At 48.4% G+C, this 118,550-nt stretch overlaps 3 protein-coding genes, 2 long non-coding RNA genes and 1 pseudogene across 9 annotated transcripts; 5 read left to right on the top strand and 1 right to left on the bottom strand.

Annotated features, from left to right (window-relative positions):
- Positions 1 to 1,070: 1,070 nt before the first annotated feature.
- LOC118144371 (uncharacterized) lies at positions 1,071 to 18,043 on the top strand. Of its 2 annotated transcripts, XR_008474031.2 has the most exons (4): positions 1,071 to 5,299; positions 5,553 to 8,146; positions 9,180 to 9,389; positions 10,945 to 18,043. It is a non-coding gene; the product is annotated as an uncharacterized LOC118144371 (long non-coding RNA). The 2 variants fall into 2 exon arrangements; XR_013522410.1 differs by having other exon boundaries at positions 9,180 to 18,043.
- Positions 18,044 to 18,228: 185 nt separating this feature from the next.
- Positions 18,229 to 41,911, top strand: LOC144577691 (ATP-dependent RNA helicase DDX19A-like; annotated as a pseudogene).
- Positions 41,912 to 44,990: 3,079 nt separating this feature from the next.
- On the top strand, positions 44,991 to 66,960 carry OASL (2'-5'-oligoadenylate synthetase like). 2 transcript variants are annotated; one of them, XM_054238990.2, is made up of 6 exons: positions 44,991 to 45,197; positions 51,026 to 51,308; positions 52,785 to 52,960; positions 56,986 to 57,227; positions 60,721 to 60,867; positions 66,057 to 66,960. In XM_054238990.2, exons 1-6 carry the CDS (start codon positions 45,000 to 45,002, stop codon positions 66,109 to 66,111), a joined length of 1,101 nt encoding a protein of 366 aa, XP_054094965.2. In that variant the 5' UTR covers positions 44,991 to 44,999; the 3' UTR covers positions 66,112 to 66,960. The 2 variants fall into 2 exon arrangements, with proteins under 2 accessions (XP_054094965.2, XP_002763695.3); XM_002763649.6 differs by having other exon boundaries at positions 60,721 to 60,868; positions 63,413 to 66,960.
- Positions 66,961 to 68,308: 1,348 nt separating this feature from the next.
- C9H12orf43 (chromosome 9 C12orf43 homolog) lies at positions 68,309 to 83,989 on the top strand. Of its 3 annotated transcripts, none has more exons than XM_008990461.5 (6): positions 68,309 to 68,461; positions 74,557 to 74,599; positions 74,779 to 74,877; positions 80,885 to 80,958; positions 82,049 to 82,139; positions 82,681 to 83,989. In XM_008990461.5, exons 1-6 carry the CDS (start codon positions 68,317 to 68,319, stop codon positions 83,009 to 83,011), a joined length of 783 nt encoding a protein of 260 aa, XP_008988709.1. In that variant the 5' UTR covers positions 68,309 to 68,316; the 3' UTR covers positions 83,012 to 83,989. The 3 variants fall into 3 exon arrangements, with proteins under 3 accessions (XP_008988709.1, XP_002763693.2, XP_035113736.1); XM_002763647.7 differs by having other exon boundaries at positions 82,678 to 83,989; XM_035257845.3 differs by lacking the exon at positions 68,309 to 68,461 and adding an exon at positions 72,693 to 73,019 and having other exon boundaries at positions 82,678 to 83,989.
- Positions 83,990 to 84,340: 351 nt separating this feature from the next.
- Positions 84,341 to 108,132, bottom strand: HNF1A (HNF1 homeobox A). The gene is made up of 10 exons (XM_054238989.2): positions 107,581 to 108,132; positions 97,659 to 97,858; positions 93,911 to 94,097; positions 92,892 to 93,133; positions 90,789 to 90,940; positions 90,452 to 90,653; positions 89,486 to 89,677; positions 87,389 to 87,510; positions 87,155 to 87,299; positions 84,341 to 85,715 (listed from the first exon to the last, which is right to left on the bottom strand). Exons 1-10 carry the CDS (start codon positions 107,904 to 107,906, stop codon positions 85,588 to 85,590), a joined length of 1,896 nt encoding a protein of 631 aa, XP_054094964.1. The 5' UTR covers positions 107,907 to 108,132; the 3' UTR covers positions 84,341 to 85,587.
- Positions 105,679 to 118,346, top strand: LOC128928632 (uncharacterized). Its single transcript, XR_008474030.2, has 2 exons — positions 105,679 to 106,009; positions 106,817 to 118,346. It is a non-coding gene; the product is annotated as an uncharacterized LOC128928632 (long non-coding RNA).
- The last annotated feature ends 204 nt before the right edge of the window (positions 118,347 to 118,550 follow it).

The raw sequence follows: 118,550 nt of genomic DNA, 5'->3' as shown, positions 1-118,550 counted from the left end.
ATGCTGCGGACAGACAGGTTCCTCTAAGAGGAGAGGGACTCTCCCCCAACCCTATGGGTCTAGGCAGGCATGAGGAGTTTGTAGAAACTGAGACTTGGTGAGGAAGGAAGTGAGCAGGAAGGTGCCCGCTCTGTGCAGGGGCAGCCACTGCCCCTTCTTAGGCAGGCCTGAGTTCACCCTGATCACATTGCTTTGGAAAGTATGGTCAGTGAGACAGTGGGGGTCACTCTCTCCACTCATTCATCCACTGAAGCACCTGCCAGATGCCCCCATCCCCAGTTCATTCCATTCATGTTCATCCAGGCTGTGTCAGTGGAAGGGAAGTTCATTCCTGGCCTAGCCATCCTGTGGCCGTTGGTTTGACTATCTTGCGTCCTGAGCCAGCTTAGGAGCCAGGCTGCCCATGGGCACTTGGAGTAGTCAACTGGCCAGGAAGGCTCAGCATGAGGCCGCCCACAGTGTGAAGATGCTGGGGGAGGAGCTCACACCATTGAACTTGACCTTCACTGAGGCTGGGTTAGGAGGAAACTGTCATATGTTGGGTCAGGGATGAAAACCTAGAGGAGGGAGGCTGTGATACAATTTGAGGTTCTCTGTGATCAGCCACATCTTCCAAGATGTTACAGGTTTGAGCCACATACAAGCTGCCCAGGTAAGTGCCAAAAGCAGGAAAGGATCACCCCAGGTAAAGAATGAAGTGAGTCTCTATCTTTCACTTTCCTGAAGCCATGCAAGCTCCCTGTCTGCGTCCGACCTCGGCCAAGAGTCTGGCTTGTTCTGTGGGACATTTAATGAGTGAATACTTTAGCGTGCTGAGAAGGAACCAGTCTACATAAGGCTCTACCTGAACACAATCATTTTGAGCCTTAAAGCATAACAAAGACCCTATTCATGTTTGACCCTCTCAGAACTGGGCACACCAAGGCATAGAGAGGTCTATAGAACATGCCGGTACCTAGAGCTCCTCAGTAGGATTTGAACCCAGCAGGGGAGGCTCCAGGCACTGTGCTCTTGCTCACTAGGATATGCTAGCTCTCTCTATGACCTCATAGAAGAGCACATGTTTGCCCACACATCAGGCTGTTGGGCTCTAAGTGCAACCCAAACTTCAAGCTCTTCCCAGAGCCCAACTCAGGTTCAGGTGCTTCCCGAGGAGTTGCTCAAACAGTGTTTCAAAGTTTGAACCGTGAATAAACTAGGAAGAATTCCCCTACGGAATTCTGCCAGCCAGACATCACCAGTGCTCTTTCTTGTAATGCACTTGAAAGCACGTTGCGTCCAGGATCTGACAGTGGTACCTGAAAACTCAGCACAGGGAATTCTATTGCTGGACCAACGCAGTGGGTCAGAAATGTCCACAGCTGGCCACAGCATTCCGTGTAGCTGGAAAATTCATCAATGGAAGGTACTGTGGAAAACCAGTTCAGCTCATTCAGTCATCATGATTCTGGTTGGTTCAGCGTCTCATATTTAAGGCAAAACTCTAACACTGTTATGCTGTGGTCTTCTTTGAGTTCATCTGTGCAATTTGAAATTATCAAGGGAATCGTGAGTCTTACAACTAGAGTAGAAGGATAAAGCTGGGACAGTTTGCACAGAAAGCCCCATCTCAATCTAACGCTCCCCATGCAGGCGAGTGTGAAACATCGTCTGAGATGAGCTCTTCTCTGGGCTCAGCCACGCCTTGCAAGATCCCAAGAGAATCAAAAGGCTTCAAGTGCGAATCAATCGGTATGAACCTCTGTATAAATCCTGCCAACAGGATGTCAGCAGCTGTCTCTATCGTCATACATTTGGGAGGTGTGGCCACCAGGATCTGACAGTAGTTCCCGAGGAGTCGGCACCGTCTATCCTGGCCCCATGCAGTGGGTCAGAAAAACCCACAACCGGCCACACAGCTGAGGTCCTCCCAGAACACCATCCATTGAAGGTCCTGTGGGAAGTCAGTGAAGTTCATTCAATCATCATGATTCTAGTGGGTTCAGTGCCCCGTATTGAAGTCAGAACTCTAACACCGTTATGCTTTAGTCTTCTTTCAGTTCATCTGCGCGCATTTAAATGGAAGTCATTGCTATTCCTACAACTAGAGAAGTGACGATGTATTTACAGTGTAAAGGTAGGTACCCTTTAACGAGAAAGCAACATCTCAATCTAATGCTTACAGCAGATAAACCTCTTCCTGAAACAATGTTGCCATCCCTGACAAAATTAGTCACTGTGTAGAACACTTTGAAATTAACATAAAACTGGAAGAGACAGTACAGAAAGCTCTCAGACCCTTTGTCCACACTTCTTTTCTGAACCCCTTTTTTCAGCGGTGTGGTTCACATGTAACAGCAATTACACCAGTATTGCTACATTCCTACCAACTGACGTCAGGAGCCTGCTTTGAGGCTCAGCGTGTTGTACCCTCTTTGGGTTGTGACAAACTCTGAATGCCTCTCACCCCCCAGACGAAGGAGCTGGACGTCCCAACCTCTCCCTGTGCTTCCCCTGCCAATCCCCTTACCCGTCTCCGGATGCCCTGGCAACAACGGTCCTGTTCACTGTCTCTAGAGTTTCCTTTTCCAGAACTGTCTATGCCTGGAATCATAGAGCAGGCAGCTTTTTTAGAGGGTCTTATCCCACTCAGCGATATTTATTCACGGCCAGCGTCTGACTTTGAGGTCACCCCGTGGCGGCTACCCTCTCTTCCCAGCCTTTCTTGGCAAGGCCTCATGTTGGCTTCAGTGGGAACTTCTTTTCATCTGCCCAGGCCCTTCTAACACCCACCAGTGTCAGCAAGACCAGGACCAGGGACAGCAGCAGCCTCCTGCCTTGGGGTCCTGGGACTGCACCCCCTCCCCAGTGAAATTTCCCAGGAATCTGTAGCCACCTCCCAGCCAGTTCTGATAGGTATCTGAAAAAGGAGGATGCTCCATGGAAAGAGTCATGGAAACTTCACTCCAACCTTCTGTACTAGAGTGTCATGATTCACTGGAGAGAATGTTCCCAAGAATGTGGAAAGCCTGCCTCCCTTCACCGCCTCTGCCAGCCACGGCTTCTGCGTGGTGGGCACGATGTGCTCTGTAAAATGAGAAAACGGGCTTCTTCAGGGACTGAGCATCAGGCAAGCACGTGGCCCTCTTCCTAGGAGGAAGACACGATAGGTCGTGCATTGCAAGGCTGGAAAAGATTTATTCAGTGTCATGACCAAAAGAAACTTCACCCAATTCCCCGCCTAACCTCGTGGGTGATACAGGTTTCTGCTGTCGTTCGAGGTCCTTTGGAAGAAAACAGGATTCTTGCTTAAGAAAATGTAGATGAGAAATGAGGCATATGACGGGTTGCGGAACATGTGGATTATAAACACCACGTGAAATGCTTTCGATTTCATAGAATTCCGTGACCCTGCAATTGAGCTCTTCATATTGTTTTTCCACAAAACAAAAAGATGAGACTCACCATTAGAAAAGAGTCACTTTTTCTCCAGAAACTGGCTTCTCATAAGAAGATTGCCCTGGACGTTTCTCACTCTCTAGAACACAGCGGCCCAGTGGTGCTTGAGAGAAAACCCAGGGTGAGGAATTCAATGCTAAAAGGAGCGACTACAAGACCAAGGGCTGAGGAACCCAGAGGCGGCCGCTCAGTGGACTCACGGGAGAAGGCAGGGCTGGGGCCCCAGGCTGGACCTTGAGAGGGAGAAGATATAGAGGGGGAGAAGGAAGTCCCAAGAGCACCCGGGCGCGGAGAGAACGAGGATGGGGGAGGATGGCTTCCAGGGTTTTAATGTCAGGAGGCTCATTACGTCATAATCCCCAGAGTCCAGTAATTTTCCTGCTCCTTCTGAGTGGGAAAGAGCAGGGCGGACTGTCCTGGCTGCAGTGAGTCCCGCATGGACACCTCTGCCTTTTCTCAAGAGAGGGGGGTCCTTCCTGATGAATCTCTGGGACAGGAGCTGGGGACTGGGGTCTTCATCAGGTTGTGACAACGCAGACCTTTCCCATCCTGGAAGCTGGCCACAGACAGAGCAGGAATTCCATTTCCGATATTCTGAGCCAGACTGGCGGGGGACATAGTTCAGCAGGGATAGACTCAAGGTGAGGCCTGACACAGAGAGGCACCCAGGCCTGATCCTTGTGGGGCTGGGCAGAAACCAGTTTCCATCTTCCACGTGCTTCTGGAAGTTTCCTGTCAAGCGTGCTTCTGTAGACGGCCCTAGCCAAAGGTGGCCTGGCTCAGAAATGTGTTGAAACTGAAGGTAGTGTGGCCCCCGGCCAGGGAAGCTGCCCGGCAAAAGTGAGGGCACCAGCTCCGGTGCCAGGCGAGCTCAGCAAAGTGCGGGAGGCCGATCCCTGAGCCAGCCTTCCTTGCTCCTCCGTTTCACGGCACAGAGGACATGGGTTTGAGAGTTTCTCCAAAAGGATCTCGGCGTTCTCAGGCCCAACCTCTGAGTCCTCCCCGTCCTGGGGAGCCGCATTCTGGCCACAGCTTTTCAGTGCAAGGGCAGGAACTGTGACCTCGGCATCCCCTCTCCTCACAGCCCTCAGCCCTGGGCAGCCTGTCTTAGGCCCCATGAGGGTCTCATGAACGCAGCCCTGGGCTGGGCTCTAGCTCCAGTGGGCAAAAGTTCCCTCCTCACCCTGTCCCACCTGTTGGACCCTCCCACTGGGCGAGGTGTCTTCCCAGAGTTCCAATCAAGTCAGGGGTGGTGAGGGGGGGCTCCTGCAGACAGAGCTCTCCCTGTTCGTGGGCTCCCTCTGCTCTGATCCTGTCTAGACAGAGTCGGTTTCATCCTTCTGAGTGCAAGCGCACCGCCTACATCACGGGGTCCCTCTGGGCCAAGGCACTGTCCTCACTGTTAAGTCCCCACAACTCACAGTGTCTGGCCCTTCTGCAGGTCCTAACCATATGCAATTTTCTTTCAAAAGCCCTCAGAAATCACACACGAATGATTGCATCAGAGCATCCAACAACTCTGCAAGGAAACACGCAGGAAGGGAGTCACGTCTTCCTCATCTGTGTATCTCTAGAGCTGCACCATCCAGCATGGGAGTCCCGGCCTGGCGGTGCTGTGTATAACCAGTTCATTCGTGAGGGCAGTTCATCCAAATAGAATGAGACATTCTACTCCCCAGTCACACTGGCCACATTTCCCGTGCCCCACAGACTTGGTGCCACCTGCCACCACATTCAGGAGAGAGCAAGATAATTTGCATCCACACAACACACCGTTGGGACTCTGCTCGGAGCATGGCACTGGGTCTGTGCATTGAACTCATCTAACTACGAAACCCGTGCATCAGAGCTGGAATTTCAGGTGAATGAGAATGGAAATGAGAGCTCTAATGACCTAGTGGAAACGGGGAAGTGGGAAGACGAAGGGGTCCCCTCTCCTGAGGTTTGCATGTGTCAACAGCGTCTTGTTGGAGATTCCAGACTCCACAGAAGCAAAGGAGGGTTGAACAGCCCAAGAGACAGCAGGGCAGTCCTGGGCGGTCCAGGGCGGCTGGAGGAGGAGGATGGATGAGCCTTTTTCTGGAGTCTTTGTCTTCTCACTTTCTTTTCTCTAGAGACTTCATGGTCAACAGAAGACATGACGCAAGCAGTGAAGAAGGTGACACTCTGGGTTTGGAACAACCCAAGGGGGGACCCGATAGAAGAGGGTGCCTGCAGCAGTCGGGGTCGGCCTGCGGCTTCAGAGACTAAGCAAGTGGGACATGAAATCAGAAAGAGAAAGGAGGTGTGTGTGGAAGGCGGCTTTGTCCTTGTCTCTCCTGACCCAGCAGGGAGAGGTTGGATCCTCTGGTCTTTGAGTGTGCAGTGTCTGTGATCATTTTTTCCCTCTGCGGTATTTAAAACAATCTTTCCCAGCAAACCACTTCTTCCCTGCCTTTGCCTCAGCCAATCTTCAAAGCCTTTGGTGATGTGTGCAGCACCTCTTGGGAAATGTACACAGCAGATTTTGTCCCAGGTTTTGGGCAGCGACCAGCAGGGGATGCAAACCGGGTGCCCAACTCTCTCGCAGGCACCACGGGATCCGGGAACCAAACCTCCTCTAGCCAGTGCAGGCGGGGTGAGAAGCCGGCCCTCCCCCTCCTTGCTTTCAGGACCCTGGCCGCTGCTTCCTGGTCTGCCTCACTGTCTCTTCCTGGTGGAAAGGCTGTTTGTTCCCTGGGCTGGACGAGGTAAGGAATCCTCCCCTGGGATCACCGCAAATGTCCTGCATCCTGGAGACGCAACAGGAAACACAGCCCTCAGCACGTTTCAGTCTCCAGGTGTCACCCAAATGCCACATCCTGGGATGAGGAACAAAAGCTGAATTTACTTTGATTTGAGAGGCCCCAGTCCAGCTGCCCCTGGAGACCTTCCCCATTTGAGAGGATGTGTGAAGGGAGCTGGGCTTCCTGCCCATGCTGAGTATCACAGTCTCAGTGACTTCATCCCTGGAATCCTCCAGGCCCGGGACAGAGTCCCTGGCAGCAGGGAAAGGGCTCTCTGCACTCTCACGCCCACTGCCCTGACCAGACAGCACTGCCCTGCTGTCCACACTCCAGCCTCTTCTCTGTCTTCTGCCCTGCCGGGCACCAGGTTCCCACCCCGTTCTCCCACCCGCAGCTTGGTGCAAACACTGACCCGTCCCCTCTCTGTATGTAGCCAGATCCTGCCTGTTATCGAGTCCCTGGCTGCCTCACTTGCAGACTAAGGTTATTTCCACAAGTTACATGACCTCAAACTCATGTTTATCCTCTCATGGGCTCTGGAACTGCCATGAAGATCCAATGTCTCTGAAGGCCCCCAAAGTTATACCAAAAGCAGAAACCTCACTTGGCATAGTGAGTCTGATGTAATCCTCTCCCATAGGACCCAACATAACTGCAGGATGGCGGGAAGGGAGCCCTGCCTGGGCTGCTCAGTTCGGTCAACTGATCAATTAATTGGAGGTGGTGGCAGTATGCCCACGGTGACTGCATCAGGGGTTGGAGGACGATAGGAATGGTGGAAGGTGAGGAGGGGACAGGAAATGGGTGTTATCATGGAGAATGAAACAGGCCCTAAAGTGGGGAGGGCAGAGGGAAGTCCATGTGATGCACAGAAAGTTACGCAGACGGTGGCCAACTCTCAGAGACACAGAGATGGCCCAGGCGACCCTTCCTGGTCACAGTTATGGAATGTGGTGACTGGAAAAGTGTTGGAGATGGGGACCAAGAGGCTCCTGGGGCTGGGCTCCATCATCCCAGGAGTAACAGGAACCTGGTTCCCACCTGCACTCTAACTTCCTCCTTTCTTTCCCAAGGCCACCCTGTTGCGCTTCCTGACGGAGGACATGCAGCCGGGAATGTGGCAAATTGCAAGGAATCTGAGAGTGGAGGCAGCGGCATGCCTGTCATTCAGTTCCTGTCTCATCTTCCTTTCACCCTCCCTTTCCTTTCCATCCCCCTTTTCTTTGTCAGGAGCTTCTCTTTGGAGCCCCGCGCCATTCCCTCTTGCATATTTTAGGCCCATCCTCCTGAAGGACCTGGTCCCACCCAGGCAGCTGAGGTCCTGGGTCTTCACTGTGGATGAAGCCCCAGCCCTCCTTTCACTGCCTTGGCCCTGTCCTGGGTGCTGACCCCAGGCTGCAGCACTGACTCCTGCTGAGCAGCCCCAAGGGCTCCAGGCAGGGAGCTGGGCTGGGGGAGGAAGGAAAGTCTGGGTCTGTCCTGGACACCCCCTCACAGGGCGTTTTCTGCCCTGGGGGCTCTGGACATGCGCAGTTCTTCTCTTCCAGAAGTCAGGACAGTGTTCCATTCTCCCTGCAGGAGAGGACACAGAGGACACAAAGGTGGAAGAAAAGAGAGGGAGTGAGCGTGGAGGGGCCGCACGAAGAGGGGCCGGCAGGACGTGCACACAGCCCAATGCTCCTCGCACTTTCTTACTGCCCTGACCACTAAATCAGTGCAGTCCATCCCAGAAAACACTGGAGCAGCTTCTCTTAAGGGGAACTCAACAGCCGCAGAGGAGAGAATCCTTTTCAACAATCCACACACCAGATTCCCAAAGGCTACCCAGTTGAACGTCTACATTAATTCGCTTCCGCAAGACATTTAGGGAGACAGACTCATAGGACAGAGCCTCACAAGGAATTCGCTTCCCTGTAACTGACAAACGCTAAAGAGCAGTGAAGGTGAGTTAACCGTGGACGAGGCCTGTGGACAGGCAGCACCCACAGCAGAGAGCAGCAACCAGGCCTCAGTGCCCTGTGGACCTGAGCTGGGGGTCGTCAGGCCATGTCACCTTCCAGGGCCCGAGGGGCTTCTTTCTGGGTCCTGCTCACCCAGACCAGCGAGCCCCTCCTCCTCTCTCCCTGTGCCTCCCAGTGACCCTGCGCCCGGGTCTGTGTGGCAGATCCTGTCCCCACACCCAGGCAGGCCCTGATGTGCAGACCCCCCCATGCCCAGAGAAGACCTGCAGCACGACAGGTTTCAGGGAGACGGAGACAGACAGGAGGCTGCCTCACCTCATTTAGCGGCGGTTCATTTTTCAATATCACAGATATGGGATTGTGTTTAGAAGTTTTTTTTTTTAACTGTTTATTTTTAATGCAAGTGGCTTTCCCTACAACTAGTCATATTTTATAAATATTTTCTGTATAAAAATAGATAAATCTGTGAAAACAGCTTAAACAGAGAGGCCTTGATGAGCTCCTCTGAGCTCTATGCTTTGTGCTGCGGTCATGTTTCCGACTGTGGAGCCCAGTGCTCCTGAGAAGTTTCTCTCAGCTTCCTGGCCCTGCCCTCAGACTTTCTAATGGAAAGTGCCCAGAGCCTCTGTGGGCTTCCCCAGGCTCTCCCGCTCTGCCCCGCCCCTTCCGAGGGTAATTCCCCACTCCTTCTGTGCTAATTAAGTGTAGTCTTGTGCTCTGAACATACGCGGAGTCACTGGTTTCTTTCTGCAAACCTGGCGTTGGGTGTGATTCTCCTCCCCACACACAGCAGGCTGCCAGGGTGCTGGGGACGTTGTGTATGTTGAACTGGGGGTTGGGGAGACACGTGGCTCTAAAGAAAGAGCAACCAGGCTGTAGCTTCCCATTTGTGCACCACACCATAGGCAGAATAAGCACCCATTTCACAACAAAATAGAGCAGAAAAAGCCTCTTTTGCCACAAAGGCAACTACCGGCACAAGTTAATTTCCTCTAATTTCTACCAAATGTTTAAGGTGGAAACAATGCCAGTCTCCTACATGCTCTTCCAGAGATGAGATGTGGGGACTCATCCAGCTACCTCATCAGATCAGGAGACACTAGACCCCACCCTAGCAACAGACACTTCAGGGAAGGGGAACGTCAGGCCAAAGGCTCTGGAGAGGATGTGTCCGAATGTGACGGCAATCTTCAGCAGTCTCGATTCTGAGATGCTTGGAAGGAAAGTAAGTGAACTGCCCTGCCGAGGTTTGCATGGGGCTGAGGAGGACAAGACCGCTGGCTGTTTTGCTGCAGCCGGGAGAGTGGTGAGATAGGAGATGCCATCGGGCTCGTGGAATACACATTTGGCAACAGAGTGACGGAGGCCCTGGGTGGTCCTCACAGAGGATCCTGGGATGGGGTCTTCAGGCTGTGGCGATGAACAGAGCCCTCTAAGAGGAGATGCAGTCTGCCCTGACACGGCAGGGTCTAGGGAGGGAGAAGATTGTGGAGACTGAGTCTTGGTGAAGAGGGATATGGGCAGTGAGGCGCCCACTGTGTGCTAGAGGAGACACTGCCTCTTCCCAGCCAGGCCTGAGTCTGGGCTGCTGAGATACATGCTCAGATCTCCAGTCCATGAATGAGAGGAAAGCAGGTGCTGGGAGGCTTCACTCACCGAGCCACCAGAGCAGCAGCCCAGAGGCCTCCTCCCAGGTGTTCACCTTCACTGGTCATAAGAGTTTGTCAGTTACAGTGAAGCTAATTCTTTGAGAGGTTCTGGTCCCATGGGTGTGGCTGGCTCGGGAATCCTGAGCTCTGAGCCAGTGAGGGGTCAAGGAGGCCACTAGTCATTCAGGGTGGTCGCCGAAGCACCGGAAACCTCACCTTGAGGCGGCTCCTGGTGTGAAGGTGCTGGGGCAGGAGGGGCGTGGTTTGGACCCTGATCCTTCTCTTTGTTTGAGGTCACCTGGGTCAGATTTTCGGTCAAGGATTAAAACAGAGGCAGGAGCCTGGGTCAGGGACCACCCACGAGAGGAGCTCTCCTCAAAGCATTCCTGGAACACGAGGATTTGGGATATGGGTGAGGGAAGACCTGGTTCCGGCGCCCAGGGCGTGATCGAGAGGCCTCTGGGCTTCAGGGATCTCCTTCTCCAGGGACCTAACTACATCCCTGGCTCAGCCACAGCCCACCTCAGTATTGTGACTCTGGGGAAGTCACTTAGGCCTCTCAGGTTTAGTGTCCTCAGCTGTAAACTGTGGGTCCCAGCCCTGCTCTGCCCACTTCACGGGGCCCCTGTGAGGGTCAGAGGGATGGTGGCAGCTGCTCTCGAGGAGCTGGAAGGCATCTTGCCCATGTAAAGCCTGGAAAGTGACTCATGACTCTGGTGGCATCTCTGCAGGAACCACTGCTGCTTGTCTCTCATTCCCCAGACATTCCGGATCTGAGCATGACTAGAGCCCTAATGACGTGGCAGTTATTTGGATTCTGGCTTCATCTGGGTCTGCCTCTAGGTCGCATCTGAGCTCAGGCCATCAGGCACCTGCCCCTTGCTCTCGGTCAGTGAGCTCAGCTGCCTTCTGAATTGTCTCATTAGAGGAAAGTTCCCAGGATCAGCCCGGAGTTGATATAAAGAGCTCACAGCACCCCAGCACCCGTCCTCCTAAGCCCAGCTATGACTCGGTGGCTCCCCTAGGCAGCTGCTGGGCACGAGTGTCACCTGGGAAAGATGAACACCTGCCCGTGGTCGCCGGACCGCACTGTCTCCACAGGGGGCGCTACTTTCAATTTATTTTTCCCAGGCTCATGGCTTGTGGCTACAACAAGAAGAGATCACGAAAGATTCAAATTTAGAATACACCAGAAAAGTGATCCGGGCTCAACAAAACCTCCTGGCCATTCCCAGAGCATCCCATTCGGCATCTGGCAACAGCATGGAGCCTCGGACGTCACCCCTGCCAGCTCCTCCACTAAGGGCGTCATGGACCTGAAGCCATCAGGAGATTGGGGTCTTTATTGCGGTTTGCGCAGCAGGGCCTGAGTCTTGGTGAGGAAGGACAGGAGCAGGGAGGCACCCACTCAGAGCTGGGGCAGCCACTGTTTCTTCTCAGCCAGGCCTCAGTCCAGTCTGCTGGGGCAGCTGCTCTGATCAACAGGCACTGAGATCCTGGCATCTTGCAGGCTTCAGTCCTCGAGCTGCCCAAGCACCAGCCCAGCAGGCCACGTTTTCAAAGAATCTGAACTGCCCAGGAGCCCGGTTTGGTCAGTTGAATGCAAATGTGTTTCAAAGTCCAACTGTCACGTTGGCAGTTGGTGGCAGACGTCCCGCATTCCGAGTTGGTTGGGAGTTGAGAAGGCTACTGGTCATTCAGGGCAGTCACCCTACCCCACGGGAGTGTCTTCACAGGGCAGCCACAGAGTCACCGTGGGGGCAGACAGACACAAATGTGGACCCCATGCCTTCAGGAGGGCTTCATTTGGGGAACGTCATGGCATTTTGGGTCAGGGATTGAAATGTAAACCCGGGAGTTGAGTCGGGATTTGGGCCCTTCTCTTGGGCCAAGCGCCTCCTCCAGGCATCAGTGTCTCCCTGCAGCAGCTGTGGGGTTGGGGCTTTGGACGAGGAGTGAGGAGGGTCCTTGGTTCAGTATCCAGGGCGGGATCTAATGGTCTTGATGCAGGTGAGCTCAAGAATTGGCTCTGCTCAGGAGACAAGAGGGAGCCAACAGTGAATGAAGGCATGTCTTGGTGAACAAGTGTCGCCCAAAATGGCTGCTCCACAGAGAACAGGGCTGTCCAGAGGCGTGAAGCACCAGTGGAGGGATGGCTGGCTGAATTTATACCAACTCCTAATTATATGCTAATTAGGGGGCGGGCTATTCTGGTAAAGGGGCACGAGTTCCTGGAACCACATAAGGTAACTTTCAGGTCGTTGCCATAGCATTTGTAAACTGTCATGGCCCTGGTGGAAGTGACTCAAGCGAATGGATTAGAATTCCTTGTCCTAGCTGGTTTGGGCCAGTTTCTTTGCTGCATCTTGTTTTGATCAGCAGGGCCATGACAGGTGCTTGGAAAGTGAGTCCTGCTCGTCTCCTGCCTCAGTCTCAGGTGTTCGGGCATCTCCATCTCTTGGGAACCAATCAATTCCCTGCCTGAGCGTCATTACCCGTCAGTGTTGCTACTCCGAGCAAGTCACTGGATCTCTGTACCTTTCAGTGCCCTGAATCATAAAGTAAAGGTCACAGCCCCTGCTCTGTCCATGCGGGAGCTGTAAAGTGTCGTGCCGGTGCCCATGTGGAACAGTAGGGCTCTGTCCTGTGTGACACTCCCAGGCACACGTGGCTTTGGTCTCAGGTCATCGGGTTCCGGCACCCATGCCCTGGTCACTGTGTTGTGCTAAGTTCCTACACGGTCTCATCTAAAGAAAGCGACGGGTCACACACAATCTGTGGGTGTTTTCTGCACGGCACACTCCAGGATCCCTCCTCGTAACCCCACTTTCATTCAGGTGGCCCCGCTGCACAGTTAGTGATAAGGAGATCGTGGGTTCCAGTGAAGAGTGTACATGGGGATGGATCCTTGGGGAAGAAAGCGTAGCCCCTGGCGCCACAGCTGCATCGAATCAGGCTCTGGCGGAAGAACCAGGTTAAGCCTCAAATATCATCCCGTACAACCCCCTCCACCGAAGTCCCTGGGGGATTTAATCATCGAGTTCATTCACCAGCTATTGTTGTAGTTTATTTAGTGCAACATGTTTAGAAACAAAATACTTATATTCTTCTGTACTGAAATATAATTCGCATTCCATAAATGCACCTTTTCAAAGGATACAATTCGGTGGTTTTTAGCATATTCTGGTTTTGCCTTCATACTTTCCCACTCCAAAAAGAAAACCCTTGCCACGTCAGCCAACCCTGTTCTCTCCACAGGCCCTGCCCTGCCAACCCCTCATCTGCTTTTGGTCTACGGATTTTTTTATTCTGGATATTTCATACACATGGAATCATACAATGGGCTGGCTTTTGTGACCTGACTTCTTTCTGTAGGCAGAATGCACTCAAGTTAGCCCGTGCTGTGGCCTGTATCCGGACCTCGCCTGTTTTCGGTCAATATCATCCATTGTGTGGACAACACTGATTTCGTTTTTCTATTTATCAGTGATGGACAAAGGGGCTATATTCATTTTTTGACTGCTATGCGAAAAACCACTGAATTGTATCCTTTGAAAAGGTGCATTTATGGAATGCGAATTCTATTTCAGTACTACTATAAACACCGGTGTTCAAGTTTTTGTATGAACAAATGTTTTGTATTTCTCATGAGTATAAGACCAGCAGTGGAGTTGCCAGGTCATGCGGTAGCCCTGTGAGTAAGTGTTTGAGGAAACACCATAGGCTTTTCCTTCTCTTATTTGCGCAAGCAACATGGGAAGGTCCCATTTCTCTCATTGCCAACACTTGTATTTGCTTTTTCAATTATAGCCACACTAATGGATGTGAAGTGCTACTTCAGTGGTTTTGATGGGCATTTCCCTATTAACCAATAATTTTAAACATGTTTTCATGTATTTATTGCCAATTTGTGCATCTTCTTTAGAGCAGTATCTATACAAATCCAATTTTCACTTTGAAAATTTGTTAGACATTTTATTGTTGATTTGCTAGTGGATAACAGACCTTATCAGATACATGAATTGCAGATAATTTATTCAGCTCTGTGTGGTGTTTTATGCCTTTCATGATGGTGTCCTTTGAAACACAAAAGATTTTAAGTTTGGCGGGTCCTGTTTATTTTTCCTTTGGTTGCTTGTACTTTTGGTGACACATCTAAGAATTCATCACCAAATTCAAGAAAATTAAACTGTATACCTTTTTTTCTGAGATTCATGTAGTTCAGCTCTTTTACGTTCTTTTGTTTTATGTTTTATCAAAGCCTTTGATCTATTTTTAATTATCATTATTTTATTATTATGTCCATTTGCTATTATTATTATTTTGAAACAGAGTTTCGCCATGTCACCCAGGCTGGAGTGCAATGGTGCAATCCCGGCTCACTGAAACCTCTGCCTTCCAGGTTCAGGCAATTCTCCTGCCTCAGCCTCCTGAGTAGCTGGGATCACAGGCATGTGCCAATATGCCTGGCTAATTTTTGTAGTTTTAGTAGAGATGGGGTTTCACCATGTTGGCCAGGCTGGTCTCAGACTCCTGACCTCAAGTTGATCTACCCACCTCGGCTTCTCAAAGTGCTGGGATTATAGTCATGAGCAACCACGCCTGGCCTTTTAAATTAACTTTTGTGTATGATGTGAGTTAGAGGTTCAACTTCATTCTTTGTGGATGCTGATTGTCCTGGCACCATTTGTTGAAAAGAATCTTGTCTTTGGCCTTGCCATCCTTTTTAAAAATGACATAAATGTGAGGGTTTACTTCCAGACTCTCAATTCTGTTCCACTGATGTATACATCCATTCTTTCACCAGTACTGCACAGGTTGATTATAGTCTGAGTCCTTGTTCTTGTTTAAGATTATTTTCTCTATATTAGATTCTATTCCTTTATGAGTTTTAGGGTCACCTTGTCAGTTTCAAGGCAGCTGAAATCCTTATAGGAATTTGCTGAATCTGTCAATGAATTAGGAGAGCACAACATCTTAATAGCATTAGGTGTAAATATTCTGGTCTATGAACATATGTCTTTCCATTTTTTAGATCTTTTACAATTTCTTTCAATGATGTTTTTTAGTTCTCAATGTACAAGTTTTATACTTCTTTTGATGTATTCATTTCTATATATTTATTTGTTTATTTATTTATTTATTTGAGATGGAGTCTTGCTCTGTTGCCCAGGCTAAAGTGCTGTGGCATGAACTTCTGCCTCCCAGGTTCACGCGATTTTCCTGCCTCAGTCTCCCAAGTAGCTGGCCAGGCTGGTCTCAAACTCCTGACCTCAAGTGAACCGCCCACCTCAGCCTCCCAAAGTGCTGGAATTAGTGCCTAGCCTCTAAGTATTTATTTCTGATGCTATTGCAAAAGGAATTGTTTTCTTAATTCCAAGTTCAGATTGTTTATGCAAGCTCATAGAAATACAGTTGATTTGTTTATCAAGCCTCGAAGCTTTGTAAAGGTTTATTATTATTGTTTTTTAATATAGGAATATGCTCAAAAAAACTTGAACTCTTCTCTTATGTACCGGTGGAAGAATAAACTCACGTCAACTTTCTGGAAAGCAAGTTGGCAAGTTATCAAGATCCTTGGTCAGGCACAGCAGCTCATGCCTGTAATCCCAGCACTTTGGGAGGCTGAGGCAGGCGGATCATGAGGTCAGGAGTTTGAGACCAGCCTGACCAACATGGTGAAACCCTGTGTGGTGGCACATGCCTGTAATCTCAGCTACTCAGGAGGCTGAAACAGGAGAATCGCTTGAACCCAGGAGGCGGAGGTTGCAGTGAACCAAGATCATGCCACTGCACTCCAGCCTGAGCGACAGAGTGAGGCTCCATCACAAAAAAAAAAAAAAAATCTTAAAATGCATCGTATCCTTTGACACAGTAATTCTAGCCCAAGAATTTTTATTTTATTGTAAGTTGACAATTTATAATTGTATATATTTATGAGGTACAAAGTGATACTGTGATTTACAAATACAACGTGGGATAATGAAATCAAGCTAATTGATAAATCTACAACCTCAAATGCTTACCATTTTTGTGGCGAGAACAATTATCACCTATTGATTTTGTGTCCTGTAATATTGCTGAATTGCTCATTAGTCCAAATAGTTTTTCATTTATTTCTTGTGATTTTCTGCATACAGCGCCACGTCATTTGCAAATTGGGGCAGTTTTATTTCTTCCCTGCCCATTTGTATGCTATTGATTTATTTTAGAGACGGGGGTTTCACCATGTTGGTCAGGCTGGACTCAAACTCCTGACCTCGTGATCCACCCACCTTAGCCTCCCAAAGTGCTGGGATTCAAAGCAACCACGCCCAGCCTACTTTTTATTTTTTCATCTTGCCTAATAGTTGTAGCTGGAATCCTCATTACAGTACTGGATCAAAAGTGGTGGGAGTGGACATCCTTATCTTCTTTTAATATCGGGGAAATTTCTCAGTCTTTTACCATTAAGTAGTGGTGGGCTTTTCATAGCTGTCCTTTATAAGGTTGAGGAAGTTACCTTCTATGCCTAGTTTGTCAACTATTTTTATTATGATAGGGTGTTGCATTTTGCCAAATCATTTTTTAGTCTATTGAGATAATTATGCTTCTTTTTTTTCCTGGCTGCTTGGAGTTTATTTTCCACTTGGTGCCAGGTACACAGTTCCAGGTATCAGGAAAGCTCACAAGTGCTATGGCCATGGGGAGAGGGGCTTTGTCACTCCTTTTTGGGGTTTGCTGTGTTAATGGAAAGTCTGCTTGCTGCATCCGCCTAGTCTACAGGGTGAGGAGTGGGGAGGGGACCGGGGAGGGGGTCTGGTGGCCTGGCGCCTCTGCAGACCTAGGGCTGGTGGTGGCGGCTCAGGTCAGGTTGGGGGTCCAGTGCTGGCTGTGCCGGACTGGCCACCGGGCTACTTCCTGAGATGTCCCGAGCCAGGCCCCAGATGGTCATGTTGCTGGAGGCCTGGGGGGTTCCGGGTGCTCTGCTGGCCTCAACACCATGGCCATGAACAGCAGGGTGGACTTCTCAAAAAAGAAGCTAGCCCACCAGACTGGGGTCAGCCTTGGGGAGCCCCAGGGGGTGGGGGATGGCTTCCCCAGGGAGCCTGGTACTGCCACGGGAGCTGTTGCTGGAACTGGAACCCAGGCGGCCTGGGCGGCCACCCTTCTCAAGCCTTGGCACATGATCACAGGTGGTGAGGACAGGGGCGATGGGCTACAGAGCAGATCTGCAGAAGGGACCTCAGGAGGCCACTCCTCGACCAAGATGCGGGGGCACGAGAGATGATTATGCATTTTGACCCTGCTTTATTAATATGGTGTATTAACATTGACTAATACGAATTTTTGGAACCAGCCTTGCACTGCTAAAATTATCCCATTTGGTCATCATGTATTATCATTCTCTTTTCTTTCTTTTTCTTTTTTTGAGACAGACTCTCACTCTGTCCCCCAGGCTGGAGTGTGGTTGTGTGATCATAGCTCACTGCAGCCTTGACCTCCCCAGACTCAGGTGATCTTCCCACCTCAGCCTCCCAGGTAGCTGGGACTACAGCAGTATGCCACCACACCCAATTGTTTTTTGTATTTTTTGTAGAGATGAGGTTTCACCACATTTTTGTATTTTTTGTAAAGATGAGGTTTCACCACATTACCCAGGCTGGTCTTGAACTCCTGGACTCAAGTGATTTGCCTGCCTTGGCCTCCCAAAGTGCTGGATTACAGGCAGGAGCCACCGCGCCCGGCCGGTGTATCACCCTTTTTGTTGTCATTGCTGCATTCAGTGTGCAAGCATTTGTTGAGGACTTTGTGCATCTGTGTTCATTAAAGATATTGGCCTGCTGTGTTCTTTTCTTGCAATGTTTTTGGCTGGTTTTGATATCAAGGTATTAACCTTATAGAATGGGTGGTTGGGAAGTGACACCTCCTCTCCCATGTTTTAGAAGTTTGTGAAAGACTTAATTCTGTTGTAAACTTGTAGTAGAATTCACCAGTGAATCAATCATGCCCCGATCTTTTCTTTATGGGGATTCTGGCCTTTAAAAAATAAATTAATAGCTCAATCTATACCTTGGTATAGGTATACTCAGATTTTCTTTATCTTTTTAAGTTTTGTAGGTTTGTGCCTTTCTAGATATTTCTTCATTTCATCTAGTTTACATAGTTTGTTAGCATACAATTGTTCATGGTATTATAATCTTTTTATATTTTTGTAGGGTTGGTATTAATTTGAGTCTTCTTTTTCTAGGTCCAGCTAGCTAAAAGTTTGTCAATTTTTCTGATATTTTCAAGGAAATTTTGGTTATTTATTATGTTTCTTTTCTCCATTTTATTTATTTTCATTATAATCTCTATTTATTCCTTCATTCTGCTTGCTTTGGTTTAGTTTGGGCTTTTTTTTTTTTTTTTTTTTTCAGTTTCTTAGGTGGAAGATTAAGTTACTGATTTGAGGTATTTCATGTGTTCTAATATAGGCATTTCCTATATTAAATATATTTAATATAGGATATAAATTTCCCTAGATGCACAGCTTTTGCTGTATCCCGAAAGTTTTGGTATTTTGTGTTATTGTATCCATCTATCTAGAGTATTTTATTATGGCCAGGTGTGGTGGCTCACACCTGTAATGCCTGCACTTTGGGAGGCTGAAGTGGGCAGATCATCTGAGGTCAGGTGTTCAAGACCAGCCTGGCCAAGATGGTGAAACCCCATCTCTACTAAAAACACAAAAATTAGCCAAGTGTGGTGGCAGATGCCTGTACTCCCATCTAATTGGGAGGCTGAGGCAGGAGAATCTATTGAACTTGAGAGGTGGAGGTTGCAGTGAGCTGAGATCATGCCATTGCACTCTAGCCTAGGTGACAGTGTGAGATTCCATCTCAAAAAATAAAAAAATAAAAAATAAAAATAAAGTATTTTATTAATTCCTATTGTGGTGTCTTTGACCCATAAGCTATATGGATGTGGTATTGCTTGATTAATCTATATTTGTGAATTTCCTAAATTTTTGCCTATTTTTGATTTTATTACATTACGGCCCAAGAGCATAACTTGCATGATTTTAATCACTTTAAATTTATGGAGATTTGTTTTTTTGCCTATCATATGGTCTATTTTGGGGAGTGTCTGATGTGTCTTGAGAAGAATGTGTGTCTTGCTATTGCTGAGTGGAGCAATCTGTAGATGCCCGTTAGGTTTCTCAGAGAGTATTGTTTAAGTCTTCTACTTCCTTGTCAAACTTTTCTGTCTCATTGTTTATCCATTATTTAAGATTAGGTATGGAAGTCTCCAAATATTATTGTTGAAGTGTCTATTTCACCTTTCCATTCTGTCAGTTTTCCTTCATGTATTTTGAAGCTCTTTTGTTAAGCGCAAAATTCTTTATAATTTATACATTTATAATCGCATAGCAATTTTGCAATTATTATATCCTTGAAGGATGGACCCTTTGGTCCTTATAAAATGTTCTTCTTCATCTCTAGGAATAATTTGTTCTAAGTCTATTTGACCCAATATTAATAAGGCGATTCTGGCTCTGTTTCGGTCAATACTTGCTTGATGCATTTCTTCCTGTTCTATTGCTTTGATCATCTTTGTGTCTTGAATTTAAAGTTTGACTCTTGCATACAGGGAGATCACTTTTTTTATCTGTTCTACTGCTGTCTGCCACTTAACCGACATGTATAATCAAAGTCCATTTGATTTAACTACTAATTAGAGTTTAGTAAAATACTAACAGGATCAAATATTCTATTTTGCTATTTTTCTATATGTGGTGTGTCTTTTGCTTTTGGCCTTCCTCCATTACCACCTTGTTTTGTGTTAGGTATTTCTTTCCTATTGTGCTGATTCAATCCCTGTGCTGTTTCTTTTGTCACATATATTTTTGAAATTTTTTTGTTTTAATGGTTGCCCTGGAGACTACAATTAACATCTTAACTTGTAACATTTAAATATGATTAATAATTTCAATAGCATATAAACATTTTTCTCCCATACATGGTCCATGCCCCACTCTGTATGTTATTTATTTTCATACAAATTACATCTTTATACATTGTGTGCTGAAGAACATAAATTTATATTTGCTTTATGTAGTCGTCCTTCAAAACAGATACATGAAAACCACATTATTGATACACTTTTACTACATACATTTTATTTATTTATTTACTTACTTAGTTACTGAGACAGGGTCTCACTCTGTCGCCCAGGCTGGAGTACAGTGGTGTGATCTCAGTTCACTGCAACCTCTGCCTTCTGGCCCCAAGCTATCCTTTCATCTCAGCTTCCTCAAGTAGCTGGGACTACAGGCATACACCACCACACCTAATTTTGTATTTTTTATACAGATGGGGTTTTGCCATGTTGCCAAGGCTGGTCACAAACTCCTGAGCTCAAGTACTCCACCCACCTTAGCCTCCCAAAGTGCTGGGATTACAGATGTGAGCCACCACATCCAGCTCATCCATTTTATTTATTTAGACATACTGTCTCATTTTTACTTATGTAACTTTTGTGCTCTTTATTTCTTCCTGTGGATTTGAATTACTCTCTCATCTTCATTTCAGCTGGAAGGACTCTGTTTAATGTTTCTGGTGGGGCTGGTCTGATAGCAATAAATTCTCTCAAACGTTGTCTATCTGGGAATGCTTTCACATCTCCATTTTTTGAAGGACACCTCTGCTAGATAAAAAATTCTTGGCTCACATTTATTTTTCCTTTCAGAACTTTGGATATGTCATCCCACTGCCTTCGGGCCTCCAAGGAGTCTTTCTTTCAGCTTTATTGTAGTATAACTAACAAAAAGCATTGTTTACATTCAAAATGTATAGTGTGATGATTTGATACACATATGCATTGTGAGATGATTGCCACAACCAAGTCAATGAAGATATTCATCACAGGCTGGGTGCGGTGGCTCACGCCTATAATCCCAGCACTTTGAGAGGCTGAGGTGGGTGGATCACGAGGTCAAGAGATCGAGACCATCCTGGTCAACAAGGTGAAATCCCATCTCTACTAAAAATACAAAAATTAGCTGGGCATGATGGTGTGCACCTATAGTCCCAGCTCCTCAGGAGGCTGAGGCAGGAGAATTGCTTGAACCCAGAAGGCGGAGGTTGCAGTGAGCCAAGATCATGCCATTGCACTCCAGTCTGGGTACCAACAGTGAAACTCCATCTCAAAAAAATAAAATGATATTCGTCACATTACATAGTTACTTTTTAAAAATGAGAACCCTTAAGACCTGCTCTGTTAGCAAATTTCAAGTATACAATACAGTACAATTAACTACAGTTACCACTCTATACATTAGATTCTTAGAATTTATCTTAAACTGAAAGTTTGTAGTTGTTAATCTTACCAATGATTCTTTACAATTGACAATTTATTTCTTGCTTGCTGCTCTCATGATTATCTCTTTGCCTTTGTTTTTTGATTAACTTATTAAGATGTGAGTTTTTGCTACTTGGAGTGTATTAAATTTCTTGCATATTTTGATTAATGTTTTTCATAAAATTGGAGAAGTTTTTGGCTATTATGGCTTCATATATTCTTGCACCCCCTTTCTCTCACTCATTTCCTTCTGGGGCTCTTTTTATGTATATGTCGGTATCGATTCATAGCATTCCATAGTTCTCTGAGGCTCTTTCCTTTTTTTTCTTTAACATCAGGCTAGATAATCTCAGTTGACCAATCTACAAATTCACCGAATCTTTCTACCTGCTGAAATTTGCTGTTCAGCACTGCTGTGGGTTGAATCATGTTCTCCAAAATGTTTGTTCAAAGCCCTCTTCCTTAGAACCTGTAAATGTGGCTTTATTTGGAAATATGGTATTTGCAGATGTAATTAGGGTGGGCCCTAATCCAGTTACTGTTTCTCTCATAAGGGAGATTTGAACACAGGCACAGAGTAAAGAAAGCCATGTGATGACACAGGCAGAGATTGGAGTAGTGCAGCCACAAGCCAAGGAAAGCCCAAGATTTCCAGTGACCACCAGAAGCTAGAAAGAAGCAAAGAAGGATAATTCCCCAGAGCCTTCAAGTAGAGCACAGCTCAGCTGATGCTTTAACTTTGGACTTCCATCCTCCAGCAATGCAAGCAAATAACTTTCTGCTGTTTTAAGCCACCGAGATGATTTGTTTTGGCAACCCTAGGAAACAAATATGAACCCCTCGAGTAAATTTTTAGTTGGTGTTTTACTTTTCAATTTCAGAAATTCTATTTAGTTCTCTTTTATGATTTATAACTTTATTACTATTTTCTATTTTGTGAAACATAATTGTCACCCTATCTTTTAGTGCTTCATGTATAGTTTTATTTAATTCTTTGAATACATTGAAAATACCTCATATAATCTTTGTCTAGTAAATCCGATGCCTGGACTTCCTCAGGGATGGTATCTATTGGTTGCTTTTTTTTCTCTAGTGTACCAATCAGCTTGTGTTGAAGAGGCCCAAGAGCACCACAGGTTCAGTGATTCTCTAGGATAAACCACTGGACTCAGTATATAGTTATACACCTGACTGTGATTTCTTACAGTGAAAGCATGCCTAGCAAAATAAACAAACAAACAAACAAAAAAAGGTGCATGGGGCAAAGTTCAGAGGAAACCAGGCACAGGCTTCCAAGAATCCTCTCCAAACACATCACACAGGCACAAAACATTTCTCCAACGAGTTGTGACAACATGTATGAAACATTGTCTGCCAGGGAGACTCACTAGAGACTAAGCGCCCACGGTTTTTATGGGGACTGGTTATCCTCTTCCTAGCCTATACCCAAATTCCAGTATCCCAGGAAGAGAATATCTTTGGCACAAACCATAGTGTTTGTAAGAGCAGTTTAGGCACAGTGAGTTTCTCTTATCAGAGAGTGGGACCCTTGTGCATTTTCTAGATACCCAGGAATGTGTCAGAACTTTTCACAAGTCATATGGTCATCTCACTTGCCAGCTTTCCCTTTAAGCTTTTAAATCTATTGTTTGCCTCAACTGTAATCCACCACTTCAAGCAGCCACAAAGTTAAACAATTGCCTCTCATGGTTTTTGACAGTTGTGCCAGAGAAAAGGCTTTTTTGTCTCAGACAAACTTCAAGTCAGGTCAAATACAGTCTGGTGGGGTCTTACAGAGATTTCAAATATGACTTCAGCCAGGCGCAGTGGCTCATGCCTGTAATACCAGCACTTTGGGAGGCCAAGGCAGGTGGATCACTTGAGGTCAGCAGTTTGAAACCAGCCTGTCCAACATGGTGAAACCCCGTCTCTACTAAAAATACAAAATTAGCTGGGCATGGTGGTGTATGCCTGTAATCCCAGCTACTCGGGAGGCTGAGGCAGGAGAATCGCTCAAACCTGGGAGGCGGAGGTTGTAGTGAGCCAAGATGGTGCCATTGCACTCCAGCCTGGGCAACAAGAGCAAAACTCCATCTCAAAAAAAAAAAAAAAAATACAGAAATTAGCTGGGCGTGGTGGTGCATGCCTGTAATCCCAGCTACTCAGGAGGCTGAGGCAGGAGAATTGCTTGAACCCGGGAGGCGGAGGTTGTGGTCAGCCAAGATCATGCCATTTCACTCCAGCCTGGGCAACAAGAGTGAAACTCAGCCTCAAAAAAAAAAAAAAAAAAAGGAAAGAGAGAGAGAAAAAAAAAGAAAAGAAAAAGTGCAAATGCTTTTGGACAGCTTTGTAGATTTTGAGAGTTGGGGAACACCACTTGGAACCACTGGTCAAATTCTTTCAGTTCTTGGCCACTCCTCAGCCTCAGCACCTGTCCCAAACTGATAAATAATGGGAAGACTCTTTTTTCTTTTTCTTTTTCTTTTCTTTTTTTTTTTTTTGAGAAAGAGTTTGGCTCTTGTTGCCCAGGCTGGAGTACAATGGTGCCATCTCAGCTCACTGCAATCTCTGCCTCCCAGATTCAAGCGATTCTCCTGCCTCAGCTCCCGAGTAGCTGGAATTACAGGTACGTGCCATCATGCCTGGCTAATCTTTGTATTTATAGTAGAGATTGGGTTTTGCCATGTTGGTCAGGCTGATCTCAAACTCCTGACCTCAGGTGATCTGCCCGCCTCGGCCTCCCAAAGTGCTGGGATTACAGGGATGAGCCACCACACCCAGCCAGTACCCATTTTCTTTGAAACACTCTCTCATCTTCATCCTAAAATTTTCAAAGCATACTCAAGGGCAAAAAAAAACACAGTTTGAAGAGACGGAGCATGTATCAGAACCAGACTGAGATATACAGAGATTTGATGATTTTCAGGCTGAGAATTTAAGATAACTATGATTAATATGCTAAAGGCTCTAATGGAAAAAGCAGAAGCAATGTAAGAACCGATGATATGTAAGCAGAGAAGTGGAAATGCTGAGGGAGAATCAAGGGAATGCTAGAAATAAAAAATGCTATAACAGAAACGGAGAGGGCCTTTGATGGGCTCATCAGTGGACTGCACGTGGTTGGGGAAGGAATCAGCGAGCCCGAGGAAATGTCCATAGAACTTCCCAAGCCAAAAGCAAGAGGAAAAAAAAGACTGAGGAAAACAGAAAAGAATATCCAAAAGTGGCAGGACAATTTCAAAAGGGATAACATCTTTGTAAAGGGAATACTAAAAGGAGAAGAATGAAAGGAGCAGAAGAAATACTTTAATAGTGCCTGAGAACTTACCAAAATTATTGACAGACACCAAGCCACAGATCCAGGAATCTCAGAACACCAAACAGGATAAATACAAAGAAGTCAGTATCTCATCATCTCATTTTCAAACTTTGTAAAATAAAAGATTAAAAACCGAAAGAAGCCAGGTGCAGTGGTTCACACCTGTAATCCCAGCACTTTGGGAGGCCGAGGCAGGCAGATCACTTAAGGTCAGGAGTTCAAGACCAGCCTGGCCAACATGGTGAAACACAGTTTCTACTAAAAATGCAAAAATTAGCTGGGTGAGGTGGTGGGCGCCTGTATCCCAGCTACTCAGGAAGCTGAAGCAGGAGAACTGCTTAAACCCAGGAGGTGGAGATTGTAATGAGCTGACATCGCACCACTGCACTCCAGCCTGGACAACAGAGCAAGGCTTCATCTAAAAAAATTAAAAAAAAAAAAACTTTGAAAGAAGCCAAAGGAAAATATGTACATTACTTGTAGAGGAACTAGTATAAGAATTACACTGGGCAGGGGAGTGACTCACACTTACAATCCCAACACTTTGGAGGCCAAGGCAGGAGGCTTGATTGAGCTCAGGAGTTTGAGACCAGCCTGGGCAACATAGAGAAACCCCATCTCTACAAAAAATTAGCTGGGATTGATGATGTGTGCCTGTGGTTCCAGCTACTCAGGAGGTTGAGGCAAGAGGATTGCTTGAGACTGGGAGGTTGAGGCTACAGTAAGTCAAGATCATGCCACTGCACTCCACCTTGGGCAGAGTGAAACCCTGTCTTGGAAGAAAAAAAAAAGAATTACATTGAACTCGTCAGAAACTACATAAGGAAGAAGAGAGTGGAGTAAAATACCTAGTGTTGAAGGAAAAACCCACACACCGAGGATTCTGTACCCATCAAAATTATCTTTCAAAAGTGAAAGAGAAATAAAGAACTTTCAGGTGAGCAAAAAATGGTGGCCCATGTTGGAGGAATGTAGATTTCTATTTCATCAATGCAGAAAAAATGAGGGAACTGGAGAGTTGGATTTGGGCAAAATGTATCAGTAAGTTACCGCCAGTAGATCTGTCTTGCAAGAAATGTTAAATTAAAGAAAAAAGTGTTCAGAGACAAGGAAAATGGCATAGGTAAGAAATAACAACACTTTTGAACTGAAATTTGTATTCACTATCTTATGTCATTTTTCTTAAAAAGGATCTAGAAAACTGTAGAAGCTCCACAAACCCTGGATAGGCTTTTGCAGCCAGCTATGAGCTTATCCCGCCCCCCTCATTCCACCTTATCTACCCACATTTCCAAAAGCCCAGTCTTATTTTGTGACCCAGAGTCACAAGGTCCCCAAACGTGCTCAATACATATGATACCAACAAATGGCAAAATCTTATTTTCACCATTAAGGAAAAGAAGAAAATCATTCTTGTGTTTTGTTGATGATGGTTGGGATGAGGGCAACTATGAACTTACAACCCTGAGTGCAACTGTTTTTTGTACTTCCTGGGGATACCCGTTGGAAACAATAATTTTAAAATGTGGTTACAGCCAGGCACAGTGGCTCACGCCTGTAATCCCAGCACTGTGGGAGGCCTCTGTGGGCTGATCACCTGAGGTCAGGAGTTCGAGACCAGCCTGGCCAATATGGTGAAACCCCGTTTCTACAAAAAATTCAAAAATTAGCCAGGCATGGTGGCGGTGCATGTAATCCCAGCTGTTTGGGAGGCTGAGGCAGGAGAATCACTTGAACCCGGGAAATGGAGGTTGCAGTAAGCCAAGATTGTGCCACTTGCACTCCAGCCTGGGCAACAAGAGCAAGAACCCATCCCCCAAAATTTTTTTCAAATGTGGTTATTAGAGGAGATTCAGGATTAAACAGGCTTCTCTTGGAGAAACTGAGGCAAGGCTCTAAAATGGGGGCCAGATGGAAGAAAAAGTTGCGGGCTTACTGGGGAGGTGGGAAACACTCAGATCCCAGTCCCCTGTGTGGCTTGAGACCTGAGAGGCTGTTGACCAGGTGCCCTGCTGTCCCAGGTCACCCTTCTGATTGATCCGAAGGCTGCTGATTTTTCCTACACTATCCGTTAACACCCAGCAGGATGCACAGCAAAAATTCAGGAAAAAGGTTTGAGATGGGACTCTTGTTTAGGATGTCTTTAGGTTCTCAAGAATCTTCCACATTCTTCCACATACAGAGAAGCCACGCTTGGTGGCATGCACTGTAATCCCAGCTATTCAGGAGGCTGAATGAAGCAGGAGGATCCTTTGAGCCCGGGAGTTTGACTCCAGCCTGGACAACATACTGAGCTGTCCCTCCATCTCTAATAAAAATTTTGAAAAAATAAAAAATAAGCATCTTCCACAGCAGAGATTCTTTCTTTTATTTTTTTGAGACAGACTCTCTCTCTGACACCCAGACTGGTGTGCTGTGGTGCAATCTTGGCTCACCACGACCTCTGCCTCCCTGGTTTAAGCGATTCTCCTGCCTCAGCCTCCCAAGCAGCTTGGATTATAGGCACCCACCACCACACTTGGCTAATTCTTTAGTATTTTTAGTAGAGATGGGGTTTCACCATGTTGGCCAGGCTGATCTTGAACTCCTGACCTCAAGTGATCCACCCACTTTGACCTCCCAAAATGCTCAGATTACAGACATGACCACTGCGCTTGCCCCACAGCAAAGGTTCTTAATAGCCACATGCCAGCCCTGCCTAGAGCTTGGACAGGCCTGGGAGAGATGTGGGAGCCCCCAAGAAGGACAGCACCCCTGCTTGGGAAAGATTCCCATGTCCAGGGTCTGGTGGGGACAGGGCCCCTAGTTGGGTGGCCTTCCCCAAGCCCCCGAGAATCCGGGTGTGAGTAGGAGTGGACTCAGATTGGAGCTGCAATAAATCGATATCACCACCCCCCCAAAAAAAGGGCGTTGGCACATGGTGCAGCTCATATTTTCACAGGTGGGTCTCCCTTGTCTGGGACTATGGCCACCGTCCCGTGGGCCCTGGCGGTGGATGAACAGGAAGCGGCTGTAAAGTCAATGACCAATTTGCAGATCAAGGAAGAGAAAGCCAAAGCAGACACCGATGGTATTATCAAAACCAGTACCACTGCCGAGAAAACAGATGAAGAGGAGAAAGACGGCAGCGCTGCCCAGTCCCGACTCAACAAGCTGATCAGAAGCAACCTTGTGGATAACACAAACCAAGTGGGATCCAAACTCCTCCCTGTACTCGGTGAAGTCTTTTGAAGAGCTTCGGCTGAAACCACACTTCTCCAGGGAGTCCACGCTATGGGCTTTCACCGACCATCCAAGACACAAGAGAAAGCGTTACCCATGATGCTTGCTGAACCCCCAGAGAACCTGATTTCCCAGTCTCAGTCTGGCACTGGTAAAACAGCTGCCTTTCTCCTGGCCATGCTCAGCCGAGTGGAGCCAGCAGACAGATACCCCAGTGTCTGTGCCTCTCCCCAACATATGAACTGGCACTTCAAACAGGAAAGACGATTGAGCAGAGGGGCACATTTTACCCATTGCCAAAGAATTGAAGCTTGCCTGTGCCGTTCGAGGCAATAAATTGGAAAGAGTTCAGAAGATCAGTGAGCAGATTGGCAGTGGCACCCCTGGGACCGTGCTGGACTGGTGCTCTGCCCTGGGACCGTGCTGGACTGGTGCTCAGCCCTGGGACCGTGCTAGACTGGTGCTCCAAGCTCAAGTTCATTGATCCCAAGAAAATCAAGGTGTTTGTTCTGGATGAGGCTGACGTCATGATAGGCACTCAGGGGCCACCAGGATCAGAGCATCCACATCCAGACGATGCTGCCCAGGAACTGCCAGATGCTGCTTTTCTCCGCCACCTTTGAAGACTCTGTGTGGAAATTTGCCCAGAAAGTGGTCCCAGACCCAAACGTTATCAAACTGAAGCACAAGGAAGAGACTCTGGACACCATCAAGCAGTCCTGCGTCCTGTGCAGCAGCAGAGATGAGAAGTTCCAGGCCCTGTGTAACCTCTACACACCATTGCTCAAGCCATGATTTTCTGCCATACTCGCAAAACCGCCAGCTGGCTAGCAGCAGAGCTCTCAAAAGAAGGCCACCAGGTGGCTCTGCTGAGTGGGGAGATGATGGTGGAGCAGAGGGCTATGGTGATTGATCGCTTCCAAGAGGGCAAAGAGAAGGTTCTGGTGACCATCAACGTGTGCGCCCGCAGGGTCGATGTTGAACAAGTGTCTGTCGTCATCAACTTTGATCTTCTCGTGGACAAGGACGGAACCCTGACAATGAGACCTACCTGCACCGGATTGGATGCACAGGCAGCTTTGGCAGGAGGGGACTGGCAGCGAACATGGTGGACAGCAAGCACAGCATGAACATTCTGAACGGAATCCAGGGGCATTTTCATAAGAAGATAGAAAGATTGGACACAGATGATTTGGACGAGATTGAGAAAATAGCCAACTGAGAAGCTCCACCAGCCGCTGGCACCAGCCCTGGCACTGCCCCAGCACGGGAGACAGGTGCATTCAGGGCACAGGCCCCGACATCACCCCCAGGACAATAGCACAAGGAGAGAGAAACTGCCTACCTCACTTCAAATTATGTTTGGACTTGACAAAAATGTGTGCAAATGATGGGGGCAATAGAAGGAAAATTTTGCATTCTGGAAAAAAAAAATTTCAGGAAGCCCCTGAAATAGCAGGCAGAATAGAAGCATAAACATGTCTTCTAGAGAAAGGGCCCCTTGCATTCATCATCTTCTCTGGCGTGCACAAGACTCCAAAATGTTAAGAAACTCTGGGGTAAATGAAGAAGCACGCACCTCAGGAAAGAGGTCCCACACCTCCATGCACAGAATATCTGAAGTGCAGAACCAGAGGGGACCTTTGGAATGGTCCGTTGTGGTTGAGCCACTATACTCAAAGGTGGGGACCCTTGATAGAAGCCTCAATGGGACAAGCAGAAGGGTACCAGGAAGTTCGCTGTCCTCCACAGTCTATCCCTTTTATGGACTAAGAAATACAGTCACAAGATTCAAGTGCTTATGCCTCCCAGGAAACATGGTATCATTCATTCACTAACTGAGGCCCCACTGTGTGCCAACATTCACTGAGGCCCCACTGTGTGCCAAGCTCTGTGCTAGACCTTGGGACCATGAGCATCACACCCTGAAGATTCCCAGTAGACAAGACACATAACAAGCTGCCCATGGAATGGGGCTGCCTTATTCATTTCTGTATTCTCCAAGCCTCGCCCAGTAGGACAATGTTGTGGGTAAGCCTCTGGCATTTGGAATCAGGGATCCTGGGTTTGCATCAGCTTGTCTGTCTGGCCTCCCTAATCTAAAAAAAAAAAAAAAAAAAAAATAGAAAAATCACAGCTTGTCTACTTCTTTGCTGTGTGACTCTGGGCAGGTCACATCATCTTTCTGAGACTCAATTTCCTCATAATGTAATATGGTGTGAACTTACATCACAGAGTCTTATGAGGATTATGGGTGCAGAGGCTCATTCCTCTAATCCCAGCACTTCGGGAGGTCAGGCAGGCGGATCTCTGGAGCCCAGGAGTTTGAGACCAGCCTGGGCAGCATAGCAAAATCCTGTCTCTACAAAAAAAAAAAAGAAAGAAAAGAAAGAAAGAAATTAGCCCGGTGTGGCGGTGCGTACTTGTAGTCTCAGCTACTCAGGAGGCTGAGGTGGGAGAATCACTTGAGTCTGGGAGGTGAGGTTGCAGTGAGCTGAGATCGTGCCACGTACTCCAGCATGGGTGACAGAGCCAGACCCCATTTCAAAAAAAAAGAAATAAAATAAACTGTGTAAAGAGACTGGCATACACAAAGTGCTTGAGAAGTAATAGCTATTGGAGTGAATTTTAATACTCATGTCAAAGAGCCCTGGTGAACACTCTGGGCTCCTGTCCGCCTCCTGCAAAACAAGGATTAAGCAGATCCCCTCTGCCTCTTCTGCACTAGGATCCTAGGAACTAGAAATGGTGGTTGTTTTAGGTGCGTGTGCAGCACCACCTTGTGGAAGGGAGGAAAATTGACAAAAATGTCAGTTTCCTATGAGGACGATGTACTGGAAGCCACAGTTTGTAAAATATGAGCACATCTACCAAAAATGCCCTAATACAAGGTGATCCCCAATTCCAATCAGTTTTCCCAGTGGATTAATAACAAACATTTGCCAGTAAGAAAATAAAAAAATGTGTTTCAGAATCACACAGACCAATGGGGAAAAACATAAAAATAAATAAATGAAAAATTAAAAAAAATATATTGACGTAGCCCTGATTAAGCTTATAGGAAATAAAATATGCACTTCCAATATTTAGTTAATTTGTTTAGACGCAACTATACATTTATATATGTTATGGGGTACTAGATGTAAGTATTACTCTTTTCCACTTTCAGTTTTCAAAAAGGTTTTTTAACTCAAACTCTTCACAGGCATCTCTGGACACTGCTTTTCCCCTCTCCAAGGCAACTGTTGAATCTTCTTTTTTTTTGAGACAGAGTCTCACTCTGTCTCCAGGAACCAGGCTGGAGTGCAGTGGCCCAATCTCGGCTCACTGCAACCTCTGCCTCCCAGGTTCAAGCAGTTCTCCTGCCTCAGCCTCCTGAGTAGCTGCGACTACAGGCACGCACTACCATGCCCAGCTAATTTTTGTATTTTTAGTAGAGATGGGGTTTCACCATGTTGGCCACGATGGTCTCGATCTCTTGACCTTGTGATCCGCCCACCTTGGCCTCCCAAAGGGCTGGGATTACAGGTGTGAGCCACCGTGCCCGGCCTGAATCTTCTAAGCCAGTTTTTCCGGACTCAGTATCTTTTACTCCATCAAGCAGAATGAGAGACAGGGTGTCTTGAATCCGGACATTTTTATTTTAATTTTTGTTTAGACAGGGTCTCACTCTGTTGCCCAGGCTGGAGTGCAGTGGTTCGATCACAACTCACTGCAGTCTTGACTTCCCAGGCTCAGGTGATCCTCCCACCTCAGCCTCTCAAGTAGCTGGGACTACAGATGCATGCTACCGTGCCTGGCTAATTTTTTTGAATATTTTCTACAGATGGAGTTTTAGGGCCTGGTGCAGTGGCTCACGCCGTAATCCCAGAACTTTGGGAGGCTGAGGTGGGCAGTTCAAGAGGTCAGGAGTTCAAGACCAGCCTGGCCAACATGGTGAAACCCTGTCTCTACTAAAAATACAAAAATTAGCTGGGCACAGTGGCACACACCTGTAATCCCAGCTACTTGGAAGGCTGAGGCAGGAGAATCGCTTGAATCCCAGAGGTGGAGGTTGCAGTGAGCTGAGCTGGTGCCACCGCAATCTAACCTGAGCAACAGGGTGAGACTCTGTTTTAAAAAAAAAAAAAAAAAATTAGGCCGGGCATGGTGGCTCACACCTGTAATCCAAGCACTTTGGAGGCCAAGGTGGCCGGATCACCTGAGTTCAGAAGTTCAAGACCAGCCTGAACAACACGGTGAAACCCCATCTTTAAAAAAAAAAATTAGCCGGGCATGGTGGCGGACACCTGGAATCCAAACTACTCGGGAGGCTGAGGCAGGAGAATCGCTTGAAACCAGAAGGCAGTATCCAGCCTGGGCGAAAGAGCGAAACTCCGTCTCAAAAAAGGAACGGAGTTTTACTATGTTGCCCAGGCTGAAAATCAGGACATTCTTAACAAACTTCAGTGACATAGTCACGTGTTGTTAAGGCATTTTTAAAATGAATCCTATAGATGCATACTTATGGCTCCACAGTACCAAGGTAAAGGTGGGATTTCTTTCCTTTTGTTTTGTTCATTTGTTTGAGACGAGTCTGGCTGGAGCGCAGTGGCACCATCTTTGCTCACTACAACCTCCGCCTCTGGGTTCCAGTGATTCTCCCGCCTCAGCCTCCCGAGTAGCTGGGATTACAGGTCCCCGTCCCCACGCCCAGCTAATTTTATTTTGTATTGTTAGTAAAGACGGGATTTCACCATGTTAACCAGACTGGTCTCAAACTCCTGGCCTCAAGTGATCCTCCTGCCTCAGCCTCCCAAAGTGCTGGGATTACAGGGTGAGCCACCACACCTGGCCGCTGGTTGGGATCTTTAAAGGCCCAGGTGTCTACCACAAACTGGCCGTTGCTGTTCAAAACGAAGTTCTTGAGAGAACAGCGCCCCCTAAAGGCCATTATTTTAAAGACGACCTCCCTCCTGTGGATTATTGGTGGGGGATAGGGGAGACCTGGACACACCGAACAAAACAAGCAGTAAAGGGGTATGCCTTCGCTTTTAGAAAATAAAGTCAATCCTAAACCCCAGGACTCCTCAGGCTCAGCCCAAGCCCCATCCCCTCACCCCTGACCTGGGGCAGACGCTCCTAGTTCCCATAGGGAGACAAGTCTCCTTCTCCTGCAGCAGGAAATGGAGTATGGTCGGCGCAGGCCAGCTCCAGGATAGGCTGGGAAATTCCCAGCCTGAGAACCTTCCTCACAAGGAAGCCCAAGGGGCACTTGGCTTCATCTCCCAACCTTTTTTCCTAACAACCTCAAATAGAAAGAGAAAATTCCTCTTTCCTCTCCAAAGCACAGCTAAGTTTCAGTTTCCAATTAAAAAAAAAAAAAACCCGAACCAAACGAAGCTGTTTAAGTTTCTGTTTCCATTTCTGGCCGTCAGGAGAGATGGCTGCTGAACTAAGGCAGCCCAGTAGAGGGAGTCTCGGCGGATGCCTGGAGGACCCCCCAGCCCTCCCTGCATGCAAAAGAGAAGACGATAAACGTAGTGATTCTTCCGCCGCAGGGTGGCTCACGCCTGTGATCTCAGCACTTTGTGAGGCCGAGGCGGGCGGATCACCTGAGGTCAGGAGTTCAAGACCAGCCTGGCCAAAATGGTGAAACCCCTGTCTGAACTAAAAACACCAAAAAATTAGCCAGGCATGGTGGCAGGTGCCTGTAATCCCAGCTACGTGGGAGGCTGAGGTGGGAAAATCGCTTGAACCCGGGGAGCGAAGGTTGCAATGCCACACTGCACTCAAGCCTGGGTGAGAGAGCAAAACTCTGTATCAGAAAAAAAAAAAAAAAGGCCGGGCGCAGTAGGTCACGCCTGTAATTCCAGCACTTTGGGAGGCCGAGGCCAGTGGATCACCTTAGGTCGGGAATTTGAGACCAGCCTGACCAACATGGAGAAACCCTGTTTCTACTAAAAATACAAAATTAGCCGGGCGTGGCGGTGCACGCCTGTAATCCCAGCTGCTCAGGAGGCTGAGGCAGGAGAATCGCTTGAACCTGGGAGGAGGAGGTTGCAGTGAGCCGAGATTCCGCCATTGCACTCTAGCCCGGGCAACAAAAGCGAAACTCCATCTCAAGAAGAAAACAAAAAGCTAAATCTCTCTCTAACTCACCCCATCTGCAGTTCTGAGGCCTGCTGGACAAAGACTGGGAGCTGCCACTTATCCCAGCTGGACAGAGGCAGAGACGATTCATTCCTGGTCCTACAGAGATGGCAGGCTTCCAGGACCGGTATGACAACCCAGGGGACAGGCTGGGTGCCTTCGTAAAACACAGCCTCCAGCCCCAGGGGCACTAGAAAGATGGAGCGAAGGATGCCGGGCACAGAATCGAGCAGTTCTTGAGGACTCAGTGCTGTGCTGAGCTGATTCTGCACCAAGAAGTCAGGGTGCTGAAGGTGGCTAAGGTAAGCACTCTGGAATCCTCGGGGTTCAAATCCCAGCCCTGCCGTGTGGAACTGTGGGACTGCAGAATGGTAAGGGATGAGTTACTTTGTCTCTCTGAGCCAGTCTCTTCCTGTCTAAAGCTGGTTCTAATAACGGTCAATGCGACAAAGCATGGGAAAGTGCTCTTAAGCTGTAAACTATTCTACAAATCTGGTGATGATGATGATTTGCAGCTGTCTGAGTGCCAGGCAATCAAGTGGGTTACAGGTAACAGGTTTGTAGAAAATGTATGCTTTTTGGCCAGGCGCAGTGGCCCACGCCTGTAATCCCAACACTCTGGGAAGTCGAGGGGAGAGGATCGCATGAGCCCAGGAGTTTGAGGCCAGCCTGGGCAAAACAGCAAGACCTTGTCTCAGTTATTTAAAAATTTTAATTTTTTAAATATGTTTTTAAATTTTTTAAAGAAATTAAAATTTATGCCTTTTGTTTCCTCTTTAACAAGTCCCACTTTTTACCCCTAAAGTCATTAAGATATATTTCCATTTATATATTTTTGTGTATATATATTTTCCTTCTAAAACGACACTGACTGATTTTGTTAGAAACTACCTAGTAATATCAGAGGGTATTCTATGGGTTCAGAGAGGTTGTTAGGGGTTGACCATGGAATCCAATGCCTATTTGCAGCATGGTTTCCCCTGGGAAAGTACTAAACTGTATGCAGTTCTTGAGGGCTCAGTGCTGTGGGTCATTTTAACACATGACCCTGTCAAAAATGCCTTGACTATGAATCTAGATTTGGCTCATTTTGCTAGAATGAAAGATATCTAACATTATCTTAAGCAAATCAGGCTTTACCTGGGAACGGCAACAGCCGCTGAGAATGAGGCTGAAAAGGAAGGAAACGCAGCTTTAATGAATCGTCAGGCCAGGCTCTGGCCTGCAATCGCCTCACTTTGAGAAGCCAGTGTAGGCAAATTACTCGAGGCCAGGAGTTCAAGACCAACCTAGGCAACATAATGAAACCCTGTCTCTACAGAAAATTAGCCAGGTATGGTAGCATTCACCTGTGGTCCCAGCTACTCCGGAGGCTGAGGTGGGAGGATCACTTGAGGCCAGGAGGGAGCTATTAATGTAATTTACACATATTCCCATTGAGCTGTCTTTCTCATCAGTTGTAAGAACTCTTTGTAACTTAGAGATATTTTCCATTCTTTTTCTTTTTTGTTTTTGAGACGGAGTCTCGCCCTGTCGCCCAGGCCAGAGGGCAGTGATATGATCTTGAGGCATGAAAGGCCGTGAAACAAACCTCTCCAACACCAAACTGGGAAGGAAGTAGTCATTTATTTGGCCAGGAGCTGCGGGGTCCGAATGCCCCAAATAGCCGAGCTCACCTAACAGAGAAAGTCCCTGCCCTTTTAAAGGCTTACAACTCTAGAAATTACATGTGAAAGGTCTTGGTCCATGGAGTAGGCGTGGGGTACATGACTTAGGTGGGGGTTTGATCGTGTTTAAGTAAAAGCAATGCCTTCCGGAAAGGTTCCTCCATACCATGCCTGTGATCTATAGGAGGGCGATTAGAAGTGGCGCCCGGTCTGGCAGCCTTTACTTCCCCTATTGAAATACAATGCGGAAGTCAAGGGGGAGGTGGTCTCAGACGCTTAAGGGTGATTAAGGGTCTCCTTCCTCAATGTCAGCTCACTGCAACCTCCGCCTCCCAGATTCAAGCATCCCTCCCTCTCTGGCCTCCCAAAGTGCTGGGATAACAGGCATGAGCCACCATGCCCGGCCGGAGGACGTGATCATGAGTGAAGCAACCTCTCATTGTCTGAGGGCAATGCTCTGGCAGGGTCTCTACTAGGAGCTGTCAGCAGCAACACTCACAACAGCTGGGAAATGAGTGTCCCAGTCCTGAAGGGGCGTCTGGTGGCAAGTCACATCGTCCTCATCCACGGCACCTCAAATCTGTGTGATCTGTTGTGTGTGAGTTACATCTCAAATTTCGACTGAATAATCCAGGGAAAAGAAGGATTCAGGCACAGTGGCTCACACCTGTAATCCCAGCACTTTGGGAGGCTGAGGCAGGTGGATCACTTGAGGTCAGGAGTTTGAGGCCAGCCTGGCCAATGTGGTGAAACCCCATCTCTACTAAAAATATGAAAAAAAATCATCAGGGTTTGGTGGCATGCCCCTGTATCCCAGCTACTAGGGAAACTGAGGCAGGAGAATTGCTTGAACCCAGGAGGCAGAGGTTGCAGTGAGCTGAGATTGTACCACTGCACTCCAGCCTGAGCAACAGAGCAAGACTCCATCTCAAGAAAAAAAGACTCCCAGATTTCTAGCCACTGCTAACAGATAGTGAACCCCGCTCTTCTTTCTGTTCATACTCATCTAATTAAAATTTCAATTTGAAATTTGTCTCCACCATTAGAATAGCTCACATTTATTGAGTACCAACTATGTGCCAGGTACCAGGCTGAGTGATTTTCATCTAGCACTTCTTTGGAGCATCCCAGTAGCCTCAGGATGTAGGTAATGTCATCATCCGCATTTTCCGGGTGGGGAAGTTGAGACACAGACAGTTTAGATTACTTCCGCATTCACACAATGCATACACTCGGATTGAACCCAGACACTCTGGATCCAAAGCTCATGCTACAACTACTTTGCTTTGCTGTGAACTCAGCAAGAACGGAGGACCATTTTGTTCACCACTGTCTCCCAGTCCCTAACATAGTGGCTAACACATAATAGGTGCTCAGTAAACATGGGTTGAACGAATGGATGAATTAGAGGAGGACTGAGTGAAGTCTTGGTTGAGTTCTGGAACAGCATGACACAGGTGAAATTCTTCACCCAGTGCCTGGCACAGAAGTGCTCAATAAATGCAACAGCTACCAGCTGTTATTAGGTCCTTCCACTGCCCCCTCCAAACTCTCCCTTCGTATCCTAGTGTTGGGGTAGAGAGAATTCTAAAGAGCTGGATTCTTTCCAGTCCTGGCAGTTCCCTCACTCCTAGTTCTATATCAGGGCCAAAATGGGAAAAACAGAACGAATGTTGTGGCAGAAATTGCTATTTTCCCTCAATGTCCTTTCTCCTTTTCTTTCATAGCAATAGAATTTTTAGTTAGGCACATTGCCAAAGGCTAAAGATGACATTTCCTAGCCTCCCTTGCAGCCGGGTGTGACCATGTGATTAAGTTCTGACCATTGGTGTTCTTTCCTATTTTATGCATAAATTTGCATGTTTATCCCTGACAACATTTGCCATTTGCCAGTTGGTTTCAGGATCCCCAGGAGCTATCTCCCTCGTGCTTTAGAGCCAGGAAGGAGGATGGAGAAAATGTTGTGATATTGGGCAATGAGACCATGTTGGTGCAGGTTTCCGTCCTTTGGGTGGGTTGAGGACTGAATGCAGCTTTATTCCATGGTTCTCCCGATATCACAAGGAGAAAGTGCCTAAGACCCACAAGTCCAACTGAGCTGTTTGTAGCAAGAACCATGAGACCCACAGACTTGGTGCCTGACTGTAGCTCCAGGGAAGCCCTAGCTCCTTCCAGGCGGGGAACCTGCTTCCTGGAAGTAGGAAAGACTGTGGAGCCCCGCCCCCGATGATTACCATCATTCATCTCCTGTAGTCTATTCTCCAGAATACAAGGAGAGAATACCAGCAGCAGAGCAAGAACCATGAAACCGACAGACTTGGTGCCTGAGTGCAGCTCCAGGGAAGCCCTAGCTCCTTCCAGGCTGGGAAGCTGCTTTCTGCTTTCACTGCCTGGGCAGCGCTCACAGATACCTCCCTGGGGTCTGGCTGGCTGCCTTATCAGGACCTCTGAGTTTTCTGGCCAAAAAAAAAAATACAAGGAGATGAATTATGGTAATCATCAGGGACGGGCTCCACAGTCTTCCTACTTTTAAACAGGGGGGCATTCACAATTCTGTAGAGTTTTGGGGGCCTTCAGAAAGCAGGCTGATAGGAGTTAGCAAGAACCCAGTATCACGGGGGGACCAGGAGGCGCCCAGTGAATTTGATTCGGCTCCAAGAAGGGATTCAGAGAAGAAAGTCTTAGCGTTTCAAGGAGGAAAGACCTTGGACTGCTGACGCCTTTCTTCTACACCCTGGTTTACTTGCCTTTCTATCCAGACCCCATGTCAAGCCTGCCAGTCACTCCCCAGCCTTCAATTTTCTGCCCATTTGTCCTTCCATTTCATTCACCCCTGGAACATAAGGACATTTTGGGTTTCGAGTCACAGAGACCCAATTCAAAACAGTTTAAGCAAAAGTAAATAGAATGGGCTGGGTGCGGTGGCTCATACCTACAATCCCAGCACTTTAGGAGGCCAAGGTAGGAAGATCACTTGAGGCCAGGAGTTTGAGACCAGCCTGGGCAGCACAGCAAAATCCCGTCTCTACAAAAAACTTAAGTTAGCTAGGTGTGGTAAGCTCATATCTATAGTCCTAGCCACTCGGGAGGCTGAGGTAGGAGGATTGCATGAGCCCAGGAGTTTGAGATTACAGTGAGCTATGATTGTGGCACTACACCTCAGCCTGGGTGACAGAGTAAGACCCTGACTGTAAAAATACAAATACAAAATAAGTAGAATATAAGGGCCCATAAGAGTCCAGGGGAAGTGTGGAAAGTAAAAAATTCCCCTTTAAAGTTTCCTTTCTTATTCAAGAATAAATCTTAAGTGTGCTAATAATCTTTGTTAAGCCCTATCCCATGTAGCTATTAGACATGCCATGCTTACAGGCACGTAGTATATTCTATGTCCTTGTACTTTAACCAAGATATCTGTTCTGGACGTGCCCACAGGCATGTCCCAGCTCACAGCCTATGCCCCTTACCCATTTAGAAAAGTTTTAAGTTATTAGCCAATCGGGCTTTAGTTTTAGATTGTGAGGTCTGGCTCCAGCCAATGGAGATCAGACACAGCAGTAAGGATGACCCTAAATGCATACGAGATAAATACACCTGCTTTCCTTTGTTCATTGTACTCTTGTGGCAAGATGTCTGGCGAGAGTACTCTTCCTGCAGTCCAGGAAGTAAAAATTGCTTGCTAAAAAATCCTTTGTCTCAGTGCTAATTGTTCTTTGCAGCACCAAGCATCTGTTTCCAACAGGAAGCTAACATTAGGCGCAACTGGACTGTATTAGTCAGGGTTCTCTATAGAAACAGAACCAGTAGGATATAAGTATAGATACAGAAGAGGGGATTTATTATGGGAATTGGCCATATTAGTCTGGCCTCACACTGCTATAAAGAAATACATGAGACTGGGTAATTTACAAACAAAACAGGTGTAATTGACTTACGCTTCTGCAGTCTGTACAGGAAGCATAGCAACTTCTGCTTCTGGGGAGGCCTCAGGAAACTTAAAATCATGGCTGGAGCAGAAGCAAGAGAGAGAAGTGGGAGGTCCTCATTCTTTTTTTCTTTTTGGGTACAGAGTCTCGCTCTGTCACCCAGGTTGGAGTGCAGTGGTGCGATCTTGGCTCACTGCAACCTCCACCTGCTGGGTTCAAGCGATTCTCCTGCCTCAGCCTCCCTAGTAGCTGGGATCACAGGTGCCTATCATGAAGCCCAGCTAATTTTTGTATTTTAGTAGAGACGGGGTTTCACCATATTGGCCAGGCTGGTCTTGAACTCCTAACCTTAAGCAATCCACCTGCCGACCTCCTACACACTTTTTAAACAACCAGATCTCACAAGAACTCACTCACTATACAGTATCAAAGGGGGATCGTGTTCATGAGAATCCCCCCCCCATAAATCCAATCACCTCCCACCAGGTCTCATCTCCAATACTGGGGATTACAATTTAACATGAGATTTGGGCAGAGACACAGGTCCAAACCATATCGTTGGCTTATATGATTGCAGAGGCTTCACAGTCCCAAAATATGCCATCAACAAGCTGGAGATCCAGAGGAGCCAGAGGTTTAAGTCTCAAAGTCCAAAGACCCAAGAACCTGGAGTTCTGATGTCTGAGGGTAAGAGAAGATGAATGTCCCTGCTCCCAAGGAGAGATGGCAAACTTACCACCCTTCCTTCACATTTTTATTCTATCCAGGCTCTCAGTGGATTGGATGCTGCCCCCCACCCCCGTTAGTGAGGGCAGATCTTCATTGCTCAGTGAACTCATTCAAATGCCAGTCTCCTATGGAAATAGCCTTACAGACACACCTAGGGATAACATTTCATTCTCTGGGCATCCTGACACCTAAAATTAATTGTCATGTGGATCCAGGAGTCCAGATGATGCCAGAGGGGGATGCCAGCTAGTTTATGCTACCGGCCAACTCTCCTTGACAATCACACAGACAGGCCTGTGTAGCACTTCAGTTACACAGACACATTTCCACAGAGCAGCACGGACTAAGTACAGGGAAGCTAGAAGCGGACGTGTGGGGGATTTCTGCAGCTGCAAGAAGCTGGGAACAGACACAGAAACTCTCCCTCCCAGATAAGCAAAACACAGCAGCAGAAAGGCAGCTATTTAAATAAATTCATTGGAGAGTCTAAGGTAGCTCTCCGGACCAAGCTGTAAAGGAGATAAGATGGAAATAATCACTCCAATACCAAAATAGGACAGGCCTTAAAGGTACTGGGGTTCTCAGTAGGGCGAGGTGGCTCGTGCCTATAATCCCAGCATTTTGGGAGGCCCAGGTGGGTGGATCACTTGAGGTCAGGAGTTCGAGACCAGCCTAACCAATATGGTAATACCCTATATCTACTAAAAATACAAAAATTAGCCAGGTGTGGTGGTGTGTACCTGTAGTCCCAGCTACTTGGGAGGCTGAGACAGGAGAATTGCTTGAACCCAGGAGGTGGAGTTTGCAGTGAGGCGAGATCACTCCACTGCACTCCAGCCTGGGCAAGACAGCAAGACTCTATCTCATGCTGTGCATTGTGGGAATCCAAGCTAAGACAATACTCATCTTTGTGAATCTTTCTCCAGCCCCAAACCTAGCTCAACCCCTTCCTATCCCTGGGTCTTTTCCCTCCCTGCAGATGCCTACTCAACTGGGTGGTATTTTAACAAACCATAAAACCAACACATTACTGATTTCATGTTCCCTTTTGAAATCCTCAAATGTCATCCAACATATTAATGATCAAATCATTGAAAGCTATGTAACCCTCGGCGATTTCATGAAGTTGAAGCGGAAATGAATAGGTTAAGGTCTGAATGCTTACTGTTTGGATAACTCCTATATTGCTTCGAAGTTCATTGTCAGTCATTCTAACCATATGGCAGATGTATGGAGCCTTAACCGATTGTTGACTTAGCTTTGCGAAATTGTCACTGCTCTTTAAATCCTCAGAACGTGGTACTGCTCAAGGATCGAGCACTACCAAACATTGGAAATATAAGAACTTTTAGAATTGATGTGATTAAAACATGTGATGCTTTCCACTTGGGGTTAGCCAGTTTGAAAAGCTAAATTGAAATATGTCATGATTGACAAACTCCTTAAAAGAATCATCTGCACTTCCCGTCTCCGTGCCCCCCATCCACCCACCCTAATCTGGCTTCAGCTCCCTCCTCTCCCCTAAAACTGCACCCACCTCCATTGCCAGTGGTTTTCCTGGGTAATTCTCAGATCTGTGTGTCTTAAATTCTCAAAAGCATTGGGCAATGTGGATGACTTTTTTAAACTCTGGTTTGTTCCCCTCTCTTTAGCCACCCCAGCTGGTACTGCCTAAATTTCTCTTCCTCTGCCCATCACTTAAATTTGGGGCTTGGCCAGGCATAGTAGTTCATGCCTGTAATCCCAGCACTTTGGGTTGCTGAGGGGCTAGGGGAGGGATAGTAGGGGGCGGGGGGATAGGGGAGGGATAGCATTAGGAGAAATACCTAATGTAGATGACGGGGTGATGGATGTAGCAAACCACCACGGCACGTGTATACTTATGTAACAAACCAGCATGTTCTGCACATGTACCCCAGAACTTAAAGTATAATAAAAAATAAAGAAAATCCAATGGCTCATGCCTGTAATCCCAGCTCTTTGGGAGGCCGAGGCAGGTGGATCACCTGAGATCAGGAGTTAGAGACCATCCTGGCCAACATGGAGAAAACCCAGCTAATTTTGTATTTTTAGTAGAGATGGAGTTTCTCCATGTGGTCAGGCTTGTCTCGAACTCCTGACCTCAGGTGATCCGCCCACCTTGGCCTCCCAAAGTGCTGGGATTACAGGTGTGAGCCACCGCACCCAGCCTTCTTTACCTTCTTATGTCTTTTCTCAGATGTCTTCTTTTCAGGGAGGCCTTCCCTAATTACCTTATGTAAGACTGAACACCTAAATACACACCCCCTTACACACACACACACACGACCTCTTAATCCGTTTCCTTGCTTTGTTTTCATGCTTAGCACTTACCACCATCTTCTTTATTATAATTTTATTTATTTATCCTATTTATTGTTGGTCTTCACTACCAGAAAGCAAGCTTTCTGCAGGCGGGGATTTTTCACTACTCTTTGTTCACTATTGTATCCACAGCACCTGTCTGGCACAGAGGAGGTGCCCACTAAGTATCATTGAATGAACGAGTGAATGAATCAATGAACGAGTGAATGAATGAATGCATGAGTGAATGAATGAATGAATGAGTGAATGGCACTCCAAGATTCAGTCCTGCCCACCTGTCCAGGTACATTTCTCACCTCTCCCCTGCTCGCCTTTGCATGCCAGGGCACACAGACACTGAAGTCCCTGGCACACCCTAGCGTCATTTACCCTTTTCAGGCTTTATCTATGCTGTGCCCTCATCCTCCTGGCTGGAGTCCCAGTAGTTATTATTGCTTTTTTTTGAGACAGAGTCTCATGCTGTTGCCCAGCTAGAGTGCAGTGGTGCCATCATAGTTCACTGCAGCCTGAAACTCCTAGACTCAAGTGGTCTCCCAAGTAGCTGGGGCTACAGGTGCATGCCACTACATTTAGCTATTATTTTTAAAATTTTTGTAGCTATTGCTCCAGGCCACCACTGCCTCTCAGCTGCACCACTGCACAGTGTCCTGACTATCTCCCTCCATCTTCTTCTACCCTTGCAGTCATCTTCACCACAGAAGCAGAGAAGTTATGAAGATGGCAAAGGGCAGACTGGAATTCAAAGCCAGTGTGGAGGGGGGAGTTGGGTACATGAGTCTGGATTTCAGGGAAGAGGTCTGGATTTAAGATACAAATGTCAGAGTCACTGGGTGGGTAGCTCACGCCTATAATCCCAGCACTTTGGGAGGCGAAAGAGGGCAGATCACTTGAGGTCAGGAGTTCGAGACTAGCCTGGGCAACATGGTGAAACCCTGTCTCTACTAAAATTACAAAAAAATTAGCCAGGTGTAGTGGTATGCTCCTGTAATTCCAGCTCCTTGGGAGGTGGAGGTTGCAGTGAGCCTAGATCGCACCACTGCACTCCAGCCTGGGTGACAGAATGAGACTCCATCTCAAAAATAAATAAATAAATAAAAATTAAATTAAAATGTGGGAGTTGCCAGGGTAAAAACATTTAAACACTGGTTGAAATCACCAAGGGAGTAAGTCTAGAGCAACAAGCGAAGAGGACCCAGGACTAAGCCCTGGAGTGCTTATTTTTCAGAGTTTGGGGAATTGCAGGTGTCCACTATGATGCCCAGCCTGGTCTTGAACTCCTAGCCTCAAGTGATCCTCTAACCTCTGCCTCCCAAAGTGCTAGGATTACAGGTATGAGCCACCCAGCCTGGATCTCTGGTCTTTAAGATTCCTCTCAAGCAGGTGTCTGCTAACACCAAATGAAATTCATGTGCCCACTTCCCACCAAATTTTCATGCTTTTTTCCTACTTAACACACATCGCACTGAACTTTTGGAGCCTCTCTCTTTTTTTTTTTTAGATGGACTTTTGCTCTTCTTGCCCAGGCTGGAGTGCAATGGTGCCATCTTAGCTCACCAAAACCTCCATCTCCGAAGTTCAAGCAATTCTCCTGCCTCAGCCTCCCGAGTAGTTAGGATTACAGGCATGTGCCACCACGCCGGCTAATTTTGTAATTGTAGTAGAGACTGGGTTTCTCCATGTTGGTCAGACTGGTCTCGAACTCTCGCCCTCAGGTGACCTGCCTGGCTCAGCCTCCCAAAGTGCTGGCTTACAGGCGTGAGCCACCGCACCAGGTCTTGGAGTCTCTTTTCTTAGCTATCTCCCGCACTGCTCTGGGAGCCCCCTTGGAACAGGAACCTCATCTTATTTCATCTTCTTAGCTCAGTGCATGAACTTGGTTCAGTGCATGGGTCACAATACCTGTTAAATCCACTTTAGGAATAGCGAGCGTGAGGGATTAGAGAGGCTAGAGTCGGGCACAGGGTGGACTAGAACTCCCAATCTGTTCTCTCAGACTCCAGATTCTACTCCTTCACCTGAACATGAGCACGTCCCTTCTGTTCCCAAGCCTCGATTTCCTTTTGTTTTTGTTTTTTCATTTTTTACTATTTGCCTCGATTTCCTTAGGCACATTTAAGCCGTTGAATTGACTAACAACGATCCTACTCCAACCTACTGGGCAAGCTGCCTCCTCTAGGGTCAAACACTATCCAATTTCAGTTTCCAAACATCATAAAAGGGAAATTCTAAAAGCTGAGAATCGAAACTGACAGCAGAGAGATAGACTAGATGACAGGCTTTTTAAGGTGGCCCCAGGCATTCCGACCTCAGTCTAGCATCCTCCTGTGCCTCTATGCAGTGAGAGAGTCTCCAAGAAGGGACCCCAAGTCAGCCCATCACTTCTGGTTTCCTATTTGCTAGGGTCATTCATCCTACGGAGCACTGGAGGGCAGCTGAGGAGGAGCCGCCTTAACAAAGGGGTTGTGTGCCAGGGAGCTGGGTAGGTGTCTGGCTATATATCTGCCCAGCAGTGGTACTCTGGGTACAGAGATGGCACTGACACAGGAGCTGTATGCCACACCAGCCTCCAGGCTGGACTCCTTCGTGGCTCAGTGGCTGCAGCCCCACCGGGAGTGGAAGGAAGAGGTGCTGGACGCTGTGCGGACCGTGGAGCAGTTTCTGAGGCAGGAGAATTTCCAGGGGGAGCATGGGCTGGACCGGGATGTGCAGGTGCTGAAGGTGATCAAGGTAAGACTGGGCTCCTCCAGTTCCCCACGCAGGACAAAACCCACTAGCAGAGTCCACGTCCCTGAGGATGCTGGGGACCCCTGTCCTCCTGATCCCTCGCCCATGCTGATGACATCTCAGGACACCGCGTCCCACCTAGCTGTCTACACCCTATTGCACCACTGCCTTCAGCAGAATGAGTCTAATAATGATAGCTCACATTTGGGGCCTCGCTAGCCTAACGTTTTAATATGCACTGTCTCTAATTCTTGCACCCTGTGAGATAGGTACTGTTGGGTTTTTTTGCGGGGTGGTGCTTTGTTTTTTGTTTTGAGATGGAGTTTCACTCTTGTTGCCCAGGGTGGAGTACAATGGTGCAATCTCGGCTCACTGCAACCTCCATCTCCTGGGTTCAAGAGAAGCCTCCTGAGTAGCTGGGATTACAGGCACCACGTCTGGCTAATTTTGTATTTTTACTAAGACAGGGTTTCTCCATGTTGGTCAGGCTGGTCTTGAACTCTGACCTCAGGCAATCCATCTGCCTCAGCCTCCCAAAGTGCTGGGATTACAGGCATGAGCCATGGTGCCTGACCTGAGATAGGTACTATTCTTTACAGATTAGCAAAATGGAGGCTCAGAACTAATACAAAGCAAGGTCCTTAGCTGGATCCTGGTGTGAATGAACCATCTGTAAAATACAGTTTGGGGACAACGGGGGAATTTCTATATGGCCTAGATATCAGATGGTGTATGTATCTGATGTGGGAAATTGTTGGTTTTTGTTAGGTGGAACAGTGCTTGTGTGGTTTTCAAGGAGAATGTTCTGTTTGGACACAAACACTGACGTATTTAGGGACAAAGTTCCCTGGCGTCTGTAATTTACTTTAACATGGCTTAGATTAAGCAAATGTAGATAGAAATTGACACTTGTTGAATCAACTAGTTGGGTGTATGAGTGTTAGTTGTATCATCTTTCCATTTTTCTATATGTTTTAACTTTTTTTTTTTTTTTTTTTGAGATGGAGTTTCTCTCTTGTTACCCAGGCTGGAGTGCAATGGCGCGATCTCGGCTCACTGCAACCTCCGCCTCCTGGGTTCAGGCAATTCTCCTGAGTAGCTGGGATTACAGGCACGCGCCACCATGACCAGCTAATTTTTGTATTTTTTTGTAGAGACGGGGTTTCACCAATGTTGCCCATGCTGGTCTCAAACTTCTGGGCTCAAGAATATGCCCACCTCAGCCTCCCAAAGTGCTGGGATTACAGGCGTGAACCACCACACCTGGCCAGTAAAATGATTTTTTTAATAGAGGCTCAGAGAAGTGAGGTGACTTGCCCAAGGTCACACATTAGTGTTGAAGCTGGGATTTGAACTTGACTCAAGGGATCCAAGCCCCCCGCTCACTGAGATTTTTCTCCAATCCCTTCCTCCAACTGTTTCATGCCACCTCCTGTGCTAGGTAGGATCAAATTCAAAAGGGTCAGAGCTAGAAAGGCTTTGGAGGATCAGACCATCTCACCAATCCCTCACTTAAATATTAAGTAAACTGAGGCACAGAGAGGGTGAGAGATATCTCAAGGTCACACAGCAAGTTGGAGGCAAAAGCAAGACTACAATTAAGACTCCTGACTCCCAGCCCAGTGATCAAGTTCTCTCTCTAAGGGCAACCAACTCACAGAGAGACCTAGAAGCCGCAGGCCCCTATCTGTTCTTCGCATCTGTCCCCAGCATGTGAAGCCTGAGGCTGTACAATTTATAAGTGAGAAAGCACAAATTTTGATCTCAGACAGCCTCTTTGTTTCTTCCGTTACCTGCTGTGTGGCTTTGCTTACCACTCTTATTTCTCAAAGCCACAGTCTTCTCATCTGTGATTGGGGCATCCAGCATCCTTGTCTCTCCCTCACCAAGCCAATGGTGCAGTGCAGGCTGAGCGACTGGTGCGTGATAAATGCTCAGAAACAGAAGATCATTATAATTCCTGCCGAGCTTTCTTCCGGGCCTGAGACACAAGTCTGACTCCGGCAGACCCTCCCAGGCCACTCCCTCCCCGACAACCCTGAGAATAAAGTGGAAGGAATAAGGAGTGTCTGGCAAGACAAGGATGCTACAGGAATGAGTTTTTTTGTTTTGGTTTTTATTCATTTGTTTTTGAGACGGAATCTTGCTCTGTTGCCCAGGCTGGATTACAGTGGCGTACTCTCGGCTCACTGCAGCCTCCGCCTCCAGGGTTCAAGAGATTGATTCTTGTGCCTCAGCCTCCCAAGTAGCTGGTATTACAGGAGTGTGCCACCACACTTGGCTAATCTTTGTATTTTTAGTAGAGACAGGGTTTCACTATGTTGGCCAGGCTGGTCTTGAACTCCTGACCTCAAGTGATCCTACCATCTCAGCCTCCCAACGTGCTGGGATTACAGGCATGAGCCACCGAGCCTGGCCAAGAATGAGTTTTTACGGCAGGGAATGCTATTTACCTTCCTGCACATCATAGCCACTCCTCCCCTTGAAACCACTAAGTGGTAGCAATCCCCAGAGAGCCATGACTAATGAGAAATGATATATCTTATTTAGAGTCTAAATCCTCCTTTTCCCCACCCCCTGAACATCTAGTGAGCAGAGGGGCTCCACATAAGGGAATGCTTCAAATGAATTGTGCTTAAATAGGTTTAAAAGTGAAGTAAATTAGGAAGCCTGCTCTGGATGTGCTCTTTTCTCTCTGCCTGGATCTTACCAGTGGGAAAGGCTGAAAGGGAAGTCTGGGCCAGGCTCGGTGGCTCGCTCCTGTAATCCCAGCACTTTCGGAGGCCAAGGTGGGAGGATTGCTTGAGCCCAGGAATTCGAGACCAGCCTGGCCAAAATGGTGAGACCCCCAACTCTACAAAAAAAAATACAAAAAATTAGCTGGGCATGGTGGTGAATGCCCATAGTTCCAGCTACTCAGTTCCAGCTGAGGTGGGAGGATTGCATAAGCCCAGGAGGCCAAGGCTTCAGTGAGTGAAGATTGTGCCATTGACTCCAGTCTGGGCAACAGAGCAAGACCCTGTCAAAAAAGAAAGGAAGGTCTAGACATAGCTTTTGGGGGTTATGTCCCTCATTCACACACCGGGTGCCATCTCCAACCCTCTCCCATGGGGTGGAAGTGCCGGGTCTGAATGCCCATGGTACCTCAGAAGCAGGGCCTGGCTCACAGCCTTGGGTCACAAGGAAGAAAGAGGCCGAAGAACCACTCACTACTTGAGTTCTGGCTCTTTCGCTGACTCCACTGCCTGCTGGCTGGGAGACCATGGCAAGCTGATTAACTCCACGCTGCCTCAGCTTTCTCATCTGTACATTGGAGAGAATTCTCCTAGTACCCACCTCAATATGGGAAGTGAAGTTTTTTTGGAGGGGGTTGTGTTTTTTTGAGATAGAATCTCACTCTGTTGCCCAGGCTGGAGGGCAGCAGCGAGACCTTGGCTCACCACAACCTCTGCCTCCTGAGTTCAAGCGACTTTCCTGCCTCAGCTTCCCCAGTAGCTGGGATTGTAGGCACTCACCACCACACCTGACTAATTTTTTTATTTTATTTTATTTTATTGGTTTTTCTTTTTTTCTTTTTTTTTTCTGAGACAGAGTTTCACTCTTGTTACCCAGGCTGGAGTGCAATGGCACGATCTTGGCTCACCGCAACCTCCGCCTCCTGGGTTCAAGCAATTCTCCTGCCTCAGCCTCCTGAGTAGCTGGGATTACAGGCACACGCCACCATGCCCAGCTAATTTTTTGTGTTTTTAGTAGAGACGGGATTTCACCATGTTGGCCACGATGGTCTCGATCTCTTAACCTCATGATCCACCTGCCTCGGCCTCCCAAAGTGCTGGGATTACAGGCGTGAGCCACCGCGCCCAGCCTCTTTTTTTTCTTTTAGCTGGCGATCACAGATAATTATTATTTTTCTTTTAATTTTTGTGTTTTTAGTAGAGACAAGGGTTTCACCATGTTGGCCAGGCTGATCTTGAACTCCAGACCTCAGGTGATCCATCCACCAAGGCCTCCCAAAGTGCCGGAATTTTTATAGGCATGAGCCGCCAAGCCTGGGCAGGAAGTGAAGATTAGAAGGAATAATTGTATACAAGGCTCTCAGGAGTGCCAGGCACAGGGCATGCTCAGCCTGTGTTGTGTCATCTGGCAACAGCTGGATTCTGCTTCATGTGCAGTAACTCTGTCCACCAGGAAAAGTGGCCCACTGTGGGTCTGATGCCTCCCAAGCAATTCCATCTCCCAACACGGAATGAGGAGAGGAGGACAGTCGTTGTGGGGCTTTGCATACCAGAGGCAACAGGGCCGGGAGAGCTCATCTAGAATCTCCAAACATCAAAAAATCCCTTCAAAATCATCCATCTCAACCCCCTTCCATTACTGACAGGAAAACCGACCCCCCTGACAGCAGAAAGAATTGTCTAAGTCAGCTAGATAATGAGGAGAAAGAGACACGTGTTGCTGACTTCCTGCGTGCTGGGCACCCCACCAAACCCCTGGTATACATGATTTCATCCAATCCTCCCAGTAGCCCAATGACTCATGTCCCAGCATTACTTTCATTTTACAGGTGAAGATCTTAAGAGTCAGAATGTTTACCCAGATATGAAACGGGGAAGAGGGCCAGGCACAGTTGCTCTTGCCTGTAATCCCAGAACTTTGGGAGGTCAAGGCAGGTGGATCACCTGAGGTCAGGAGTTCAAGACCAGCCTGACCAACATGGAGAAGCACCCTCTCTACTAAAAATACAAAATTAGCTGGCAATGGTGGCAGGCGCCTGTAATCCCAGCTGTTCAGGAGGCTGAGGCAGGAGAATCTCTTGAATCCAAGAGATGGAGGTTGCAGTGAGCCAAGATCATGCCACTGGACTCCAGCCTGGGCACAAGAGCAAAACTCCGTCTCAAAAAAAGAACAAAACACACAGGGAAGAGTCACGATCTTTTTCAGGCTGCCCCATTTCACAGCCTATGGATCTTAAATGCACTAGGCAAACTTCCTCTTGCTTTATAATACCATGAAATTATTCAGGACCCCACCCCCAGAATTCTCAAACAACCCTACAGAGTAAACGCTATCATTCCTCTGGAGCTGGCCTCACTCTGTGGATAAGAAGACTGCGTCTCAGAAGCAATGCAGTGTCATAGATAAGAGGCTGGGCACTTTGGGAGGCCGAGGGGAGCAAATCTCTTGAGTCCAAGAGTTGGAGATCAATCCTGGACAACACAGCAAAACCCTATCTCTACAAAAAGTACAAAAATTAGCCAGGCATTGGGGCACAGGCCTGTAGTACTAGCTACTTGGGAGGCTGAGGAGGGAGGATTGCTTGAGCCAAGATCGCGACACTGCAGTCCAACCTGGGCAATGGGAGTGAACTGTCACACACAGAAAAAATGAGGCTGGGCTCTGAGGGCTGCAAACTGTGAGATCCGGGACAAGTGACTAATGAGGAGAAAGAGCAATGTGTTGCTGACTTCCTGTGTGCCGGGCACCCCACCAAACCCCGCATACATTTCATCCAGTCCTCCCAGTAGCTCAATGACCCATGGTCCACCGTTACTTTCATTTTACGGGTGAAGGTTGTAGGAGTCAGAATGTTTACCCAGATAAGAAGTAGGAAAGAGGCAGGATCTTTTTCAGGCTGCCCCATGTCTCGATCCGGTGTCTCGAGATCCTCGAGATACCTGTTTTCTCACCTGTGAAGTGTGGGTATTAGTCTGACCCACTACCCATCCCTCAGGGAGTGTGAGCATTCAGTGAGACAGTGCATGTAAAGTGCCGCAGGGGGTGCCTGGCACACGGCAGCTGGCCTCAGGGTGACGGGGCTCTGTGTTCTGCAGGTGGGCTCCTTCGGGAATGGCACGATTCTCAGGAGCAGAAGAGAGGTGGAGCTGGTGGCGTTTCTGAGCTGTTTCCACAGCTTCCAGGAGGCAGCCACACACCACCAAGCTGTTCTGAGGCTATTACTGAAAACCATGTGGCAATCCCAGGACCTGCTGGCTCTCGGGCTCGAGGACCTGCGGGTGGAGCAGAGAGTCCCTGATGCTCTCGTCTTCACCATCCAGGCCTGGCAGGCTGCGGAGCCCATCACTGTCACCATCGTGCCTGCCTACAGAGCCCTGGGTAAGGGGAGGGGAAGCCCAGTGGACTCAACACTTGCCCTCCCGAGGAGACTTCCCAGTGTGTCATCTTTCACTCACAGCCACGTGCACACACCCACATTCATTCATTCCATCTGTGTCCTGGGCTAGGGGCCGGGTTACTGCAGCGCACAGGATTCACCCAACTCTGGCTATCATGTGCTCAACTTGGAAGATAGAAATTGACCCAAGAATAGCGCAGATTAATACATGATTGCAAATGGTGTCAGTGCTAAGAGGAAAAGAATGGGGTGGCCTGGAAACCACAGAAAGGGTGCTCAGGAAGGGACTTTCTTGGGAAAGAACATTCAGGAGGCGCTGACACCCAGTGAGGGGAAGGAGCTAAAAGCGGGAGTGGGGGTCTGTCACCGCATTTTCTAGAAGCTGATCCAAAGACAAGGGTGTGAGGACAAGCAATTTATTTGGGCATTAATCCCAATACTGGTGGGGAAGAATGGAACTGAGATGGGAAAGGCAGGAATTCAATACAGTGTGCATCCGTGGGCGTCACCACTCTGGACTTCATGTCCTTGGAGAACTCGCAGTCATATTATAGAGCTCCCTCCATGGGATGCCAAGTGGGACGCTGGAGTGCTTGCTGGCCCGCCACTGGCCTGGGGCTGCTTCCAGGAGCACAACTCACTGGCCCCTGGTGTTTGTCCTCTGGTAGAGTCCTAGGTATTGGAAGTAAACCCTGTGTGCTGAAAGCCCAGATCCCAGAGGTTTCATCTCGTGTGCTAACTCCTGTTGGCTGTGATGGCTGCTGCACAGAGCTGCTTTTTGGAGAAGGTATCAGACAGGACCCAATTTTAGCAAGGAAGAGAGCGCTGGGTTGTCTCAGTGACGTGTACCACGGAACTGCTTCTCCCTGTGAGTATTTTCTTCTTTCTTTTTTTTTTTTTTGAGACTGAGTCTTGTTCTGTCACCCAGGCTGGAGTGCAGTGGCACGATCTCAGCTCACTGCAACTTCCGCCTCCCGGGTTCAAACGATTCTCCAACCTCAGCGTCCTGAGTAGCTGGGATTACAGGCGCCTGCCACCATGTCATGCCCAGCTAATTTTTGTATTTTTAGTAGAGACAGGGTTTCACCATGTTGGCCAGGCTGGTTTAAAACTCCTGACCTCAGGTGATCCACCTGCCTTGGCCTCCCAAAGTGCTGGTACTACAGGCTTGAGCCACCATGCCCAGCATCCCTATAAGTATTGAGAGGTTCCAACAGATTACCCAGAAAGAGATCCGAAACAGACATTAAAGAAAACGAGGATATTGAGGACATCCAGGGAGGACGATAGTCCAGGAGTGGCCTGACTCGTGCAAAGCCCCATGTTGGTTCCCCAAGTAAGAACTTCACAAAAAGGACAATTAGACAAGGCAGACCTTTGGTTTTGAAGATAGGAGGTCTCAAGTGTCCCTGGAGGGATAACTCCATTGAATAAGCAGGCTCTCCCTCACTCCTCAGGGACTTCTGTTCCCAACACCCAGCCACCCGCTGAGGTCTATGTGAGCCTGATCAACGCCTGCGGTGTTCCTGGAAATTTCTCCCCGTCCTTCAGCGAACTGCAGCGAAACTTCGTGAAACATCGACCAACTAAGCTAAAGAGCCTCCTGCGCCTGGTGAAGCACTGGTACCAGCAGGTGAGGGGCTGCCTGGAGGGCAGGGGCAAGTGGGGAGAGGAAGGAGGGTGGGGAGGAAAGACAGAGCCTGATTTTCCTCTCAGGAAACTGCCCCCAGGGGAAATGGAATCGGGTAGAGAGGGAGAGAATGCTAGTCTTTTGAAATGTAAAGTGAAACCCTCAGTGAAGAAGGTGGAAAAGGAGGAGAGGAGGAGGAAGAAAGAAATAGAGAAGGAAGGAGAAAAGCAGGTACCATACAGTATTTCAGTAAACTAGTTCTTTTTTTTTTTTTTTTGAGGCAGGGTCTCGCTTCGTTGCCCAGGCTAGAGGGAGCAGTGAGATCACTACTCACTGTAGCCCCCACCTCGCTGGTTCAAGTGATCCTCCCACCTTAGCCTCCTAAGTAATGGGACTAGAGGCATGCACAATCATGCCTGGCTAATTTTTTTATTTTTCTTTTGTATAGACAGGGTCTCACTGTGTTGACCAGCCTGATTTCCAAGTGGTCTCAAGCGATCCTCCCACCTTGGCTTCCCAAAATGCTGGGATTACAGGCATGAGCCACCACACCCAGCCCACAGTTCTTGTAATGCTTCAGTTACAGTCTAGGACTGGCAGATGTCAACATCGCTGGGTACCGTGGCCGTTAACCACAGCAGGTTAAGGACCAACAGGAGGAAGGATTTCTTTAATTCCACCCCAGGAGTGGAAAAGAGGGCCTGTGTGAGTGTGAACAGCCCCCGGGGACATTTCTCAGGCAACAGCTCAGTCAGTTTTAGAAGCAAAAATCTTCCCCCAAGATAATCAATGGAAACTCCAACTGCAAAACAAAACTCAGAGACAAAAATCATTTATTATGTAAAACTTACAGAGAAGTTACAAAGGAATCAGACAGCAGAAGGAAAGATTTGAGCCAATAAAAATAAAACATAACAGGGATTTAAAGAAAAAACAATTAGTGGCCAGATGTCACGGCTCACGCCCGTGATTTCAACACTTTAGGAGGCTGAGGTAGGAGGATCACTTGAGCCCAAGGGTTCAAGACCAGCCTAAGCAACACGGTGAAACCCGTCTCTACACAAATACAAAAATTAGCTGGGCATGGTGGCGGGTACCTGTAGTCCCAGCAGCTCTAGAGGCTGAGGCCGAAGGATCAGTTGAGCCGGGAATTGAAGTAAGTTGACCTGGGTTTTTTTTTTAAATCCATTTACTAAGGCTTACATCTTACCGATGACAGGCATCCTACATTTTATATATCATCTAAGTTTTAAGAATGTAACATTTCACTAGTATTGGAGAAAATAAGTTGTATTACCATAAGTTTAAATTCCTAACAAAATTATAATGTTATTAGTTATGATTTACAAAATTGAGTGTTAAGTATGAATTTGCAAAAGGTCACAAAACAAATTCATTAACTTACAAATAAATTTGAATTTAAAATGGAATTTCTAAAGTCAGGGATAAAGTGTTTTTGTTAGTGAGTCAGTGACCTATAGGGAAGGCCCAAGCTTTCACTGACTGGGGAGGAGAGAATTATACAAGATGATCCTGCGTTTATTTGTTTGTTTCAAGGCCAAAGTGTTACAGTTTTTTTCTCTCTAGCTGTGGAATGTGATATAATATATATAATGGCCACAGGAAAATATGTCAGTTTTGCTTCCACAAATCAAACCACTGAGTATTTCACCAAAATTTTCACTTTCTATCAATGTATCAGTGAGATTCTTTTTTTTTTTTTTTTTTTGAAACAAGATCTTCCTCTGTTACCCAGGCTGGAGTACAGTGTGTGACCTTGGCCCACTGCAACCTCTGCCTCCCAGATTCAAGCAATTCTCCCACCTCAACCTCCCAAGTAGCTGGGATTGCAGGCACGTGCCACCATGCCTGGTGAATTTTTGTATTTTTAGTAGAGACGGGGTTTCACCATGTTTGGCAGGATGGTCTCGATCTCTTGACCTCATGATCCGTCTGCCTCGGCCTCCCAAAGTGCTGGGATTACAGGCAAGAGCCACCGTGCTCGGCCCTCAGTGAGACTTTTTATTTATTTTTTTTTTGAGATGGAGTGTTGCTCTGTCTCCCAGGCTAGAGTGCAGTGGTGCAATCTCAGCTCACTGCAACCTCCGCCTCCCGGGTTCAAGCAATTTTTCTGCCTCAGCCTCCCTAGTAACCCGGATTACAGGCGCCCGCCACTGTGCCCAGCTAATTTTTGTATTTTTAGTAGAGACGGGGTTTCACCATGTTGGCCAGGCTGGTCTCAAACTCCTGAACTCATGATCTACCCGCCTTGGCCTCCCAAAATTCAGGGATTACAGATGTGAGCCTCAGTGAGATTCTTTTTTTTTTTTGAGACGGAGTTTCGCTCTTGTTACCCAGGCTGGAGTGCAATGGCGCAATCTCGGCTCACCGCAACCTCCGCCTCCTGGGTTCAGGCAATTCTCCTGCCTCAGTCTCCCAAGTAGCTGGGATTACAGGCACGCACCACCATGCCCAGCTAATTTTTTGTATTTTTAGTAGAGATGGGGTTTCACCATGTTGACCAGGATGGTCTTGATCTCTTGACCTCGTGATCCACCCACCTCAGCCTCCCAAAGTGCTGGGATTATAGGCATGAGTCACCGCGTCCGGCCCTCAGTGAGATTCTTAACACAGGAAGTGACCAGCATCAGTTAAGAAGCTTTCTTTTGTAAGTAAGAGAAAAACACAAAAACCAACTCAAACTAGCTTAAACAATATAGGGAATTATCAGCTCATGTATGAAAACCCCTAAATAGTGGGGAGGGGGCTTCAGGCACTGTTTGGAAAGGGCACTGACTCTGTTTCTCTGGAATCCTCTCAGCTTCTCAGTCCTCTATATGTCAACTTGGTCCTCTGACTTGTTGCCCTCTTGGTGGCAAAATAGCCACAACTGTTCCTGCCCTCATACACACACACGAGAGGACTTCCGTTCTTTCAACCACTGAACAAAATAACTAGACTTTACTCCAGTGAGCCAGCTTAGACGGCATGCCTTCTCTTGAACCAATCACTTGCAAGTGGAAAGGTTTATGCCGTTAGGCCTGTGCCAGTCACGGCCCATCCTGGAGCTGAGGGTGGCGGTCAACCCCTTTTAAACATCATGGCTTCTGTGCAATGGGGAAGGAAAGAATGTCTGCTAGAGAGGCAGCCCCAATCTTCACTACAGAATCTTGCCTATTACCATTTTTTCCCTCTATCTAAGGAAACCTTTCCTTTCTTTAAAGAAGCATTTCTCAGAAGCTCAATGCATTAAAATGGATTTCAGTGGAACTGCTTAGGCTAGGATGCTTGTGACAGAGCACAACCTGCTCACTCCTTTGGACACCTGCTCATAATCTCACTCCAGGAGTTACATCTGTCAAGCACGTATTGAAGCCCAATGGACTAACTCAGCCCTTTAATTCTAAAATGGTGAAACCACACAAAGACTTAAAACAAAGGGATGGAGAAAGATTTACCAACCAAATGGAGAGCAAAAATAAATAAATAAAAAGCAGGAGTTGCAATTCTCGCATCTGATAAAATAGATTTCAAAGCAACAAAGATATAGTGGTAAAAGGATCAATGATGATCCTAACACCCAGATACATGAGACTCATAAAGAGATTTAGACTCAACAAGACAGAAAATTAATAAGGATATCCAGGACTTGAACTCAGATCCGGAACAAGTAAACTCAATAAATATTTATAGAGCACTCCATTTTAAATACACAAAATATACATTCTCCACCTTAAATACACAAAATATTGATCGGCCATTATTAATACCCATTTTTAGAATAAAGCTACATTCCCCATTCCCATTTTCTCTCCCTCTTTTTCTTCCTCTTTCTTCCTCTCCTTCACTCCTTTTTTTCCAAAAATAAAATAAAATAAATAAAATGGTGAAACCTATGTCCAGAGTTGGAATGTGACTTAGCCAAGATCACACAGCAGGCTGCACAACCTGGATTTCTCAGCTTCTGGTCCAATGCCATCCTTACACAGAATCTTAGGGTCTCTCTTTCTTCCCATCTCTTTCAACAGTATGTGAAAGCCAGGTCGCCCAGGGCCAATCTACCCCCTCTCTATGCTCTTGAACTACTAACCATCTACGCCTGGGAAATGGGTACTGAGGAAAACGAGAATTTCATGTTGGATGAAGGCTTCACCACGGTGATGGACCTGCTCCTGGAGTATGAAGTCATCTGCATCTACTGGACCAAGTACTACACACTCCAGAATCCAGTCATCGAGGACTGTGTCAGAAAACAGCTCAAAAAAGAGAGGTACTGGACCACTGTGTGCCCACCAAATCTCAGAGGAAAAGAAAGAGGAGCTGATGAAATGTAGCGTAGAGTTTTGTGGACTGGCTGCAGTAAGCAGTAAGGTGGCCACCAGCGTTGAGCATTGACATCTCACGCCAACGCAGCTGGCATCTCAAGTTGGTGGCTTGAGATCAAAGTCATCAGGGGGCCATGGAGTGGGTATAAGCCTGTTCCTTGTTTCCTAAGCCACCCTCCACCTTAGCTCTGCCCTCTTGCTCTTCGAGGACCATTTCAGTACTTTGTAGCAGCTAGCATGAGAAAATGGAAAGAATCTCGGAACCTCAGGTTTAAATCCCAGCTCAGCCATTCTCCCACCGCTGTGAGCCTCAATCCCTTATCCGAAAGGCTGGAGTGAACTGGTACCTACGATACAGTATCCATGTGAGGGTTGGAGAAGATCTGTGTTAAGGATCCACAATACGGAGCATCTGGCAGATGCTGTGTAAATGCTCATACTGGAGCGTGTGCTGTCCGCATCCCATTCATATCCCCTCGGCCTTTACTGCTCCAGGGAAGGATGGCTCCACTTCCAACTGCCGGCACCTGCATCCCTTTGCCTGAGCTTCCCCCACACCAGCAGACCCGCTCCGAAAGCAGGCCTCCACCAGATCTGGTAGGAGTTGGTGGATAAATACCACAGCTCACTCACCCCAAAGATGGAAGGAATCCAGGTCTCATTCCATACTCTTTTTTTTTTTTTTTTTTTTTTGACAGAGTCTCCCTCTGTCGCCCAGGCTGGAGTGCAGTGGTGCAGTCTCTGCTCACTACAACCTCCACCTCGTGGGTTCCAGCCGTCCCCTGCCTCAGGCTTTCGAGTGCTGGGATTACAGGCACCCATCACCACATCCGGTTAATTTTTGTATTTTTGTAGAGACGGGGCTTTGCCATGTTGGCCAGGCTGGTCTTGAACTCCTGACCTTAGGTGATGTACCCGCCTCAGCCTTCCTAAGTGCTGGGATTACAGGCGTGAGCCACCATGTCTGGCCCCATTCCGTACTCTTTCCCAAAGGTCCCTCCTGTTGACCACAGTAGTAATTACTTCAGTCCCCACCCTTTATGTCTACCTTCCCTATCTCTCACTGCCTCACTCCCTTATTCAGGCTTCTTGGGGTCACTTTGCAAACAAGCCAAATCCTTATCTGGGAATCTGCTTCAGGGGAAGCCCAACCTAGACAACCCCCTACATTAGAGGCTCTGGGCCTGTGTGTAAGCAACATCCCAATTTTTAATGTTCTGCTATGTGAGTATTGGGTCTTTTTTGTAAGGAAGAAAAGCCAGGTCTGCTCATGAAAAGAGGATTTATGATAACCATGCCCAGAAAGCATCTGGACCTGAGACTCCCTCTCTCTCTGTCACTCTCTCTCATGACCCGTAAGCACTTTTCCCCTCAGCCTCTGCTTCTCTCTCCACATCTGTCCTGCTCCCCTCTGCCTCCCAGGTAGTAAGGGACCTCCATCATCCCTGTGTCCAAACCCCAGAGGGAACCAGTCTGATTGCTGGACACAGGACACAGGCCCCGTGTGTTGGGTCACCTGCCAGCCAACAGAATGAGCCAGTTTATATCAGTGACCTCACCCCATAGGCCAGCCTGGCACTTTCAGGATCAGGCCAGCCTGATCCTCCCGCCTCAGCCTCTCCAGTAACTGCCACCATGCCCTGCTAATTTTTGTATTTTTTGTAGAGACGGGGTTTTGCCACGTTGGCCAGGCTCATCTTGAACTCCTGACCTCAAGTGATCTGTCCAGCTCAGCCTCCAAAGTGCTGGGATTACAAGCGTGAGCTGCCACACCCTGACCGAAGAGCTGGTCTTAACCATGGGCTTGCAGTCACCCCAAGTTACTAAGCAGGCTCAAGATCCCCTTCAAGCCAATATTCTTTAAAATATTTATTCAATATTTATAGAAAGAAGAGACTCTTGGGGGTAGCTCAACCTCTGCTCTGTTGAGCGGTGTTGAAAATAGATGCTCGGTGCTGCAGAGAAAGTCAGCACTGAGACGATGGATTTTTTTAGCAACGCAGTTTTTATTTCCTGGACGGCAGGAAGGGTACTGCTGTTTTGCCACCAGAGTACAATGAACAAAGGAAAAGCGGACAAATTTATCCCATACGCATTTGGGGTTGTTCTTACTGCTGTGTCTGATCTCCGCTGGTTGGAACCAGACCTCAAAATTTAAACTAAAACCCTACTGGCTAACAATTTAAAACTTTTCTAAACAGGTAAAAGCACTGGAGAGCTGGGACATGCCTGGGAGCATGTCCAGCACAGATATCTTGGTTAAAGTAAAAGGACATAGAAGGTACTACGTGCCTGTAAGCACGGCATGTCTAACAGCTACATAGGATGGGGCTTAACATGGCCAGGCGTGGTGGCTCACACCTGTAATCCAAGCACTTTGGAGGCCAAGGTGAGCGGATCACCTGAGGTCGGGAGTTCAAGACCAGCCTGGCCAACATGGTGAAACCCTGTCTTTAAAAAAAAAAAAAAAAAAAGGATGAGGCTTAACAAAGAGTCATTAGCACACTTATAGTTTATTTTTTAACAAGAAAGGAAACTTTAAAAGGGAACTTTTCTACTTCCCACAAGGAGGTAAATGGGTAAGAGCCCCATCTACTGGCTGTAACAACTTAGGGAGATGTATAAAAACGAGACAACCTCAACAACGAAAGCAACCGTCCCTACCTGATCTGTAAGGATTAGAAGAGGTTAATTTGCACAGGATTTGGCCTTGTACTTCAGTAGGTATCAGTAGCTAGTGGTGGTGTTTCTATGATCCAAAGCGATGTAGCAGCTCTAATCTTAAACTTGCAAAGCCTGCTCTGAACTTAGAGGCCCCCCTCCCCCCGCCTGAATGGGTATCTGTTACTCCTCTAGCATGCCTCTTGGAGCCTCATTCTCCCCCACAATTCCTTGCAAACACCCAGGCACTCTCTCAGAGAGGAATTATTTTCTTTCTTTTTTTTTTTTTTTTTTTTTTGAGACGGAGTCTTGCTCAGTTGCCCAGGCTGGAGTGTGGTGGTGCAATCTTGGCTCACTGCAATCTCCGCCTCCTGGGTTCAAGAAATTCTCCTGTCTCAGCCTCCCGAGTAACTAGGATGACAGGTGTGCACCACCACAACTGGCTAATTTTTTGTGTTTTTAGTAGAGACAGGGCTTCACCATGTTGGCCAGGCTGGTCTTGACCTCCTGAGCTCAAGCGATCCTCCCACCTCTGCCTCCCAAAGTGCTGGGATTACAGGCATGAGCCACCGTGCCTGGCCCAGACAGGAATTCTTGGAAATAGGATTGTCTCCATCCTGTTACTCTTCTGCCATGATTGGGGCCCTCCTGAACATCTGCGGGATATGGACATCGCGATGGCTCAGCGACTGGACTAAATACTTGCTGAGAAGGTTTTTTTCTGGCTTGAAGGCTCCAAACCATTCCGAGCCTGGGCACCCTTTCCCTGTGTTGTAGGCCCGTCATCCTGGATCCCGCTGACCCCACCCACAATGTAGCAGAAGGGTACAGATGGGACATCGTCGCTCAGAGGGCCTCCCAGTGCCTGAAACAGGACTGCTGCTATGATGACAGGGAGAACCCCGTCCCCAGCTGGAACGTGAAGGTAACGGCTCCTGTCTGGGCAGTCAAGGGCTGGAAGCTGAGAATGACAGATAACTAGTCAGCATTGACTCATTCAGTTCTGTGTCGATGGAGAGCAGAACCCGAGTCACCGTGTGAGGCCCAGCCACACCACCACCGGCTCTGTCAGCGTAGACAGATCCTTTGGCTCTCAGAGCCTCAGGTTTCTTACCTTCAAGTTTTTGTTCTCCTTTCCTTTATTCTTCCCATAACCCACTGGAGAATCAGTTTCGTGTTCCTGATCATTCTGTGCATGAGTTGGGTCCAGCCAAGTCAACTCAATCAGCCACTCTGTGCCAGTGCTGAGCTCGGGGACGGGGGTGGGAGTGGGGGCTGGGGGACCACACAGGCCCCCGACTCGGCCGGGCACGGTGGCTCACACCTGTAATTTCAGTACTTTGGGAGGCCGAAGCAGGTGGATCACGAGGTCAGGAGTTCTAGACCAGCCTGGCCAACATGGCAAAACACCATCTCTACTGAAAAAATACAAAATTAGCCAGGCGTGATGGCAGGTGCCTGTAATCCCAGCTACTTGGGAGGCTAAGGCAGGAGAATCTCTTGAACCCTGGAGGCAGGGACTGCAGTGACCTAAGATCAAGCCATTGCACTCCAGCCTGGGCAACAAGAGGGATACTCTATTAAAAAAAAAAAAAAAAGACACGACCCCAACTTTCAAATAACTCACCCTATGTTGTTAGGAAGCAAATCCATGAAACAAACTTACACAAAACTGCTAGAATTACCAGAGAAGACAAGATATTCTGAAAACAAACAAAAATGCGAAGTCATCTTATTATGTGATGTGAAACCCATGGCATAAGCAGAGATCGCAATCATCTGTTTCATTCACATCACACTTTCTAGTTTGCAACGTGCTTGTCCAGGGTCCCTCTCAGTTGATCCTCACGTGCAGTTTTGTAAATAAGAAGGCTGGGTATTACCCCTGTGTTTCGTGGTATCATCATCATCGTTATCATTATCACTATTATTGCCATTTTACAGAAGAGAAAACTGAGGCTCAGAGAGGTTAATTAACTAAGGTCACACTGCTAACAGGCTGCAGAACCAGAGGCTCTGGGGGTCTGGAAGCAGAATAAATGTTCACTGAAGTCACCAGAGAAGATTCCTTAAAGAAGTTAGGGGTTGAGGTGAGCCCTAAGGGACAGGGAAAGATACAGACACTCAGAACAGAGGACAAAGTATGATGAGGGGTCAAGAATGGGAGTCTGGGATGAGCAAGATGTTTATAGGAACAGGAGACTGACCTACTTGGAGCAGAAGGCAAAAGCAGAATCAGAGGCTCCAGTAAAGTACAGAGAGTTATAAACGGCGACCTACCAGCCAAATGAGGAGGCCTACCCATGGGCTGGAAAATATATGTCTCTGGATTTTTCCTGAATATAAAAACCACTGTAGGCTGGGGGCGGTGGCTCATACCTGTAATCCCAGCATTTTGGGAGGCTGAGGCAGGTGGATCCCTTGAACCCAAGAGTTCAAGACCAGCATAGGCAACATGGTGAAACCCTGTCTCTACTAAAAATACAAAACTTAGCTAGATGTGGTGACACGCACCTGTGGTCCCAGCTACTCAGGAGGCTGAGGTGAGAGGATCACTTGAGCTTGGAAAGTCAAGGCTGCAGTGAGCTCAGACTGTGCCACTAAGCTGCAGCCTGGGTAACAGAGCAAGGCTCTGTCTCAAAAAACAAATACACAAAAAATTGTGTAAAGATTGTTTATCTCGACAAATCAGAAAACTTGGCAATGCCAGACTTATAATTCTTCTTTCTTTCTTTTGTTTTGTTTTTTGAGATAGAGTCTGGCTCTGTTGCCCAGGCTGGAGTGCAGTGCTGCTATCTCAGCTCACTGCAACCTCCACCTCCTGGGTTCAAGCGAGTCTCCCATTTCAATCACCCGAGTAGGTGGGACTACAGGCACACGCCACCATACCCGGCTAATTTTTGCATTTTTTTTGGTAGAGATGGGTTTTGCCATGTTGCCCAGGCTGGTCACAAACTCCTAACCTCAAGTGATCTGCCCGCCTCAGCCTCCCAAACTGCTGGGATGACAGCCATGGGCCTCTGCACCTAGCCAAGGCTTATATTTCTTCTGGAAAGAATCAGCTAGAGGCCTGACCCTCACCAGCACTTTGCAGGTGCTCTCCAGCCCCGTGGGGCCCTCAGGCCCTGGAATGTAGCCTCTGGATGTGGTGAGAACACAGACTATGGAATCTGCCCTGCTCCTTACTATCTTTGTGATTAGTGTTCGGTAAATTACTTAACCCTGCTCAACCAGTTTCCTCATCAATAACATGGGGTTAACACTAGAACCAACCAACAGACAGACATGCTCTGAGAATACAGTGCATTAAGGTATGGAAGGTGCCCAGCATACTGCCTGAAAGTGGTTACCACTCCTTGAACATTTGCTGCTGCTGCTATTGTAACGATAAGGACAGATGAAGGGAACGTCTGCATATCAGACAGAGAAGTGTGGACTTAACACCCCTCCTTCTCCCTCTTCCTTCCAGAGGGCACGAGACGTCCATGTGACAGTGGAGCAGAGGGGTTACCCCAATTTCAAGCTCATCGTGAACCCATATGAGCCCATAAAGAAGATTAAAGAGAAAATCCGGAGGAGCAGGGGTTACTCTGGCCTGCAGCGTCTGTCCTTCCAGGTTCCTGGCGATGAGAGGCAGCTTCTCAGCAGCAGATCCTCCTTAGCCAAATACGGAATCTTCTCCCACACTCACATCTATCTGCTGGAGGCCATCCCCCCGGAAATCCAGGTCTTCGTGAAGAATCCTGATGGTGAGAGCTACGCCTATGCCATCGACCCCAATAGCTTCGTCCTGGGTCTGAAGGAGCAGATTGAAGACCAGCAGGGGCTGCCTAAAAAGCAGCAGCAGCTGGAATTCCAAGGCCAAGTCCTGCAGGACTGGTTGAGTCTGAGGGGCTATGGCGTCCAAGACAGTGACACCCTCATCCTCTCTGAGAAGAAAGGGGGAAAGTCTCTGTTTCCAGCCAGCTAGTCTCCTCTGGGAAACTTCTCTGTACATTTCTGCCACCTACTCCAGAACTCATTCTATGAACCACTCTGTCCCATTGTTGGCTGGGAAGGTCCCAGGTCTTCACCAGCTTTATGACGAGTTATCCCAAGCCAGATGTGGTAGCTCACACCTGTAATCCCAGTACTTTAGGAGGCTGAGGTATCAGAGGAAGACCCCGTCTCCACAAAATAAAAAATAAGCAGTTGTTGGTGGTGTGTGCTTGTAGTCTCAGGTACTCGAGAGGCTGAGGCAGAAGGATGGCTTGAGCCCGGGAGGTTGCAGCTGCAGTGAGCTATGATCACACCACTACACTCCTGCCCAGGCAACAGAGTGAGACCCTGTGTCTAAAAAATAAAAATAAGTAAATTTGTTTAAAAAAAGAATTATCCCAGCCCTGCCAGGAGGAGTATGAGAGACTGAATATACAGATGGACGGTGGCCACACCACGTACGACAACAGAATTCTGACCCACAGTCAATCAACCCCAAACCATCAGGACTTGGTCAATAACTGCTCGCTTCTCTAATTCCCCGCCCCACTCCCATTCTGCTTCCAATTTAAGACCAACCAAGAAAGCCAAATAAGCTCAGCAGACCAATCACATGGTTAGCCCTACTTCTAGCCAGTGTGCTTTCAGCTTCTCTACACCAACAGCCTCAGGGCATCGCTGAAGCCTTCCCCTTTTCCTGCCTCTATTTAAATCTCTGTAAGGCAAGAGATGGTGGCTGGTTCCTATCTGCTGGAGACCATCCCCCTGCCAGATCCAGGTCTTCGTGAAGGATCCCGATGGTGAGAGCCACGCCTATGCCATCGACCCCAACAGCTTCATCCTGGGTCTCCAGGATGAATTCCCAATCAGAAACTGGGAACGAACAGCCTTTGTTAGTTCTCATTTGGGTGCTCCTTATTTTCACAGGGCCTAATGCTGTCCTAATGGTTATTGCTTGATCATTTGAGCTTCTCAACTCCAAGAAATGAGGACTGGGAAAACTGAGACAAAAGGAGACAAAGAATAGGAAACCGAGGATGATGCAATGTAAAAAAATCGCCTCAACTCCTAAAACCCATACACAAACAGTACGTAATAGTCGGGAGACTGTAGGAAAATAACAGCGGCCGGGCGCGGTGGCTCAAGCCTGTAATCCCAGCACTTTGGGAGGCTGAGGCGGGTGGATCACGAGGTCAAGAGATCGAGACCATCCTGGTCAACATGGTGAAACCCCGTCTCTACTAAAAATACAAAAATTAGCTGGGCATGGTGGCGCGTGCCTGTAATCCCAGCTACTCGGGAGGCTGAGGCAGGAGAATTGCCTGAACCCAGGAGGCAGAGGTTGCGGTGAGCCGAGATCGGCCATTGCACTCCAGCCTGGGTAACGAGCGAAACTCCGTCTCAAAAAAAAAAGAAAAAAAGAACAGCATCTTTATTATCAAAGGACATCATGTGATCGGGTTTACTCCAAGCAATAGTTTCCTTTTGCCCTCCCATTTTGTCCAGCTTTCTACTGGGCTACTCACCTTCCATAGCATAGAAAATGCACATTGCAATTGGTTCACAACAGCCTCTGGTCAATTCGGCAATCATAATCATTATATTTCCCACTTCTGTTTGCCTTCAGGGACAGAAAGAGTGCCTCCTTTCCAGAAGGCTGGTCCAGTCCCCATCTTTGTGTCCTTCATAATGCCCAGCACAGCCCACATTGCAGGCGGTGAGAAAATTCTTGTTTAAAAAAAAGAATGGCCAGGCATGGTGGCAAATGCCTGTAATCCCAGCACTTTGAGAGGCCGAGGCAGACGGATCACGAGGTCAAGAGATCGAGACTATCCTGGCCAACCTGGTGAAACCCCGTCTCTACTAAAATACAAAAAATTAGCCAGGCATGGTGTTGTGTGCCTGCAGTCCCAGCTACTCAGGAGACTAAGGCAGGAGAATTGCTTGAAACTGGAAAATGGAAATTGCAGTGAGTTGGGATTGCACCACTGCACTCCAGCCTGGCAATAGAGTGAGACTCAGTCTCAAAAAAAAAAAGAAAAGAATGAAAAAGTGAATGTCTTAGTCCATTTGGGCTGCTATAACAAGATACCATACACTGGATGGCTCATAACAATAACCATTTATTTCCCACTGCTCTGGAGGCTGGGAAGTCCAAGTCAAGACACTGGCAGTTTTGGTGTCTGGTAAGGCCTCTTTCTGATTCAAACATAGCAGCTTCCCACTGAGTCTTCACATGGTGGAAGGGGTAAAGGTGTCTCTGGGGTCTCTTTTATGAGGGCATTAATCCAGTTCATGAGGGCTCAGGCCCCATTACCTAATTACTTCCCCAAAGTCCCACTTCCTAATACCATCACCTTGGGAGTGAGGACTTTTTGGAAATTATCATTATCTAAATGGAGTCACTTATGTCAAACTCTAACAAAGGAGAGCTGGGAGGCCATGAAGAAGGGGCGCTCACACACATATGCCTGTCACAGAAATTATCTCAAGAAATTCCTCAAAACCACAGTATTACAGATAAGCCCCTTGTATAAGGATATTTGTCTAACAGTGGGTGTCTCCACAATAAGCTAACACCAACTCCTGCAACAGGCTCCTGTAATCAACAGTACTTGTTTCAAAGAAGTTTATGTGGATTTCTCCTTACCCCAACCTTTTTTTTTTTTTTTTTTGAGACAGAGTCTCACTCTGTTGCCAGGCTGGAGTGCAGCAGCTCAATCTAAGCTCACTGCAGCCTCCACCTCCTGGGTTCAGGCGATTCTCCTGCCTAAGCCTCTGGAGTAGCTGGGATTACAGGCACGTGCCACCACACCCAGCTAATTTTTGTATTTTTATTAGAGATGGAGTTTCACCATGTTTGCCAGGATGGTCTCGATCCACCCACTTCCGCCTCCCAAAATGATGGGATTGCAGGCGGGAGCCGTCCTGCTCGTCCCCTCCAACCTCTTTTAATGTGCCTATAGCCCACTATAACATTCATATCTCAAATTGCAATTTCTTGCAATTCTTGAATAAACACTTTCTTTTGGAGCATCAGTCTCTCTGTTGTTTATTTTAGTTGCCAATTTTAACATTTAATTTTGGAGGAACACAAACATTCGACCATATCTATCACCTTCCTCTTTTTTGGAATAGAAAAGCTCAAGGCCAGAGAGTTTGTTTTAGTAAAGTTTTGACATACTTGTCTTCAAAGATAAAACATGAAACAGTATTCCACAGACACAAATAAAGTGATTTTGTTCATCCTTCACTGTGAGGTATTTTAACCACAGAGATTCTAATTTTTTGGTCTTGAATGGGTCCTGGGAGTCAGTGTTTTTTTTAAGTTCCCTAAACACCTAGAAAACTAGGGTGTTTCTCAAACCAAAGCCATGCATCTGAATCACCGAGGACGAAGCCTCTCAAACTTTAATATGCATACCGATCACCAAGAGATCTTGTTAAAATACAAATTCTGATTCAGTGGCTTTGTGGTGGAGCCCAGAATTCTGCATTTCTTTATTTCTTTTTTTTTTAATTACTTTCATTTTTTTTTTAGAGACAAGGTCTGGCTCTATAGACCAGGTGAGGTGCAGTGGCACCATCAGAGATCACTGCAACCTTGAACTCCTGGACTCAGGACATAGTCCCAGGCTGGAATACAATGGGGAGATCTCAGCTCACCCCAACCTCTGCCTCCCCTGTTCTAGCAATTCTCCTGCCTCAACCTCCCAAGTAGCTGGGATTACAGGAATGTGCCACTACGCCCGGCTAATTTTGTATCTTTTTTTTTTTTTTAGTAGATATGGGGTTTCAGCATGTTGGTCAGGCTGGTCTCGAACTCCTGACTTCAGGTGATTTGCCCGCCTCAGCCACTCAAAGTGTTGGGATTACAGGCGTGAGCCACCGCACTGGGCCAGAATTCTGCATTTCTACACTCTAACTAGTAAGGCTCTAGGTTAAGGAAATAAAGATTCCTGGGTCCCACCTACCAGAGATTCTGATTCGGTTAGTATTTTTTGTGACACCCAAAGTCTGCAGTTTAACCATCTCTCTAAGGTGTTTCTGAGGCCCAACTGGACTGGGAAATTACTAGAATAAATGACAAAATCAAAACCTGGGAACTAATCCTGGTTCTGTCATTAACTCCTTAAGGAGATTCCCTCCCCCACGGAGATCTCTTTATCAATAAAAGATTGGAGAAGTTAATCTCTTAGGCCCTTCTAGATCTCCCGTTTGAGAACTGCTCACCTCCCCATTCCCACCTGGTATCCCCAACCCAGTACAGGTCATGGGCTATGGCGGCCCAAGTAGTAGAACTACAATCCCCACAATGCCACGCGCCTCGACGTGTGGTCGTGCAGGAAGGTTGTTAATGGAGGTGTTCTCCACAATCCTTTGCGGTAGTTCAAGATGGCGGCGCCCAATGGCACTATGAGCGATTCGGAAAGCAGTAGCAGCAGTAGCGATGCGGAGGAGCTGGCGCGGTGCCGCGAGGCAGCAATGCAGGCCTGGGGCTTGGAGCAACGGCCGCACGGGGCAGTGAAGCCAAGAGCCGGTAGGGGATATGACTGGGGAGACTGGCTGAAGGGTGTGGGTTCTTCCCCTGGAGCCTGAGAGGATGGATGGTGAGGAGGGAGTCACTGCAACTTGGCTTCCTTCCCTGAGAGAGCGCCAGGGACTGGCTGTAGTGCAGATTGAAAGCATGGGCAGGTGCAGTAGGGAGGGTGTTTCATTATCCCAGTCAGGGATACTGAGGTACCTAAATGTCTTGACTCCGCTTCTTTGAGTCTATCCTCTGCCGCACACTGGGAAGGCCGCCATCTCTTCGAGTTGACTGCAACAGCCCCCTCCCGGTATTCTCGCAGCCAGCCTTTCCCCACCTGCAACACATTCTCCCACCCTTGAAGTTGCCAACGAGCAGTGTCCAGCACATCACTCTGACCGCGACTCCCTAGTGTCCTGGGAATAAATACAGAACCCCTCAACATCAAGGGACCTAATCATGGATAGAATCTAGCGGGCTCTTGAATTTGGAATGAAAAAATGTTGCAATAAGTTCAGGCTTATTGCTTGCGTGATGGAAAGAGACGCTACCGTTACTTTATCCCAGCGGAAGTCACAGATTTTCATATCTCATTATACTCTTTGCAAATACATATAACAATATATCCTTTTATCGATAATAAGATATTGGGGAAAAAGTCATTTACACTCATCGTGGTGGCGCACGCCTGTAATCAGAGCTACCCAGGAGGCTGAGGCAGGAGAATTGCTTGAACTCGGAGGCGGAGGTTGCAGTGAGCCGAGATTGCATCATTGTACTCCAGCCTGGGTGATAGAGTGAGACTCTGTCTCAAAAAATAAAAGAAGCAAAAGCAAAAACAAGAAGCCGGACACAATGGCTCACACCTGTAATCTCAGCACTTTGAAGGCCAAGGCAGAAGGATCACTTGAGCCCAGGAGTTCAAGACCAGCCTGGGCAACAGGATGAAACCCCATCTCTACAAAAAAAAAAAAAGAAAGAAAAGAAAAAAAATACAGCTACTTGGGAGGCTGAGATGGGAGGATCACCTGAGCAGGGAGAGGTCAAAGTTGCAGTAAGCTGTGATAGTGCCACTGCACTTCAGCCTGGGTGACAGACTGAGGCCCAGTCTTAAAAAAAAAAAAAAAAAGAGCAAGAGTTAGGCAGGAGGAGGAAAGCAGTCCATGTGGAAAGACCAACTACATATTTGCCACCATTTTTTGGGCCTTTGAGATGTGCCAAGCACTGTAGATTGCATCATCTCAGTTAATTCTCAACCTTATGGGGTGGGTACTACCACTACCTGCACTGTGCAGATAAGGAAATTTAGGTACAGTGAGATGTGAGTACCTTGCTTAAGTTCCCACTGCTAATGAGTGAGATGGAAAGGCAGATCTGTATATAGAACTTGTAGAGAAAACTGCGGTCATGGTACTGGGGGTGGGAGGACAGACTATAGTTTAGAGCCTACTACAGGAAATGCAGTGTGGCAGGAGGGAAGGAAGGGAGAGGAGGGCAGTGAATGGATCAGCGAAGAGCTTGTAAGTCCTTCCAAACAAACGCAGCAGTGCTTAACCCTGCTTTGTACCATGTCCTTCTATATCAGCCTGGTGAAGCCTGATTTTCTTCTCAGAGTAATGTTCTAAATGCATGAAATGCAACATATAAGATTACAAAGAAAACCAATGATACCGAAATTTAATTATCGTGATAGTCAACAACCAAACTTGTAATGTATGTGCTTCTTTGTTAATACATTATACCAGATCTAGAGATGGGTCTAAAAATTATTGTGGCACATTTTAAATCAGGGATGAGTGTAAATGACTCTCTCCCAATGGCTAATTTTTGTATTTTTAGTAGAGATGGGGTTTCGCCATGTTGGCCAAGCTGGTCTCAAACTCCTGACCTTGTGATCTGCCCACCCCAACCTCCCAAAGTGCTGGGGTTACAGGCATGAGCCACCACGCCCAGCCTTGTTTTTCATTTTTTAATATGGCTAAGACACCGCCCACCTCTTAGGAGAGCTTTCTCCATCTTTCAAGTCTGGGCTACCTGCCTTCTCCTCGCCATCATCATACTTGGTGTGATTCCCTTCATAGATAGTGCTTTTCTTTCTTCCTACAGTTGCCTCTTGTATCTCTTTTTCTTTCACCCCTGCATCCCCAGCATGTTAAGTCAATCCTGGCTTATACTTGCCCCACAAAGATTTATTGAGTGAGAGGTTCTATGATGTGAGCTTCATGAAGGCTGGACTCTCAACTATCCCTTTACCACAGTATCTTCAGGACTCAGGAAAATGGTTATGAATGAATGAACTTGCACAAAACACACCTCTCTAATTAGTGAGGGGGCCGGGATTCTAGCAGCTTCCCACTCCAGTCGCGGTGTTAGTGCTGGTCTTGGACAAATAACATAACATCAGTAGCTACAATTTTCTTATCTGTAAAACACCCAATTCCTAGAGTTGTTTTGAGTCTCAAATATGAACACACTTTGACCAACGAATGAAAAGATATTCGCATGAGAAGTGGTATCCAAGGTATCAGCTTTACAACTTACTGTTTTTGTGACATCATAAAATCTCCTGCTGATCAAAGTAGATGGAGCCGCTGATAAGAGGGGCTGTTATTTATTGAGCACCTACTGGGTGCTGGGCAAGATGCTGGACATTTGGAGTACCTTTTTTTTTTTTTTTTTTGAGATGGAGTCTTGCTCCGTTGCTCAAGCTGGAGTACAGAAGCATGATCTCAGCTCACTGCAACCTCTGCTTCCTGGGTTCAAGCAATTCTCCTGTCTCAGCCTCCCTAGTAACTGGGATTACAGGTGCCTGCCACCACACCCAGCTGATTTTTGTATTTTTAGTAGAGACGGAGTTTCACCATGTTGGCCAGGCTGGTCTTGAACTCTTGACCTCAGGTGATTTGCCGGCCTCGGCCTCCCACAGTGCTGAGATTATAGGCATGAGCCACCATGCCCAGCCTGGAGTACATTCTTCTAATAGTAATAATATTATCATTAGAGTGCTTCTAATAATGGCCACCAGGAGTTGAGAACTTACTTTTTGCCTTCTGTTCTAATCACTTTGTATTTGCTGTCTGTTTTCATCTTCCCAGCAATACCAAAAAGGGTGGATTAGCCCCATTTTACAGAAAACTGATGCTCGTAATCGTGAAATAACTTGGCCAAGGTTGTCCAATTTGTAAAGGGCAGAAGCAGGTGTAAATCCAGGGCCACCTGACTCCAAGTCCATGCTCTTCATCGCTGCTGTGCCTCGCTGCCATGGACAAGTGTCTGTTGTGGTCAAAACTCCCACCCTTCGGTCCATGACTATGTGGAAATTGAGGTCACTATTTTATCTATGTAACATCTAGATCCAGCGCTTAACCCCAGTGACGAACTGGTCACTCAAATCACTTGAATTTTATAGTAGCATATACTTTGATTCATTTTTCCAACAATTAGTTCAAACCAAGATACCATGGCAGGATCTGGGGATACAAAGATAAAATGAGGCAGACTGGGCCCTGCGTGGTGGCTCACACCTGTAATCTCAGCACTTTGGGAGGCTGAGGCGGGTGGATCACATGGTCAGGATTTCGGGACCAGCCTGGCCAACATGATGAAACACTGTCTCTACTAAAAATACAAAAATTAGCTGGGCACAGTGGCAGGCGCCTGTAATCCCAGCTACTCAGGAGGCTGAAGCAGAATGGCTTGAACCCAGGAGGTGGAGGTTGCAGTGAGCCAAGACCATGCCATTGCACTCCAGCCTGGGTGACAGAGCAAGACTCCGTCTCAAAAAAAAAAAAAAAGAAGAGGCAGACCATGTATTTAAGCAGCTTACAAATCCAGGAAGGAGATGGGCGTGGAAACAAAATCTCCACAACACTAACTCATAAGGCTGGTCGTCGTATTCCTGTTTTATAGATGAGAAAACCTCTCAGCGAGATGAAGTGACTTGCCCAGCATCACACAGCTTGGTGGCAGAGCCAGGACTCAGCTGAACTGTCTTCCTCTATAATACTGTTTCTGTTCCATGACAGTACCTCACCCTCGCCACACTGTAGTCTTGCTGGAAGAGATGCTCTTCTTGTGATTATGTGCTGAAGACGACCAAGTCCTTAAAGACTGTCCGTCCGGGCCCACACAGTACCCACCTCCAGGAGCATGTTCTGCATTCTGTGTTGTGCTCTGAAGGACACTGACATAGATCACAAGGTACCAGGACTCAGATGCAGTGCGTGTGGGCGATGACATAAACAGCCTGCCCTTATGGAGCTGTTTCACACACCATGGCCCTCCACTGGGCTGGAGCTACCAAGTGTCCACTTTGTTCAGTTGGCCCCTTAAATATACAAGCACGTTTTGTCTCGTTAGTTAAGTCAGAGACCTCAGAGCTAACTGTCACTCATCTCTCACACCCTGAGGTCAGTCCATCAGTGACTCCTATTGACGCCATCTTGCACATGCGTCTCTCTGGAGTCCACGCTTCTCACCAGCTCAATTATTGCAGCAGACTCCGTGTTCCTGCCTTTACCCCAACAGTCTCGTGCTGCTCAGCAGCCAAAGATGTATTGTGAAAACCCAGGTCAGTTTATGTCCTTCCTCTGCTCAGTTTCAGAGTTCTTCCCCCTCAAAGCCCAGGTCCTCCCACTGGCCCACGTCAGGGCCCTTCGGGATCTGGCCCCCGTGAGTTCTCCTACTCTGCTCCTGGTTTACTGGCTCGGCTCTAGTCACACTGACCTCCTCACTGTTCTAAACACACAGGGCAGGCTCTGGTCTCAGGGCCTTTGCAGATGCTCTTCCCTTCTGTCTGGAAGGCTGTGTCCCACATGTCTACTTGGTTCACTCCCCTCCTCTCTCAAATCTCTGTTCAAATGTTACCTCATCAATGAAGCCCTTTCTACCCACCTTTATATAACAGTCCCCAGCCCAGCGCTCCCCACCTGCCTCCCCTACTCTGTTTTTGTTTTTTTTCTGTACACTTACCATTATCCAACTTTACATTTTGTTTATGTATGTGTGTTTGTCATCTCTCTCCACCAACTAGAATGTAAGCTCCATGCAGACAGTGACATTCAAGTAAGTTGCTCAGCAGTTACCCCTGGCTAATACGAGGCGTTCAGGGTTTGGTTTGAGTGAATGACTGAAAGGCCAGGCATCCTCAGTGTTTCGGTTTGAAAAATGTGATCTACGAAAGAGCCATCTAGCCATCTTCTCTCTTCCACGGCACTTAGCACACAGCCAGGCAGGCACTAAATTGTGCAGTCCCGTTACACTTAACTGGACTATTCAGCACAGCATGGTGGTTAAGAGGGGGCTCAGGAGCCAAGTGGCCTGGGTCCTCGGCCCAACTCTGTCACTTAATAGGTATTTGACTCTGGCCAACTTATTTTACATCTCTGACGTTTCTTCTGCAAAGCAGGATAATGGTAACCCCTCCAATCGGGTTGTTGGAAAGATTCACTGAGTTATATGTGCTATATATATATTTTAAGTTATATATGTAAGTCGTTAGTTAAGTCAGAAACCTCGGAGCTAACTTTCACTTCTCTCTCACACCCTGAGGTATATATATAACTATTTTAAGTTATATAACTAAGTTATATATATGTAACTATATAAAATATACTTATATAAAGTTATAGGTATATAACTATCTTAAGTAGGTTATATATAAACTATATAAAATATGCTTATATAAATTATAGGTATATAACTATTTTAAGTTATATATAAATATATATATGAGTGATATATATTTTCAGCTGCTGAAAATCGTGCCTGATATATGTTTGTACTTATTGCCATTGTTTCCTCTGTAAATGCAGAGTTAGGCCTCAAACCCATGTACCTATGTATTTTAAATTATATAACTATGTTATATATAACTATATAAAATATAGTTATATATAACTTAGTTACATATATAACTTATATATGTAACTATTTTAAGTTATAAGTATATAACTATTTTAAGTTATATATAAATATAAATGAGTGATACATGTATGTATCCATATGAGTGACATACATTTTCAGCTGCTGAAAATAGTGCCTGGCAGACGTTTGTACTTCCTGTCATTGTTGCCTCTATAAATGTCCCAATTTCCATTTTTCCACAGGTGCTGCAAATAACCAGTTGTCAACCTCCCAACCGAGCCTCAGGTACTGTGCACTTTGGGTTCAAGTTTCACTTATTCATTCAACAAATACTGATCCCCTGTGTGTGCCAGATGCTAGGCTAGACCCCTGGCATATCCAGATGAACGAGACACACATGGTCCCTGCGCTCATGGGGACAGCTTCTGAGTGGACAGGAAGTGATCTCTTTGTGTGTGTCGTAGGCCTAAGGTGGATGAGCATGAACAAGATGGCAACGAGCTTCAGACCACCCCCGAATTTCGAGCCTACGTAGCCAAGAAGCTGGGAGCCCTGCTGGACAGGTAAACACCGGTAGAGCTTTTCCTCTCCTGTCCTTGTTAATACCAATAGCAATGGCTCACACTGGCTGGGAGCTCACGGTGTCCAGGCAGGCACTTGGCATATGTCACCTCACTGCATTCATAAAAAACATTCTCATGTGGGTCCTGTTGTTACCTTGATTCTCCAGGTGAGGAAACAGGCTGTCGACAAGGAGACAGGTTTGCTTGAAGTCACATCATCGTCATAGCTATTATTTACTGAGCAACTATTTGTAGCCAGGCTCTGTGCTAAGTGCTTGATGTCCATTTTCTTATTTAATCCTTGTGATGACCCTAAGAGGTAGAGACTGTTACCATTCCCACTGTACGGATGGGTAACTGAGGCTCAAAGAGGCAAAGTCATCTGCCCAAGGGACACCGCTACTAAATGACAAAGCCAGAGTTCAAAACCCAGGAGGGAGCAGAGTTGGGCCTCAAACCCAAGTGCATCTGACTCCAAGCCCATGTTTTTTTCTTTTGTTTTGTTTTTTGAGATGGAGTCTCATGCTGTCACCCATGCTGGAGTGTAGTGGCACAATCTTGGTTCACTGCAGCCTCCACCTCCCAGGTTCAAGCGATTCTTGTGCCTCAGCCTCCCAAGTAGCTGGGATTACAGGTACCCGCCACCATGCCAGGCTAATTTTTGTATTTTTATCAGAGATAGGGTTTTACCATGTTAGCCAGGCTGGCCTCAAACTCCTGACCTCAAGTGATCTGCCTGCCTTGGCCTCCCAAAGTGCAGGGATTATAGATGTGAGCCACCATGCCCAGCCAAGCCCATGTTCTTAACCCCTGCAACCATGAGAATAAGAGGAACCTCAGAAGCTCATTCCTGCCACAAGAGGGCAAGGAAGGGCCGTTTCCTATTTCTTGGGTGCCTTTTTTGTGCCAGGCTCTGTGCCAGGTCTCTGTCTTACATTCTCAGCACAGGTTGACCACACAGTCGGTAAGGATTCAGGTTGGCATTCCTAAAGTAGGTGCCAAGGAATACCACCTGTTTGAGTCCATATGGGCTGCTATAACAAAATACCATAAACTGGGTAGCTTATAAACAGAAGAAATGGATTTCTCACATTTTGGAGGCAGAGAATCCAAGATCAAGGCACCAGCAGATTCCGTGTTGTCTGGGGAGAGCCCGCTTCCCAGTACAGATGGCGCCTTCTCACTGTGTCCTCACATAGCAGAATGGGCGAGAGGTCTCTCTCAGGCCTTTTTTTTTTTTTTTCTTATTTTTTTATTGCATTTTAGGTTTTGGGGTACATGTGCAGAGCATGCAATACAGCTGCATAGGTACACACATGGCAGTGTGTTCTGTTTGCTTTCACCCCTTCACCCACATTTGGCGTTTCTCCCCAGGCTATCCCTCCCCACCACCCCCTCCCACTGGCCCTCCCCTTTTCCCCCCAATAGACCCCAGTGTTTAGTACTCCCCTCTCTGTGTCCATGTGTTCTCATTTTTCATCACCCGCCTATGAGTGAGAATATGCGGTGTTTCATTTTCTGTTCTTGTGTCAGTTTGCTGAGAATGATGTTCTCCAGATTCATCCATGTCCCTACAAACGACACGAACTCATCATTTCTGATTGCTGCATAATATTCCATGGTGTATATGTGCCACATTTTCCCAATCCAGTCTATCATCAATGGGCATTTGGGTTGATTCCAGGTCTTTGCTATTGTAAACAGTGCTGCAGTAAACATTCGTGTGCATGTGTCCTTATAGTAGAACGATTTATAGTCTTTTGGATATATACCCAGTAATGGGATTGCTGGGTCAAATGGAATTTCTATTTCTAAGGCCTTGAGGAATCGCCACACTGTCTTCCACAATGGTTGGACTAATTTACACTCCCACCAACAGTGTAAAAGTGTTCCTTTTTCTCCACATCCTCTCCAGCATCTGTTGTCTCCAGATTTTTTAATGATCGCCATTCTAACTGGCGTGAGATGGTATCTCAATGTGGTTTTGATTTGCATCTCTCTGATGACCAGTGACGATGAGCATTTTTTCATATGATTGTTGGCCTCATATATGTCTTCTTTCGTAAAGTGTCGGTTCATATCCTTTGCCCACTTTTGAATGGGCTTGTTTGTTTTTTTCTTGTAAATCTGTTTGAGTTCTTTGTAAATTCTGGATATCAGCCCTTTGTCAGATGGGTAAACTGCAAAAATTTTTTCCCATTCTGTTGGTTGCCGATCCACTCTAGTGACTGTTTCTTTTGCCGTGCAGAAGCTGTGGAGTTTGATTAGGTCCCATTTGTCTATTTTGGCTTTTGTTGCCAATGCTTTTGGTGTTTTGTTCATGAAGTCCTTGCCTACTCCTATGTCCTGGATAGTTTTGCCTAGATTTCCTTCTAGGGTTTTTATGGTGCCAGGTCTTATGTTTAAGTCTTTAATCCATCTGGAGTTAATTTTAGTGTAAGGTGTCAGGAAGGGGTCCAGTTTCTGCTTTCTGCACATGGCTAGCCAGTTTTCCCAACACCATTTGTTAAATAGGGAATCCTTTCCCCATTGCTTGTTTTTGTCAGGTTTATCAAAGATTGTATAGTTGTAGATATGTTGTGTTTCCTCCGGTGCCTCTGTTTTGTTCCATTGGTCTATATCTCTGTTTTGGTACGAGTACCATGCTGTTTTGATTACTGTAGCCTTGTAGTATAGTTTGAAATCTGGTAGTGTGATGCCCCCCGCTGTGTTCTTTTTGCTTAGAATTGATTTGGCTATGCGGGCTCTCTTTTGGTTCCATATGAAGTTCATGGTGGTTTTTTCCAGTTCTGTGAAGAAAGTCAATGGTAGCTTGATGGGGATAGCATTGATTCTGTAAATTACTTTGGGCAGTATAGCCATTTTCACGATATTAATTCTTCCTAACCATGAACATGGAATGTTTCTCCATCTGTTTGTGTCCTCTCTGATTTCGTTGAGCAGTGGTTTGTAGTTCTCCTTGAAGAGGTCTCTTACGTTCCTTGTGAGCTGTATTCCAAGGTATTTTATTCTTTTTGTAGCAATTGTGAATGGCAGTTCGTTCTTGATTTGGCTTTCTTTAAGTCTGTTATTGGTGTAGATGAATGCTTGTGATTTTTGCACATTGATTTTATATCTCTCAGGCCTTTTTTACAGAAGCACCAATGTCATTGATGAAGGCTCCACCCTCATGATCTAATCACCTCGCAAAGGACCCCATCTCCTAACCCTAATACCTTGGGTTGACGATTTCTTCTTTTTTTGTTTTGGAGATAGAGTCTCACTCTGGAGCACAATGGCGCGATCTCAGCTTACTGCAAACTTTACCTCCTGGGTTCAAGCGATTTTCGTGCCTCAGCCTCCTGAGTACCTGGGATTACAGGCGTGTGCCACCACACCTGGCTAATTTTTTGCATTTTTAGTAAATATGGGTTTTCACCGTGTTGGCCAGGCTGGTCTCGAACTCCTGACTTCAAATGATCCACCCGCCTTGGCCTTCCAAAATGCTGGGATTACAGGTGTGAACCACCGTGCCCAGCTGGGGTGAGGATTTCACCATAAGAATTTAGGGAGGACACAAACATTTGTATTCTATCACTAGCCCGGAGTGTGGCTGTAGAGGAAAGGAGGTTCTTTTTTCTAGAAGAGGCTCTCCCCAGACAACGGAGGTCCAGAGAAGTGTGAGAAACGCTGCACTCCTCATACCTCCATGTCTCCTTGAAGACTGCAACTCATAGTAGTATATTCAAGGCTCTGAGATTCCCATAGCGAGGAGAACTGTGTAACTGTTTAGCCCAGCATCTTCCAAACTCATGTAGCCACAGGGCCTTCGTTTCATGGAAGACCAGTCAACAAGCTGTGGCACAGGTCTTCGGATACGCTGTTCCACATCCCATCCTCACTAGCAGAGCCCTGGCAGGGTTTTCAAAGGGAGATGAGGCAGGATTTGGGGCCATTGTCATTCCAACTGAGTAGATATCGAAAAGGACAGATGAACCTTCCCAAAGTGTGAACCAGCTCTTCTCCTGAGACAGAATGATGGCCAGAGCTCTGCAGCCTGAACTCCCATAGGGTTAGGGCCAGTCCCTTCAATTCGAGAACGTAGGGGAGGTGTTTGGGAAGGCAGTTGCATTTCAGCCTGTGGGAGCACAGTTTTTCTTTGTGATTCTCTGGCTCCAGGCTGAACAGGGCCTGCTTGGCATTGCACTGAGCCACCACGGATGTTTTTCCAGTAGAGATGCCATCGGCCATGGCTAGAATATTCCCTGCAGCATTTCCATGTTTCACCAAAGAAATTTAAATGATACCTTAGGCCAGGTGTGGTGGGTCACGCCTGCAATCCCAGCACTTTGGGAGGCCAAGGTGAGTGGATCGTTTGAGGTAAGGAGTTCGAGACCAGCCTAGCCAAGATGGTGAGCCTCCATCTCTACTAAAAGTGCAAAAATTAGCAGGACATGGTGGCACGCACCTGTAATCCCATCGTACTCGGGAGGCTGAGGTAGGAGAATCACTTGAACCCAGGATGCAGAGGTTGTAGTGAGCTGAGATTGTGCCTCTGCACTCCAGCCTGGGTGACAGAGCAAGACTCCATCTCAAAAAAAATAAAAGAAATATAAATGATACCACAGTTGGCCCCTGTGTTCGGTCAGTGTCTCTCAGCCTTGGCACTGCTGACATCTTTGACTAGCATTTGTCGTAGGGGTCTGTCCTTCTTCCCATTATAGGATGTTTACCAGCACCCCTGGCCTCTACCTACTAGAAGATAGTAGCACTCACCCCACCAGTTGGGACAAGCAAAATTGTCTCTAGACATTGCCAGCTACCCCTGGCAGCCACCATTAAACCACTGTGTGGGTCAGGAACAGGTGCTTGGGTGGTGGCATCTCTGCTCCCTCTCCCCAGGTTGCTCTTCCTAAACAGGGCTTGGGGGCGCCTTTGGCATACAGGAAGGGAGGTTAGCAAAAGCACCCAGGGCATTGCTGTGTCTGCTTTGAGGGCGTTGCTGAGAGCCTTGTTCTCTGCCGTGCACAGTGACTTCTCCATCCGCATTCACCAGAGACATGCTTTCTGGTCTTGTGCCTCTAGAGAAATGCAGTTTATTTTTAAGCTAGAGGTCCTCTGAAGGCCAAAGCTTTTCTTGGTGGCAGTCATCATCTTCAGCGTCATCATAGCTACCATTTACTGAGCGACTGCTTGTGGCCAGACCGTGCGCCACAAGTGCTTGATACCCATTCTCTCCTTCAGTCCTTGTGATGACCTTAAAATGTGGGGACTGTCATCATTCCCACTGTACAGTTGGATAACAGAGGCTCAGAGAGGTATGGTCATTTGCTTAAGGGACACAGCTAATACGTGACAAAACCAGGATTCAAAACCCAGGTCTCTGAAGTCTGGTTAAGGTCTGCGAATTGAATCCATTTCCGTTTCCTGGTTACGATATTGTACTGTAATGAGGCACAGTGTTAGGATTGTGAGAAGATGGGTGGAGGGTCTATGGAACCTCTGTATTATTTGTTGCTACTGCATGTCTACAATGATCTCCAATTTTTTCAATTAAAAAAAAGTTTAAAACAAGTCTGCTGTGTTCCAGAAGCTGTCCTCTGAATTAGTTTTCTAGATTGGTTATATTTCCCTTTTTGTGCTTGCTGCTAGGAAGCTCAAAGCAAAATGTATGCCCTCTCTCTCTAATGAGTATATAGAACTTCCTGACCACACTTCTAGGTCTTTCCATTCCTCTTGCCATTCTATCTCTATGCCCTATTTGAAATTGCATTCATTTTGTTTCACTGTGTTTTTAAAACTTCTTCAACACTGTGGGCTTTAAACAAATGAAGCAGTGCAGTTTGTGTGGCAGAGGCTGGTCAGCAGGTTACAACTATACCATCAGCCCTCTTAGGCCATCGTGCTTTCTGCTTTTGCATTTGAGATCACATGCCCCATCCCCCCTCCACTTGAAAAAAATTTTTTTAATTGTTTTTGTTGTTATCCAAAAATATCATCTTAAATCAACCATTTCCTGTCCCCTTAGCTCCATTACCATCTCAGAAGTAGCAAAGGAGCCAACACAAGCTCAGGTACAGAAAGTTGCTTCAGAGGATGATGGTGAGTCGTTGTACTTCCTAGAAGCTATCGTTTACCGAGCACCTAATGTGTGTCTGGAGCCGGGCGAAACAGTTTTGGTATTTTTTTTTTTTTCAAGATAGGGTCTTGCTCTGCCGCCTGGGCTGGAGTGCAGTGGAGCGCTTATAGCTCAATGCAGCCTCAACCTCCCAGACCCAGGCAATCCTCCCACTTCAGCTTCCTGAGTAGCTGGGACCAGCGATACACACCAGCACACCTGGCTAATTATTATTATTATTATTATTATTTAGAGACAGGGTCTCAATTTGTGCCCAGGCTGGTCTTGAACTCCTGGCCTCAAGTGATCTCCCCACCTTGGCCTCCCAAAGTGCTGGGACTATAGGCATGCGCCACCACACCTGGCTAATGTTTGTATTTTTTGTAGAGACAGGGTTCCACCATGTTGTGTAGGCTGATCTTGAACTCCTGGTCTCAAGCAATCCTCCTGCGTCAGACTCCCAAAGTGCTGGGATTACAGGCGTGAGCCACCGCGCCATTCTTGTCATCTGCTCAGCCCCTGTGGTGAGGCGAGTATTATGATGAGGCAACTGAGGCCCTGAGAAACAAACTCGTTTGCCCGAGGTGACCTCATCTGTGTCGCCCTGAGCAGGAGCACTTCACCCCTGCCCTCCACAGCCTCACCCTCCGCGTCTTTCCTACTTTGAAGGCTGCCTTACGTCAGGAGCTCAAGCGCTGGCTTCCAGAAGCCTCTGAGGGCTTGCTGAGCTGATGTGGCTGCTGGCTTCCCCTCCAGCGCACCCTCTACCGGCTCCATCAGGCATCAGCATGACACGGCATCACTTTGTAGATAAACGACCGATTCCGGGGGTCTTTGCCTGTGGACCTGGAGCTCCTGGAGGGCAGAGGCGGGGCAGCCTCAGCACCTGGCACCTGGGAGGAGGCGTTGGCCTCCGGCAGTCTGACTGCCCCTTTGGTTTGTTCGTTTGTTTGGGTTTTTTTGTTGTTGTTGTTTCTTTTTTAAATTTTTTTTCTTTTTGTTTCTTTTACTTTTTTTTTGTTTGTTTCTTTTTTGTTTGGTTTCGTTGTTTGACTCTACCCCTTTGAATCTCAGGTTTCCGCCTTTTCTTCACGTCTGTCCCTGGAGGCCGTGAGAAGGAAGAGTCGCCCCAACCCCTCCGAAAGCGCCCGCCCTCCATCTCGAGGTGAGAACTCACACCTCTCCTCACATACCCTCCTTTCTCCTCCTCTTCTGTCTTGGCTTCCCCGGAATAGCCAAGCAGATGCCAGTCAGGACCAGGCCGAGGCAGTGGCCGTCGGGAGCTGGAGAAACGTGCACTGAGTGGGAGGGCAAAGCTCTCTTGGTGGCAGCTTCGGATGGTTACTGCTTTTGAGCACCTGTCTTGGGCCAGACACCTCACTTGATAGTTGCCTCCTGGGACACCCCTGGGAGGCCTGGACTCTGTTAAGATCCCCTTTTGTAGGTGGTACTGAGAGTCAGCGAGGTTAAATCACGTAGGAGGTCACAAGGCTGTGATCCTGTGCCCACAGCTGGGTTCAGTTTGCAGGCACCCCTGCCTGGAAGCCAGTATTGGAAGCCAGTTTGGCCCCACTCCCAAGCCTGAACCCGCTACCTGCCTCCCGGTGCGGCTGCTTTCTGATGACCTGGACCGAGGGAGGACAGTGAGGTGGCCCTGGGTTGTGTCCTGACTGCAGCTAACCCAGGGCACCCTCTCCTTGCAGCAGTGAGGACAGCGATGAGCAGTGGCGGCGGTGCCAGGAGGCAGCTGTGTCGGCGTCGGACATCCTGCAGGAGTCAGCCATCCACGGCGCTGGCACAGTGGCGAAGGAGGCAAAGAAGAAAAGGAAGTTGAAAAAGAGAGCCAAGAAGGTGGCGATAGTCGCCACCACCACCCCCAGCGTGGCCACAGTCCAGAAGCAGAAGTCAGGTGAGCTCACCGGGGACCAGGTGTCGCTTGGAACCAAAAAGAAGAAAAAGAAGAAAAAGGCAAAGAAGGCCAGTGAGGCCTCTCCACTCCCACCAGCAAAGAGTGCCACAGTGGTGCCTGCAAACTGAAGCCAGCTGTGGGCACAGGGCTCAGCTCCAGTGACAGGATGCCCCTGGGACAAGGCATTTCCAAGCCCCACCTCCCTCTCCAAGTTCAAGGACTGGGCTGGCAAGTCTACACTGCCCATAAGACCCTGATGGTGATGAGGGCTTGCCCAAGAGTCTGGCCAAAAAAGTGGCTGTGGGTGAGAAGCCCAAGCACGGCCTGCCCGTCTGTGCTCCCATGGGGGGCTGGGGGCCTGTGGTTCCAGAACATTGCATGGCCTCGGGAAAAGGAGCCTTCCGGTTATTTGAGACTAGTGGCCAAGTGGTGAAACCTCTATCTCCCTAGAACTGTCTGAGGTGGGCAGGGGAAGGGAGACCTCCTCCCCCACCACCTCCTTAGCCTGGCGTGAGAAACCATTTTTAGAAAATGAGAGAAGGGATCCCAAGATGCCAAGGCCCAGAGAAACTTCTGTCCTTCTCTCCTTAGCCCACATAGACGTCACAGAGTGTCTGAGAAAGGAGAGATTTTTTTCACCCCTGGCTTTCTAGAATTTCCTTTGTCTGCATTTGTGAATATACCACACATGATGATGTCTCTGAGCCGACCAGATTATGGAAACTCAATTGTCAGGGGACCCAAACAAAACTGAGAGTGAGTTGGGATTGCCTCTGTCAGTGCTGAACCTTAAGACGCTTTGAATAAACATCCTCCTCCTCTGTCCCCCCCACCCAAGACTTCAGAAAGTGTCACAGCGCTCGCGGACTAGATTTCCTGTGACAGAGACATTCTGTAAGAGGTAGAAGCTCACTGCCAAGCGCAGTGGCTCACGCCTGAATTCCCAGCACTTTGGGAGGCCAAGGAGGGTGGATCATTTGAGGCCAGGAGTTTGAGACCAATCTGGCAAACATGGCGAGACCCCATCTCTACTAAAAATACAAAAATTAGTTCGAGACTAATTTTTAACATGGTGAAACCCTGTCTCTATTAAAAAAATACAAAAATTAGTCAGGCATGGTGATGTGCGCCTGCGGTCCCAGCTGCTCGTGAGGCTGAGGTGAGAGGATCACTTGCGGCCAGGATCAAGGCTGCAGTGAGCCTCTAATGCCTCTGCAGTCCAGCCTGGGTGCCAGTGAGACCCTGTCTCCAAAACAGAATTTGATTCAAAAGTAGAAGCTCAAAGTTAGGGTAAAATCTGGCTTCATCATCAGAGTCTCAGCAGAGCCAGAAAAGCAGCAATGGGTGTGAGAGTGTGGGTGCTGGCGCCCGTCTCGTCTTTGCAGGCCCCTGGCCTGCCTCCACCTCCCTCTGCCTGCCCAAACTCCCCCCCGAATGATTTGTGGACAAGCAAGATGTTTCCACCACATTTCTCCTTGGCTTTACTAAAAGTTAAATAAATCTGCCGCTCGCCCCGGCTGGCTACAAGCTGCAGGGGTGCCGGGTCGCCCAGGCCTTCTGAATCCCAGGGTGGTGGTGGCGCTCCAAAGACCAGGTTCTCAGCAGCAGGCGCAGAGACATGGGGCCATGCTTGCCCGGGCTTCACAGGCTCCTGTGTCCCTCCTGGTGGTGCTCAGGACCTTGGACTCCTCTGGTGGCTGCGAAATGCCCTCAGCCAGCCAGGGCCCTGAGCTCCTGAGCTTAGTCCTGTCCACACAGGCAGCTCCTCTGCCCTGGGTCGCCTCTTTCTTCTCCTGGGCACCTCAGCCTGGCCAGCTGCTTGGGCTTTGCTACCTTCTGAGCTCAGCAGCTTCTCCCCAGACAAGGGCAGGGTCTGCCCCACAGGACCTGGACTTGGCACGGGTCACAAGGCTCCCACAGGAGTAAGGACGACCTCCTAGCTCTGAAGCGGCCTTCCTCATAGAGGCAGGAGGCCGGGTTGGCCTCGGGGGTGTGATGCTTTTGGGAACTGATAGCCAGGAAAGATGGAGGTCCTGGGGCCCGGGAGAGGGAATCGCTGGGGACCAGGGAAGCTGGGAGACCCTGCCTACCTTCCCTGTTAGCTTCAGCCCCCCTGGGCGTGGGCATTGGAGCCCCATGCCCTGGCACAGAGTAGCCACCCAGGAAATGCCTATGTGAGTAGATAACGGGATCAGTACAAAGGGCATGTGTGTCCCTAGCTGGAAGGAGTGGGGGCGGGAGGGAGTGGCCCTGTGGGTGCATAGGTGACAGAACAAGGCCACACTGACCCAGGACCGCTCAGAGCTCAGCACGTCACAGCTACACAAGCCTGTGTCCTGAGAAGTGTGGCTGCCAGAGTGGTGTAGGTGTCCCAGGGCTCTCCACAGGCCCAGGCTGGGGATGCCCAAGTCACAGGCTGCCCCCTTCATATCCCAAACAGCAGGGACAGTCCTTCCATCTGCCAGGAACAGACTCTGCTCACGCTCTCCATGGCCCCCTTGTGTGCAACCCGAGCAGCCCTCTGCAGGTTGGGGCGCCTCAGAGCCCTCCCTTTCTGATGCGTCACAGCAAAGCAGGGAGCGAGGCGCAGCTTTCCAGGAAGAGCAGCAGGAGCCCGGCTGGCTCAGGTCCTCCAGGCAGGGCTGGCTGCTGCCCTCATTGCCCCCAGTCAGGCAGTACAGGCTCCAGGGCCCAGGTGCCGTGGTTACTGGGAGGAAGAGGCCATCTGCGTGGAGATGAAGGTCTCGATGACGCTGTGGTTGGACGGTAGCAGGTGGCTGTGGCCATTGCTGGAGTCTGAGCTCTGGTACAGCACCAGGCTGCTGGAGGACACTGTGGAGGCAAACGAGGCTGCTGGCCGCACACAGCCACCCTGACCCACCCCTCCTGCCCCAGAACACTTGGGACAAGGAGGCAGGGCCACACCTCCTGGATCACAGCAGATAACAGGAACCCCAAAGTCAAACCTCTACTCTCAGTTCTTAACAAGGGGAGCCTCCCAGCCAGGCTCTGGGGCTGCCCAGGGAGTGGCCTCAGTACACCTTAGTGGGAACGCTGGAGAAGCCCCAGTGAGATGCCGGGGCAGGCAGCTGTAAACATGTTGGCTTGGTGAGGCTGAGTCAAACGCTCATCTAACTGCTGTTGTGAATGCAGGTGCTTTGTAGATGTGGTTAACGCCACAACCGGTTGGCTTTGCGGTAAAGGAGTTTACCCTGAAAATATGGGTGGGCCTCCTCCATCAGCAGAAGGCCATAAGAGCAAAAATGGGTTTCCAGAGAAGAAAGAATTCTGCCTCAAGGCTGCAGAACTCTCTCTCGAGGAAGTTCCCAGCAACAGATTTCAGGTTAGGCAGTCCCCACAGTCTCCAGCCAAGTCCTTCAAGTCAGTCTATTGGTTCTGGGTTTCTGGAGAAACCTGACTAATGGAAATGGTTAAGAGAATGGGCTTTGAGGTTGGACCTGGGTTCGAGTCCTGGCCCTGCTGTCTGGTAGCTGTGGGAGACGAGGCAAGTCCCTCCCCTCCTTAAGTGTCCATGTTCTCATCGGTAAAATGGGGGTGATTGTGCACACGCCTCCCGAGGTGAAGCATGGAGCCAGGACACAGAATGCCTTCAGTGGCTGTCATGATGGCTGCCAGGGTTGGGGCCAAGAACCTTAGAGAAAGGGGCAACTTGGCATAAAGGCAGGTGCAGAGCCAGCCACCTGACTCCAAATGCCCACTCCTGACAATGACATCATAGATTACAAACTCCGAGCCAATGTGAGTGGATGTAGTGGGGCCTGGTGAGCTGTTATGTGGGAATATGAATTTTTCCAGTTTTCCAAAAGATGCTGGAAATCCGGATTTCTATGTGAAAATTCACGATTTTGAAATGTTGGCAACAAATTTCAAAGAATGTTCAACCCTGAGCCAAGCCAAACCAAAAGCGTGAAAGAGTTGCTTCTGGCTCACAGACCTGGTCCTTATCATCCTCCGCCGCTGCCTCTAACAATGACTTCACCTTTTTCCTCAACTTAGTCCCTGAGATGTTCCTGTGAGGTGGGCCCATCTTCCTGGGGTCGCCGTGCATTTTGGGCTTCATGGGCGCACAGGCCGTGTCTGGGAGGCGGGAACCCCACCCCACCCCCCATGCCTGCGGGGGCTTCCTCGCCGAAGCCCTAGGCTTACTGCATGCACTGCCCCACAGCGACGGGGGACGACAACGAAAGGGGCGGGACCAACACGGAAGGGGCGGGGCCATCAAGGGATGGGGCGGGGCCAGGGCCTCTTACTTGTGGGGCTGGCGCTGAGCCGGTGGGCGGGCTGCAGGTGCTGAATGCCAGCAGGATCCTGGCTGGGGACGTGAAGGGTGGTAGCCTGAGAGGCTGGCGTGTGAAGCCCGGACTCACTGGAGGCCTCGGTGTCTGAGGTGAAGACCTGGGGGAGCAGAGCAGACTCCTGAGCCCCTGGGGTGTGGCGGTGAGGGCTCTGGCTCAGGCGAGGGAGAGCGGCAGACTAGGCCTTACCTGCTTGGTGGGCGTGAGGCTGGCCAGGGCGCTCAGGTTGGTGGTGTCGGTGATGAGCATGGTCTGCGGGAGCAGGCCCGTGTGCGTGTACTGGGCTACCTCGGGCTTGTGGCTGTAGAGGGCTGGCCGCAGGGGAGAGAGGGGCAGACATGGCAGGCGTGCCTGACAGCCCCTGACAGCCCCCGACCCAGGCCTCAAGACTGGGGAAAGAGGGGCTTGGGGCCTTGCTGAACGGCCAGACTGGGTCTGGGTTGGAGATTCAGGGCTGATTATCAAAACTGGGGGCTCCAGATAGAGGGACAGACCCTCTCCCCATTACAGGGGCCTGCTCAGCTGGGATTGATGCGAGGGAGCCTGGAGGCGGTTAGGAACCAACTCCAGCTACTCTTGTCACCTGGAGACAGCAGGTATGAAAGGGAACGGGAGGTGTGGGTGCAGGTGCTACTGTACTAAATGCAGGCACTATGTACTAAGCACAGATGTTACCCTACTAAATACAGGTGCTATGCACTAAGCGCAGGTGCTACTGTACTAAACACAGGTGCTATGTACTAAGCACAGGTGCTACTGTACTAAACACAGGTGCTATGTACTAGGCACAGGTGTTACCCTACTAAATACAGGCGCTATGCACTAAGCGCAGGTGCTACTATACTAAACACAGGTGCTATGCACTAAAGACAAGGTCTATGTACTAAGTGCAGATGCTGGTGTCGTTTAGAAGAAAGGCAGGTGGCCCCTGTCAAAGAACAAGGCAGAGGACAGCAGTACCTCCATCCCCAGCCCACCTCTCCAAATATAACCCATATCTTGCCTACAGCACCCCCACCCACCCCAAAGGAGACACACAGACCCCACAAGAGGCACACAGACACTAGCAAAACACACATAAACCACATATTCTCACAGTGACTCAGATAAAAACATAATGCACTTAAATACATACACTCTCAACCATGCACACACAAAGAAATATACAGGTCCAAAACCTCTTAACCCAGTTCCAAATTCCAAAAAGGTTTTGAAACCAAAAGATGTCCTTAAGATTGGCACTAGAGCTCATTTGGTGGCAAACCCAACCTGAACTTGACATGAGGTTATGTGTGTATTGAACCTGCTTTGTGGAAATCCTGCCTTTGGCTGCAGAAATAGCAGCGCTTGGATCACAGGGTCTGTCCCAAACCCTGCTGGGAGTGTTACGTGATAGCTGGCATAGTCACCAAATTACTATTTTTTTTTTTTTTTGAGATGGAGTCTCGCCCTATACTACCAGGCTGGAGTAGAGACGGGGTTTCACCATCTTGGCCAGGCTGGTCTTGAACTCCTTACCTCAGGTGATCTGCCCTCCTTGGATGGGATTACAGGTGTGAGCCTTCGTGAGGCCTTTTTTTTTTTTTTTTTTTTTTTTTGACAGAGTCTTGCTCTGTTGCCCAGGCTGATCCACCTTCCAAAGTGTTGGGATTACAGGTGTGAGCCTTTTTTTTTATTGTATTTTGGAGACAGAGTCTTGCTCTGTTGCCCAGGCTGGAGTGCAGTGGGGCAATCTCAGCTCACTGCAACCTCTGCCTCCCGGGTTCAGGTGATTCTCCTGCCTCAGCCTCCCGAGTAGTTGGGACTACAGGCACGTGCTTCCACACCTGATTAATTTTTGTATTTTTAGTAGAGATGGGGTTTCACCATGTTGGCCAGGCTGGTCTCAAACTCCTGATCTCAAGTGATCCACCAGCTTTGGCCTCCCAAGGTGCTGGGATTACAGGCGTGAGTTACCACAATGGCCCCACATTACCTTTCTAAAATCTGAATAGTAGATTCTGAAATCGATATGGCCCTAAGAATTTCAGAGAAACATGGGCATGCATAGCTGATAAACACCCAGACACGCAATAGGGATGTGCCCACACAGACATGCACACACACACACAGATACACACATGAACATGGGAACACACTGGCCTGCAGGCACCCTCAATCACAGAAACACACTTGTCCCAGAGACACACTTGGACCACAATCCCTGCCAGGCACCCCCTTCCCCTGTATCCATTGACAGCCAACCTCTGTCATCATTTCCCCCTGCGTGGGGTACAGGGGGCTCACCGTGGGGGTTCTGCAGCTGGGCCATGGTGGCCATGAAGGGGCTCTGGGTCATGTGGCTCTGCACGGGTGGCATGAGTGGTTGCTGGTAGGAGGGGTGCAGTGGCTGGGAGAACTGGACAGGCTGCAGGGTGGTCAGGCTGCTGCCCATGCTGTTGATGACTGGCACACTCTGTGCCTGAGTGGAGGCCAGGCCTGGAGTGGAAGCAGTGGGAATCAGCTAGGCCCCCCAGTTATATCCCACCCACCCCTAGGCCTCCTAGGGGCACCACCTCTCCCTCCCAGAACCCATGGGTTGGAGGAGGGGGCAGGGTGGTCAGGAAACAGCCCTCCACTGGGACCTGCCACTAATTTAAGTGGCCCTGGCAAGTCATTCCCCCTGTCTGAGCCTTTAGCTCCTTATCTCGGCTAGTGGGAGAGGCAGTCAGTGACTTGTTCAAAAATCATCAAACTGGGGTTCCCTGGAGCGCCAAGGCCCTGGAGTTAGCTCTCTGCTCCCCTCTCTCAGCAGCTCCCTATCTATATGTTCTGGGCTTCTGCATAATTGTACCTGCAAATAAAGGCTTTCTGGGCCTAATTTTTCTTCATAAAACAAAAAACTTCAAAGACAAATCCTCTAGCCTGCAGAGGATTTGTGATAAAAGAGGAAAACATAATGCTAAACGATATTAAAAAAAAAAATCAGTCCCCTTACCCTGCTGTAATTTGCATAGACCCTTCACCTGAGGAGCCACAGAATTGATGTATTAGGCCTTCTGCCTGCCTCCCCACTTGAGTTGCTGAGATTTTGGTCTGTTTGGTTCAATCAGGTATCACTGACGTAGTACAGTGCCTGGTCCAGAGTAGGCACTGGGTAGATACATGTTGAATGAATGAATGAATGAGTCCCACTGGCTCTTCCAGCTCCTGGATCCTGCAGTTGCCCCATGAGCCTCCCACCCAGGTGCCCACCCGTCCCCACCAGCTTACCAATGACCAGGGTGGAGGCACCTGTGTTGGTGAACGTGGGACCCAGGGAGGCGGGCTCACCAGGCCCAATGGTCATGACCCCAGGAAGTGAGGCCATGATGAGGTTCTGGGGCTGCTGGTTGAGGCCTGGGGATGTCTGCTCCAAGCTGTGCAGTGCTGTCAGGGTGCTGACAGGGGGGAGTGGGCCCCCAGTTGCCGAGACCTACAAGGGGAAGCTGACCTGAGTTGGGGGCTGGGGCAGCATCCCATCCCCACAGGGCCTCCCTTGGGACTGCTCGGGAATCTCCCTGCCAAGGAAAGATGAGGCTGGATTTTTCCTACAGGCAGGGACACTCACCAGCTTGGCTTCCGTGCTCAGGAGGCTGTGGCTGGGCTCCAGGCCCGTGGGGGACACTTGGTGCAGGGGTGTAGACACTGTCACTAAGGGACCACCGCTACTTGAGGGCACTTCTGCAGTCTCACTGGTTGCAGGCTGTCCATAGCGCACACCTGGAGGAGAAACAGTGTCCAGCCCCCGCACCCACTTCCCGGCCCTCCCCTGCCCCCTAGCCCACCTCACTTCTAACGGCATCGGTGTGCTTAGGCCAGCTGCCTGTCTGTCTGTATGCAGCCAGCAAACTGCCTGTGCTTCTTCCTTGTGCCAAGCCCTGGGTCAGCTGCTCCCAGTTCCTTGAAGGCTGAGACTGCATTTATTAGCTCCATTCTCCCCCACTGCCTGGTGCTATGCCTCTACATGCGGTAGATGCTCCGTAAAAGACAACTAAACTGAATTTAACTGAATTTAGTTGAATTGAAATGAATTGATACAATCTGAAATGAATGAATTGAAGTAACCCAAATCAAGTTAGGCTGAATTGAGTGGAATCATAAAAAGTAGAGTGGATGGTGTGGAGTACAATAGATGGAACTGAATGGAATGAGGGGAATCAAGTGGAATGGGTCCACTGGAGTGGTAAAGGGTGGAGAGGATGGGTGGGGAGGAATAGAGTGAGGTGGAATGGTGTAGGGTAGAGTGGATGGAATGGTGAGGAATAGCGGGGTGTGGACTGGAATGAATGGAGTGGCTAGCATGGAGGGGATGGAGTAGAGTGGAATGGATGGAGTTTGTGAATAGAGTGGAAGGGACGGAGTAGAGTGGAGTGAGTGGGTGGAGTGGAGGGGATGGAGTGGGTGGAGTGGAGGGGATGGAGTAGAGTGGAATGGATGGAGTTTGTGAATAGAGTGGAGGGGATGGAGTAGAGTGGAGGGGATGGAGTGGGTGGAGTGGAGGGGATGGAGTAGAGTGGAATGGATGGAGTTTGTGAATAGAGTGGAAGGGATGGAGTAGAGTGGAGTGAGTGGGTGGAGTGGAGGGGATGGAGTGGGTGGAGTGGAGGGGATGGAGTAGAGTGGAATGGATGGAGTTTGTGAATAGAGTGGAGGGGATGGAGTAGAGTGGAGTGAGTGGGTGGAGTGGAGGGGATGGAGTAGAGTGGAGGGGATGGAGTAGAGTGGAATGGATGGAGTATGTGAATAGAGTGGAGGGAATGGAGTAGAGTGGAATGGATGAAATGTAGAGTCATGTGGAGTGGAGTGGATGGAGATGAGTGGTTGGACAATTAGAATAAACCGTTATGGAGTAGAGAGGAGTGGAGGAAGAGTGGGTAGAGTGGGTGGAGTCAGTTGGGTGGAGTGGATGCAGTGGAATCTAATGGAGTTGGATGGAGTGCAGTGGATGTAATGGGTGGAGTGGAGTGGATGGAATGGGTGGAGTGGAGTGGATGGAGTGGCATTGAATGAAGTGATGGAGTCGCGCTAAATGGAGTGGATGGAATAGAGTATGGAGTGAATAGAGTAGAGTTGAATGTAGTAGATGGAGTGGAGTTGAATGAAGTGGATAGAGTTGAGTGGACAGTGGAGTATGGAGTGGATGGAGTGCTGGATGGAGTGGTGTTGAATGGAGTTGATGGAATGAAGTTGGATGGAATGGATGGAGTGGAGTCGATGGAGTAGATGGAATGGAGTGGAATTGAATGGAGTAGAGTGAATGGAATGGGGCTAATTTAGTGGATGGAATGAAGTTGGATGGAATGGATGGAGTGGAGTTGATAGAGTTGGTGGAATGAAGTTGGATGGAGTATGTGAATAGAGCGGTGGGGAATGGTATAGATGGAATGGAGTGGAAGTGAATGGAGTGAATGGAGAGTGGTGTGAATGGAATGGGGTTAATTGTAGTGGGTGGAGTGGAGTGGGATGGAGTGAAGAGAGTGGAAAGGAGTAGAGTGAATGGAATGGAGATAGAGCAGAAGGGATGAAGGGACAGAGTGAAGTGGAGTGATAAGGAGTGGCGGGAATGGAATGGAATGGAACCCAGCAGAAGTGCTAAGAGGTTTAGGTGAGTGCTGTCACTCCCCAACCCGCCCACCTACCCACACGTCCCCTGTTCCCACATACCACTCACCGTGGACCTTACTGGGGGAGAGGGCGGGTGGGGGCAGGCCAGGGGAGCTATGAGCAGGCAGCGCAGGTCCCGGGCCTGGCCCTGGTGGGGGCCCACTATATGTGTCCATGGCCAGCTTGTGCCGGAAGGCTTCTTCTTTGCGCCGGTTGGCAAACCAGTTGTAGACACGTACCTCTGTGACGAGGTTGGAGCCCAGCCCCTGTGCCTGTGATGGGGACACCCCCCTCTGGATGCATTCCGCCCTGCAGAAATAGTCACCCATGAGCCTCCAGGCCAGGCTCAGAGGAACCCTCTCCTGGGCATGAAGGCAAAGGTTCTGAGAAGTTGAGCTCTGCCTGCCGGTTTGAGGCTGGCACATCTGGGCTCCAGTGCGTGTTCTGCTGTGTGACCCTGGGCAAGTGACAGCCTCTCTGACCTGTCTCTCCATTCATAAAGTGAGCAAAACAGTCATAGGATTAGCCAAGCATGGCAGTTCATGCCTGTAATCCCAGCACTTTGGGAGGCTGAGGCGAGTGGATCACCTGAGGTCAGGAGTTTGAGACCAGCCTGGCCAACATGGCAAAATCCTGTCTCTACTAAAAATACAAAAATTAGCCGGGCATGGTGGCAGGCGCCTGTAATCCCAGCTGCTTGGGAGGCTGAGGAAGGAGAATTGTTTGAACCTAGGAGATGGAGGTTGCAGTGAGCCAAGGTCGCCCCATTGCACTCCAGCCTGGGAGACAAGAGTGCAACTCCGTCTCAAAACAAAAAACAAAACAAAACAAAAACACCAGCCATAGGATTGTAGAAGGAATAAAATTAGGTGAGTGTCCATGGAAGGGGCAGCTTGGTGTACAGGGTGCAAGGGGGCTGCTAGGAATGGGGTTAGCTTCAAGTATTAGTTCTCTGGGCCAGGCTAAGCCAGCTCAGGAGTTCTCAGCGACTGGATAGCCTCTTCCAGGACCTAGAGTCCCCTTCCCCTTCCCTGGCCTTGCCTCAGCCCGGATGAAACCGGCACTGTTTCCCGCCCGCCGTTCTACCTATTGCACTCCTCCACCAGCGTCTCTCGCTCCTCCTTGCTGGGGTTCTTCTGCCTCTCATAGGCCTGGAACAGGATCTGCTGCGATGCTGGGCCCCACTTGAAACGGTTCCTCCGCCCCTTCTTGGTTGGTAGCTCATCACCTGTGGGCTCTTCAATCAGCCCTCCCTGTCCTGCGTGGGTGAACTCTGTAGGCACAGAAAGCCAAGAATGGGTACTGGCCATGCTCACCTTCCCATTCAGTTCCCCTGACCATGCCCTTGATTCTTTCTCATTGTCAGGGTGCTGAATCAGAGGCGCTGACCCCTAGAACTTAGAAATCATCTAACCCAGTGATGACAGACACACAGCACATATGCCATCACTTTCTTAACCTGTGTCCAAGGCAGACATCACTAATCAATCCCTGAATGCTTTCCTACCAACCCAAGATATAATCTCACAATCCGTCTCAATACAAGACTGCAGGTAAGCATTAGCATTTGTTCTGATTTGGCACATTTACTATCCCCATTTTACAGATGAGGAAGCTGAGGCTCAGAGTGCTGGGAGGAGGAGGTTGCAAGTGAGGTGAGATTGTGCCACTGCACTTCAGCCCGGGCAAAAGGGTGAGACTGTCTCAAAAAAAAAAAAAAAGTTTATATTATAGCAGGCACAGTGGTGCGTGCCTGCCATCCCAGCTACTCAAGAGGCTGAGGCAGGAGTATCACTTGGGCCCAGAAGTTCAAAGCCAACCTGGGCAACATGGCAAGACCTCATCTCAAAAAACAAATAAATAAAAGTTTATATTATGAAGTATAAAAAGAGTCATTCAACTGAAAATAGCTGAAAAGAGGAGCTCTTTTCCTTCTGAGGTTGCTAAGCTGGTAGGATGGCAGCCCAGGGCTTCCAGAACCCATCTTTGCCTATATGAGGAGAGACTGTCTGAGAATGAAACCAACATAAAAGAAAACAGAGTCAAGAAATGCTGTGTGAACCTCATTTGAGCCCCTTGATCTAGCCATGCCTGAAGCAGCCCTGGACTCCTCACATGTATGAGTCAATACGTTCCCTTTTCTGTTTAAATCAGTTTGAATTGGGGTTCTATCCCTTGTTACTGAAAGAGTTCTAATACTTCAATTATAAATTGACTCTGCATCTCAAATTCTCTAATTTCTCCTGAAAAGTTAAAAATCCCCCAGGGAAAGCTACTCAGGCCACAGTTTGCATCTGTGTTCTCAGCTCTAGGCTGAAGTCCTTGATGACGTTTCTGTTAGAAATTTTTTTAACGCTTTTTGTTGAATACTGTAAAATTTCTTCTAGTGGTGGTTTTAGGAGAAGACTCTATTTTCCTCAGAAACTCAATCTAGATTTACTTTATTGTTTCTTATACAAATTAAAATAGTATTAAAATGTACTGTTTTTCCAAGTGTGTACTACAGCCTAGTAGAGTGTGAACACCCCCCATAATTGGCATAAGGGGTAGCTATAGAGTGAGGATTAGAGCTGTCTATTACATACATTATTTTGTATTTATTTGTTTATTTTCGAGATGGAGTCTTCCTCTGTCACCCAGGCTGGAATGCAGTGGCGTGATCCTGGCTCATTGCAACCTCTGCTTCCCAGGTTCAAGCGATTCTCATGTCTCAGCCTCCTGAGTAGCTGAGATTACAGGTGAGCACCACCACACCCAGCTAATTTTTGTATTTTTAGTTAAGACGAGGTTTCATCATGTTCGCCAGGCTGATCTCGAACTCCTGGCCTCAAATGATCTGCCTGCCTTGGCCTCCCAAAGCGCTGAGATTACAGGCGTGACCCGTCGCACCCGACCTGCATACATTTTTTTTTTCAACAGTGATTTTTACTGTTGGTGGACGTGTAAATTGATATAACTTCTTTGGAAGGAACTATGCCAGTATGTACCAAAGATTTTAAAGCATCACTCTGTGTTCCAGCATTCCACTTCTAGCAATCTACCCTGCAGACACAGTCACATGCGAACATGCACTTACATAAATAAGGATATTTTTGCTGCAGTTGGTTAAATTGCCAAAACCAATTTAAAACCCTGAAAGTCTTTCAGGGGGTGGCCAGTTAAATAAGAGCCAGCAGCCCTTATAAAGAATGAGGTCAGTCAGTCTCCCAGTGCCAATATGAAAGATGTACAGGATTCATTTCCAAGAGACCAAACAGAAGGTGCAAACAGTGTGTCTGGTATGTTCCCATTAATCAGAAAAAGAGCAAGAAAATAACATAGCTATTGCTACTGTATGCAGAAAATACCTCTGGAAGGGTATACAACAGTCTGGGAATACCAGCGGCTGCTTTAGGAGAAAGACATCCATCTTTTTCTTGTAAATTCTGTTTATCCTAGTTACTGTAACCAAATGTGTATTGCGATTCTTTCTCTCATTCTTTCTTTCTTTCTTTCCTTTACTTTTCCTCCCTCCCTCCCTCCCTCCCTCCCCTCCCTCCCTCTCTTCCCTCCGTCCCTCCCGCCCTCCCTTCCTCCCTCCCTCCCTCCCTTCCTATCTTCCCTTTCTTTCTATTTTAGAGGAGGAACCTTGCCATGTTGCCCAGGTTGGACTCGAACCCATGGGCTCAAGCAGTCCTCCCACCTCAGCCTCCCAAGTAGCTGAGATTGTAGCTCGCCACCATGCCTGGCTATTTCCTTTTTCTAAAAACCTGGATAATCAATAAAAGAAATGTCAAAAAAAAATTACACATAGATGGAGGTTGAAAGGTGACAGTGCACTTGGGATTTGGTGGGGTATGAGGCCTGGATGAGAAAACTCACCATTCCCTGAGTATTGGGCTCCCAGATCTTCCTGAGTTTGCAGTGGAGGATTTCCTGAGCATAGACCTCGCCTCTGAGCCTTTACTGATGCTGTTCCTTCTGCCTGAAACACCCTTCCCTGCATCTCCATGGGTCAAAATTCAACTCCCTTTTTAAGACCTAGTCTAAAGGTCATAGTTACAATGTGAGCCTTCCTGATACCTCTGCTCCCTGAGGAAGAACAGATTACTCCCCCGTCGGCAGTCAGCTCAGCACCCTGAAATGCTTTGTGTAATACTCTGCACTGGATCAGGCACCCCAAAAAATGCTTGATAAATAGTAGCCATTATTGTTGTTGCTGCTGCTGTTGTCCCATTCTAATACATGTCTCACTGGATCATAACAATCTTTTCTCCCCCTTTCCCACTTAACTAACTATGGGCTCTTAGACGGCAGGGACCCCGGCCGGGCACGGTGGCTCATGCCTGTAATCCCAGCACTTCAGGAGGCCAAGACTGGTGGAGCACCTGATGTCAGGAGTTTGAGACCAGCCTGACCAACATGGTGAAACCTTGTCTCTAAAAATATAACAAATTAGCCAGGCATGGTGGCACATGCCTGAAATCCCAGCTACTCTGGAGGCTGAGGCAGGAGAATCTCTTGAACCTGGAAGACGGAGGTTGCAGTGAGCTGAGGTCTCACCATTGCCCTCCAGCCTGGGCAATAAGAGCAAAATGCCATCTCAAAAAAAAAAAAAAAGAAAAGAAAGCAGGGACCCAGTTCATCCATCTTTGGATGTTCAGGACCAAGCCTACTCCTGTCCCACAGAGTGCCCGGTACAGAATAGGTGATAAATGCAGGTTGAATCCCACTACCTTCCTTTCCATCTACCTGTCTGTATAATGGGGATGTTGAAGCTTCCAGCCCCCACCTATGAGTTAGGGGAGAGTCCTGGGCCCTGCCAGGGAAGATGCGGGATGGGGTCATTACTTACGCTGTGCCACCTCTCGCTGCTTGCGGACGTACCAGGTGTACAGGGCGGCCCGCTTCTGCGTCTTCATGGGAGTGCCCTTGTTGAGGTGTTGGGACAGGTGGGACTGGTTGAGGCCAGTGGTGTCGACCACCTCCCGCTGTGGGATGTTGTGCTGCTGCAGGTAGGACTTGACCATCTTCGCCACGCGCCACGGGTCCTCCCTGGAGGAGGGCAAGGACAGGGTCTGCTCAGTAGGGTGTCCCTCACCATAAGTGGGGCTGGGGCCCTGGGTGCTGAATCCTTGTCAGCCCTGAGGGTGGGGACTGTGCAAGAAAGCAGGTATGGAGCCCAGGGGCCTACACCTGGACTCAGGGACAGGGAGGTATGGTCCTTTATGCCAGGACGCAGGGACACAGACACATGGTCATGAGGACAGAGACTTGTAGGCACACACATATGACAAATGTGGACACAGGCCTCTGGACACACAGACACTGGAACAGATAAAGGTTTAGAAACATGGATACACAGATGCATGGACACAGATGAAGATATGTGGATAGATGGATGGATGGGTGAATGGTGGATGGGTGGATGGATGGATGGATGGATGGGAGGATGGATGGATGGATGGATGGATGGGTGAATGGATGGATGGATGGGTGAATGGATGGGTGAATGGATGGGTGGATGGATGGATGGGTGGATGGATGAATGGAAGGATGGATGGGTGAATGGATGGATGGATGGGTGAATGGATGGATGGATGGGTGAATGGATGGATGGATGGGTGGGTGGATGGATGGGAGGATGGATAAATGGGTGAATGGATGGATGGATGGGTGAATGGATGGATGGATGGGTGGGTGGATGGATGGATGGATGGATGGGAGGATGGATGGGTGGGTGGGTGGATGGATGGATGGGTGGATGGATGGATGGGAGGATGGATGGGTGGGTGGATGGATGGATGGATGGATGGGAGGATGGATGGATGGGTGGATGGATGGATGGATGAATAGATGGATGGGTGGATGGATGGGTAGATGGATGGATGGGAGGATGGATGGATGGGTGAATGGATGGATGGGTGAATAGATGGATGGATGGGTGGATGGATCGGAGGATGGATGGATGGGTGAATGGATGGATGGATGGGTGGATGGATGGATGGATGGATGGGAGGATGGATGGGTGAATGGATGGATGGATGGATGGGAGGATGGATGGGTGAATGGATGGATAGGTAGATGGATGGATGGGTAGATGGATGGGAGGATGGATGGGTGAATGGATGGATGGATAGGTGAATGGATGGATGTTTGGATGAACTGGTGTATAGATGGGTGGACTTGTGGATGGATGGTAGGGTAGGGTGGATGGACAGATGGATGGGTGGATGGATGACGGATGAATTTGGGGAACTGGTAGGTGAGTAGATAGATAATGGATGGATGGATTGGTAGTAGTAGGGTGGATGGATCTGTGGATGGATAGATGGGTGAATGGATGAATGTATGGATGGGTAGATGAATTGGTAGATAGATGGGTGGACTAGAGGATGGATAGATGGGTGAATGGATGAATGTATGGATGGGTGGATGAATTGGTAGATAGATGGATGGACTAGAGGATGGATAGATGGGTGAATGGATGAATGTATGGATGGGTGGATGAATTGGTAGATAGATGGATGGACTAGTGGATGGATAGATGTGGGATGGATTGGTAGATTGGTGGGTGAATGGATGATGGATGGATGGATTGGTGGGTGGGTGGGTGAGTGAACAGATGATGGATGGATGGATGAAGGAGAACTGCCAGAAGAAGAAAGGCATTGAATCTGAAAACAGAAAAGAATTATGGATTCTTAAATCTTACAGCCAGGGCCACTGAGGTTCAGAGAATTTGCATCATTTTGTCTCTTGCCCAGGGTCACAGGACAAGCAGAGTTCCATCCACCTGAAAGGTGGGCCTTTTGGGCAAAAAGTCACAAAGTCAAAATGCTTCCTGAGGCCATGCATGGTGACTCACGCCTGTAATCACAGCACTTTGGGAGGCTGGGGAGGGCAGATCGCCTGAGGTAAGGCGTTCGAGACCAGCCTGGCCAACATGGTGAAACTGTCTCTACTAAAAACACAAAAACTAGCTGGGCTTGGTGGCAGGAGCCTGTAATCCTAGCCACTTGGGAGGCAGAGGCAGGAGAATCATTTGAACCTGGGAGGCGGAGGTTGTAGTGAGCTGAGATCAACGCTTTCTGAAAATCTGCACCTTTTTCTGTGACCAGGCCAGTTTCCCCACAGCACCAGAGCAGGTGCCTGGTTTCTCAACAGAGTCTCAAATGACCAAGTTGACATTCAGAGGCCTGGTGCTGGTACAAAAAATGCATAAAAAAATGCATGTGAGCACTGGAATCCCACTCTGTGGGCTGAGATCCTCCCACCAGAGACTCAAGGGACCCAGTGCCACCTGTGACTCATGGCCCTGCTCACTGTGGGTCTCCCTGTGAGAGAACAGAAGAGTTCAGACTGCCTGAGCCATATAGATTTTCTCTCCTCTCCTGCTCTACCTCAATCCACACCTCTTTCTCCCTCTGCTGAGCTTATATTACTAATGTCACAGGCTGGGCGCAGCGGCTCACGTCTGTAATCCCAACACTTTGGGAGGCCAAGGTTGGTAGAGCCTTGGGGTTAGGAGTTTCAGGACATCCTGGCCAAAACCCATCTCTACCAAAAAAAAGAAAATTAGCCAAATGTGGTGGCAGGTGCCTGTAATCCAGCTACTAGGGAGGCTGAGGCAGGAGAATTGCTTCACCTTGGGAGGCAGAGGTTGCAGTGAGCCAGGATCGCCACTGCACTCCAGCCTGGGCAACAGAGCGAGACTCCGTCTCAAAAAAAAAAAGTCACAGATAAATGCAGCTCAACACAGCAGCACTGAAGCAGGCAGACTGGGATTTCAAGATTTGAACCTGTGTCTACATGATTCCAAAGCCTGTGCTCACCCCTGCCTCACTGAGCAATGCGCTTCTAGGATTTGAGCCTTCTAATATTGGCACAGGTGACAGATGGCACAAGTAGAAGGCAATTCTTTGCCACGTTGTTTGCCATAGCAAAAGATTAGAAGCTACCAGGGAGCCCAGTGAAAGGATACTGATTAACTAAATGAGGGTGCATCTGTTCAGTGCAGCCGCTGGAAAAACCCCACTGAGGCAGCTCTGTGTGTGCCCAGATGGAGTGGAGTTTATCTGGTGTGTCTGCTGTGCTGCTATTTTCGAAAAACTTGAAGTGAGGTAAAAGAGGATTTCTACATATTTCTGCATGTATAAAACACGGAGGGCATGCAAGGAACGGGGACTCTGGTTCTTTCCAGAGGAGAACAGGGTGCTGGAGACGGGAGTGAGAAGGACGGTTTCTCTGTTGTCCTTGTGTACTTTTTAAATTACATAATATATAATATACTATATATACATACATGATATTTATATTTATTTTTATTTTTAAAGGCTACTCGCTCTGTCTCCCAGGCTAGAGCGCAGAGGCGTGATCATAGCTCACTGTAGCCTCAAACTCCTGGGCTCAGTCGATCCTCCCACCTCAGACTCCCAAGTACTTGGGACCACAGGCACCTGCCACCATGCCCAGCTAATTTTGTACTTTTTTTTTTTTTTGGTGGAGATAGTCTTGCTATGTTGGCCAGGCTGGTCTCAAACTCCTAGGCTCAAGCAATCCTCCCACCTTGGCATATATAGTATTTAAAACTGAATTGTAAACCAGGTGTGGTGGCTCATGCTCATAATCCCAGCTCTTTGAAAGGCCAAGGTAGTAGAATCACTTGAGCCAGTAGTTCAAGACCAGCCTGGAAAACCTAGTGAGACTCTGTCCCTATAAAAAGCAATAAAAACCAATTTGCCAGGCATGGTGGTGCACACCTGTAGTCCCAGCTTCTCAGGAGGCTAAGCGGGGAGGATTGCTTGAGACCAGGAGTTTGAGACCAGCCTGAACAACATAATGGGACTCTGTTTCTATAAAAAAGTAGAAAACTTAGCCAGGTGTAGTGGTACAAGCCTGTAGTCCCAGCTACTCAGAAGGCTGAGACAAGAGGATCACTTGAGCCTGGAAGGTCGGGGCTGCAGTGAGCTGTGATCACACCACCTCACTCCAGCCTTGGCGACAGGTGAAACCCTGTCTCAAAAAGAAAAAACAACTGAAAACTCACGTTTCTTGAGAATTTACTGTAAGCTAGGCACAGTGCTGAGGGCTGGCCACTTAAATCTTATAACCCCAGGAAGTAGACCCTACTCTATCCCCATTTCACAGAGGAGAAAACTGAGGCTCAGAAAGATGCAGTCACTTGTCCAAGGGGATCCAGTTGGGACTCAAGAATATTTCATGTTGCCAGGACCCTCCAGGCTTCTCTCCAGCCCCTCTCTTCCTTCTTTCGGGGGCTCTAGGATCCTCTCTCCTGCACCTCCCCATTTTGCTGGGTGTCAGTCAGAGCTTGGAGGGAAGGGCGGTACAAAGTCCAGCCTTGTGCTCCATGGCAAACATATTTATCTGATCCTGGAGCCAGGCTGCTCGATGCCTCCCCTCCCCCACCTGCAGCCATTACCCTCCCGTGCCTCCTCCCTCCATCCCTTCTCTCTCCCCCAAAGAGAATAGGGTCAGTCTTCCTCTAACCAGAACCTCTCCTGGGCTCAAACCAAAGATTTACTATCTGCCCCCGTCCGTCTGTTTCACTCTCTCTCTCTCTCTCCCCCTCCCCCGCCCCCAAACCAGATCAAATTTAAGCTGAACTTGAAAATAAAACAAAGGCCAGTCACCCTGCACAAATACGCATGCAATCCTTAGAAAGAGAGGACAGGCTTTTGGATGTGAAAATGGAAAGCCAGCTGTTAAAATGAGCTTCTATGAATGTTCTACTTTTAAACAGTTCCCTGTAGAGTTGGGCAACAAATCCACAACAAAAAAGTGAACTTTCAATGCCAGTTAGGACAGAGAGCCAAGAGGGCTCATCTTTCCCTTTCCTGGGAGAAGCCACCTGTGCCACTTTTTTCTAGAACCTACTGAATCAATGTATCTCTCTCTCTCCCCTGACTCCCCACCTTCTTTCTATCACTCTCTCTCTTCTGTGTGTCTCTTACACACACACACACACAGTCTCCAAGGGCCTGACTCTTTTTGAGGGCAGCTTCTTCAGCTGTCCTGGCTCAGAACTAAGAGGCCAAGACCAGGCACGGTGGCTCACGCCTGTAATCCCAGCACTTGGGGAGGCCAAGGCAGGTGGATCATATCAGGTCAGGAGTTGGAGACCAGCCTGGCCAACATGGTGAAACCCCATCTCTACTAAAAATACAAAAATTAGCTGGGCATGGTGTCACATGCCCATGGTCCCAGCTACGCAGGAGACTGAGGCAGGAGGATCACTTGAACCTGGGAGGTGGAGGTTGCAATGAGCCAAGATTATGCCACTATACTCCAGCTCCAGTGACAGAGTGAGACTCCATCTGAAAAAAAAAAAAAGAGCTAAGAGGCCAAGTCTCCAGGCATCTCCTGCTTTGACTCTAAGGGGTGTGAGAGTCAAACCACGGTGGGTTCCAGTCCCATCACTGCGACCTAGCCACATGCACTCTTACATGACCCACCTCTGCCCTGCACCGTGGAGGAAACACACCCCTACCTCTCACTGCTACTGGGAAAACTAAATGAGCTGCACATAGGAAGGCCGAACTTAGGGCAGGGCCTGGTGCACAGCACGTGCTGAACTCGCAGAACAATATTGTCGTCATCATCATCTTAACACAGCCCTGGAGACCCTCGGCCTCACACAGCAGAGTCCAGGAGAGGTGAAGACCCACCCACATCTTCCTCTTTCCTCCTGCCCATTCCAGGGTCGATCAGACATCCAAGGCTTTGAGCCTTTGGCCCTCTGGCCCCTTGGGTTTCAGGGCATTCAAGGTTGTGGCGTTCATCTCCACATCTGGAGAGGGGGCTGACTTCTCAGTGTGGGGCCTTTAGAGCTGGCCTTGATTCTTTGCTTAACCTCCATGTGCCTCAGTTTCCTCATCTGTGAAACGGGGCTAATAATATTTCAGACTTCAGAGATGGCCGGGAGGAAGAAGTGCGCTTAGGGCATCTCTAAGGGCCTCCCTGTTGGTGACGGCCGAAGCACTGCATGGAAGTGAGTTGATGGTCAAGTTGAATAGCAGGAATGCCTGGGGACTCAAGGTTGCTGTATGGAGCCTGAGGTAGGAGGACCTGGGACCAAGTCCTGGCCTTCCTTCAGTCCTTTGGAAGAGTTTCATTGGGTAAGGTACTGCCTCTCTGAACCTTAATTTGCTCATCTGTAAAATGGGATCACTGATAATAAGTGCTGTATATCACACTTACTACATGTGTACTCTACAAGTGCCATGCCATTTAACCTTGTGGACAAGGCTTATTGTCACCTCTACCCTGCAGACAAAACTGAGGCTCAGAAAAATAAAATCACCTGCCCAAGCTAGAAAGGGCAGAGCTGGGATTAGGATGCAGGCGGGCTCGCTTTTGTCAGGGACATCAGATCCTCTGTCTTCCCTTGGCTACTGTCTTCCTGGGTCTCGGTGCCCGGGTGCTGCCTGATGGGCAGGATCAGAGAGCTTCAAGGTTGCGGTTTGAAGGCCGGGTGTCGTGGCTCACACCTGTAATCTCAGCACTTTGGGAGTCCAAGGCGGGTGGATCAACTGAGGTCGGGAGTTCAAGACCAGCCTGGCCAACATAGTGAAACCCCGTCTATACTAAAATACAAAAAAATCAGCCAGGCATGGTGGACGCGCCTGTAATCCAAGCTACTTGGGAGGTTGAGGCAGGAGAATCGCTTGAACCTGGGAGGTAGAGGTTGAAGTGAGCCGAGATTGCACCATTGCACTCCAGCCTGGGTGACAAGAGGGGAACTCCATCTCAAAAAAAAAAAAAAAAAACAGGTTGGAGTTTGAGCTGATCAAAGACAGAAAGGACCTGGGAGGACACCCAGGAAGGAACCCAGGGTCCCAGCTTCTCCCTTGGCCACGTCTCAGGCTGCTGAGCCCTGGCTAACAGGGCAGCGGATGTCCTCAGAGAATCCTGGTCACTCATTCACTCCTGTGGTGCACCAGCCAGTGGGCCGGATGGAGGGTACACATGGCGAGTAAGGTAACACAGGCCTTGCCCTTGAAGAGCTTCTATTTTCACGGTAGGAGATAGAAAACAGATAAACCAGATGATAACAAGTCATGACAGGGAGCAGGAGAAAGAAAATGACAGCAGTGGAAGAGAGTGACGGGAGGCGGGGCCCCTTTAGGATGGAGCAACCAGGGAGCTGAAGGAGAAGGAACCGGCCATGTGAAGATCTGGAAAGAGGTTCCAAGCTGGAGGAAGAGCACATGCAAAGGCCCTGGGGTGGGAATCAGCTTGGGGTACTGAGGAACAGCAAAGCCACAATGACTGCAGCAAAGTAAGTGAGGAAGAGAAAGACCTGGGCAGAGAACAGGGAATTTGGTGGGTGGAGGGAGGGGAATGAAACCAAGGCAGGGAGTTTAGATTTTATTCCTTGGCCAGCGAGGAAAACTGAGGGCAGAAGGAGAGGAACAGACTTGCCCAAGGTCACACAGGGAACTAAGGGGGAGATCTGAAGAACGAGCTCAGGTTCCTGCTGTAGCCACAAACATGGGGTACCCCAGGGAGGCCTGGCACCCAGGACCCACCCAGGCTTCTTCCCAGACACGGACTTCTCCCAGGAAACAGCTTCTACTATAGACATTCTGCTTCTGCACCATCTTCCCAGCCTTAACCTCCCCGATGGCCTGGCCCTTCAGCAGGGGTCCCCCGCCCCTCTCTCCCTGGCCCCTTCCCCAACCCTGAGGCTGGAGGCCCCACTTTTTTTTCACTCAGGGTGTTTTCTGATCCCTTTTGTTACCTGAACAATAAGTAACCCAGGTAGTTAGTTATAAACTCCGCAGGAACAAGGAGCTGGTTGATAATTTATAGCAACATCTCAAATTTAAATGGAAAGTAAATAGCATGCTGTTAGCATTAAAGAAAACCCAATCGGGGCAGCGGGAAGCACTCCAGCCTCCTTGCAAGCTTGGGGTGCCTCATTCTCCCCGTGCCCCTTCTCCCAGCTGGGTCTGAGCCCCCATCCCCCGGCTCCTCAGTTCTGCTCCTCCCAGCTGCTCTCTCCATCTCCCCCGGTGGCCTCTCTTTCTCTCTACCCTATCTGCCTCAGCTTCCAGGTCTCTACTGGTCCCTAGGAAGCACTTTGACCTCTGCTTTCCCCTCAAATGCTGTGGATCGAGCCTCCCCCAACCCCACCATCCCCCGCCAAAGGCGGCTGCTGACCGAGAGCGCTCACTCAGCCAGGTAAGAAAGCATCCCCCTCCCCTCCCCTCACCCCAAAGCCCCCAGTCCCATCTGGGGCCCTGTGCAGGTCAGGCCCAGCCCCACCCCGTCCGGGTTGCCTTCGCCCTGGGTCTGGGATGCCTACTCTTTGCCCCTCCCCTGCAGCTCCGGAGTCCTTTGCCCTCCTCTTCCTGCCAAGTCAGGGGGCCCTGGCTGCTCCCCTGCCCCCTGTCCCGGGGCCCTCCGGAGGCTCCCTGAGGCCTCTGGGAAGGCAGGAATCTACCAGCCCTCCCCCACCCCAGTTGGGATCAGGACCTTGGACAGAAAAGAGATGGGCCCCTTTCGAGCATCTTTGGGGCTACTCTGTCTCTGACTCCCTGCCCACCTCCTGCAGGCCTCTGTCCCCGGTAGCAATTGCCAGCACCAAACAGAGTAGGTGTGGGCCCTCAGTTGGGTGAACTTAGTCAAGCTCCGTCCTCGCTCTGAGCCCGTTTCCAATTTGTGAAGCGGCGCCGTCAGTAGCTTCTGCCCAGGGCTCCTCTCAACAAGAAGGGAAATCATTCCCGTGAAACCTCAGCACAGCGCCCAGGAAGTAGTGAACCTCCCCAAGCAGGCACTTTAGGGTGGAGGTCAGGGAGCCCCTGCAGCCCCCAGGCCACCCTTCCTTCTCCCACACCCCCACCCCCCCCATTAGGTGGGAGGTGGGTTGGCCCAGATCTCTCCAGGCCACCATTCCTACAAGTTAATGATCACAGACCTTATCAGAGCCTTTCGCCATTTATAAATTTATAAAACAAAAGAGAAATAATAAAGCATGTGGGTAATTAGTAACTAGGTCAGCTCTGCTGAGGAGAGGGGCGGCATCGAGCTCAGGACCCACCCAGTTCTTCGGGAGACGGGGAGTCCACCAGCAGATGGGATGTGGAACGGGGAGCCTCTAATGGCGCCTGCTGGTGAGGTGGGGTGCCTGCGGCCGCGCAGGGAAAGGGACCAGCTCCCACCTCGAGGCTCTGCCTGCCTCAGGTAAGAAGGATCTGGGCTTCTCTGGCTGAATGCGTGAGTCCTTGGGAAGCCAGGGGAACCCCCAAAACCCCGGCTTCGAGCCCTCCTCCCCGGCTCTCCTCCCCGGTCATGCTCCCCGGCCGTGCTCCCTGGCCGTGCTCTCCAGACGTGCTCCCTAGCCCCCAGAGCCTACCCACCCCCTGAGGAATCAGGGCAGAAGTGAGGGTCTGGGGAGTACAAATGATCATAGTGGCTAAAAATTTCCACCACCCCCCGGTCATCCAGGCATTTGAAATGGGAATTCACCCACCTTTTCTCCCTTCTTGGACCCTCGGGAAATGTCCCCCCTTCCCAAGGACTGGGCTGAAGTCTTGGCTCATGGGTTGTGGGACTCTGGAGAGGAGCAGCTCAGGGCTGGAGGCTCAAACATCCAAGCGAGGACCCCGGCTCTCAGAGCCCCTGTCCCCCTTGCTGGCAACTAGGCTCAAAGCTGAAGCTCGTGGGGACTCGACTCAGAAGCGGGGCTACCTAGGAGCTGAGGGGGCCCCTCTGGGCTGTCCCGGGCGCTGGGACGGGGAAGGGCTGCTTACTGCAGAAGGGCCTCCACCACGGCTTTCTGGTGGGCTGCCTCCTCGGGGCTGAGGTTCTCCAGCTCTTTGAGGATGGGTGGCGTGAAGTCTTCCCCATCGTCGTCCGTCTCGTCCTCGGAGCCCCGAGTCTCTCCCAGCCCATTGGGCAGCTCAGGCAGCTCCCCTCGACCGCTGCCGCATGCCTCCCCCTTGTCCAGGGGGCCATCTCCAGCCAGCAGGTAGGGCCCCGGCTCACCCAGCGCCTGGATCAGTGCCTCTTTGCTCAGCCCTGACTCGAGCAGGGCCGCCAGGAGCTCCGTCTGCAGCTGACTCAGTTTAGAGACCATGGCTCAGCTGCCCCGGGGCCACGCGGCCTGGGTCCACCACGCCAGCCGCCTCCCCCACCGCGTGGGTTGCGTTTGCCTGCCGGCGGGTGGACACAAACCAAACACCTTGCACCTACTGCCCCCCCAAAACCCCACTAGCCAAGCCCTGTGGGCACCCCCAACCCCCAACCCTGGCCCCAGCGGCCAGTGAATCAGGGCCCCTGCCTGCTCTGTTTACATTGGAGCTGGGGAAATTCTCCAAGGTTCATATTTATCCGTGTGCTTAGCGAAGGGACTGAACTTTGGACTTCAGCCCTGCAAAGTGCAGGCCTCATGGCAGCAGAGAGGGGCAGGGAGCTATGGCCTTCCATGGGAGTGGGCAGAGGGGAGGGCAGGGGCAGCGCAGATGAGGGGCCCTGAGCAGCTGGGATGGAAGGTGCTGGGAGCGGGGGAGGCCATCAGGTGAGCAGCATTGGGTCCCACCCCCAAAAGAACCTTGTCAGGGCATCAGGCTGAGACAGGAGAGCAAAAAACGCTTGCTGCTGGCCAGGCGCGGTGGCGCATGCCTGTAATCCCAGTGCTTAGGGAGGCTGAGGTGAGCGGATCACCTGAGGTTGGTAGTTTGAGACCAGCCTGGGCAACATACTAAAAATAAAAAATTAGTCAGGCGTGGTGGCACACACCTGTGATCCCAGCTACTCAGGAGGCTGAAGCAGGAGAATCGCTTGAACCCAGGAAGCGGAGGTTGCAGTGAGCTGAGATCATGCCATTGCACTCCAGCCTGGGCAACGAGAGCAAAACTCCATCTCAAAAAAAAAAAAAAAATGCTTGCTGCTTACGGAAGCAGCTGCAGCAGGGAACTCCAGACAGACAGCTGGGCTAGCTCTTCTCAAGGGCAGAGGAAGCGCACGGCCATTTTGGGACCCTTCCGCCCCACTCCCAGCCTGACACCAGGCCTCCCTGTAGGAAAATATGTTGACTACCATGTGCTGAGAACAGGGTGGGGGTCTGTAAGCACAACTTCACTTCATTGCATTCTGCTACCAACTCTGAGTAGGTACCAGGATTATCCCCGTTTTATAGGGGAGGAAATTGAGGCTCTAAGAGGTAAGCAACGTGTCCAAGGCCACACAGCCAGCAAAGAACAAGACTTGCAAGGTGAGACTGAGTTGAGGCGAGTGTGGCACTTGCCCTGGGTGCAAATTTATTTTGTATTTTTTGAGCCAGGTTCTCACTCGGTCACCCAGGCTGGAGTGCAGTGGCTCGATCATGGCTAACTGCAGCCTTGACTTCCTGGGTTTAGGTGATCCTCCTGCCTCCATCACCCAAGTACCCAAGTACCCAAGTAGCTGGCGCTGCAGGCACACACCATCACGCCCTGCTTATTTTGTGTGTATGTTGTGTGTATTTTGGGGTGTGTGTTTCAGATGGAGTCTCGCTCTGTCACTCAGGTTTGGAGTGCAGTGGAGCGATCTTGGCTCACTGCAACCTCTGCCTCCTAGGTTCGTGATTCTCCTGCCTCAGCCTCCCAAGTAGCTGAGATTACAGGCACATGCCACCACACTCAGCTAATTTTTTTGTATTCTTCACAGAAATGGAGTTTCACCATGTTGGGCAGGCTGGTCTCAAATTCCTGACCTCAAGTGATTCGCCTGCCTCGGCCTCCCAAAGTGCTGGGATTACAGGTGTGAGCCACCGTGCCTGGCCTTGTGTGTCTATTTTTTCTGGACATGCGGTTTTGCTATGCTGCCTACATTGGTCTCAAACTCCTGGGCTCAAACCATCCACCCACCTCAGCCTCCCAAAGTGCTAGCATTACACACATGAGCCACCATGCCTGGCAGCCCCAGGTGCAAATTTTAAAGGAGTGCCAAAAAACCCAATCATCAAGGTAAATAACATTTTTATGCACTATATTTTAAAAACTAAAATTAATGCAAGACCCCAAAGAACTTAAAACAGATGTCTACACAAAAACTTCTGCATGAATGCTCATAGCAGCTTCATTCACAAGAGCCGAAAGATGGAAAAAGCATAAATGTTCATCACCTGATGAATGAATGAAACATGGCACAACCGTGCAATGGTGTAGACACGCATATGAATACATACATCTTTTTTTTTATTTTTCAACTGCAATAGAGAAAGATTGTTGCTGTTTTCTTGTTGTTTGAGATGGAGTCCCACTCCGTTGCCCAGGCTGGAATGCAGTGGTGTAATCTCGGCTCACTGCAACCTTCGCTTCCCAGGTTCAAGCGATTCTCCTGCCTCAGCCTCCCAAGTATCTGGAACTACAGGTGTGTACCACCAAGCCCAGCTAATTTTTGTATTTTTGGTAGAGATGGGGTTTTACCATGTTGGCCAGGCTGGTCTCGAGCTCCTCACCTTAGGTGATGTGCCTACCCTAAGCCCCCCAAAGTGCTGAGATTACAGGCATGAGCCACTGTGTCCAGCCGATGCAATGGCATATTCTTTGGTCATATAAAGGAATGGCGTTCCCATATATGCCAAGGCACGAGCCTTGAAAACATGATACTAAGTGAAAAAGCAGTCACTAAAGACCACATCGCGTCTGGGTCCATTTATATGAAAAGTCCAGAACAGGCAACTCCAGATAGACAGAAAGGAGATTCGTGGTTGTCAGAGCCTGAGTGGGAGACAGAATGGGGCCGGCTGCTCCGTGGGCGCTGCGGCTTCTCTAGGATGATGAAAATGTTCTGTAATTGATTGTGGTGATATCTCACAACTCTGTACTAAAACCCTCTGAATTGCACGTTTTAAAAGGGCGAGTTCGATAGTATGTAAATCAATACAAAAATTGTTTTCATTTTATTGAGATATACTTATCCTATGATTTCATGTGTGCTTTCTGAGATTTGTTTTTATTTTTATTTTTTTCATTTTTATTTATTTTTATTTTTTGAGACAGGATCTGGCTCTGTTGCCCAGGCTAGAATGCAATGGCATGATCTCAGCTTACTACAACCTCTGCCTCCTGGGCTCAAATCATCCTCCCACCTCAGCCTTCCAAGTAGCTGGGACTACTTGGTGTTCGCGACCACATCCAGCTCATTTTTTTTTTTTTTTTTTTTGTGCGTTTGGTAGAAACAGAGTTTCACTGTGTTTCCCAGGGTGGTCTCAAACTCCTGGACTCAAGAGATCCTCCCACCTCAGCCTCCCAAAGTGCTGGAATTATGTAGGCATGAGCCATCATGCCCAGCCTTAAAAAGTATTTTTTAACTAATGTAAAATAATCTGTGATAAACAAAATAGACAGGCCCTGCCCTCACCACCAGCCAGATGTGGCTACCAAGCATTTGAAAGATGGTTTATGTCACTTGTTGAAATGATAATTTTTTAAAAATATATTGAGTTAAATTTTTAAATTAAGGAAATTTAAACTGGACACAGTGGCTCACACCTGTGATCCCAGCACTTTTGGGAGGCTTAGGTGGGTGGATCAGGTGGGAGGTCAGGAGTTCGAGACCAGCCTGATCAAATGGTGAAACCCCGTCTCTCCTAAAAATAAAAAATTGGCCTCAGAAGGCTGAGGCAGGAGAATCACTTGAACCTGAGAGGCAGAGGTTGCAGTGAGCCAAGATCACACCACTGCACTCCATCCTGGGCAACACAGCAAGACACCATCTCAAAAAAAAAAAAAGAAAAGAAAAATGCAAAAGTTAACTTTTGGCTGGGCACAGTGGCTCACGCCTGTAATCCCAGCACTTTGGGAGGCTGAGGTGGGTAGATCATGAAGTCAGGAGTTCAAGACTGGCCAAGATGGTGAAACCCCATCTCTACTAAAAATACAAAAATTAGCCAGGCGTGGTGGCGAGCACCTGTAATCCCAGCTACTCGGGAGGCTGAGGTAGATAATTACTTGGACCCAGGAGCTGGAGGTTGCAGTGAGCTAAGATTGCACCACTGCACTCCAGCTGGGCAATAGAGTGAGACTGTCTCAAAAAAAAAGTTCACATTTAGAATAATTTAAAATTAGATTTAATTAAAATTATATTATATATATGTTAATATAATGTTATATTTCATTTAAAATAATTTGGTTTAAATTAAAATTTTATTTATACAAATAACTTTTTATTTTAAAAATTAAAGAACTCCTGGCCTCAAGTGATCCTCCTACCTCAGCATCCCAAGTAGCTGGGACTACAGGTATGCACCATCATGCCCAGCTTGCTCATTCATTCATTCATTTATCTTTTTTGTTTGTTTGTTTTTTGAGACAGGGTCTCCTTCTGTTGCCCAGGCTGGAGTACAGTGGCACAATCTTGGCAAACTGCAACCTATACCTCTGGGGCTCCCGTGATCCTCCCACCTCAGCCTCTGCAGTAGCTGGGACTACAAGCATGCGCCACCATGGCTGGCTAATTTTTGTGTTTTTTGTAGAGACGAGGTTTTGCCATGTTGTCCAGGCTGGTCTCGAACCCCTGGGCTCAAGCAATCCTCCCACCTCAGCCTCCCAAAATATTACTCATATAGCCGGTAAAGTATTTCATTCTAAGAACAACTCTATGAATGAGGAACCATTATAATTCCCCTTCTCCAGGGAGGAAAGAGAGGCTCAGAGAGGTTAAATGACTGCTCAGAGTCCCTCAGAGCTGGGCGTTAAGTCCCCCTGAGCCAGGCAGGCTGGCTATGCAGGACAAGTTGGCAGCCCTTGCTGTAAGCAGAGTGGTACCCTCTTTCATCCAGTGCACTTATTTTTTATTTTTATTTTTGAGACAGTCTCTCTTTATTGCCCAGGCTAGAGTGCAGTGGTGTGATCTTGGCTCACTGCAACCTCTGCCTCCTGGGTTCAAGAAATCCTCCTACCTCAGCCTCCTGAGTAGCTGGGACTACAGGCGCATGCCACCACACCCAGCTAATTTTGTGTTTTTAGTAGAGACGGGGTTTCACCATGTTGGCCAGGCTGGTCTCGAACTCCTGACCTCAGGTGATCTGCCCTCCTCAACCTCCTAAAGTGCTGGGATTTACAGGCATGAGCCACCACACCCGGCCAAGTGCATATTTTTGTAAACCCCCATTCAAGTTGCTGTGAGATTGGGCCACTTACTGCTGGTGACAGCATTCTCAAGTACAGGCTAAAGGACAGGGAAGAGGCTGTGTGCTGTTCCTTCGTGGCTTTGAGGCTCTCCTGCTTACTCTCCTTGCTGCCTGCAGCCGCCCCTTGCTGACTTTCCCTTTCCGGGGAGCCGTAGGGAGCAAGAAGGGTGGGGCCTGACTCCTGTCCCCAGCATGTAAACTCATGAACTGCTGGGTCCTCAGGCAGCTAGGTGGCTGAGCATTTGAGTCTGGGACAGCAGGTGGATTTGGTGGGAGAGGGAATGACAGAGTTTGGGGAGGAGCCTCCAGAGAGTCTAAGGAGAGAGGTACACAAGCAGAAAGTTCCAGCCCCAGCCTGCCCTTCCCCCACACTCAGGAGCCAAAGCTGAATTAACTCAAGGTCAGGAGTGGCATTTGCATTCTTGAGAATCACTGCAAAAAAGAGCTGTAGTCAGGGCTGAGTGGTTAAGGCAACAGACTAGGGAATCACTGAGGAAAAAAAATGAATAGTGGCTGGGCATGATGTCTCACGCCTGTAATCCCAGCACTTTGGGAGGCCAAAGTGGGCAGATCACTGCAGTCAGGAGTTCAAGACCAGCCTGGCCAACATGGTGAAAACCTGTCTCTACTAAAAATGCAAAAATTATCTGGGCATGGTGGTGGGCACCTATAATCCCAGCTACTTGGGAGGCTGATGCAGGAGAATTGCTCTAACCTGGGAGGTGGAGGTTGCAGTGAGCCATGCTCCCACCACTGTGCTCCAGCCTGGGCGATAGAGCAAGACTCCGTCTCAAAAAAAATTGAAAATTAAAAATTAAACAGGTATGTTTAGTAAGTGCAGTAGGTAGGCCAAGACAACTACTAAGTATGTCCTATCAACTTATTAGCTGCTTGAAAAAAATAATGCACATAAATTAAAAGAAAAAGCAATATTTTCGCTCATTCTTAACTACCTGTAAAGATGCACTAACGGGATGCGTGTGCCTGCTGCGCTGTCCACAGCTGCTCAAACCTTGAAATTAGATTGGACGCTACCACCCTCCTTTCCTGTTATTGTGTAACAATAACTTTTGCATGGCGCTTGCTTTTTATCACAACTGCCATGCACTCGGCTTCACAAAAATCTTGGCATTGTGGAAAGGAAGTTCCTTCCATCGAACATTCAAACTTTTCCCCTGAGCTGGTAGTTTGCAAGGCGTCCAGAAGGTGTCGCTGTGTTTCCTTTGCAAATTCTCTAAAATATTCTGCTGTGTCCTGGGACACAGTAGATAGTCAATAAATGGTGGCTGTGAGTTTTATCGCAGTTCTCTTCTACTGGGTGAGCAGCTGTTTGCCAGACTACGATTCGGGTAAGGCACAGGCTTCCCGCTTGGTCTTAGCAGCCAGCACAAGACGAGTGTCCCTTCAGCCAGTCTCAGAGCTCTTTTGCAATTCAGCTGACCTTTGTCCTTCAGTCCAGACAATGCCCAAGGCCCTCCTGCATTCAAACGGACGGTTCTCCTTCTCACCCTACTACCTTTTCAACTTAATGGACAGATGCAATTTTCTCATTTAATATCTAACAGCTTCAGGATATTCCTATTTTACAGATAAGGAAACCAAGGCATTAACAGGATAAGGAACCTCATCGGCTAAGGCAGATTTAAGATTTGAACTTGGATCTCCATGATGCCAGAATCTAAACCTTGACTAAATATTCGTTATTATTACTTTTGATGTTCTTGTTCTGGGTAACTCCAACCCTCTGCTCACTGGCCTCGTCACCTCCGTGATTTCGCAGGTGAAGAGACTAAGGTTCCGAGGGGCTGGAGCACAGTGCCTGGGTTGGAGCCTAGCTCTGCCATTTACCAGCCACATGATAAACTTGCTTAACTTCTCTGTGCCTCAGTTTCCCCTTCTCTTGGGTTAGGAGAATGAATAAAGTAATATCCACAGTGCCCAACACCCTGCAAGCGGCCAGGTGCTGTGGCTCACACCCACAATCACAGCACTTTGGGAGGCCAAGGCAGGCGGGTCATTTGAGGTCAGGAGTTTGAGACCAGCCTGGCCAACATGGCAAAACATCTCTACGAAAAATACAAAAATTAGCCCTGCATGCCTGTAATCCCAACTACTCAGGAGGCTGAGGCAGAAAATCACTTGAACCTGAAAGATGGAGGTTGCAGTGAGCCGAGATCGAGCCACTGCACTCCAGCCTGGGCGACAGAGCAAGACCCTACCTCAAAAAATCAAAAAATAAAAACTGAACAGTGCCCAGCTCCCTGAAAGCCTTCCACATGACTGAACCATCACTGTTATGTGATCACTAGCATGACGACCCCACGCCCCTTGGCCAAACTGAGTTCTCTTCTCTTGTAAAAACTTCTCCATATGAAGTCACTGATTCCATTTGACCCTTTAGCCCTCACCCTGGCATTCAGGGCATGGACAGCTCAACCCCACGCTCTGGCCAGGCTGACCTCTTCATTCCCTTCTCCGGCGTAGAGGGGCTTCTTGCCACTCCCACCACCTGCCCCTACCCCCTGCCCACTTTTGTCACCCCCCACTGTATTGAAGCTCCCAAGAGAGACAGCTGCAGCCATCACTGTCCACTCTGTTCCGTGAGGTCAACTCGGCCCAGCTGGGGGTATTCACATCATGGAAACAGTCAGTCAGATTTGGTGTGTGTGTATTTTATTTTGCTTTCTCAGAGAGCCGGTTGTTAAATATTAGCCAACCCCCCTTGATGCTGGCCCTTCTACCTGAATTACCTCCCCGCTGCCAGTGAGCTCTAGAGACAAAAGGACCTGGGTCTGCATTTCCCAGAGCCAAGAATCTGGTGTCCCCTGCAGGTTATTTGCCACATCTGAGCACCACTGCCTGTCGCATTATTTACCTAGCGGTTTTGCTCCTGTCAATGCACTTTTTAAAAATTAGGGGGGAAAAGAAAAAAATAATAAAAATAAAATTAAACTTATTTTAACAAGAAAAGCTTTATGTAATTTTAATACACAGAAAACCAGTGTCCTGGTCAGGCGCAGTGGCTCATGCCTATAATCCCAGCACTTTGAGAGGCCAGGCAGGAGTATCACTTGAGATTAGAGGTTCAAGACTAGCTCGACCAACATGGTGAGACCCTGTCTCTACTAAAAATATAAAAATTAGCCAGGCATGGTGGCACTGGCCTGTCATCCCAACTACTTTGGGTGGCTGAGGCATGAGAATTGCTTGAATCCAGGAGGCAGAGGTTGAGGCTGCAGTAAGCCAAGATCTCACCACTGCACTCCAGCCTGCGTGATGGAGCGAGAGACTGTCTCAAAAAAAAAAAAAAAGGATACTTCCCTTGCCATAAATAGCAAGCAATCATTAAAACATGGAAACAAAGCATGCACACTTGCTCTTGTTTCACCAGAAGGCCCTAAGCCTAAGGAGGGTTTCTCTATGTTAAAAGGCAATTAGGCAGCGGTCAGAGGGGTGTGAGAGATAGCCTCTAGCACCTAACCAAACCATTCTCCTCCATGTAAGCACTTTGGAAGGGGCTAAAGAGAGAATGTTCTTCCTACATGTACGGTATCACCTACAATTACCATGTGTGCCACTATTTCGCAAACTCTGCCGGAAGAGTAAATGTGGATGCCTTAGCTTGGCACTCGAAGCCCTCCTCCGTTGGAATCTTTCCAGCCTCTTCTTGCACAGCCCCTCCATGCCCAGGCCTCACCCACTGTATTTGCCATCAGAGAACATACCTCGAACGGTCTCACCTCTGTGGCTTTGTACAAGCTGCTCTCTCTACCTGGAAACCTTCATTTGTCAAGCTGCTACTGTCTTCAAGATCTTCCTGGTCAGAATCTCCTGCTGTCCTCTCCTGCCGCCTGCAGCGATGTGAGCTTTCACTGGCTGGAGCAACGCTAACAGCATCAGAGTGCCCGGGACCAGGGGTTAGAAATACGGATTCCTAAGTCTACACTCAAAGCATTTTTTCTTCTTTTTTTCCCCTAATTTATTTTTATTTTAAAGACGGCGTCTTGCCATGTTGCCCGGGCTGGTCTCGAACTCCTGGGCTCCAGCAGTCCTCCAATCTTAACCTCCCAAAATGCTTGGATTACAGGCATGAGCCACGGAACCCAGCCCCAAAGATTTTGATTTAGTGGGTCTGGGGTGATGATCTTTGCATCACAGGACAGAGAGATGAATATTGTTCTCTGTAAAAAAAAATAAGTAAATTAAAAAAATGTGTTTTTCTGAAATATATTTGAAAGAGATGTAGAAGGACATACTCCAAACTGTCAACATCAGTTGCCTTTGGCAGGGAGGGATACACAAAAATAAACATGATAGCAGGGCAGGGGAAAAGAATTCAAAAGCCTTCCAGGAAACAGTTCCTGTACAATGAAGTCACACAGTGTATATTTTTATATCAGAATAAACCACAGCAGGCCGTACGGAAAGACGGCCTCCAAAGATGTATCTGCGGTTATCTCTAGGTGGTGAAACGTGGGTGATTTTTACTTTCCTGTTTATTCCTTTCTGCATTATTTCATTTTTTATTTTATTTTTGAGACAAAGTCTTGCTGTGTCACCTAGACTGGATGGAATGCAATGGTTGGATCTCAGCTCACTGTAAACTCCGCCTCCTGGGTTCAAGCGAATCTCCTCCCACAGCCTTCCAAGTAACTGGGATTACCGGTGCCTGCCACTACACCCAGATGATTTTTGTATTTTTAGTAGAGTCAGGGTTGCACCATGTTGGCCAGGCTGGTCTTGAACTCCTGACCTTAGGTATCCACCCACCTCGGCCTCCCAGTATTTTTTATTTTGTCTTTTTTTGAGACAGGGTCTTGTTCTATTGCCAAGGCTGGAGTGAGGTGGTATAATCACAGCTTACTGCAGTCCTGACCTCCTGGGCTCAAGTGATCCTCCCACCTCAGCCTTCTGAGCAGCTGGGACGACAGACATGTGCCGCCATGCCCAGCTTTCTTTTTTTTTTTTTAATAGAGATGGGGGTTCGCACCATGTTGCCCAGGCTGGTCTCGAGCTTCTGGGCTCGGGTCATGCCCCTATCCACAATTTCTGAATGCATTTTTCATGATTTGCTGAAGGCGTCTCGTCAATCCAATTAGATTGTAAACTCCAGGAGTGCAGGGACCACGCTGACCTTCTTATCACCCTCTCGCCCCTGCCCAGCTCTGGTCTGGGCACACAGTGACCCTCAAGGGCAGCACCAAGACTTCAGCCAAGAAAAACACCTGTAGAAGGAAAAGCCTGGAGCCTGGCAGCACCTCCGTCTGCTTTCCCTCCATCCTCTTCTTCAACAGAAAAGGACATGCTAGTTCCATGCAGCAGAAGTTTCCAAACATGTTAGCTTAAGAATTTCAAGTCATGCAAAAAATAAATAAAGCAAAAGTAAAGAAATAAAATAAATTCCCACAGCCACAGGGTTAAAAAAAAAAAATCAGATTCCACAGCCCCACCCTTGCTCCTGAGTCAGACTCCCCAACCTTTCGTCTTTGAACAAACACTTCAGGCATTTTTCCCAGGATAAAGCAAGTTTCAGAAACAGTCTCACACAGAGACTTGGGTATCCCAGATGTGGCTCTTGCTCTCCAGATGTTTACAAAAGAAAAC

This window comes from Callithrix jacchus, chromosome 9, assembly GCF_049354715.1.
Source record: "Callithrix jacchus isolate 240 chromosome 9, calJac240_pri, whole genome shotgun sequence".
Classification (NCBI taxonomy): Eukaryota; Metazoa; Chordata; class Mammalia; order Primates; family Cebidae; genus Callithrix; species Callithrix jacchus.
The sequence above is the reverse complement of the archived record's forward strand: the minus strand, read 5'-3'. Positions and strand labels throughout refer to the sequence as shown.

What these genes read in the sequence shown, in the direction of transcription:
- OASL (XM_002763649.6), top strand. Translation starts at nt 45,000, where the DNA reads ATGGCACTGACACAGGAGCTGTATGCCACACCAGCCTCCAGGCTGGAC. An exon ending in GCCTGCCTACAGAGCCCTGG is followed by an intron (nt 51,309 to 52,784) that starts GTAAGGGGAGGG and finishes CTCACTCCTCAG; the next exon opens with GGACTTCTGTTCCCAACACC. An exon ending in AAACAGCTCAAAAAAGAGAG is followed by an intron (nt 57,228 to 60,720) that starts GTACTGGACCAC and finishes CCTGTGTTGTAG; the next exon opens with GCCCGTCATCCTGGATCCCG.
- HNF1A (XM_054238989.2), bottom strand. Translation starts at nt 107,906, where the DNA reads ATGGTCTCTAAACTGAGTCAGCTGCAGACGGAGCTCCTGGCGGCCCTG. An exon ending in TGCCTCCACCCTGGTCATTG is followed by an intron (nt 89,678 to 90,451) that starts GTAAGCTGGTGG and finishes CTTCCACTCCAG; the next exon opens with GCCTGGCCTCCACTCAGGCA. An exon ending in CCAGCTGCAGAACCCCCACG is followed by an intron (nt 87,511 to 89,485) that starts GTGAGCCCCCTG and finishes CCCTGCGGCCAG; the next exon opens with CCCTCTACAGCCACAAGCCC.
- C9H12orf43 (XM_002763647.7), top strand. Translation starts at nt 68,317, where the DNA reads ATGGCGGCGCCCAATGGCACTATGAGCGATTCGGAAAGCAGTAGCAGC. An exon ending in GGCAGTGAAGCCAAGAGCCG is followed by an intron (nt 68,462 to 74,556) that starts GTAGGGGATATG and finishes ATTTTTCCACAG; the next exon opens with GTGCTGCAAATAACCAGTTG. An exon ending in CTGGGAGCCCTGCTGGACAG is followed by an intron (nt 74,878 to 80,884) that starts GTAAACACCGGT and finishes CTGTCCCCTTAG; the next exon opens with CTCCATTACCATCTCAGAAG.